Below are 129471 nucleotides of genomic sequence, written 5' to 3'. Positions count from 1 at the left end.
ATATTCCCGAGTTCACAGCTAGCCTCAGCCCTTCTGAGATAGAAACAAGGATTTGAGGAGGAGCAGCGGAGGGGTGGGAGTGGGAGCTGTGCTAGGAGACAGGGATACAGGATGAGGACACAGACCCGGGCTGAAGGCAAGCTTCACCCACGCAAGGTTCCCCTCCCCCCAGTCAGGCTTAGCTGCTCGCTCTGCAGAGACTCATTTTCCTCTTCTGCTTCCTGCTCCGCTGCGCTTACTGATAGCTCTGAGGTTAATCAGCTTGAGACACACTCGGTCCATTTTGGAAAATAGGCTGCAATTGTTTGGAGTGGAATTTCTATATAGATCTTCTCTGGAGAACATTAAAGTAGCTGAGCCAAAAGGCTGAGTGTCTGTCCCGCCTGTCCTGGGTGAGTGAAGCCACCCAGGGAAACTCATCTCTGCTCCTCTTTGTATCGGTGTCTGAGAAAACAATCATTATGCTGTAGAGCTGTTGCACGCTCTCCCTGGAGGAAAAGGCTTGCTTTATCTAGCATTTTCCATTGCATCCAGGAGCAAACCTGCATCATAGCAATTTGTTGTTTGCTGCTCCAGGGACTGAAAAGCATACACAAGCTTGAGCTACTTTAGCTGCTTCCACGAAATGTGCCCTTGTCACTGACACACATGTAAAACTTTTTTCAAGATTCAAGGATGAGGGGAATTTGTGCTTAATTGTTTAATTGCATTACTATAAGAACAGGACCAATAGAGTTCCTCAACTTCGGTACTGCTGACGTTTTGGTCTGGACACTTCTTTGTTGCAGGGGCAACATGCACATGGTAGGATTTTTATGAGCATCCCTGGCCTCCACTCACTAGATGCTACCTGCTAGCATCCCCTTCCTCTCTAATCCCCAGCTGTGACAATCAAAGATGTCTTCAGACATCACCCGGTGTTCTCTGGGGCTAACATTGCCCACGCACCCCACCCTTCCGGTGGAAATCACTGCCCTCGAGATAATGAAGATTCTTACTATTACTCCAAGCACATCATATGCTCTCAATGCATCTCTATTTAAAGAATGACACAAATGGGTTTCTGAAGCTGAGCCCTTGTGTTATAAAATGTTGAACTCTCTTTTTTAGGTGATCCTCAGCAGCACAGAATGACAAAGCTGAAATGTAATCAAAAAGCTCGTTCAAGGCTCCTGTGTAGAGTCCCAAATCCTCCAGATTATATGAGTTCATTATATTAGATCACGTTGGGTCTTTTCTAGTGGTCAAATTAGATTTTTTTTAAAGATGGCAGTTGGACTTATAATAATATTTAGGATTAAAAGGGAGGATGAGGGAAAAATTATTTTCTCCTGTCATGAATGCCCTTAATCGAATTTTAGAATGTCTGTTTGGAAGAGCAAGTTAAATGTTGCTCAGACAGAATGTAGTAAAGATGGGGACTTCCCCAGTGGTGCAGTGGTTAAGAACCCACCTGCCAATGCTGGGGACATGGGTTTGAGCCCTGGTCTGGGAAGATTCCACATGCCGCAGAGCAACCAAGCCCGTGCGCCACAACTACTGAGCCTGCACTCTAGAGCCTGTGCACCACAACTACTGAAGCCCATGCACCTAGAGCCCGTGCTTCACAACAAGAGAAGCCACCACAATGAGAAGCCTGTGCACTGCAATGAAGAGTAGCCCCCACTCACCACAACTAGAGAAAGCCCACTTGCAGCAACGAAGACCCAACACAGCCAAAAATTTAAAAAGATTAAAAAAAAAATTAAAAAAAGAGTGTAGTGAACATGTGCAGATGCTTCCACATGGTCAAAGTAAAAACAGATCCAAGATGCTCAAGGATCCCAAGAAAAATGAGCCACAGTGAACTCCTGTGATGGTTCATTTTATGTGTCAACTTGGCTGGGCCATGATGCCTAGATATTTGGTCAAACATTATTCTGGATGTTTCTGTGAGAGTGTTTTTGGTTGAGATTCACATTTAAATCAGTGAACTCTGAGTGAAGCAGTTTACCTTCCATAATGTAGGTGGGCCTCATCCAATCACTTGAAGGCCTGAAGAGAACACAAGACTGTCTTCCTCAGAGAAGAGTGAATGCTGCCAGCAGAATGTCTTTGGATTTGAGCTGCACTGGCTCTTCTCCCCGCTGGTCCACCCTGAAGATTTTGGACTTGTGAGCCTCCATAATCACATGAACCAATTCTTTAATCTCTTTATCTATCTATCCATCTATCTATTATCTACCTGTTTCTTTATATCTATTCTATCTATCCATCTATCATCTACCTGTTTCTTTATATCTATTCTATCTATCCATCTATCTATCATCTACCTAGTACTTATCTATATCTATCATCTATCATCTGTCCATCTATCCATCTATCATCTATCTATATCTATCTATCAGCTATCTATGTATCTATCTCTCATCTATCACCTATCTATCTATCATCTATCTATCCATCTATCTATCCATCTATCCATTTATCTATCCATCTATCTATTATCCATCTATCATCTATCCATCTATCCATCTATCACCTATCTACCTATCATCTATCCATCTATCTATCTATCTACCTATCATCTATCCATCTGTCTATCCATCTATCCATCTATCTATCCATCTATCTATCTGTCCATCTATCATCTATCCATCTATCTATCCATCCTTCACCTATCTATCTACCTATCATCTATCCATCCATCTATCTATCCATCTATCCATCCATCTATACATCTATCTATCTGTCCATCTATCATCTATCCATCTATCTATCCATCCTTCACCTATCTACCTATCATCTATCCATCTATCCATCTATCCACCCATCTATCCATCTATCCATCTATCTATCCATCTATCTATCTATTACCCATCTATCATCTATCCATCTATCTATCCATCTATCACCTATCTACCTATCATCTATCCATCTATCTACCTATCATCTATCCATCTATCCATCTATCTATCCATCTATCTATCCATCTATCCATCCATCTATCACCCATCCCCTGTTGCTCTGTCTCTCTGGAGAACCCCGGCTAATACAACTGCTGAGGCTATTTCCAGTGCCCAGCATTTCCTGTTAACCGCCACCATCCCCTCACCTTCTCTCTGTTCTTCAGGAGCATAAGGCTGTAGACGCCTCCTGGGAGGGTTATGAAATGCTTGGTTTTTTGTTTTGTTTTTGTTTTTATACTGCAGAGGCAGCAGGATGCCAAGTCTTGGGGAAGAAAAGTTTACTTTGGGGTTTGAAGAGGGAAGCATTTAACCAGCATGGCAGCTGTGAAGTTAGAAAAAGCTGCAGGACCACAGAAGAACCCCACAGACCGCAGAGGCAAGAGGCAGTTTCAAAAGAATTCATTGATTAAAAACCCTCTGGGTCTGGCAGTATCTCCCCCCCAACCCCAGGCCCTCCCCGCTGCCCTGCCCTTTCCCGGGGTGTCCGAGCCCGCTGCCCATCGGGGTCGGGCAGTCCCTCTATGTCACGTGGGCCTGTCACACCTGCAGCCTTGCTCCTGAGCACACACGGGCTCACTGCATCCACACCCGGCTTGTGGAAGAGCCAGGACCAGGTCCGGGAGCAGGCTCGTTTCGGCTGGCGTGCGCTGGTGCACGCTTGAGTCAGCGTAACCTGTTGGTGTGTGCAAAACGCTCATCTCAGGGCCACGTTTCCTTTGCACCTGCCCCTCAGCCTCCTGGCGTGTGCTGTAATCGGGTGGAGTCTCATGGTGTCTCTGGTCCTACATCATAAACGAACAACAACCACAATAATGATGGTAAGTTAACATCAACTGAATGCTCGTGCAGCCCCATCAGGGAGGCTCTGGAGGGTTCCTCTTGCTGGTGATGAAGCTGAGTGCCGAGAAGAAACCCAGCTGCCCAGGTCCTGCAGGTACCGAGTGGGGACGTGGGACATGGACTCTGAGGGCGCATGCTTGCTCCCAGGCTGTGCCGCCAGCTAGTGCAGCTCCATCAGGGGCTGACTCCGGTTTGAGGATGCAGCAGCTGAGGCGTCCTCTGAAGCCAGCAGGCATCGATGCCACAGGCGTGGACCTGAAGACCAGCACAAGTTCCTTCTCCCTGGACCCGGGGAGGAAATGTCCTCCTTCTCAGGCCCCCAGCAGGGCACATGCCAAGAAGGGAGCAGTGGGCCTCACACACAGCCCACCGGGGGCTTGGCAAGGGGGTGTCTGCTTCCCGGGTGACCCTGGGTGGGCACGGGGCTCTGGGTCCCAGGGGCAGCGGCCAGGTGAGGCGGTGGCACGGGAAGACGACATGGTCCGCTCAATAACCTCTCAAGGCTGGACTTGATCCGGTAACGCTTGTAAGCTGTGAGGGGACTTCTTGCTGAAACCATTCAAGGACTGAGCTTTGTACCGGGGTGACATGAGCCCAGATATGGGGGTCACAGCATGTAGGAGCCAGGGCAAAAGCCAGCCTTGTCGACCTCTGGGTCACACGGGGTCCGCAGAGGGTCCTTTGGTCCTCAGCATGCCCGTCCCCGCTCCACTGACCACTAACTGGGCCTCTGGCCTCCTCTGTGCTCCCTTGCTGCTGTTACTGCACAAAGTCTAAACTGGCACTGATCCAACCATCCCCTTCTGGAATCTTCTCTCTCTGCTAACCCACAGTCTCTGCACCATCCCAGCACGTTGTCCATGTTGGAAGTCCTGTTCTACTGATACTGGTTTCCATGTCAACCAGGAGGTTAATGTCCCCAATTTTCTTTTCCTGTTTACAAGACGCTGCATACAAAATGGCCCATTTAGACAGGTGGAGAACTGAGGTCCAGAGATGCTCACTGAGGAACTTCTCGCTCCAGCAGGGGCCAGGTGTGAACCAGGCAGGTGTGAGGCTGCCGCAGTGCAAAGCCCACCATCCCACACCCTTCCTCAAGCTCCCCCTCATCACTTTACAGTTACCGGTGCCTTCCTTACGGCTCGCATAAGGAGGTGTACGATTCCACGGGTCTAGCATATTCACAGACATGTGCGAGCATCCTCTCAGCTGATTTTAGAACATTTCCATGACCTGGAAAAGAAACCCTGTTTCCTTTAGCTCTCACCCCCTGTATCCTCCCTGCCCCCTCACCAGCTCTGAGCAGCCGCTGTCTCTAGATATTTCCCTATTCTGGACATTTCACATAAATGGAATCACATAATACGTGGTCTTCTGCGGCTGGCTTCTTTCACCGAGCATAATGTTTTCAAGGTTCACTCGTATTGCGCTGTATATCAGTACTGCATTCCTTTGTATGGCCAAAGCGGAATAATATTCCATTTGTGTGTGTGTGTGTGTGTGTGTGTATGTATGTATGTATATATATAGCATTTTGTTTATTCATTTCTCAGTTGATGGACCTATTTGGGTTGTTTCTACCTTTTGGCTGTTATATATAATGCTGTCCTAAACATCTGTGTACAAGTTTCTGCGTAGACATTTGTTTTCATTTCTTTCAGGTATATACCTAGGAATAGATATTCTGGGTCACATGGTAACTCTATGTTTAATCGTTTGCAGAACTGCCAGACTGTTTTCCCAAGGGCTGCACCATTTTACAGTCTCTGTATGAGGCACGGTATGAGGGTTCTGATTTCTTCACACATTCATCAACGCTTGTTACTATTTGGATTTTTGATCCTAGCTATCTTCGTGGGTGTGAAGTGGTATCTCACTGTGATTTCGATTTGCATCTCTCTGGTGACTCATGATATCGAGCATCTTTCAGGTATTTATTGGCCATCTGTGTATCTTCCCTGGACAAATGTTGGCTAACAATGACTCTGGACCCTGGGCACCGAGCTTCAGTCTTCCCATCTGTAAAATGGGACGACCACTGCCCATGCAGCACTCTTACAAAAGACAAGATGTAGGCTGTAGAAACACTGTGACTCTGATCTGAGGACACGTGCAGTTGAGAGCTGCAGTCTCAGGAGCTACTGAAACCGGGGGTAGACAGCCCTCCGTAACCTGGGGGCACCCATCCCTTGGCACCTGTGCCCTGCTCTCCACCCCTTACCCCTGCACACAGGCTTTGACTGCTCCGTGGCCAGCAACACTGCAACAAAATCTGTGGCGGGTGAAGCCTTCTCATAGTAAAGCTCATTCAGGAAAGCAATTTACCAAATGAACAGCTGTTCAAATGGTGTGAGCTGCGAGCTAGGTTTCTGGCTTTTCAGCATATGGTTGGCGTCCTGAGTTGAACAGTGTCTCTCCCAGAAGACATTTCGGGTCCTAATCCCCAGTGTCTATGAATACGGCCTTATTTGGAAACAGGGTCCTTGCAGATCTAATTTGTTGAGATGAGGTCACACTGGATCAGGGTGGGCACTGGTCCAGCGACCGTTGTCCTTAGAAGAGGAAGGAAATTTGGACACAGATACACAAGAAGACGTCCATGTGACAACAGAAGCAGAGATGGGATTTATGCTGCGACAAGTCGATGATCGCCAAGCATCGCCAGCAGCTGCCAGAAGCGGAAAGGGCCGAGATCTGGGGGAATATGGCCCTGCTCACACCTTGATTGCAAACTTCTAGCATCCAGAGCTGTGAGGTAACACATTTCCATCGTTTTAAGCCACCCAGTGTGTGGTACCTTGTTATGGCAGCAATGGGGAAGTAACACAGGTGACAATGGCGTTAGTAACAATGTACAAAAGCCCTGGGGTGGAGGGGGGATTCTGCTCCACGGTGAGTGTGTGTTTGGCATTTCTATTCATATGTATGTACCGAGAACGACTCTCTACCCAGTGACACTAAATGCGTAAGACCCTCATTCCATCCTCAAGTTACTGGATTGGCCAAAAAGTTTGTTCAGGTTCTCCTGTAAGATGTTACAGGAAAAAACCTGAACGAACTTCTTGGCCGACCCAACAGTAAGGGAGATGGACACATGAATACAAACTGCAGGGCCCAGGGGTGACCCTAAGGGCTAAGGAGAGGTGAGGGTTGTTGGGAGATGCAGACTCTGGCCATACCTGCCATCCCCAGGCTCAGGGTTGCCAGGCTGCCCCCACCCCCAGGTCCTCATCAGGTGAAAAACACCTCAAAGTCTCTCCCAACTCAAATCTGTAGTCTAATTCTGGATCTTGAGGTTTAGTGATTGTGATTATTTTCTTATCCTGCTCATAAAGGTTCCAGAAGGCCTTTGGATAAATTAGTTTATTTATCAAAAGCTGCTCACAGCCATCCCCAGGCTTAGTACTAATCATTCCTTCTAAGTCTGTTCCCAAAGGGCCTTCTCAGCACCGGGCCAGCTGCTGAACCCGTGGAATGCGTTTTAATCAACTGCGTTAAGCTTTTCCATTTTATGACATTTTAAAGTAGACGATTAGACTCAAGGTGCCTGCTGTCCAATAGTTTGGCTTTGTGTCTGGGAAACAATTTGTGAAAATACCCCTCATTTTTGCATGTTCGTATTTCTATTGAAACCATCTTGCAACTCCAGTAAAATGAAAAGGAAAAGTCTCTGAGATGTAAGAAAAAACAAACCATGAGAAGAAATGCAGGAGCTTTATTGTAATCATTATTATTCTTGAGGTTAACCATTGATAAACTCACTCCGAAGAACATTTTGTTTTCAGTGATCTACAGATACATGCCAGATGTAGCTAAAAAGACAAGAAAAATGCACCTTGGGAAACAGCACGGCAGTCCTGGCTGCCACACTAAAAAGTATCAAGGATGTGTCTGCATTTCTGCAGCAGAGGGTGCAGTGGTCCACAGACTGACCTAGTGCTGCCTGCTCTCAGCATCCTTCTGAGATGCCGGCTCCAGGAGACGGCCGGAAGGAGGCTGCTCACCTGCATCTCTAAAAGCCAGCCTCAGTTTTTAGCAACATCTCAGCGATTAAGAAATATGAGAGGTGACTACACGGTGCCTTGAGGGTGAGACCCTGGCTGCCGCAAGTCAATGAGATGGGAAACCAAATGTTGCCTTTAGGATGTGAAGCAGGGCTGGCTTTTTCCTTAGGGTAGGGTGAGAGCTGGGTCTGCTAGGTCTGTGTCACCTTTACCAGTCGTGGATGTGGAGCTGAAAAGGGCATCAGAAAGGCTGCGGTGTGCCCACTGCCGACCCCGCGGCAAACACCATGCTGGCAAGCGTGCCAGTTGGGCTGCACCCTCTCCCAAAGCATCTGCTCCGGGAGATTTGAACATCTGAGTAAACGAGCCCATTGGCTTTTCAGAAAAGCAGGGTACCCAATAGCCATCAGCCAGCGAGCAGTCTAAGGCAGCTCTGGGTAGGAAACGCGGGCAGAAAGCGTAGGATAATTTGAGAGGCCCAAGTGAACACGGGCCCAGGTACATGTGCCCTTGGGCAGAGGGAGTTCCTGACACTTCGACTGTTGGACAAACAGGCTTTTCTAGCTCAAATGGCACGTGGTAGTTCTACTTTTCCCTAGGGAGACAAAGGGCAGGTTCTCATCTGGTCTTCCCACGTGGTCAATGCTTTTGCTCATGTTCCAGAAACAGCTATGCATCTATTCCTCCACCTGGTCAGTGATCACTCCCAGAACTCAAGAGCAGCTCTAGAGGTGATGACTGAAAAATTGAAGGTTTGCCTTGATTTCGTGGCAAGCCTGTCTGGATGGTGGGGCAATGCAGGACTTGGGACCCACACTGAGAAACCTCATTCTGGAAGTATTCCCTTTGGGCAAGTTTTTCAGCAAGATGACTCCTGGAATGAAACAGCCGTTTTAAAGCTGTAAGCTTTTCCCTGGTTTTCCTGGGAGTGCTTGATGTCGCCCTGTGCTGGGATCCCCCATCACACAAAGGAGAGAAATGCAGTGGTGCTGTTGCCTGTTTCACAAGTCTCCCCTGCTCAGTTTTTCTGTAATTAACGCTCTCATCTATTTCTCTCCCCACTAGGTATTAAGATTTTATTGTCCTCTTACCGAAAAGCATGAAATGATTGAGTTTTCCCCTGACCTGATCTAACCCTCCCAAATTTGTGCCCGCTTGTTTTTAAGACCAGGGCAATTGATGAACCGGAACTGAAGCTAAACTCTGAGCAATTCCATTTCCCTCAAGTCTTAGCAAGTTCTGCTAATGGCACTTGTAGTGCCACAGTGATTCGCAGACAGCACCTGCCAGGACACTCTGGAAACAAGCTTTGGGGTCTGATTTTAGCTTTAGATATGGAAATTCAAGGCAAAGGAAGGGGCACTTTGCTCTGTCTTAAATTTCCCAATGGAGCAGCGTCTTGAAGAAAATGCCAGTTCTCTTTCTGGGGAAATACCAAGTGTCGGGGAACTGAGGCACAGCTGGTGAGGGCGCCGGGTCCTCGCCAGTCACTTGCGAGGCTGCTGGATGTGCTGTGTCCTCGGGGAAGAGTGCTTGTCCATGGAGGCGTGGGGCTTCTGGTGGGCCACCTGGGCGGCTGCCGGGGGGAAGTCCTTGTCACCCTGGTGGGAGACACGGAAAGCACTGGCTCATCAACTGTGAACAGCTGAGTGAGTACGTGAGCAAGACCCAAACCCAGCATCTTCTGGCTTCCCTCTGGGGACGGGGCGGGTGGGTGATGGAGTGGGGAACCTGTCGGCAGGTAGAAGCCTGTCTCCTGGGACTGCTGGGGGTCCTGAAGCTCTCTGGAGAGCCCAAGCAGGCACCAAGGCCCGTGTTCCTTCCAGAAGGTGAGAAAGCTCGCTGTCTCTGCCGCCACGCCATGGGATCAGGTACCATATGACCCACTCAGAACTAAGCTGGGTGTTGGATGGCTTTCTTCTGCTGGAACAGTTCTTGTGATTTTTTTGAATTGAGAGGCAAGACAGAACCAAATCCAGGGTCTTACGTTCAGATTTGCTGCCACAGCTGCGAGCTGGGCCCGGAGCACTCGTTGGGAAGGAAACACACAGGGCAGGGCTGGAAGCTGTGGGATAAGCCAGATTCAACCAGCCGGGTCTCAGAGAAGGTACCCGGCTGTTTTTCAGGGAGGAATTCCCTTCTTGTGCATTTGTGACAGGGGCTGGGGTCCAGCCCACCCCGGGCAGGATAGAGCCATAGTGAGCTCTTGGCTGAGCTGTGGGGTGACCTCAGATTTGTGTGGGCATTTAATTTCCTCGCATGTAGTAGATGTGCCATCCGTCTGTCCCAGGGTCCCTGGAGGGCTGTGCTGAGCTGTCCCCAACAGTGGCATTTTCTTTACACATCTTACGCTAAGGGCTCGAATGGGCTGTGAGCCGCAGATCGATGGATGGAATTGGTGCACTGTCCCCCAAATGGGGGCTTGCTGGGGGGAGGTCTGCAGTTACAAAAACGTTAGGCCTCACGAGAAGAGGGGGCTCTTGAAAGGCAAAGCGAGTGACCAAAACCCATCAGCTTGGTTCAGAGGGCAGCAACTATCTTCTGTAATGGGCCAGATAGTAAATATTTTAGGCTTTTCAGGTCATACTCTCTGAACTCTTCCAGTGCAGCATGAAAAGGCTGTAGATGATATACATCCATGAACAGCAAGGCTGTGTGCCACTAAAACTTTATCCATGGACACAGAAATTTAAAGCCCATGTAACTTTCACGTCACGCCATATAGTTCTTATTTCAAATTTTCAACCATTTAAAATGTAAAAACAGTCTCAGCTCACAGATCACCCTGAAACCCTTTGCCGACCCTGGTTGAGTCTAAAGAGAAGGGAGACGGGCGAGGATAGAGGAGAGGCAGCTGCACCCGCTCAGGCTGTGGGCTCCGCGTCACCACCGTCCCATCCGCCCCTGACGGGCGGGTGCACAGAAGCACGCTCCATGGACAGGGGGCGATGGATTAAGTGACCTCCGGACCTGGGTGGACAAGCGGGGTTGAGTAAGGACAGGAGGAATCAGGACATCGCGGGCCGAGGCCCCGATCTGAGGAAAAAAGGGCTCTTACCCGGGCGATAACACCGGAGATGAACACGGTCGGTTTGGGTGGACTGGAAGACAAGAAGGAAAACACATTGACCATCACGACTCACAAAAGAGGGACACGCAGGTGACGCGAATGTGGAGACTGGTTTCAGGGCCGTGGGACAAACAAGGACCCTCGGGAGGGCGCGGGAAGCGGGAGGCACACCTCTTCCTGTTATTTCATCACATGGACCCGCTGGCTGCTGCACTCAGGACACTTGTGGGTCCTCCCCCTCCAGAGGCTGAGCTCAGGCAGAGAGCAGAGAACGATCGTAGCAGACAGCGGGCGCCTCACCAAAGAGCCCTCTTTCGGTTTTTGGTTAATCCTTAAACTGTAACCGTGGGCAAGCACAGTAGTTTTGGTCTCAGGAGATATGGACCTGGGCGCTCCCCGGCGCAGGGCGGGAGCAGGGTCATGCTGGATAAATGGGAGACTCCGACCACGGAGCTTGCTGTCCTATGGGCTGAGGGGCTACCCTTTCAGAGTCCTCGCAGAGTCCACGGCTTCCGGAAGCTTCTAACGGGTGAGATCCCAGAGCCGATGCAAAGCTCCTGGTCCCTACAGGACCCCAAGTGTTAAAAACATTTGGTCCTTTGTATATATGTACCACATTTTCTTTATCCAATCCTCCACTGATGGACATTTAGGTTGCCTCTATGTCCTGGCTATTGTAAATAGTACTGCAGTGAACATTGGGGTGCATGTGTCTTTTTGAATTATGGTTTTCTCCAGATATATATACAATGGAATATTACTCAGCCATAAAAAAGAATGAAATAATGCCATTTACAGCAGCATGGAGGGACTTGGAGATTGTCATCCTGAGTGAAGTCAGAGAAAGACAAATATCATGTGATATCACTTATATGTGGAATCTAAAAAAAGGGTACAAATGAACTTATCTACAAAACAGAAATAGAGTTACAGATGTAGAAAACAAACTTATGGTTAGAAGCAGGTAAGGGGAGCTAGGGATAAATTGGGAGACTGGGATTGACATATACACACTACTATATATAAAATATAAAATAGATAACTAATAAGGACCTACTGTAGAGCACAGGGAACTCTACTCAATACTCTGTAATGACCTACATGGGAAAAGAATCTAAAAAAGAGTGGGTATATGTATTTGTAAAATTGATTCACCTTGCTGTACACCTGAAACAAACACAACATTGTAAATCAACTATAATCCAATATAAATTTTTTTAAAAAAAAATAAGGTCCTCGTGAAGCTCTCTTGCCATTTCTTAACCTCTTTCATGGTACTAAGCTGGCCCACCCTGTCACCAATACCGAGGGGACGGAATATAGGACCAAAGCAGTACATGTTTATCGTTGAAAAGCAACAAGCCAAGCACGTTAAAACCACTTGTAGTTCGACCACCTGGAGATAACCACTGTTAACACGTGGGATGTGCTTCCAGCCTTTCTTTCTATGGATAGACAGATGCACTTGTTTTCTTCTTAAATTTCCATTTTTCTTACCAAAAGAATCACCTTGTTTTGTAGTCTGCTTTCTGCACTTAGTATCTGGCGAGCTTACTTCTATGGTATTATAGACTCTTCTATGCCTTTAAAAAAATAACTGCATGTGTCATAGTTTAAAAGCATCAGAACACAGTTCCAGGTAGTACATAGGTGTGCACACCTCTGAAATGCCTCAGTCAGAGGTAAGGGGACCTGGGAGCTGCAGATGAATGCAAGGCCAGCCAGTGGGGAAAGTGAGATGCTCCCAGAAGTGGCCTGTTTTGCTTAAGGCTGGTCTTGTGGGCAGGCAGAGCGGAATCCATCCCTGATGTGCCCAGTTCGCCTTCCACCAGCTCTGTTGTTCCACTCTGCCACAGGGGTCCTTGTTTTAGCTTTCTTTTGCTGCAGGCAAAAGTCTCAGGATTCAGAAAGTTCACTGTTTACATCCCAAAGAGTTTAACAAAAACACCCTAAATTCCCCCAAGTAATTTCTGTTACTCCATGAGACTAAGAAACTTCAAGTCTTACTAAGCAGCACAGAAATGTTCCCTATATGACGTTGGTTTTGTTTTATTTAGCTTTCGTTGTGTGGTTAACTGGGTTGGGTTTTTTTTTTTTCTTTTATTACAAATATGATTTGGCTATGGGATCAATAGTAAGCCAGGGATGAGTAAGTTTGGCTCAAGTGTTAAGTCCCTGATGTAGTATGTTTGGATTTGTTTGGAATCCAAGGAATCCTGCTTTGACTGGTCCAAATCACCCACAGGCTCTGTCTCCAGGGATTTCACGACCAAGGGTTTTGCATCTGAAGCTTGAGAACCATGCTCTAGATTCTAATATTGTAAAGGAACCAAGAAACGGCATTCCACAGCATTTCCACCAATTTAGATTCCCACCAGCAATGCATAAGGGTTCAATTTCTCCACATCCTCACCACTTATTATTTTCTGGGTTTTTTTTTGGGGGGGGGATAGTAGCCATCCTAATGGGTGTGAAGTGGTATCTCACTGGGATTAAATTTAGCAACTAATTTTAAGGGTAAGCTTTTTGCAGCAAGGAATAATAAATATCAATCTGTATTGATCATTCAAGGTCTTTAGGACATAACCCCCCACCACCACCACCCCGCGGCAACAAAGTTCTCTCTCCACTAAAAAACTGAAAAGGCCATAATTGACCATAAGGACATATGGCAGCTGCCTGTGAAAAGATGACAGAAGCCTGGCCTCTCGTGCCATACTTAAGAGCGGTATCTGTTTTCACACAGCTCATTGTCAGAGTGTGCAATGCTGGTTTTCATCAGGCTTGGCCAAAGAGCCCCAACCTCAATGCTTTTTCCATCTACAATTAATAGCATCTCAAATTGGTAAATGATTGTCTATTACATTTATGTAGTAAAAACACTTTCTAAACTCTTTGAGACATGGTAGCTTAAATTCACAAACCCCAGTAAAGAGTCTGCTCTCGAAGCTGTGTTTGCAAAAACACACATATTTTAAATTCCATTAGGCTTCCACGCAAAGCATAACCTACGCTTCCAAGATTCTATAAACTGTGATAGCGGCTTTGAGGATTTATTTAATCTGATGAAAATCATTCTGACAGATGTTGTTTTGAAGCAGCAACAGTACTTTCTCCCAGGAAACAGAGACAGTGAAAAATATCATTCCTGTCCTCCCCACATCCTCAGGCTTTTCCAGTTTTTGAAAACCGTATTTATTTAAATTTAGAGAAACTGCGAACCTGACGCAATTAGCGGGGATTAGAGCGCCGGTAACCCTCCTACACATCAACAGAAACTGCAACTTCACCACACCTGGCCTGTGCACACACCAAATGTTTGATGCACGTAGGTTTCCAGTATTCATCTGTCAAGGACCACATCAAATTCTTAACGGGGTCGTTTGTCCTTAACAAAAGTTTCCTATTCTTTTTTTTATAAATTTCCTTGATGAATAAGGTTTATGCCTTATTGACATTCTCAGAAAAGGCAGAAGGCAGGACAAAATGCCAGAAATGTTTAGTGAATTCATGACCCTGTGGAAAGCAGACGCCTTCAGGACTGAGTTTTCATGGTCTCATCTTTAAATGAAAGTCCCCAGGGCTCAGAAACCTGAGTTCATATCTTAAAAACTCTGCTGAACTCTAAAAGAGAGAATACAGAAATAAATTTCAATATATTTTATTTCACTCATATCCAAAACACCACGTAGAAAAATAATTGAGATCACATTCTTTTTTCTGTCCGAAGACTTCACAACCTGGACTGTCAGCGCAGACCCGGGCAATGTGGACGTTTTCTGTCCAGCCCTGAGAGGTGTGAATCCACTGGCTGGAGAGGTGGGGCTGGAAGGGGCCTAATGGTGACCTCGTCCAGCTTCCTGCCCATGTGGAGCGCGGCCACAGCCGAGGCCTTCATGCCTCTGCAGATGAGGAGCTTGTGGCCCTCCGGGTGGCCTCATGGGGACACGGTCTCTGGCTCCCTGCCCTTCGCCTAGTGGCCCCAACCAAGTCCATGACCTCCTCCGTGGGACAGGCCCTGCATGTTTGAGGAAGGTTAGCAGGGCTCTTTCCCAGACTCACGGGCATGACTGCAAACTCCTTCACAACCTCAGGCCCCTCCCCACCTCCATTCCGCTGCGGCTTCTAGGGTTTTGCCCAAGACTGCAGAGGACACTGAAGATAAGCTCCTCTGGCAGCCCAGCCTTCTGCAGGACACCCGTGTGCCTGGTCCAGGCACATTGAGGCTACCCTTCTCGGGGATGACGGAGAGCAGTTCAGCCTGGGGAAGCGATTCTGGGCACCTGATGAGAATCAAAATGCTGACCGTCTTCCCTGGATTGCTGTTGATAAGCAACGTGGTCAGAGTGACTAGTGCCCGCTCCCCTACACTGGCCCACTTTCCCAGCTAGTGATATGGAGTCATTTCCTTTCCTCCCTGGAACCCCAGGGGGTTAAGCCCTTAGAAATCCTTTTTAAGGGGGGATTCCACCCTCAGAAAAGTGCAGGGCCTCTTCTTCATCTAAAAATAGGCTTCCATGAAGTGGGACGGTCGGGTGTGGGTAGGATTCCCGTTTGGCTAGTCAGCCTATGCCTTCCCAAGCATCCTGACAAAGACTGGGGTCACTGAGTTGCCATGCAGGAGTGTTTTAGGATGGGGACGTGCACACACACACACACACAAACACACACAGAGTAATCAGTAAGACTGAGAACCCAGGCAAGTCACTAATCCCATTGAAAATAGTCAAAAGGGCAGCAAAAGCATTGCCAAGAGTTCTATTTCACAGAATCCTTTTCACGTTAGCAGCTTTGATCTGGGTTCAAGGCAGTCCACCAAGTCATCCTCTGCAAATGCTTTCGCCTCTTCATGTAAATACGCTCTGAAAGAATCAGTGGGCATTGTTTCCAGGAGATGGGGACACATAGCTTTTTTTTTTTTTTTTTTTTTTGGCGGTACGCGGGCCTCTCACTGTTGTGGCCTCTCCCGCTGCAGAGCACAGGCTCCGGACGCGCAGGCTCGGCGGCCATGGCTCACGGGCCCAGCCGCTCCGTGGCATGTGGGATCTTCCCGGACCGGGGCACGAACCCGTGTCCCCTGCATCGGCAGGCGGACTCTCAACCACTGCGCCACCAGGGAAGCCTGGGGACACATAGCTTTGAAAGAGTTGTTTGTTCTCTATTTTCTCTACAGGATGGGAATGATCTTAGCTGGTAACAGCTACTACTTACTGATTACTTACCGTGGGCCAGGCACTGAGTTAAGGGCTTTACACAGAATTGCGATATCTAACCTTTCAACCCTACAAAGTAGAAACTATTGTCTGCATTTTACAGGTGAGGGAACAGTAAATCAGAGAGATCCAGTAACTTGCCGGACAGCTGCACAGTAGAGAAGTGCTCCAGGCCAGACTTGGAGCAAGGGCAGCCCAGGGCATTAGCCTGATGCCCTCATTTTAGGGCTGAGAACTGGGTCATGGAGCAGCCTCTATTTTTAGGTTCTGGCTTCTATACATGATTTAGAGATGCAGATTTTTAAAGTAAGTAATCTAAATGCAATCAGAGGATCCCTTATTCAACCAGACAGTACAAGGTATTCAAATCTGCCTAAGCATTTACTTTCTGACTTGATAATGGATTTTTTTTCTTGAACACTATCATTTATGCCTGTAGCACTTAACTAGGGTACAGACTGCTTCCACATAAATTATTAATGCAACTGATTCTCTTCAGCAGGTGTTATCCCAATTTTATGGGTGGCTGGAGGAGGCTGAACCTTGTTCGTGGTCCCAGAGGCACAGCCTGGAGGAAGCGGGTCTGGAGCTCTCAGCTTCGTGTTCCTTGTTGGGTCACGGGTCCCACCATCACCCACATCTCAGCTCCCGAGCTTCAGGACCAAAGCCCAGTGAAGGCTTCAAACTATCCATCAAGTCAAGATGCAGTCAACACAGTCTAAGAAGGAGGCCCAGAGGAAAGGTGGCAGGTGGGCGTCAGCTGAGTGTGGGTTCTGATGTCAGACCATCCTGGCTCTGCCAGTGATTGGCTGGTAGGCTGGCATTTGACCTTCTGAGGCTCAGTTTCCTCATCTGTAAAACGGGAGGCAGTGGACCCTCCCTCGCCAGGTGACTCTATGTCCACATGCTCCTAGGCGTGTCGCAAGCACTCAGCAAATGGTAGGTGTTGGGATGAGGATGGCACATCTCCAGCCCCTGCTTATGTCTCCACTGCTAATTCACCACTGGATCACCTCATCTTCAGATCCCCTAGCCGTGCAGAATAACCCTGCTTATCTGGGACAGAAAAGCTCCCAAGTAAGCAAAAGGAGGGTCTGGGATACATAAAACAGATGTCACCAAACCATGGACTTGAAGAAAAACTCTCCGGGCCCTCGATCTATTTGAGTCCTATTTTGACCTGATGGGAACGGCCTGGGCTTGGTTGTTAGTTTCCCAGCCCACTGAAGACAGGAAGAAAGACTTAAGGTGATGAGGCCACTCGAGCTCACAGCGAGGCTGCTGCCCTGCGGCGACAGACTCCATCCAGACCACTAGTCCTCCTCCACCCACAGCTCCTGGTCTCAGCACAGGAAGCAAGCACGGAAGGAAGCCGGCAGGGACACTGGCAGTGGTGGTGGGAGCACCGCGCCATCCAGGCTACATCAGGACCTGGGAGCGGTCATCACGTGACGCTCCCTCCCTTCCCGGTGAGAAAGCACATGGGCGCTCAGAACGGGATTTTCCCCTGAGAATCTCCCTAAAAGTCAAAGCCCCCTGGTGAGTCAGAAGCACTGTTTTCATGAACACTCAAACCCAGAAAACTGCGTCAGGGCTTCAATTTCATTTTCTGACAAGCAGCTAACACACTGGGGGCGGGGCGGGGCGGGGCGGGGGAGGTACGTCGTAGGGGGAGTCTGGGCGGAGCCTGAAAAGGCGGAGTTTAGGCTGAGATCCGCGTGTGTGAGTGTGCACACGCATGTGCAATGGGAAGGACATGATGCCACAGCACAGTGAGCTGAAGGAAGGGGCACAGTTTAATCTGCTGCTGTCAGCAGAGCGAATGGGGTCTAAGGCCCCTCTTAGTGGTGGAGGTGGGCTGGTCTGGGTCATGCTCCCACGACAGATTCCTGGGAAAAGGCACCTCCTTGGTGACCCTCCTCATGAAAGGACAGAGCCTTGAGGTGATCTAGAAGCACATTCCGCGGCTATATTTGGACTTTAATACCTATGGCTTTGTGTTTTCATAGAGTTTACGGAAAAATATATTCCCACCAGGGGTGATTTTAAATACCTTTCCTAGTAAATAGAAGGAAAACAAAATCCTTCCTAGCCACTGTAGTTCTTGAAATATCTTTCTGCCTTGGTGTTCGTTTATTTGGGTTATTAATTTTATGGACACCAAAATAATAATTAGCATGGCTGGTGACCAGAGGGGACCATCTCACTTGACTGCACCCATACATTTCTTCGTGTGTCATTCTTCAAAGCGTGACAGTCAAGGTCGTCTCCCGCCTTCCACCTGATTTTAGGAGCTTCGAGAACTCCCACAAGATGGCACTGCTGGTCCTCTTAGCTGGTGGCTCTTGGGCCAGCAAGGCCTTGGCCGGCTCAGTCAGGACCAGGGTAACAGGAAGCTGGGGGTCCGCGGTGGGCAGGGGCTACGGGCACCTTAGGACAAGTGTGTTCCCTTCTCCCTAAGGGTTAGGTCACTGTCCAGGAAGTCTCACTAAAGGGAAATGAAACACGACTCAAGGGCTTTAGGCGAAATTCTAAATCTAGAGAAAATAATCAAGGACCCAATTCCTTGTAGGATTTGGCATGCAGAGTTTGTAATATCTTTTTAAAGGGTATGAGCAAAGGTGCTCTTCTGGGGGACAATGTCTGAGCTCGTGTTTAATCTTTGTTTCAACGAGAAGGCCAAGGTTCAGCCTCGGCTGCGGTGCCTCTAGTTCCCTGACTCAGGCCTGCTGATCCCAGGATGCCATGACTCTGGGACAAAGTCCAACCCAGCCTGTGCCTCCGAGTCTGTCCTAGAGATGCGTGGGGTCCGGTCTCCAGGCTGGAGGATGCTCTTCCTTGGGATTCTACAAAGACTGCTCTGCACATGACACTCCACCCACAGATGCTTGGCTGATTGTCGATCCAGATGCCAACACTTCACCACCTGCTTGTTTCGAGAAGGCTGCCACCCCAAGTACTGAGTGTGTAGGGTGAGGATGGCCTACGTGTAAACGATGTGTCCCACAGACACACAGGGTACAGTGAGAGCTACCTTACCAGGGCCCGGGAAGCCCCACCTTCCCTCTAGACACGTATTTCCAGAAAGGCACTCTCAGTTTCGTACCAATGCCCTTTACACACAAGACCGTCTCATCATGTGACCTATGGCTTTCCCTCCTCTGTCTTCCCTCTGCTCTTACCTTATTCTCTCTCCTGTGCTGGATGCAAAGAAGATAAGATAAATACAGTCATGATTCTCATCGTTAGCTTGCATCTTATGGATTTCATACAGGGGGGCCTTTCTGGACCAGTAGGTGTGTCTGCATTCATCACAATACAGAGTGGTCACCATATCTGATGAGAGAAACCCAGCCAGGCCTCCCGACGGTGCGGGGGTGAGCTGAGCATCTGCTTGGAAATTCGCTGCATGCTGCCCCTGTCTCTACAGAGCTCAGAGGGGACTCAGCATCACAGAGGAAAGCTGTGAAATGCAGCGTTTTGAGGACTGGGCTTTGGAGACAGATGGCTCCCGGTTCAAATCTTACTACAGATGAGTAGGCTCCTTGGGCCTCAATGTCCATCTGTGAAATGGGAACAATCCCTATGTTATGGAACAGTTGTGAGTTCAAATGAAATAATGTAGATAAACTGTGCTTAGAATAGCATACTGCCTCCACTGGCAAAATCAGCTCATTACAACAGGGACATGCTCTGGGCATAACTGGAGAATACTTTGTATAACTATCAGATAATCTGTGTAACTATCACACATATGTATTAAACGTTCTAATGTTATGTCATTTCAGTAAGTAGCACTTACACTTAAAACCATCCCATCTTTGATTCTGAATACATCTGTTTCAGTGTCATTCTTCTGAATTCCAATATAGGGAAGTACCAGTGAATAGTTAATGCTGACTAGACAGGTGCTAAAAACCAGGGTATTTATTGTCTATAGCTTAAAATCAGATCTTGTCGGCTGTCTTCAGGGTCAAGGTCATGTTTTATAATGGTACGATTTGGGGGAGGACAGTATCCATGGTTCAAAGTACAAAGTATGTATTTCCTAGAGGACAGCTATTATGGCTTTAAAAAGGAAAATGATTGTGTAAGTAAGATGTGTAACAGTAAAACAACTGTTAATAGAATTCCTGTTAGAAAGAAGTACACGCTGATATTAAATAAAATACAAAATAAAATACAGACACCAAGACACTCGTCTGGTCTGGGTCTACTCCCATCTTGGGAGGTGCAGGGGGCTGGCTTTACGTGGGACCAGCTCTCACTAGGCTGGTTCTGGGAGACCCTAGCAAGGAAAGAGGAGACCCAGATTAACTTGCTCTCAGGAGACTGCCAGGCAGGTCTCTCATGGCCGTGGGAGCTTCGCCTCTTGCAAAAGTCAAGACATGGCCTGGGAGGACCAAACACAGCTCAGGTTAAAGGCAGGTACCTGGAATGATGGACAAGAGCATTTGGATTTCTCTGCTGCTGGATTCACCAGTAATTACATCCTTAATCCACCCTCCAAACTCACGGCGCGGAGGGATTTGGTGAGCTGCTAGCGGCCGTCACTCCCTCCCTGGGCATCCGGGTACACCTGGTAAGTGATAAGCTGCGGTCCTCAGTGGTTCTCTGGCTTCGCACATTCAGCTGCGGCCTGATGAAAATGCTGCCTCTGTGGACCCTCTTCAGATCATACCACGCCCTCGTGTCTTTATCCACAACTAACAGAAAAAGAGCAGGTACGCAGAAAAGTAAACCCACCGCCAATTCTGCTTACTTTAAAAAAAGCCAGCTAGTGAGTGAGGACAACTTCCATTCAATCCAGTAGCTCCCACCCTCACCCCCGTGTTTAGAGCAAGCGCGTGAGAATATTCTAACAGCCCAGAGCGCAGCCGGTCAGACCTTGTCAAGGTCATTAAATGTGTGGGGCGCGCACGCGGGGCGCTGATCGATCTTCCTTCTCTGCCTGATGGTGAACAGTCTGGGAAGCTCTGATCGCCTCCCCTGCCCAGGTTGCCGCCTGGGAAATCACTGCTCAGGGCCCTAAGGTTTGTTTTTGATCCATCCGTTTCATTTGTTGGGTTATTTGTTGATTCATTGGTGTCATTTATTTATCCACTCAACAGAAATATACATACGTATACACGCTGAGTACCCAACATGCCTCAGAATTAGGAGGCGCTGACGCTGCGTCAGGCCTTTCTCCCGCCTCCTGCCTGTGTAGTAGCTGGAGGACCTGCCCCTGCTCTCGTGGCAGCCCTCCTCTTCCTGCTGCGTGGCAGGGCTCTGAGTTAGGGGCCAGGTGAAGGCGGAAGTCCTCAGAGAGCTGGTCCTAGAGGCCCCCCGAATGCCATCAGGAGGCCGACGCAGCACACCTGTGAGGTTTACCAGATGCTACACTGGAAAACAGGTCGTCGTGATTTTCCAGAAGTGGGTTTTCCTTATCTCAGTGTGGCCAGTCTCCATGACAACCACAAGAAAACCAAGCTTGTGCTTATCGACAGGAAGAACTTGCACTGGCTGATCCTCCCTCGGATGGGGGTGGAGGCGCATTCCCCAGGGCCGCTCCGGAGCACGTGTGGGGAAGGAGATGTGGGGAAGCAGAGACTCTCTCCGAACTCGGCAAATACGGGCTCCAAGTGGAGATGAACAGCAGAAGCAGGCGTGCTGCCCGGCGCCCCACCCCGAACCTCTCATCAGCACCCTCCCTGCCAAATGAAGCATTAGCAATCCAGGCGGATGCGTGGGGCTGGGAGAGATGGGCCGGCAGACAGAAAACATTCTCACTGATGGCCAGGTGGCCAGGGGCACCTGAGCCTCAGCTTCCTCATCCGAGGTGAGGGGCTAATTACCCCTGGATCTCACGGGGGTTTGGGGAAGCTCAGGGGAGCACCACGCGTTAGGCACGCTGCACGCAAGGCATGACTCCAGGAGAGAGCTGTCGTGAGCTTAGCGTGTAAACAGAAGCAGGTTTATCCCCACGTTACAGTGGGGAGGGGGGGACTGGAGGATGGTCATCGTACTTGGAAAAATTAGAGCAGAGAAGCACACCCTCGTGTCTGGAGGTCAGCGCCAATCCGAAACCTGAGGCGACACTCGGGGATCACAACGTGGATCGTGCCGGGGCTTTGGGGGAAGAACTGAACAAGCCGTAATCTGGAGTTTCCTAGAGAGCCCAGTCACACCTGGAGAGTCGGTCCCATGGCCACAACGAGGGCAGCTGGGATGAGGCACCCTGGGCTGACCTCTTAGGAGGCCGGTCATGATGAGCTCCTAGGGGTATTAGGGCTAAATGTAAACTCAGTGTTTAATAAAAGATCAGAGGAGAACCTATATGTTACATTGAGATGGCGGCATGAACACACCCTACCCCACAGCCCGCCTGCCATCATCGTTGGGCAAGTAAATCCACACCGAAGGCCCACCTATTCCGAGGGAGTGAGGGAAAGCGTGATAACAGCAGGGCCACATTTCAGAGGCGCCTAAGGACACCCTCAGTCAAGGACAGTGATGGATCGCTGCCACAAAGGTAAAGGATTTGAGATGCAAACTAAGGCTGGGGGAGAGGAAGAGCTGGGAGATGCAAACTAAGGCTGGGGGAGAGGAAGAGCTGGGAGCCGTTCCCACTTTTCTCCTTTTTAACACCCACGCGCCCTGCAAGAAGGGGCGTTTTATTAGGGCCGGGAGAGGAGGATGTTTCCACCGAAGAGCAGGTTCTGGCTGGGGAGCTCCACCCGGCACTGCTGGGATCCAGGGCGGCACGGATGCCCAAGGCACGGCGGGTCCACGGATGTGAGTCTGTTCACCACCATCTGTGCCTGGGCCCATGCGCTAAGTAAACACTGAGCAACTGCCGGTGCAGCCACAGGGCTGGGTACTGGAGACCCAGCGGCACCAGCACAGCCTAACTGTGCCAGGCTCTGAGCTCCTCAGGATGGACTGGGGCTCAAGACAGACTACGTGCAAGTGGACCCAGGGCCCTGCTTCCTCTGGGTTTCTCTGGGTCACGTGCCACAGGTAATAGAACCCCATTGTTTTGCATTTTGTTAGCGCAAACTAGAACACACCGCCTGACAAGGAGAAGCCCTTATGTGGACAATGGAAGATGGTATTTGAAACGAGAGCCCTTCCAGGGAATCTGGGCCATGTGGTCTCTGGAGTAGAGGGTATAAGTCGCCTGGGTTTGCACAGCCTCGGTTCATACATCCGATGGCGGAGCTGTCACCTTGGAAACCAGAGGGGAGGACCCTAAGGAACGGGGACACCCAAGAGACAACCTGGAAAGGCGTGGAGCGCGGAGTCTGCTGGGCAGTGGGTGCCTGCCTGAGACTGGCCCGGAGGCTTGCCCGGGGAATCAGAGGGCAGTGTTCCACGTGAGACACGTGACCAAGCACCCAGATGAAAATCACCTGCATCTATCTGTGCTGCTTCTTTCACGCAGGCAGGTGAGGATGGAATGGGAGTACTAACTTGAAACACTGTTTTAAAAGAAGTAATTTCTATCCCCTTCAGAGAACCCCAGTCAAAGTAGAATTCTGAAGCTCAAGATGCCATGTGTTGCTTTTCCTCAGCATTTGCTTCAAAAAGGTGCTGCTCTGAATATAGAGAAAAAAGCAACATCTTTATGGTTCAGTAACAGGGCTGTGAGATCCTAAAACAATTATTGGTGACATAAGTACAAACATTTTCTGCATTGCAGTCTTCAAAAACGATCGTAAGGGCAGATGGCATTATATTTGTCTTCCTATCCTTTTCTGGAAGAAAAAACAAAGCAGCCAACCCCCTCCTGCCCGATAGAGGTAAGACGGAATTGGCCCAGGTGTCCCTGACTCTCTGGGACAGTCCGGCTTTAGGCCTCGGTCACGGTGTCATTACTCATCACGCCTCTTTTCACTCCCCAAAACATACCAGTCTAAACATGTTGCACAGCCACTCCAAGCCGAGACAGAGAATTCTAAAAAGATCTGGGGCTCTTAGGAGTTTCCTCACGCGTGTTAGAAATGCTGGAACTCCTGGGCTTCCCTGGTGGCGCAGTGGTTGAGAGTCCGCCTGCCGATGAAGGGGACACGGGTTCGTGCCCCGGTCCGGGAGGATCCCACATGCCGTGGAGCGGCTGGGCTGGTGAGCCATGGCCGCTGAGCCTGTGCGTCCAGAGCCTGTGCTCCGCAACGGGAGAGGCCACAACAGTGAGAGGCCCGCGTACCGCAAAAAAAAAAAAAAAAAAAAAATGCTGGAACTCCTGACGGTATGACCTGGAAACCTAAGCCAGCTTCAACGGCGGCTCACAGGTTATCTTTCCACTGCTGTCCCTGAGCTGACCCTTGCCCAGCTGTGTTCCCACGAGGACTTCCCATATATCACGATGTAGTGGAGGCTCTTGCACGCCTAACACTGCTTCAAGGTCAAGGTCAACGGTTCAATTTACTGTGTCCCCAGCACCTGACATAGTGCTTGGTGCACACAGAGGCTCAACGTATGCCGTATGCCGTCAGCACCAAATGAGCGGCATGTCCTGTAGCAGCTGCAGGGAGTGAATTAACCAGGGTGACTCCCTGGGGGCTGTTTGTGGCTCACGTCTTAGGAACACATGAAACTCCTCTTGCACCAGAGCCTCAAAGGCTTGCAAAGGAGCGATTCAAAATGTGGATTTGTTTTTGTTACCTACCAGTCTGGCTGGGCCAGATCCGCCAGCGATGGGGGCCTAACCTGGAGTGTGTTCCCAAGCAAATGGGCTCTTCCTCCAGCTTTTGCCAGAATGATCTTGAAGAATAGTAAAGAGTCTCTCTCCCTATTAAGAGAGGGCTCAGGCTAAGAGGTACGTTTTTGAATCATCTCAAGTCAAACCGAGAGAGTGCTGATGGAGCCATGCGTCGAGTCCTGGATGATAAGAACAGGGGCAGATGGAAGAGAGAGAAGGGGGAGTGCCTTACTGAGACCACTTTCAAGAGTCTGAATTAAATTTAACAGGAGAAAAGTCCATCAGCTTTCTATATGGCAATTCCTGGCAGATGCCAGCAAGGGCTGGGTTTCTTTGCAGGACTCTTGCCATATTTCCCTAAAAGTCTCAAAAAATACAGGTGACCAGACTAAGGCCCAGGCTTAAAGGCAGCCAACCTTATAAAGAAACCGGAGTCTTTTTTATAAAGTGTGACTTCACTTAATGCAAGAGGGACCAGAATAGCCAACGCATTTTCTCCGGAGCTTGGAGAAGATAAAAACGGGCAGCTGCTATTCCGACCCTCGACATGGACAGTTTTTAAGCTCCCTTTGCCTCTTCAGCTGGATTCTCAATACGTGTGTCAGGAAGAGTTGAGCGGGCTTCTATTTTGGAATTCTGGAAGCATCAGCAAGGGAGTCACCCCGTAAAGTAGCTCTAAAAGGACTCCTTCCTCTAACAACTACAACAAATATACCAAAGGACCCATAAGGGATGAGTAAATCATTAAACTATTAAGAAGTTGCTATAAATAGGCAGTGTTAATTTGATAATTCAGAACGGACTGGTACAACAAGATTTCCAAGGCTCATAAAGTACTGCTGGCTTGTGGCGGTAGCTAGCACCTGGGGTGCATGTTAACTGCTTCTTTACCTGGCCGCCCGGGTGCGGGGGTACCTGGGAGCCTTCTCCTTGGCTGGTCTCCCAAGGCGCCCCGGTGGAGCAGAGAGCAGGGGCCTTCGGCGTGGTGTGCCTCCCCTTCTGTGGCTTTCAGAGGGGGGAAGGGAGGAAGGAGAGAGGGAGGGGCTTCCAAAGCACTGATGAGGCTTCTCCCCGCCAGGTGCCCAGGTGCGTGACGGTGAAGAGCAGCCACAAGGGGGCGGCAACCTCTCTCCTGAACCCGTACCAGGGCAGCCTGCTCCGCCAACCCCGGAGCCCACGTGGATGATATTCATCTCCACGTGTGCCTTTGTGCCTCAGTTTCCATTATGGTCCCTGATCTCGTACCCCAAATCCTTGGGGCCAGATAGGTTTCAGAATTCATATTTTTTGCAAATATTATAAAGGCACCATGTTGCATAAATCACATACAATGAATATTCCTGAAGGGGTCCGGGGCAGCACCCCACAGTCAAAACCATTACTATTTTCTATAGCAAAACGTATAGAGATTACACTAAGTAGGATAAATAAAGAGTATAAATAGCTGCACATCAGTTCAGTTTCTGCCACCATATGAGTTTTAGTGTGAAAATACGAAAACCTTTGCAGTTTTCCGAACCCTCTGGACTGTGCATTTTGCTTGCTCTGGGGACACTGCGGCACTTTCTGCTCACTACCTCCTATGAGGCCCTGGCTATATCACTCCCTCCACTACCAAGCAAGAGAAATGGATTTGGAATAAAGAAGACAGTATAGCTGTCAAGGGGTAAAAAGAATCGTTGGTATTAGTCTGGGATTACACAGAGAAGCTGCGGTCAGTTCTGTACATTTATCTATAGAGAGTAAAATTGGATTCATGCATTTAAGCAAAACCTTTGGCAAGGCAGGATGAAACGACTGCAACCAGGGAATTCCTCCCAAATTGGCAGCCTGCTTCAGCCTTTTCTGGGTTCAGAGAACTTGTACTCATAACCCTGTCTCACATGTGCAGCTGAGCTCAGAGCCCGCTTTCCCATGTTCCAGTCACCTCACTGCGAGGTGTGCAGGGCGGCTGGCACACGGGGAGCTCGGCCTCCTTTTGTACAGATGAGGAAGCCACTTGTGACAGAGGAGGCCATGTCGCCTGTGGTCACTGATCTGGGAGGGAGTGGAGCCCCGACAAGAACCTGGGTCCTCAGATTCTCTGGCAAACTGTCCCCCTTATACCGGTCACGTGCACAGCCCTCAGGACTGTGGCCCCAAATACGTTCCAACCAACTGCAGTCCTGCGGCGTGATTTGAGTAACCTTGCTCGACTAATTTTCGGAAACACTGCTGACTGTCTCCTCCTCTCAGAGATTTAAATGCCCCTGGCACATGAGGGCCCTGAGACGTCCTAAGGAAACCAGGTAAACTTCATTTAACCCATGGTTCCTACATGCATTTGAACGTGGAACCCTTTGGGGCAGAACTCCTGTGAGCACTAACACGCTCAGACTCTGATTAAAGGCAGTTTCAGTTGTGTTCCTGACTGTGCATAGAGTTGAAAGTGGCTGATCCACTTGGAAAGTCTTTTACCTCCAAGGCTGGAAGAGAAACTACAGCGATTTACCTGGAGACCCAAGTCTAGGGCATCCATTTGTCCATCCTCCGCCTTTTCCTCCCCATGGCCAGTTACCTCCAGTCATGTGCTGCTGGGGTCGCTGGATGGACAAGCCTGGCCCGCCGCACTGCTGACGGTGAGCAAGGCTGTGAACGTGGCTCACAGACTCTGGGGCACCTTGTCACCTGTGGTGAAACAAAGCGCCCCCATCGAGGGCTGAATGCCCTCACCGGCACATGCCGTCCGTGCAAAACCTGGTGGACAATGGGCATTTTTAATGGAGGAAGGGGAAACCATCTTCGGTCTAAGACTCTGCCCTCCTCCGGTCTTCCTTTCCATGCCAGTATACCCTTTCCTGAGCAAGGTGACGAGGGGACGGCAGCAGATTTAAAAGTAAAGTGAAGTCATACCTTTGAGCTTTGATTTCTCCCTTGGAACTTATTCGATATATCCACATGTTGGGAAATTCTAGAAATTATGCAGTCAGGTGGGAAAGCTGGACCAAGTATCGTTGGTGGAACATTTGTTCCTGGGGCCATAACAAAGTGACATTCATTTGGGCAATAAGAATTTTGCCTTCCTTTGGGTAATAGTAAAATTGCCCTCGAAATCATGTGAGATCCCTAGAAACAAAGCATTTTTCAAACATGTGTTATTAGGTCCAGGTCCAAACTCTGGACGGGGAAATTTGAGTTTCACTCAGCATCGGCACTTGTATCAAACAGTGGGACACTGAAAAGATGCCCCCAAACCTGAGAGGCAGGTGGCCTCCTGAGCACCCTGTGGCTTCAATGGTCAAGAACAACCAGAGTGAGTGATCCACTTAGAGTGCGAGGGTTGCTTTCAGCTCATTAGGATTTTGACTGTAAAATGATGGCGGTGAAGAGTCCGTTATGGACATACTGCTAATAAGAGCTAATATTTCTCTTGCTCTGTGCCAGGAAGTAATCCAGGTGTTGGAGATGCAGTAACTCATGTAATCTTCACAAGGGCCTGATCAGGTAAGATCTGTCATCAACCACAACTTATTTACAGAGGAGGACACTGAGGCACAGAGACGTTTAGTAAGCTGCCCAAGGCTACACAGCTAGTAAGAGGAGGAGCCAGGATCCAAACCCACAAGCCTGAGTCCCTAACGGTAGCCAGTGCTTTTGAAAGTCCAAACCTCAAAATACTTTAAGGTCTTCTGTAGCTGCGGTGCAATTTTGTGAATTTACCCAAATGTCCCTTATTTTACAAGAAAATCAGACAGTGACAGACTAGTTAAGACTAACTCACTTTACTAATCAATGACCAGGCAGCTGAGAAACATTTTAATAGGAGGAATTTCTTGCAACAGTTTCTGAGAGAAAAATTATCATGGGATTTGTTCAAGGACACACTTTTTCCTAACTTCAAAACAGGACCTGAGGTCAGAAAATGCTTATCCAAATTTAATACATTAAATTACACTTAGGTCGTCCGACGGGTTTATGTAAACCTACACTGTAGGTCAGAGAATGGCCGTGGAGAAAGCAGGTAAGGCTCTGACTGCTCAGAGGTCAGCATGCCCGGTGCACGTGGACTATTCTGTTCCTGCTTCAGGAACAACGCAAACAACGCCTGTCTCTCCCTAACCTCGGGCAAGTGAGTTTTCCTTTCTGGATCTGGATTCCCATGACTGTGAGACACCAGGTGGACAGCTAGTTCCAAAACCCACACAGAGAAGTCAGAGGGGAGCGGCTTTAAAGGGAAGCCGGTGATCTGCCTCCGAGGCAGTCGGCCAGGCTGCACAAGTCTGAGGCCGGTAAAATGAGTAATGAGAAATTAATCGAGGGTGTATATTTAGGCAAAGAGCGGTTATGGAGAAGCCAAGGCGTGATGGGAGCGCATACAGCAGGGGATTTGGTTTGCAGGACCCGTGAGGTTTCAGCTGCACCCTGAAGGTGAGCAGTGCTGAGCACGGATGACACCTGTCCAGCAGAGGCTCTGAAACAGACAAGCGCCTGCCCCGCGATGGGGTGGGGGACCGGGGAGAAAGGACCAGTATTTTCTCAACCACAGGATGCTGGTTATCCCTGAATAAAGTTTCATAATCACAGTACTTCACAACATAGCAGCCGGCACTGATCAAGGGGTGGGGGACACTGGTGGCACCAGGGCTGCTAACAGTCCCGTTCTCGCTTTAATTCTCCACGATCACACCCGTTTGGTGCCTCACCGTGGTGTCATCCCTTCTCCCGAGGGGCTCCAACCCTTAGTCAGCGCTAAGAGCTGGACGGTACCCCAAGGAGCTGAATCACCCTTTAACAACGCAAAGGACCCACCAGTGATACAAACTTGCGCGTCGCTGCAACTCCATTTAGCAGGCAGCTTCTAGAAGGTGTAGGCTGCCAGAGCACGGAAATGACTTGGGGGCATATACGACCGAATTATAACTGTAAGGAGAAAAAGTTTAATCTTCAGTTATTAATTCCTCTCTAGTCTGGAATTGCTTTAACTATTCTCTATCAGCTTTGATCATGACCCACAATAAAAACTTGGGTCATTGGGCTTCCCTGGTGGCGCAGTGGTTGAGAGTTCGCCTGCCGATGCAGGGGACACGGGTTCGTGCCCTGGTCCAGGAAGATCCCACATGCCGCGGAGCAGCTGGGCCCGTGAGCCATGGCCGCTGAGCCTGTGCGTCCGGAGCCTGTGCTCCACAACGGGAGAGGCCACAACAGTGAGAGGCCCGCGTACCGCAAAACAAAACAAAACAAAACAACAGAAAAAAAAAACTTGGGTCATTAACACTTGTGACCCAGTGGGCGCACACGGACACACCTAAAACAAGCAATTCTGACTCTTACAGCCTGGGATGCACTCTCATATTTTCTGCTTGATCTTATTCTATTTAAGAAAAAAAAAATGCTGGTCTGCCTCCAGCTGAACGGACTTCAGGATCTACCAATGGACCACAGCCTACAGTCTACTCTGAGGAAACGCATGAAATGATAAACTTTCCTGAGCCTCCATTTTCTCCGTAATTATAATAATGCATGAAAGTTACTGTAGGGTTTCGCAGGTAAACTCCTGCACCACAGGGCGATTACAGGAACGGATGTGGAGACTAACAGCTAAGGCTCTGATCAGGACACAACGTCCTTGGACCAGATGGCAAGGCACTGGCGGGCAGCTTGAGTGTGTTATCAGGTGAATGATTTTTCCATTAGAGTAAAACCTCATTTAGTCAGATTTTACTATGAAGTTTATATCCCTCAGGAGAAAGGTTGGACAAGTAGGCAACATAAATAGAAGAACAGGAAGAATATTAAAACCCCTTAAGAAAATAAGGTTTGGGGAAGAAACCCCAAAACCCTATGGTGAAAATATTATTTGTGTATTATCTGTAGACACAAATAGTTGATATGTTTATTACAAAGAATTCTTACTCATGCATGAAATCACATCTCCTCTGTGAGGAATTTTACTGGCAACATTCTAATTAGACAAGTCTGAGTTACGGTAGGATCACAAAAGCGACAATACCACATTTCTTTATATTTTTTAACTTGGAATTCCAGAAAGTACATCACACTGTTATTGAGGAGAATTAACACGAATTAGTAAAGTTCTACCACATGAGGTTATACTTTACAAGAGCTGTCAAGTTTGCTATTCAGAATATATACACACATATATAAAGAGTCGGGCAAATTACTCGGGATGGCGGATAACAAATGAAAGTCCAATTAATTCCATGCGATCCCCCATCAGTCTACTTGAGGCAGCGTAGCTGTTGCCCAGGGTACCAGAGCCAAACAGAACGGGCCCCAGAGAGGAATGAGCTCAACAGGTCCAATGCTAAAGACATTCCACCGTCGGAGAAGGTTTCCTATCCCACCTCACTGTGAACTCCCCGCTGCGCTTTGCGGAGGGCTGCAGATGGGTCTGGCAAATGCTGGGTTGCATGGGATTTGTGGGTTTCTCTGCGGCTGGGCCTCCCCAGCTAGGTCATAGGCTCAGGTGTGCTGGGAATTCCCAAGAAGGGATCACCAGAGATGTTGGCGAGACTTCTCCGACTATGGGACTCTTAACATTTTTCTTTTAAATTTTAACTTTTTATTTAAAATTTGCAAACACAAGCAAGAGTAGAAAGCGTAGTGTGTGCTGGCACCCAGCTCCAGCAACTAACATACTGACATTCCTCTTTCATCTGTTCCTCCCACCTCTACTTTGTTTTGTTGGTGGCTTTTAAAGCAAATTCCTGATGTCACATCATTCCATCCATAAACATGTGAGCAGGTATCCCTAACAGATAAGGACCTTTGACAGAACAAAATAATACCATTTTAGCACACCCAGTACAATTAACAGTCATTTTTAAAAATATCACGTAATTAATCATGTGTTCAATTTTCCTCGTTGACTGAAAATTAAATCCTTTTTCCCTTGGTTTGTTTGAAGCAGTAAAAGAATACTCGGAGCTTTAACAAGTATATATTTTTTAATATTTTAAAAATACTTAAAAAAATGCTGTCCTGATTGTAGCCCCTGAGTTGTGCTGCCTGAAGGTCATTTCCCGGGCCTGCCTTGCCCTGTGCGGTGCCCACTGGCTGGTGGGTGATCCGTGGATGTGGAACCTGAGGCCACACAGCGGCTACCTGGTTCCCAGCCGGCGGCCTCTTGGGAGGGGCCGCACAGGAACCCCGAGGCCACAGCAAGACAAAGGGGGTGGGGAATTGGGGCCACAGGACTCTTTTTTATCAGGGTATTTTACAGGGCTGAACTGCTGGGAAGCAGGCTTTGAAAAATGCTACAGAAGGAAGGCACCCACATCTCACGATGTCATCAAAAAATGTGACTATTGTACAATTAGCTGACATTTAGCTCCTTGTAACATGTCCCAGGGCAGGTCCTCAAAAGGAAAGGATGGTTGTTAGTACTCAACCAGATTTATCACCTTTCTCTCATGTTCTTCAGGGCAGTGGCTCAAAATGTGGTCCCCGCACGGCAGCATCAATTCATCGGGAACCAGTTGGAAGAGCACATCCTTGGCCCCGGCCCCCTGAGACATGCTCAACAAGAAACCTGGGGGCTGGGCTGGCAATCTGTGCTTCATCCACTCCTAGGAGATGCTGCCATGACTCAGGCTGAGAACCAAGCTGTCCCCAAGGTCACCGTGCTCGCGAGGAGAGGGGAGGTCCTGGAGGTCCGATCACCTCCACCTTCACAAACAACTAGGGGAAAACTCGCTACCGCATGTCCCAGCAATGATACAGACCAGGAAACAGCTTTTAATCTGTATTAACACACACACACACAACAAACACACAAACAAAATGTAAAAACTATCCCGCCCCACCCCCCATGCCCATCCAGAGTAATTCCATCCTCAGGCCTTAGGTGAAGGAGAGCAGGCTGCTCTTTTCTGTGTGATGCCGTTGGCCAGGCAGCATGTAGAAGCCTCAACCAGCTTTACCACGTACAGTCCTCCGAACAAGATATAACCACCCCATCGCCAAGACGGTAAACTGAGGCTCAAGGCACTGCAGGCAGGCATGTGGCCAAAGCACACAGCAGCCGCGGCAGAACCGGGTTTAACTAGCACCCTCCCATCCTGCGCCCATGGCACCAAGATGCCTGCAGAAAACGTCGCCACAGCACAGAGCACGGAGAGACACAGAGGTCCGTAAAGCGGTCAGAGGGGAAGTCAGGTGCGTCGGGTCTTGAAGCCTAGGAGGGGCGGGGACGCTCGGAAGGGGAAAGGGAAGCAAGGACCAGACCAAGCGGTGGGCGCAGTGTAAAGGGCATCACGTGGGGATGTGGGCGGAGGAGGCACACCTGGGCTGAGGAAGGTGCACTGCTAGGTGCCTCCTGTAGGTGACCGGGAGAAACCTCCCTGGAAATGTCCTTCAGCCCCGGCAGCTGAGAGCTCTGCGCCTGGCTGGTGAGAGCCGGGCGACTGTGCCCTCCCACGGGCCTCCCTTGGGAAAATGCCCAGGCTCCCGGCTTAGAACCAGGCTCGGCCGCCTCTGTACAGCCGCTCAACCTGTCCCTCCCGGGGGCTGGCACTCGGGGCTGCTGATGGGCTGCCTACAAGGTGGCTCCAGTGCTCTCGGGCTGGCCCCAAGGTGTCATGCCATGCCTACTCCAGAGCCCGGCATGCGGCGAGAGTTCCAAGGAGGCAGGAGAAAGTTTTTTAAAATACAACTTTAACCCACGGTGCCCTTACGGCATTTAAGCAGAGTTCCACGGAGCCCAGATGGGCCAGCTGAGCCCCAGGTGGAGCCTGAGGATGAGTAGGAATCAGCCAGGTGAAGGGACGGCTCCTGGCCTCTATCATCTGGTCCACAGAGCCGCAGGGCCCAGGATGGGAGAACGCACAGGCGAGCAAGGCCTGGACGTCCTCAGGGAGCCCTCACCCTCCTGGGCCTCAGAGAGAGAGTGCAGGGCAGAGAGGAGCTGAGATGGGCAGTCATCTCTGGAAGCGGAGCGCGAACGGCCCAGAGTCCCGCCCTGAGAGTCAGAGTCCAGGCGGGCAGAGTCCTGGGGCCCGGGCCTGGAGGGTGGTGTGTGTGTGTCTGTGGTGATGGTGGGGCTATAGATGGTCCCGTTAGGGCTGCAAGGTACGAGGGGGTGGGGTGAAAGAGAAGCGGGCACAAAGGGTGGGGCAAGTGGGACTCAGCTCGCCTTGGACACGCAGACGGAGAGACCTGGCAGGCGGTCAGCCGTTCCAGCCTGAACTGGAGAAGCGGTGAGGGCTGGCGATACGGCCCTGGGGTCATCTACACCCGCACACCATGGCTAAGGGGCTATCTGCACGTGCATGGTGTGAAAACTGTAGTGGAACTGAGATGACCCCGGGAGGACACTGAGTGGGAGAAGAAGGGATGGAGAAAACCCGTAATGTAGCTAAAACAATGACAGCTGAGGGCTTTATCTGAAACCCGGGTGAATGTAAAACCTGAGCTCTTGAAATACTTGAAATTGTCAAACGTGACACAAATCCTGCCCTGGGGCACCTGCTTCCCGGTTTGGGCGCCAGGGGAGACAGCGCAAGGGGAAGGTAAGGGCAAGCAGGACCGGGGGATCAGCGTGGCCAGAAGAGACTGGCAGCTCCCAGCTGGCTGCACGGCCGGCCCCCAGGGGTGTGGGCCTGACCCTTTCCCTTCATCAGAAACCATTAGCGTTTCACCTGCCAAGCCAAAGCTCTAGCGAGGGCCAGCCCCAGACGGGGTGGGGCTGGGGACATGATTACCATGGTTTGAGAAAAGCATCCTCCTGGGATCCTCCCCGCTGGTGCTCTGGGGACACACGGGCCCCCTGAGTGTCACTCTTGTGGCTTTAAAATCCTCTGAGCTCCTACAGTGCTTTGTCTCGTTTCATTCAGTTGGTGTTTCTCACTGTCCTGTCCACAGGTGTATACACCCTGTGTCCCTGACTAGACCATGACCAGCTGATTCAGGCAGAGGTCCCTAAATCACACTGCCCTCCAAGCGAGTCCTCAAGCACCACAGGGGTTCAGAGGGACAGCAGACGGTGCTTCCCCCCAAACAGAGACAATGTCGGTGCAAACACAGCTCACGGGCAGCCCGGGAAGGACTTCAGCAGGTTGTGACCCTGTGCTAAGTGAGGGGCTGTTACGGGCTGAATGGTGTCCCCCAAGTTCCTATGTTGAAGTCCTAACCCCCAGCACCTCAGAATGTGACCTTATTTGGAGACAGGGTCCTAAAGAGGTCATTACATTAAAATGAGGTGATGAGGGTGGGCCCTAATCCAATATGACTGGTGTATCCACAAGGAGAGAGAATTCGAACACAGACGCACACAGAGGGAAGATCATGTGAAGACACAGGAGAAGATGGCCGTCTACAAGGCCAGGAAAGAGGCCTCAGAAATCCACCCTGACGACACCTTGACCTTGGACTTCCGGCTCCCAGAATTGTGAGAAAACACATTTCCATGGTCTACGCTGCCCAGTCCGTGGCACTTTGCTCCGGCAGCCCCAGCAAAGTGATACAGGGGCACGTGCAGCTGCACGTGTAGAAAGAATTCAGAGGGGAGAAGTCCCCGGGGGCTGCAGGAGTGCGGGAGCAGCTTATGGGGGGCCCTGAGGTGAGTTGAGAGAACCTTCCAGATGGGAGGAGAGGCAATGCGCACGTGTAGAGGAGGGCTGGGCACTGCGTGCTCTCTGCTCAGGCCTGGATTCGTGGAAAAGCGTGGGACCTGAGGTCTGCAGCGAAGGTTGGATGGAGTGACGCTGGGCAGGGCCTTCAATGACAGGTTACAAAGAGCAGGGGCTCCAGAGACCGACGTGGCACAGTGGGAAGTTGTGGACCAGCGCCGGGCGAGCGTGCGGTCTGTAAAGAAGCCCTGAAGCCCTGGCTGAGGAAGTCCTTGGCTTCCCAATGAGCAGTGTCTTGTACAAAGCTGGTGTCTTTTCACCCTGCGAGGGGTTATTATTTTACCCCCATTTTATACCCCCCAAAGCCCAGGCTCTAAGAATTACGATATATTCCTACCAACACACAGGCAGCAGGTCACAAAGCTGAGACTGACAGCCAAGGTTTCTGCCCCTAACTCCTTTGCACTGCAGAGGTCGAGAGGAGGCCAGACCCCCCACCCCAGGACGCAGGCAAGCTTGGTGCGCCCTGAGGAACCACAGAGCTGGGCAAGCAGTCGGCACCCACCCCACACCCGAGGTGAGGACCAAGGGCAGGAAGACACGCAGGCTCTGGATTGGACGCTGAAGGGCAAACAGCACAGAGGCATCTGAGGGCTGAGCTGAGGGAACAGGCGCGGTGTGAGAGGAAGCCTCGTCAGTCTGCCTGGGGGTGTTTTTGTGATATTTGAAAATGGAGAAGGTGCTTAGGGCTGGCAGGGATGCAGACTTGCTGTCCAGTCACTTACACTAAGCTGGGGGCCCTTCCCACACTGAATGAAGGTACATGTGGGGTGTAGAACCCTGAAAATCATGCCGGAATCTAGACCTTTGAAAAGTTGTCTGATGTGATGGAAAATTAGAGGAAACCTGTCATACAAGTTTAGACATATATATATATATATATATATATATATATATATATATTTTTTTTTTTTCAGTTCGTGGGCCTCTCACTGTTGTGGCCTCTCCTGTTGCGGAGCACAGGCTCCGGACACGCAGGCTCAGCGGCCATGGCTCACGGGCCCAGCCGCTCCGCGGCATGTAGGATCTTCCCAGACCGGGGCACGAACCCGTGTCCCCTGCATCGGCAGGCGGACTCTCAACCACTGCGCCACCAGGGAAGCCCTAAATATATATGTTTTGATACAATGTGGCTCGAAGAGGACAAGGGTTCTTAACCCAAGGGGCCCAGAACTAAAAATCAGGGCCCCCATGAGCTAGGCTAGGGGAAAACAAAACCCAAACCCTGTATCTTTATTTTCATTCTCTTTTGTTATGAACTCAGGCAACAAGCCGCGGTAGTATCAGCGGAACCTGTAACTCTTATGTCACGCTCCTGCTGTTGCAGATACCTCAGAGTACAGTTTACATTCATCACCACTACAAAGTGATAGCAGTGATCATGAAATCTTGTAATGAAATCTCTAAATAAGTATAGCATAGTTTAAAGTACTCTTTTGATAACTGCATTTCACACCTCTTATGGTGAGAAAACCTGTATTACAAGGAGTAAACAAAAACAAAATCAGGAAAAATATACATGAAAAAATTCAAAAGCATTTGAAGAACGAGGAAACATAGACGGGCAGAGTGTAGGCTCTCCTGTTAGGAGAGAAGGGATTCCCTATGTAGGTCCTTCCTATAGTTTGAGCCTCAAATGTGGCTGTAAACTTCCCAGCACCCACCGTGGAGGGAAGTACAGTTGCTGAGCTGCTACTTTTAGAGGCGAGAGAAGGGAGGACCCACCCACGGGTGGAATGCTGCAGAGCTTTAGATATTGTAGCCTGATGTCCTGGGTTTGCTCCTTGGAGGGGTGTTGCTGCATCTGATACTACAGATTATTCGCGACATGATGGGAATCGCTCTAAAGAACTTGGGGAGTAACTTCCCAGCCCACAGGCTGCTGATGCTCCCGCCCACCTGCAGGTGTCACTCAGGCAGCTGAGTCTAAGGGCTGTGCCCTGCCCCCTCCCCGAGGGACTTCAGTAGCATCCTGCCCCTGAGGGTTCTCACAGCAGCATCCTCCAACCTGGAGAAACCCAGGCGAGTGGCAGTCATCTGCCTGTCCTTTGGGCCACTTAACAGGCAGTTCCTGAGGACCCCGCTAGGGGTCTCATAAAATAGTTGCTGGGTCACTTCTAGGGAGTGAAGAGCCCCCCAGCAAAGGGATTCACAAGGGTTTATCTGGGGAGGAAGCATAAGACGAAGGCAAAGAATTAACACAGTTTGGGAAAGGAGTGGGTTAATGAGGGTTTTTAGGCCCACGGGGGCATTTTCCTGATGCCGTGGAGAGGGGTGAGTAGCCACTGGAGCAAGGGGAGCTCTCCTGCCTCATCCATCATCCGGGCCCCGGGGCCATGAAACCTCACCGTGGAATTTTCACAGGGAGGCTGCACCAAGGCATTTATCACTTTCTTTACATGTCAGCTTGTCACATGTAACAGTTAATTTGATGATCCCAAATTGGACCTGACAAGAAGCCTCTTGATGATACGGCACGCCTGGATTTGGCAGAGATGAACACCGTTTTTTAATTTCGCCAGCAGAGATGCAAGGATCAACGGGGACACGTTTCTAATTCCCACAGCACTCAACCCGGCGCGCAGCTCACAGCCACGTAGCCCCTTTTCCTCTAACAGCTGTGGCCGATTTTAGGAAGCGCGGTGTCCCAGGGTTGCTCACCGATCATTTACAGTTTTCAGAGGTGAACAGGATGTGAGGAGGAGAAGCAGAAAGTGAGTGCCATCAATGGAGCCTCAGTGGGAAAACAAGGGTGAATAAACTCTGAAATTATGTCAGGAAGAAATGAACATTTGATTGGGGAAACTGATTTATGATGAATTTCTCAGAAACACATTAACGGTGCCAAGCAAACTCCCTTTGGACTAGACATTGTGAGCAGCCAGAAGAAATCTTCTCATCTCTATCCCTCCACCCCTCCTACAAGCAGCTGCTGAGTAAACCTTGTACCTGTGGCACAGGAGGCAGCTGCTGGCTGCCACCCACCCCTCCCGACCCCCGCCAGGTCCACATGTCCCGGAACGGCCCGGTCATCCTAAGGAAAACCATCTGGGGGAAAATGTTGGCATCTAAATGGAGACGCTTAGCCACTGACAGCGAGATCCTCCCAGCTCACACCCACCACCCAGCAACGGACCCTCACACAGAGTCTTTCTGGAAATGACTATTCCCGACCACCCTTTAAGGGACGCGGTTGGGAAGCAGCCCACAGAATATCAATCAAAGAAGCTGCACAGCGAGACATTCAGTGTTCGAGGTAGCGAAAAATCCTCTTTACACGTCTTTATGCTCCTGGCTGCTGCAGCTGCAAAGTCCTGGCCATGAGAAGAGACAGCCATCCTTCAGAGCCACGTCCCTTGGTGAAATGTCAACGCCAAAGAAATAGAGACAGACATGCCTTACGTATCTGCGGCCTCACCTTCTTCTTGCTATCATGCCCTTCTCTAAAGAGTAAGCAGTTTACAAAAGAAAAAAAGGGAACCGTTTCCTCCTTCTAAAACAGTACTTATGAAAACAAACTTTTAAGCTGATAGAAGAGGGAAGATACCATATTAATAGCCCACTTGAGGGACTTCCCTAGCGGTCCAGTGGTTAAGACTTCGCCTTCCAATGCAAAGGGTATGGGTTCAATTTCTGGTCGGGGAGCTAAGATCCCACGTGCCTCATGCCCAAAAAACCAAAAAAAAAACCCACCCCAAAACAGAAGCAACATTGTAACAAATCCAATAAAGACTTAAAAAAAATAACCCATTAGATAAAAAATAGGTGAATGTAAAAAACCATGGAAATTAATTCAATTCCCCGTGTGTGTGTGTGTGTGTGTGTGTGTGTGTGTGTGTGTGTGTGTGTGTATCTATCCTATAAATATAATTTGAGTTGCATGAGGCAGTGGTACAGCTGGCCCAACTCAGGTCTTCCAGGTGAGTCGTTCTATTCCACCTTGATGCTTTGTAAGAACAATGCAGTGGCTGCAGAGCTGTGGAAACAGTACTAACCTCCTCGGGCTCATCCTAACATGCTTCTTTTTTTTTTTTTTTTTTTTGCGGTACGCAGGCCTCTCACTGCTGTGGCCTCTCCCGTTGCGGAGCACAGGCTCCGGACGTGCAGGCTCAGCGGCCATGGCTCACGGGCCCAGCCGCTCTGCGGCATGTGGGATCTTCCCGGACCGGGGCACGAACCCGTGTCCCCTGCATCGGCAGGCGGACTCTCAACCACTGTGCCACCAGGGAAGCTCTAACATGCCTATTGTTAAGCCCACTTCCTTGGGACACTTGGGGAGAAATAACAGATGAGAAACGGAGGCACACATAGGAACGATCATTAAGGATACCCAGGCAAGACAGAAAACAAAAGAGTTTTGGTAAAGGAAAAGACAGCATGCTAAGTCACTAATTACCACATGGCACTTTGTGAGGAGAGATTATTTTGCAGGCTCTGGGCCAGATACTAGAGCAAAAGAAGAAACGTGTGAAACCAAGCTCCTGCCTTATTAAAAATCCTGGTCTGAGTCGGTTCTACATTTTATTATATGTCATTACCTTCATTCTCATTATGCTGAGTCATGACACCTGCAGTGTGGACAGGGCTCCTAAGGATATAAGAAAAGGAGGCTCGTCCATCTTGCCCTGCATCTTAAGGGGCCTGGGCGCCATCGAGTGCATCTGCCAGGCGTCCCTTTGGAAGATTATTGAAGAAATGCTAAAATACAGATGGTGCATCACGCGGGTGCAGAAAGACACATATAGCACAAAAGTAAACCTGAGAGATTTGCTCAATGAGCCATTGAACACAGAGTCCACTTCACCTGTGCTACGCTAAAAATGTCATACAATAATTTTTAGTAAAACCTTTAAAAAGATTTAAGAACACAGCACGTTTCATCCTGTTTAAGCCTGACATGGTTTATAAACACCTACCAGGAACTACTCTACCACTGAAGAAATGCAAACGAGCTCAGTGAGGACTGAGCTGTCTCCCCAAGCTTCTGGAGGACAAACTTGTGTTTCCTCATCTCCTCCTGAGTCTAGGGGAGTGCCCGCCACCCAGCGGAATCTCCATAACCAGGTGAGACTGTTGTCAATTCACGCTGTGCTGTTAGTTCTCTTCAAAGCTTGCACATATTCATCGCCCTCATTCTGTTTTCACTATAAAAGTTCTGTAAGAGAAATAGACTGGCCTACAAATCTTGTGCTACAGATGAGGAGACAGGCCCCAAAGGTTAGCATTCTACCTGGGACCACCCAGGGGCCACGGGCCAGGACTCATGGAGCCGGCTCCATCCCCCAGCCTGGGCCTTTCCCAGGCCAAGCTGCTTTACGCACACTTCCGGCAGACACGGAAAGCTGGTTCTTGAGGATGACGTGTACCTAAGTTGCTTCATTTCATGGTCATAAGGGTGGTCTAGGATTAAAAAGGAAGCTGAGAAGACCAACAGATAAACTAACAGATGAAAGGACTGAGTGGGTCAGACTCACGCTTCAAGGAGAAACATTTCTCTTTTCTGGTTCTGTGTCCCCCTAAGGAGCCCCTGTGTTCACCCCCAGGCCTGGGTTTTCAGTGCCTCTCATCCAGGACGATAGCCATCTGGGGACGAAGCCATAAGCTCTGAATGCCCAGGGATGCTCGGGGTAGAATTCCCTCATCTTCCCTGGAGGAGAGGAGGGGGTCAATATGAGACAAGAGGGGGCAGGGCACAAACTTTAAAAGAATGACAGCCATTGAGGACATGACAAACTAGTTAGACCCAACTAGGTCCAAGATGGCGGACGAGCTGACTTCCACTAGACCTTGAGCCTCAGTATACGCTTCACTGTAGCACATTAACATGCTAAATGACACACCACGGGTGCCATGACAGTTCCCAGGCTGACCATAAAGGTCAAAAAGTGGGTGTTGGCCCAATTCCTGGAAATCCCCACCCCTTCCCCAAAATAGTTGGAATAATTCTCCCGCTCATTAGCCTATGAAATCACCCACCCTTATAAAAACTGACAACCCCCTTATCCCCGGGCCTCTCGCCTTCTGAGGTGGCCCACACTCTGTCTATGGAGTGTGTATCTCCCTGCATAAACCTTCTTTCACTTTACTATGGCTCGCTCTTGAATTCTTTCCTGCGTGAAGCCAAGAACCCACACTCGGCAGCTGTCCCAGGGACTCACCTGAGACCTGGGATGTGACCATCCTTTTGCGCTCCGCTCCGCTCTCTTTCCGGCAACACATCGACCCTGCTGACCTGAGCCTCTCTCCCCCTCAGGCTCCTCCCTGACCCAACAAAGGCAACAAAGGCATTTCTCGTAGAAATCCACCCCTCACCCTTGCTGAAGGTGGGAAGGGTTTGCATTCGTTTACATATAATCACATTTGGAACCTCTGGCAAAATGAAAACAGAGGCTTCCCTTCTTTAGTAGTATTTGTCTTGGGTCCACGTGGCACCACCCTTCCAATTTAAGCCCTTCTTTTTTTTCCACTTAAAGTCATAACGAATTTAGTAGCCGTGAGGCATCAGTTTTACCTTGCTGCCAACTTCCTCTTATTTGCACTTTCCCGCTCTGATTTCCTTTCCTTGCAGCCGACTTTGGGGACCTCAGAGCTTCTTAAATTGAGTCTTGGGCCCCGTGTCCCCCATACTCGGGGCTGGCGCTTCCTAAGCGGATGGTCGTTTCCCCGGCTCCGGGGCTCCGGCTGGAGCAGCAGCTGACGTCACTCAGGCCGAGGGGGCGTGTCTGGGGTGGGGTGGGGTGGGGGAACGTGCCCTCGTGGGAGGGGCCCGGGTCACTGCAGGGCTCCTTCAGCAGAACCCTGTGGAACAGCACAGCCTGTTGACAACTGGGGTGGAAGGAAAATCACAGAATCTCTTCCATCTTAAATGAGCTTAGCTGGAAACCGGAATCTATTAATACAATCCGAGTGCTGAAAATAGGTCTCCGGACTTTAAAAAGTAGAGTTTTAGGCTCTCTTTTCAATAATTTCTCTCTAACTCCTTGTGAAAAGAGGGCTGGTCGCCAGAATACAAGGGCCGGGCAGCAGAGCAGCAAGTCTCTGTTGTTGTTTTTAATAATAGTAAAGGACTTTTTTTTTTAAAAAAAAACTTTTTCATTTTATATTGGAGGAGAGTTGATTAACAATGTTGTGATAGTTTCAGGTGTACAGCAAAATGATTCAGTTATACATATACATGTATCTATTCTTTTTCAAATTCTTTTCCCATTTAGATGGTTACATAATATTGAGCAGCGTTCCCTGTGCTATCCAGTAGGTCCTTGTTGGTTATCCATTTTAAAAATAGCAGTGTGTGTTTGGAATCATAGATTTGGGTTCAAATCCTACTTCAGTCAGTTCCTATCAGAATGACCTTGGGCATGTCATTAGCCTTTCTGAGCAAATTTCCTTACTCGTAAAATAAGCATCCACCACCTTCCTTGCAGACTGGGAAGACATAATAAGATTAAGTATATAAAGCACCAAGTCTATCAGTGGCTTGGATTTGTCATTATCTGGTATTAGACTTCTGAATGATGCTGAATTGCTTGTTTGATAGCTGGGACAATCTAAACTTCTCATTCCCCGAGGCCCGATTAAGATGAGACACAATCATAAACTCAACCAGCTGAGTGATAGATACTTTCTCAAAAGATTCAAGTCCCATAGAAAAAAGGTTCAATCCTGCTCAATGGACAGTTCTCACAGTGTCTGCCTCCTTCTCTCTGGAGTGCTTATAAATATGTTGGTTAACTAGGAAGTTATAATTACTAACGAACAGCTAAAAGGTAAATTATTCATATAACACTTTCTACCTTTTACATAGTGTCGATACATTTCTGAAAAGCACACGGACTTTGTCAGCATTAGAGAGAACGGGATGGAGTTTCACTGCTCAAAGTGTGGTGGGAACATGCAGCACCATGGCCACCTCCCCTCGCTGCACCCCCCAAGCCCCAAGCCTCACCCCCCGGAACCGAGGAGAAATGCAGTCTCAGGCCCCACCCCAGACCACGGCATTTTGGCAAGATTCCCAGGTGAGGTGCAAGTGCATTGAAATTTGAGAGGCTCGGCCACTCAGAGGAGAGTGGTTGGCCGAGCTGCTTGGCCGAGCACCACTGGTCAAGTCACACACTATCCACAACTTCTCCCTCTATCCCTCCTGTTAAACTGGCATCTGTGAAGGGTCTGGGTTTTACCTTACTTGTCAGCTAACCAGTCATTCAGCCACAGTGTGTGTATGCATGCACGCGCGTGTGTGTGTGTGTGCCTGTGTGTGTGTATGCTTGCATGTCTGTATGGACAGAAAACACAGATCTTTGGGACAAACCCACAACTAATATTATACTCAATGATGAAAAGTTGAAAACTTTCCCACTAAGATCAGGAACAAGGCAAGGACACCCATTCTCAAAGCCTCTGTTCAACATAGGCTGGAAGCCCTAGCCTGAACAATTAGGCCAGAGAAAGAAATAACAGGCATCTAAATCAGAAAGGAAGATGTAAAACAGTTTAGAGATATGATCTTAGTGAATCCTAAAGGCTCCACCAAGAAACGATTAGAACTTATAAAGTAATTCAGTAAAGATGCAGGATACAAAACCAGCACACCCAGAAATCAGCTACATTTTTATACAATAAGAGTGAACTATCTGAAAAAGAAATAAAAGAAACAATCTCATTTACAATAGAATTGAAAATAATAAAATACTTAGGCATAACTTTAACCAAGTAGGTAAAAGATCTGTGCACTGAAAACTATAAAATATTGATAAAAGAAATGGAAGAAGACATAAATAATAGAAAGATACCCTGTGTTCATGGATTGGATGAATTAACATTGTTAAAATGTTCCTACTACCCTAAGTCATCCACAGATTCAATGCAATCACTATCAAAAGTCCAATGACACTTTTCACTTTGCTGCACAGCAGAAATTAACACAACGCTGTAAATCAACTACATTTAAATTAAAAAAAAGAAAAAAACAACTGTGAAAAGTACTCCATCTGGTCAGCTTTCTACTGAATCCATGTGTGGCAAAGTTAACTTTAACTGCAAAGGTCAAGCTCTTCCGTAGGAAGAAATGTTGTTAAAGAAAGGGAACGAATTAGCGCTCCTATAATCAAACTTAAACTATTATCCTCGACTGCTATTTTTGAAAATGGGCACCCAAACCACAACTTGGCTGTTTCTACTCTGTCATCTTGGCTTTCGGTCCCTTCATTTTCATGCTTCCCATGACTCCACCCAAAAGGGTAAACAGCAATTACTTCTCTAAATTTAGTTAGCCTGGCCAAAGACGCTCTGAATCTCATTAGCATCACACTGAGGGACCTGGCTACAAAGGAACTCGTAACAGATGTCATTTAGAACCTTCACCGCCCCCCCCAACCAGTTTTCATCTTTAAGTCTTGACTTACATAAGTTCAAAGTTAGTCAGAATAAAAAGTTCGTGGAAGAGCTTCCCCGGTGGCGCAGTGGTTGAGAGTCCGCCTGCCGATGCAGGGGACATGGGTTCGTGCCCCGGTCCAGGAAGATCCCACATGCCGCGGAGCGGCTGGGCCCGTGAGCCATGGCCGCTGAGCCTGCGCGTCCGGAGCCTGTGCTCCGCAACGGGAGAGGCCACAGCAGTGAGAAGCCTGCGTACCGCAAAAAAAAAAAAAAAGAAAAAAAAAGTTCCGGACAAATTCATGGGGGCCCATGGGCACAGCCTTCTCTAGTGCTCTGGGGTACCCTCACCAGGCTCTGCTCACCTCCAGCGCCCGGGAAGCAAAGCAGCTGCCAACCATCTCCCACCAGCAGACCAACCAGCCCATAATTATTGTACTCTATTTGCAAAATCCTTAGCCTCAGGCTTGACCACTATTCTTGAAGCCATTTCCCCCAAGATCCTATTCTCACTTCCCCTTAGCAGAAAACTCACCTTTGCAGTGACCCCACGTCAACGGTGGAGCAAAGGTGGTCGGTGATCCTGGTGATCAGCTAATGTGTGACACTCGTGGGCTCAGGAGGACACTGACAGCCGTGTCCTAGGACAGTGGCACCAGCAGCCAACCTCATTTCCTCTCTACCCCACCCCCTCCATGACCGCCTCAGGCCACCTCATTCCCAGGGGCTTTGGCTGTATTCACAGAGGTGAAGAACATTCTGCTGGCTTCCTCCATGTGTAGTTCTCCTGGGAGATGAAGAACCTTCCCACTACCTGCCGCACATATATCCAAGTGTCTACCTGTGAATCTGGGGCCCACACGTGATCGTAAGCTCAGTGAGAAGAGGGGTTTCATTTTGTTCACTAACATGTCCCGGCTGTAGAGCATGGGGCCAGCACACAGTAGGTGCTTACAGAGGCAGGGGGAGTAAATGAAAGGCCTCGAGCAGGGAGGACATGGATGTGTGCACCCTGGGAAATCACTAAAGGTTGCCATGTGGAAAAACACTGAGGCACAAAAACGCTTTGTCCCATAAAGATGGAGAAGAACTGGGCAATTCTAGTAACTGAACCAGTGGTCTTTGGTCAGTTTTGATGGTGTCAACAGGGGATAACCTTTAAGAGGATTTGGCCTAACTCACAAATCCCTCAGTTTTTCGTCCTAAATGGGTATGGGTTCAAACATACACTCTGTGGGGAGTCTGTGAGTGCCCTTGGGAGGGGAACCTTTCTGTAGCATTGGCTAGGTGCCAGCTCTTAATTCAGATCCTGGTCTGAATTGAGACCCTGCGGTTCCCAAACCTTGTTCCCTAGGCTGTAGGCTGAGGTGCCAACCTCTGCTTCCACTGCCCTCCCTGGACTTCCCTCCTCTCCTGTGTAGACCTGGGGGCTGTCAAATCCCCCTCCCACTCCCCTCCCCCAGCTCCAGGAACCCTCCATGGACGACGCGCATGACCCAGGGTACTGGTCTTTGCGTCTGACTTTTCGACATCCACAACATGCACATTACTGCAAACCACAGGGTACGAGTTAGGAAGAGTCCCGGGACCCAGTTCTGGCCAATGAGTTTGCTAGGGGGCTTCTGGCAAAGCTTTTCTTGCTCCTAAAAAGGATGCAAGAAGAGATGCCCGTTTCCTCCTCTGGGTACCATACGCTGGTATGTGAAGACGGGACCTGCTGTGGCTAACCCACCACCAGAGAAAGCTGCTGCAGGACCAGCCAGAGACACCAGTGGGGCAGGGCCGTCCTGGAAGAAAGACCCACCTCCCCTGCAGCCAGACCTACTCTGGGCCTTCTGCATGGGAGACAGCGCATGTCCCTGATGCCTGGGCCCATGTGCGCTGGGGTCATCTGCTGTTGGCAGTGGATGGCAGCCAACTAATGTCTCTCTCCTCACCTCCCCGAGTGGTCCTGCTGTCCTCAAGTACTGCAGCCATGGCCCTCCAGAAAGTCATTTCAGTGTGCATATGCTTCCCCAGCTATGAAAATGCAGGGGCTGGATTACAGCCATGGTTCCCAAGCTTTCGTGCCTGAGGACTTCTTTTTTTTTTCTTTAGCCTGAGGTAACATTCACACATCATAAAATTCACCATTTTAACCACTTAAAAATACAATTTGGTGGCTCTTTTAACATTGACTTTGTTATACAACCATCACCTCTATCTAATTTCAGAATACTTCCCTTGTCCCAAAGCAAGAGCCCAGACCCAGTAAGCAGTCACCCCCTATTCTGCCCAGCTGCTTGGCAACCAGGAATCTGCTGTATGTAATCTGCACGTAATGCTGTATATAATCTTCTCTTTGGATTCGCTTATTCTGGACATGTCATATACATGACATCATATCATGTGTGGTCTTTTGTGTCTGGCTTCTTACACTTAGCATCATGTTTTCAAGGTTCATCCAATGTCGTAACATGCATCTGCACTTCATTTTTTTATGGCTGAATAATATTGCACTATATGGGTATACCATATGGTGTATATGGCAGTGTTTGGTTGTTTCCACTTTTTGGCTATTGTGAATAATGATGTGATAAATTCACATACAAGGTTTTGTATGAACTTCTGTATTCAATTCTCTTAGATACACACCTGGGAGTAGAACTGCTGGGGTTCACGGTAATGCCGTGTTTACCTTTTGAGGAGCCAGAAACGACTTTCCTCAGCAGCAGGGCTTCTTTTGTTTGTTTCTTAAAAAAATTTTTTTTTATTGTGGTAAAAAACACATATCATAAAATTTAGCATCATAACCATTTTAAAGTGTACAGTTCAGTAGTGTTAAGTATATTTATGTATATAAGTAGAATCATAAAATATTTGTCCTTTTGTGACTGGCTTATTTCACTTAGCATAACGTTCATCCATGTTGTAGCAGTGACAGAATTTCCTTCCTTTCTAAGGCTGCATAGTATTCCACTGTATGTATATACTGCAAGCATTGTGTTTATCCATTCATCCATCAATGGACGTTTAGGTTGCTTCCACCTCTTGGCTGTTGTAAATAATGCTGCCATAAACATGGGTGTGCAAATAACTCTTGGAGACACTGCTTTCAATCCTTCTGGATATATACCCATAAGTGGACAAGGGCTTCTTCTCTTTTTTTTTTGCGGTACGTGGGCCTCTCACTGCCGTGGCCTCTCCCATTGCGGAGCACAGGCTCTGGATGCACAGGCTCAGCGGCCATTGCTCACGGGTCCAGCCGCTCTGCGGCATGTGGGATCCTCCCAGACCGGGGCATGAACCCGTGTCCCCTGCATCGGCAGGCGGACTCTCAACCACTGCGCCACCAGGGAAGCCCAAGGGGCTTCTTTTTATGTAAAAATCTCTGTTGATCTCTACCTAATAGGTGTTTTGCTCATGGTATCTAGACCCTTCCAGATCTTGAGTGAAATCTGCCATCTTACTTCTCAAGAGCTCCACCTGGGAACACCTGGATTAGGGGACCTCTCAAGTATGTCCAGCTCTAAATCCAATGATTCTGTGAGGATTTCTTGAGTATAATAACATCCTCATGACTCTAGTCCACATTGAGTATATCTCTTCCCCTAAGGATGTGCACAACCAGAAATCAAAGTCAATATCTTCCCTAGAGAGAGCTAAGGGCTCAACAGAATACGCCCACAAGGATGAAGAATTTTCGTCCTCAACACTGACCTTACCTAGCTCACCTCTTTCACCAGCTGGAAAATAAGAAGTAATCAAGTTAATAAGTTAATTAGCTACATACCTTTAAAGAATCAAATTCTAAGCAAAGTATTACTGATACACTAAGTATTTTCTGAGCGCTATGCATTCTGACCCAGTTTAAGTCAAGGGAGTTTATTTAAATAGAGGGTTTAAAAATTTCAGGAATAGTCATTGTAATGTAATAAACTCAACAAAGGGCTCTTGTTTCTATGCAGTTATTCTTCTATGCAGCATTATTCTATGTAGTTATTCTTACATATTGCATCCTGTAAAATCCAACTGCTGGAGAGTCGATTTAAATTCAGTTTCTATGTTTATGTAATAAGGAAACAACTTCCCGATAAACAGCACAACCCTTTGAGGAACACCATAAACACAAGAGAGTTATCTGTTCCAAGAGGCTGACTCCAGTACCGATGAACAGGGCTGTGTCTGGAGAGGAAAACTGATTGCTCCAGTTCCTTTCTTCCCTCTTTCTACCTGATAACAGGTAGGGGGGAGTGTGGCAGTCTCATGAGGAGGCTGGACGTCCGTGGAGGGAGAGGGACCGGGAGCGGGGTGCCCAGAAGCTCATCAATCACACCTCATTTCCACATCCGGTACGGAACCAGATGTTGGGCGGATACTGCCTCTGAGCCCACGACCAACAGCACCAGGCGCTGGAGGGCAGCCGAGCCTTCCGTACTTTCCTTCTCATCCTCACCCTGGTGGGGTCCAGCCAGGCTCCCGTAACACGGGGTGCCCATAGTCTCCCTCCCTCTGTGGCATGGTGAGGTTTTGATTCACTACCTACCAGACCCGAGTCTTCCTTGGGGCCCATCTACGTGAAAGGGGAGCTCAGACACCGAGTTCCTGGCAACGCCGTTGCCCACGACTCCTGGGACACAAATTATCTGCGTCCCACACCAGCTGCTCTACGTTCATTGGACAATTCTGGGCAAAACTTCTTAATGTACACAGTTGCACTGCTATTGATCATACTAAAATACAGATAGCCACAGGTTTTGGAAGACACATTTAATTTACACTACATACAACCACAGAACTGGTATTGGAGCCACCACCAATCAATCAGCGAGGAAGGCAGTTCTTGCACTTCAGAAGGCCACATCGTCACTGGGAAAGTGAGATAAATGTGCAAATTTTTCTATTTGCATTTATCTTTTACTTAAAGAGCCAAAACACAACGAACTAAGCTTTACCACTATTCACTACAGTCTGCAGGCTGACTGTCCATCACCCAGCCTCATGGCCCTTAAGGCTTTGGAGGAAGGAGGGGGGTCACCACCCACAGGTCCCTGAGCCCCTTCCTTTGCTTCCTATGTCTGGCAACATATACAGGACACTGTCTGGTTAATGGGCCAACGAATTAAATTCTCTAGTTCTATCTCTGATATATCCCAAGCACCTAGATCTGAGCTCAAATGTATAGTGAATGAATTTAAACTAACTGTGACAAAATGAACATGTGGCTTCAAAAGATTCCTGCAAAAAAAATCCTCCAGAGGCTGAAGTTAACACCAATACAAGCACAAGTGAACAATAATAAAAGAGTAGAACTCTCGCTTCTTGCCCTGGCACAAGTATTTCATGAACCACATTACAAACATCAAAGATCTAATCAGACGTGACAGGAAGCCACCCTTCTCCATAAAACCTGAAATCACCAGGAAAGACATTAGAAATTTAGATTTACATTGGAATCATTAATGAGAAACACTACCTCGAGGGTATTTGGACCTTCAGACGTTAGCTAATGATAATAAAAAGTCATAATGGTTAGCAAGACATTTAAAATATTGCTTATTTCACCTTGATCTAATACATTAATATCCATTTTGTATACCTTTTACAATGTATATAATGGTAGCAAAATACGCATGTATAATTTAAAAATGAATATATACATATGGAGGGTGCTGGAAAAAAGGGTTTTTTTTAATTGATGGAGTGCATGATCAAAGTTTGGGGCCACACCCCTGGTACAAGGCATCCACCTGGACGGGAAGGCAGGCTGCTGCAGTGCTCAGCCTGGGCAACCGTAACGGATCGCACAGAAGCAAGAGTCATTTGCCACGTAGGTCTCACGGTTCATAAGTTATTGAGCCACCATTGCTGTTGGGATGTCATTGGAGCTGGGCACCACCCACCGATGCCTTGTGGCACTGAGGTGCTGCCTGCTTGTTAGGGCTTGAATTGTGTCCCCACCCTTCACCCAAGTTTCTTATCTTAAAGCCCTAACTTCCAGTACCTCAGAACGTGACCTTATTTGGAAATAGAGTTGTTGCATAATTAGTTAAGGTGAGGTCATTAGGGTGGGCCCTGATCCCATACGACCGGCGTCCTTATGAAAAGGGGACATTGGACACAGACACGCACACAGCAAGAATGCCACATGAACACTGGAGTTAGGTTACCACCAGCCAAGGAACCAGGGAACTGGAACAGATCCTTCCCTACTGCTTTCAGAGAGGGCAGGGTCCTGCTGAAACCTTCATCTCAAACATCCAGCCCCTATGTGGGCAAACCTGACAATGAGAGCTGCCGAACAGCAACTAGACTCTCTCCGTTTTCCGCACCGAGGCAGACAGGGCTGTCCGTTACTATTTCACGCTGCTATGACATCCCTCCTCCTGTGCTTTCTATTCTGAGGATCTTGCTGTACCTTTAAGATGGCTTTTGCCTGGAGGTAGACTCTCAGTCCACAAGCAGGTGACACCAGTTACCCCCATCACAAGGACATCCCATGTCACTCAGTGTCCCCACCACATCGAGACTCTGCCTTCAGCCGAGGGCAGGGGTCTGTGGCCCATGGCACTCCAGCACCCGGGTCAACTGCTGCTGCCACGTCATGGGTCCTGCCTGCCAACACAGGCCATCCAAACAGCACAGGAGTTGGGAGCTGGCTGGCACTCAGCACTCCTAGTCCAATGGCATCTCCACACATCATAGGGAGAAAGATACAACCCTTTGAAAAGGCAGCTGACAACTAGCTTGGATCTAAAAGATGATATTGTTGCAAAGTAAGGATGATGTTGAAATTGGCTCGCAAGCCACATGGTTTAGGTCAAGTTCAAACACGCAGATAATGGCTTAGATAAAAATTCCCAGGCATACAGGCTGTGCCATCTTTTAACTTCAGCATTTTCAATTTTCTGTTTCTTATCTTCAGGATTAACTTTAACTGAGAGAACCATTGAAAATGGCCATAGATTACTATTTGACATCCGTTAGACACTGAATTGTTCCCCGCCCCCAAATATACGAAATCCTTAGCCCCAGTACCTCAGAATTTAACCTTTTATGGAAATAGGGTCTTACAGAAGTAACTGAGTTAAAACGAAGCTTTTTAGGGTGGGTCCTAATCACATATGACTGATGTCCTTACAAAAAGGGGACATTTGGACACAGAGACAGACATATACAGAGGGAAGGTGAAGTGCACAGGGAGAAGACCACGTGAAGACGGAGATCAAGGTGATACATCTACAAGCCAAGGGATGCCAAAGATTGCTGGTGAAGGAACCAATTCTGGGGACCCCTGGATCTTGGACTTGCAGTCTCCAGATCTGGGAGACCATACAGTTCAGTTATTTTAAGCCACCCATGTGCGGTGTTTGTGACGGCAGCCCCAGGGTAACAGAGCCTGCATCTGGTAATAACTGTTTCAGGCAGGAGTTATCAGTGACGGCTAAAAGCAGGGGAGAGTTGGATGAGAAACAAATACTCGCGGCACTTTCACGGTCATTCACAGACGTGCACAGAGCAACAAAAATGATCGTCATGGATACGCAGGTGCCCATCTGAGGCCCAACAGGATGACTCTCTGCCTTCTTATTTCAGCGCTTATGCTGTGAAATAGCGTCCTTTTCATGGTCTCCACGTAAAGACATTCCTTGTTTTGCAGTTAATAAATACATTGGAGGAAACTGACACTGTAAAATTATCCTGTTTCTCCTTAAATGTTTGCCCACTAATCGTAGCGTCCGCCAGTGGATCCTGCTGACAACCACTGTGCTGTTTGCCTATTGGTGATATTCTAGTTCCCGCCTTCCTTCTACCAATATTAATTGGAATTCTTCTATAAAGAAGAGCTGTCCCTTGTCATTTATGTATTCAACTTATTTATATCAGTATGGACTCACGGATATCTATTTTACTCTACGGGTTATATTCCAATACTATCGTTATTTATTTTCTCACAAATTGTTCCATCTTTGCCATTAGGTGTGCCTTCCGGTTGGCTTCTGTGTTGTTTCGACTTGTCCCATCCTTTTTGGAATTTTCCTTATGTTCTGGCACTACAAGTTGTTACAGGCTCATCTGGTATTTTTCCAGCCCTGGTCCTGGAATTAACTACTTCTCCAAAACATGCTAGTTCACTTGATTGGGGAATGGTGTTTAGAAACCAGGATCCCGGCCCTAAGGATGCTCATGGCTACATGGTGCCGTTCTTTTATGCCCCGTCAGTGAACACAGCTGGGAAGTACAGGTGTGTACACAGATCCTCCCCCATGTATATTTATTTATATATGTATGTACATGTCTGTATGTATCTACTATCCATCCAACCATCCATCCATTTAAAACTATGAGTTCATACTAATACCTCCAATTCCAGTTAAACACCACAAAGCCATTTTAGTCTTCCCCTTTCCTATTTGTAAGCTTCTTTCTCTAACAGTGAGAAATTTGACTCTTCATCAGCCACAAGATATTTACTTATTCGTTCAATTGTAATAAACACATAAAGCAATTTCAGAATTGCTAACCTAAACCCCTGAAGACATATTTACTAACTGGAGTGTAGCATTTATGCAGTTTTTTGCAGTTTCCCAAAATACTATTATTGTACTTAGGTTAGGTCACTCTCCCACCCACGCCTTTCAGTTGGTAATAGTAGCCTTTGTATTACAATTAGGTCCATCTGTTACTGTGTGTGTTCCATCTTGGATCTCTCCCACATTCTGGATGATTGGAATTGTTTGCTTATTTTGGGGGTATGTGAACACAAAACAGCACCACAGCCCCGAGTCAGAGCTGTACAAATTGCCGAGCTCAGAGCAGGGCTGCTCCCTTCCTACCCTTGTTGCCCCATCCCCACTTCCCTCTTCCTTCACCCCTTTCCCACCCACCCCCAGTCCACACACAAGCCCTTCCACTTCTACTTTACTCTTCCTGTCACCTACCTTTTAAAATATTTTTTTTACCAAGCTCGATTAATGGTAGGACCTCAGTACATGTTCACCACTACACTGTTTTTTAGTGAATCCTACTGATTATTGAAGTCCATTCTATGCTGCAATTTCTCTTTCACATAATGAAACTGGGCACTTCATCTTAATATGCTCAACAGAAGCCTTTGAGGAAGATCAGAGCTTTCCGTGATTGGGTCAGTTCTGAGACGGAATCTAGCAGCCACTCAGGAAAGTATTAGCTCATAACAATGAAGTCTCTTACTCTGTCTGGATATGAAGAGCCACAGGTAACTAGAACTCAGCTTGATGGAATTCTTGGGAAACATTTTCAAATTTGTGCTACTTTATTATTTTTTCTTTTTTTAAATGGAGCATTTCAAAACAATTTGGTGGCAGAAGAAATTATTTTATTCTTATATCTGAAAAATTACAAGATTACGGGGAGTAAGAGTATCATAAAGACTTACAAAAGAAGATTACAAGTAAAAGTGTTTGGGGGTTTTTTGGGTCACATAATAACCTCTTTAACACTCCAGTTGTTCATTTTCTCTGTAATCAGTACTTGATTTACTGATTGTGGAAGGAAGCCACCAGAGATGAGTCAGTAAATACAAAGCCAGTTTTAAATATCTGGGAAGGAAAGCAAAGAGTTTTGCAAATGCGCATCTAAGGAGGAAATTGGCATCTGAGACTGTGCACTTATTTTCATATCTGGAGAACACTTGGATCAAAACATGAAAAAATATAGAACATTAGGATTAGGGTAATATGAATGTTGAAGTCACATGCCATGACCTTTCCAAGGGAAATTAATGTAAAACTTTAAATGTCTGACAAATTCTGGAAATAAAGAGGTCTTTCCACATGTGAAGTAAAACCAGCCCAGTGCCCTGAAACCCTGCTGTAAGCTGGAATTAGGCCATCTACTGATGGTAGGGCTGCATGGGTGAGATTATGGGCTTGAGGAATATGGAATAGGTTATGGGCAACCCCAGAATCAATAAGTTTATTTTATAGAGGGATTTGGATTTACAGTCAGTTGATCCTAAAACTATTTTGTCAGTTCAGGGGGCTTCTGTAGCCTATTAAGGACATAGGCTTCCAAGTCAAGACAGGGTCAGGACTGAATCCTGGCCAGACCATTGACTGGCTACATATCATTGGGTCAGATAACCTCACTGGGCCTTGGTTTCTTCATCTGTGTAATGGGCACAGTAATACCAACTTTTGGGTGGTGTGCACATTAAACCCAATGGGAAGCACTTAGTAAGTGCCCAGCACAAAACAGGCGCTCCATTGGTACACACACCCCAGGGGCTAAGAGTGGGGGACTATGGACCCAGCTGCCACTCTGGAATGCTGGCTTTGCCACTCACTCGCTATGTGCCCTTGGAAAAGTCACTTAACCGCTCTGAGCCGTTGAAGTGGGAGTAGTAATCTGGAATGAGGATACTAATCAAGAACCAACTCTCAAAGAGGGCTGAGAATAGAGCAGTTTCAAGTAGTTCAAATGAATGAACAAGGGCAGAGCAGTTAGAACAGGGCCGGGTTCGCCGCATTCTGTAACACCATCAATGACCGCTATGAACTATGACTAGTCAATTAGCCCACCAGAAAAACGGGGAGTGCCTGGTGAGGGAAATGACCTATGATACAGAGTACCAGGTCTGGTGTAGGGGTTTGGAAGAAATTGTATTGGCCACATATGCCAATAGCTTCAGAGTCTGCAGGGGCTTACCCCTTCTGTCAATGGTGTGTCCGGGGGTTTAACCCACAGCGGTAAAGAGAGAAGCCAAAGTCCAGAGGACAAGAGCTAACACGCCCATGAGGAACACAGTACAACAGTTGGACTGCAGGGAACAAACATACTCTTTTGCTCATAGGCAAACCCTGCCCTGCAGTCCGCCTGCTTCAAAACACTTCATTCCAACCAACCTTCAAAGTGGATAAGACGATAAAGTCTAGAGAGCTGGGTGCTCTCTCCTTTCTCATGCAATCCTTCATCCTCTGGCACATATATTTAAATCGTGCATCTTCCATAAATGCTGTATTTCACCTCATGAGAGGAAAATCAATAGAAAGAAAACTAATGGGCCGTTCTGTCTTTATTTCTAAACACGCTAGTAAATTATCATCTGTCACTGTACTGACACTGTGTTATGCAGAGAAATAGCTATTTGTCCCTTATTCCACTTAAACTCATGCAGAAAAGCACATTTCATTAACTTTCCAGGATTTTTTTCCAGGCATGGCTCTCTGTCTCGTCCTCTCTTCCTTCTTAGGGAACCAGTGGGTAGGAAGGGAAGTGACATCCTGGGTTTCCTAGAGGAGGAAATGACTACAGGCCACATGCTCTTATCTTCGGTTCCAAATCCAAGAATGTTCTCACATGCCAAACTAAAGTTTTGTTACAACTCTTATGCAGGCGAAACTTCACCTGGCCTGCTCCAAGTCTGTAAATTTTTAAAATGCATCTCTGCTGGTGTGAACATCATACACAGATTAGGCTGCCCGAGACCCCACTACAGGTACTGTATGAAATGTGTATGGTCCTATACTCCTAAAACCTGCTTCTTCTCCTAAAACATCAGAAGTTCTCAATTCTGAAATAAATTAGGCTCCAAGGTTTTCAGATACGGGACCGTGGACCTGTAGGAGAATTCCTGATGTTGCTACGTGCCAAACACAGCTTTGTGAAGATAGCCAGTGGAAAGAAAATTCTAGAATTTTCTTTAAACCACCTTCTTCTTTTATAAAACCAGAACTTAGGCAGAACCTTCCCGTTGCTGATCTCATGATTTAAAATGGGCAATAATCACTCCGAAACTTCACCTCAAACTTTGTCCTCCCCTCAGTGACTGCCCGGTAAGTCATATCACATGAGGTTTTAAAGAAAATACCCAGCGGTGCAGCACATATGTAAGCAGACATGTGGGATCACCAAGCACATGCACGTCCTTCTTAGGGGGTGCGTGCTGTCAGCAGCTACTCTTATGGAAGCCTGCCCTGCTCTGGACTCCAGACTTGGGTTTAGCTCCTGCTCGGCATGGCAAGCGTATGGCCTCTGTGGGCTTCAGTCTCCCACGTGTAACCCAGGGAGCATTCCACCCGCTATTCAGGGCTGTTGGAATGAAGTACAGAAACACAGGCTGGCTGCCCTCCACACTGCCTTTTCCTCTGGCTGAGACTTGTCTGGGGGTGAGTTATAAGGCAGAAAGCGTAGTGCCCACTTTCCTTTACATGGACAAGCTCACAGACAGGTGGGTCTTGGTGGTGCATGTTTGTATGTTACAAGGTGGAAGGAAGTGGACTTGTATCAAGGTCGTTGGACCAAACTTGACATCAGAATCACCAAGGAAGACAGGTGTAAACAGAGATGGTGGTGCTGTAGGAAGATGAGCTGTCGGGGAGCCGGGAAGCTGGGGGCAGAGATGTCGTTTAAGGGCACTCGCTCACTCATGAGGGTGTGGCCTCAGTGATTCTGCTTGGCTGAAACTGGCAAAGCCCTAATGTTTGTAAACTTTATTTAAATCAGTAGTTCTCTGCCCTCACTGCACAGAATGCCAGGCCCAGCCCAGAGATTCAACTAGTATGGCATTTTCAAAGGTCTGTGGGCGACTTCAGTATGGTAGTGGAGGTTCAGGGCTTCTGCCCACAGACAGATGCACCCGCTTGGATGCAGGCAGAGGGCATGCCCTCGATGCCCTGTTTCTCCCATCTGGGAACACAAGCCCCACCTCACTGCTCAGGAGAGGAAAAGCACACAGCACGGGGCCCACGAAGCCCAGGGGTTTATCAGAAGCACGGAGCAGAGAACAAATGTTAATGTTTAACTGAATAACGGTGATTTGTGAGACATCTCAAGGTTCGCTAGAACTCTCCTACCTGGGGCTTTCCCACTCCTGGTCGTCTTTTTCCTTCTCATCTCTGGTGTCTCCAGAATGCGGGTGTTTCTGCACAATTCGCATCCCACCAGCTTTCACTGCAGTGAAGACAAAGAGGGTATGATCAGGGTGGACACGGAACCACCGGACGGCAGGGGAACTAGCTCGAGAGAGTGTGTTTGTCCCATGGTCCCCGGTTAGTCCAGATCAGCCAGTGGCGACAGTGATTAACCACAGAGGTTAAGGCTGTCACAGGGAGATTCAATGTGATGTGACACTCAACGCTGTCTCTTACTTCAGATCCACTTAGAAAGTTTCCAAGCCTCCTTTGTTTGTCTGGTCTCCTTTCAAGTATTTGGTAGGAGCGGTAGTGCAACCAGAGTATAAACCGTGTGGACACAGTGGCTGCTTGCTTTCGGTTATACTCCGCTTCTCGATGCAAAAAATCCCCCACTTAATCCCTGCCTGTAGTATTTTCTCAAATGCCGATGGTGCTTTCAAAGGGGTGATACAGCCACAGGGGACACAGGACAGCTGCTGTGCACACAGCCAGAGTCCACTCCGGTGGCAACCTTTCCCAAACTGTGCTGTGAAACCCTAGAGTTGGCAGAAGTTTATTTGGTTTTTAAAAACAGCCTTAGTGACATATAATTCACATACAGTATAATCCACCCATTTAGAGCATACAGTTCTCTCATTTGCAGTGTTTTCAGAGTTGCACGCGATCCTTTTCAAACACGTTCATCACCCTAAACAGAAATCCGTCGCCGGTAACTCTCCAATCCCTCCTCTCCCCCCGCTCCTAGCAACCAGTCACCTGAATCTGCCTCTTCTGGACATTTGACAGAAACAGAATCATAAAATACATAGTCTTTGGTGACAGGCTTTTTCACTTAGCATAATGTTTCCAAGGTCCATCCATGTCACAGCCCGTGTCAGTGCCTCACTCGTTTTCAGGGCTAAATCATACTCCACGGCACGCATGGTGGACCACATTTTGTCATCCATTCATCTGTGGTGGTCATTTGCATTGTTTCCACTTTTTGGCTACTGTGAATAATGCAGATATAAACAACCGTGTATGTACAAGTTTTTGTGTGGACACATGGACATGTACCTTCATTTCCTTGGTACATATGTAGGAATGGAATAGCTGGGTCACGTGGTAATCCCATATTTACCCTTTTGAAGGATCCCCAAATGCTTTCCAAAGCCACGGAACTGTTTACATTCCAACCAGTAGGGGTTCCAATTTCTCCACATGCTCGCCAACTCTTGTTATTGTCTATCTTTTTATAGTTATTCTAGTGGGTGTGAAGTGGTGTCTTATTGTAGTCTGATTTGTATTCCCTTAATGGCTAATATGTTAATGATGTTTTGCAAGAGAAAAACATGACAACAGAAGTGGGGATTCTAGGATCTATTAAGCGTGGGAAATGCGAGGTTGAACAAATTAAATGTGTTTCCTCAAGACAGATTTTCTGCCTTTAGTGTGCATTGTAGGCTTTATATGGGGCATATAATGTGCTATCTTTCCCAAGTGTATTTCACCACAGAACTCCTCTCCCAGGTAATGCTGGTTATCATTCTTCAGGACCCTGGTGTTCCATGGGATAAAGTCTGGAAATGCTGGCCTTATATCCAAAAAGCCAGCCCCACATGGCAGTCGCCTGTGCCTGTTTTAGGGTCAGCAAGTCCCTCCGTGTCCTCAGCTGCATGGTCTTAGATTAGTCAGCCACTCAAAGCCTCAATGCTTCATCTCCAGAAAGGGGATAAGAGCCACGTCCTAAGATGGACAAGTTTAGATGAGAAGAGAGGCTGTTGAATCCTAACTCCCAAAGTGATGCTGTTTGGAGGTGGGGACTTTGGAAGGTGCTTAGGTCATGAGGGTGGAGCCCTCATGAATGGGATTAGTGCCCTTACAAAGAGACCCCAGAGAGCTCCCTCACCCTTTCTGCCAGGTGAGGACAGAGCATACAGCCGTCTGTGAACTAGGAAGCAGGACATCACCAGACACCGAATCTGCTGGTGCCCTGACCTTGGACTTCTAGCCTTCAGAACAGTGAGAATGTCTGTTGTTTACAAGCCACCCAGCCTGTGGTACTCAGTTATAGCAGCCCAAGAGGACGAAGACAGAGGTGTTCAGCTGCTTCCTGGCACGTGATAGAAAGTAGAGTGTATTAACTGAGCTTATTGGCCCCATGCTCGGGTGTGGGGCTCAGGGTGTTCACCCTCTCTCCTCAGGATAGCCACTCCATGTTCTTCCACAGCCCTGCTCTGACCACACAGTACAACAAACATCCTCCGGTGTTTCAAATTACGTTGGACCCTGCTGAATTATGAAAGCCCAGGACTGGTTTCTTTACGATGCTGCCAACAGGAAGGAGAATGTGAAACACCCTGAGGCTTATACACTTCGGGTTTATTAGTTTTCAATTTCCCTGGGAGGATTCAGGAAGCTAACAATGCCTGTTGCACGGCCAGCGGTACCCAGCTGCAGTCCATCAGAGGAGGGCAAAGCAGAGGGCATGTGAAATAAAGGACCGTGTTTAATGATGCATCTGCTGGTCTGGTTTTGGAACGAGAATCTCCCTGCTGCCACCATCACTTCTTTTCAGTGGGGAGGGGACATTTACTTTGTTAAGAAGGAAATATAACCCTGTCCAGTAATTCTCTCAAAAATCTGCTTTTATCCTGACCAATTTTTATTCCAATCGTTTTTATTTTTCATTTCTAAAGCTTTTCCCCCCTCAAATCTGTCTGGTCTTTACTTGATAGTGCATTACTCATATCTCGTGTTTTTAATTCTTTTATGTATTTAATTATTTTAGGCATACTTGTCTTATGGTTGTATATCTAATTATTTTATTATCTGAGGTCCTTGGGAGTCTCATTCACTGTTCATTTTTCTCTGATTCTGGCTCTTGTTTGGGGTGAGTGTGGGCCATGGGCTTGTCTTCAGTAAGCCTTTATCTGTGGGGATCCTCTGGGGTGTGGGGTACAGGCAGCATCCCTTTGGAGAGATGCTGTACATGCTTCTGTCAAACCTGGAAATCCTTTTTACATTAACTGAGAACAGGAATGGCCAAACAGTGTAAATTTGAACTCATCGCCCATGTAAAGGCAGGCCTGCAGTTTCAAATTCTCCAGGAGCCTTTGTTTGCCATCCAGAGGCCAGGCTGAAACACACCAGCTTCCCCACCACCCCACTGCGTTGCTGGACACAGTTTTTTCCTGCACCCTTTCTCCATGAGTTTGGCCTCTGAGCACCAGCTTTCAGCTGGGGTCTTGGGTTAAATGAGGCCATAGGGGTGGGGCCCTAATCCAGTATGACTGGTGCTCTTATAAAAAGAGGAAGAGACACCAGGTCACTTCCTGCCTCACATGGGCCCAAGGTTCAGGCTAACTGTTCTGAATTTAGCTACTTTTTTGGCTGTGATTCCTACAGATTTCCCTCACTTTGGGTTCAAATTTAAAAAAAAATAAGAAAACAAAAATACCATTTGCAGGTGGCTAATCAAGATTTCCCAGGTTATGTAGCCTGCCAAACCTTAAGAAATGGAGACTGAAAATAAAATTCTGTAATATATTTAAGATAATTATCTACTCACTCTCTTGAAATATAAGATTATGAATGTTTTTGGCCAAAAGAGGAGGCTAGAAGAACTGTCCCACTGAATTTTTTTAAAATTCATTTTCCTCCCCCATTTATCCCACCCCTATCCCATGCCCATGAGAAAGTGATTAAAGGTGCTGTTATGAGCTGAACTGTGATCTCCCTAAACTCACAGGTTGGAGCCCTAAACTCCAGAACTTCAGACCTGACTGGATTTGGAGACAGGGCCTCTAAGGAGGCAATTAAGTTAAAATTAGGCTGTTATGGTGGGGCCCTAATCTGATAGGACTGATGCTCTTATCAGAAGAGGAAGAGACACCAGGGATGCATGTGTTCAGAGGAAAGGCCATGTGAGGATGCAGTGAGAAGGCTGCCATCTGCAAGCCAAGGAGAGAGGCCTCAGGAGAAACTACACCTGCTGGCACCTTGATCTTGGACTTCTGGCCTCCAGAACTGTGAGAAAATAAATTTCTGTTGTTGAAACCACCCAGTCTCTGGTATTTTGTTATAGCAGGCTTAGCAAACTAATACAGATGCCCATTAAAAAATAATCTCTGAATCATTTCAAGCTGGTAGACACAAAAACCTTAAAACTATAAATCCCAGGTGTGTTCTATAAACTGGCTAACAGTAAAAAGAGTGTACAACTCACTACAGAAGGAATGGAGGATGAATGTCAAGGTGACGTTCGAAATAATCACGTCTCGGGAAGCTCGCAGGGAGCCTGTCCACTTCTCTGTTGACGTAAGTACACACGTCCAAACCCAGTCACCCCACATTAGCACTTCATTTAATCTAGTTTATAAAAACAATTAAGTTCATCAATCTCTCACAGTATGTGTGGTGATTAATGCAGCAATATAAAGGGGCAATAATAATAACTCAAGGCTGCGACAGATTCTTTCTAACTTGCACGACTGCCAAAAAATACAACAGCACATATTTATCGAATGTTTTATTACTGTCTCTAGGACTCTTCGTTGGTAAAAAATGTAAAGGCAGAGCTTGTTCTGCAGAAATCTTTGTGAATGTAAGTATTTTTCTGAGACATTAGTAAACAAAAAACAACTCAGATTTTTGTTGTTGTGCTTGTTATTCAAATGTGAGCTTCAAATTTCAAGAATAACAAGCTGCACAGTGGTTAAGAATCCACCTGCCAATGCAGGGGACATGGGTTCACTCCCCAGTCCAGGAAGATCCTACAGGCCGTGGAGCAACTAAACCCGTGCACCACACTACTGAGCCTGCGCTCTAGAGCCCGCGAGCCACAACTACTGAGCCCACGCGCTGCAACTACTGAAGCCCGGGTGCCTAGAGCCCATGCTCCTCAACGAAGAGTAGCCCTTGCTCGCTGCAACTAGAGAAAGCCGATGTGCAGCAACGAAGACCCAACGCAGCCATAAATAAATAAATTTAAGGGGTGGGGAGGAGAATAACAAGCTTCCTCTTAACAGGAGTGCCAAGCTGAAGTTAAGGGCATGGATACTGGAGCTAGATCCCTGGGTCCAAATCCCAGCTCTGCCTCTGTGTGAGTGTGTGTGTGTGTGTGTGTGTGTGTTGGCAAGTTGCTGGCACTGTCTCAGGGTCCTGCCTGTGAAGGGAGGGTGGCAGTGCTCTCCCCCCAGGGGTTCTCTGAGGACTGAAGGAGTGAGCCCATGTGAAACACCTCCGCCAGGGCCTGGTTCCCATGAATGCTCAACTCTCAGCTACTCTTAGGCGACGGGTTTTCACAACTAGCATCTAGCACTTAGAGAACCCTCCAGTGTGCGAGTCCTTGGTGGTTTATCACCTCCTCCCCACAGCTTCCTCACGTGTCAAGTGGGGATGGCAGGACCGACGTACCGGGTTGTTGGGGAGTGAGTGACACACCCTGCAAAGTGCTCACCCACCATGGGGCGCTCCACTGCCCTGGTCAGCTGACCACCTCCAGGGCTGTCGTCAGTAACTCACCACATCTAAGTAAGTTCTGGAGACCTGCAGATCCTGGAGAATCCTTCCAGTCTTCATGCCACCACATGCCAGGCCCTGTTGTAACCACTGGCCAGGCACCCCCCTACCCCCTGACTTTCCAATCACCCTATGGTGTAGACCCCAGCCCCACGAGGAGGGGAAGCCAGTGGCCCCGGTGGCACAGGTAGCAAGCTTCTGACCCCGGCAGCCTGCACCCTGAATCACAGCCCGCAGGCCTTGCCCTGCTTGAACATTCCAGGAAACAGAGCAACACTCCTCCTCAGACAGACAAGAGAGATGGACTATGGAGAGGGTCTAGGCCAGGAAAGAAAGTGTGTTTGATGTTGAAAGCTCTCTGCAGAGCAGCTTCCTACCCAAGGAGCAAAGGGGGAAGAGGAAGCATCCTCCAGGTCAGACTTTGTCAGGTGGGCAAATATTGAGGAAGCGGCTGATGACATATCCCCCCAGGGCCGGGCATCCCCTCAGGCATCTGGGTGCCTGACTGTGAGATGGTCCCCGACAGCTGGCTCTGGGCCCACACTCAACAGCAGGTTAGGAAGACCCCCCAGCTGCATGCCGGGCAGGGGGATGAGAAGGGTGTTCCTAGATGGACAGTAAAAGCACCCTGCACAGGGAGCAGCCCCAGCCCTGGCTGCCGTGCTGAGCAGGACTTGTGAGCGGATGCTTTCTTTGTTCTTGCCCAAGAAGAGCTACTGAAATGTGATTCAAAGGAAACCAAATCCACGCAAAAAAAAAAAAGAGATGAAAGGCTCTGAGAATTGCTCCGGTGAGAACAAAAGGAAGCAAACCAGAAACACCCAGAGCTGCAGGTTAGCCGAGAACGTAACCAAAAAAAAAGCAAAGTGGACACGGGACCAGACAGCCCCCGGGATGGGGGACAGTGGGGGGATCAGGGCAAAGGAATGTGGTCCCTCTTGGTTGAGAGGAAGGGCTCCACCAGGAGAGGAGGCTCCTTGGCCAGCAGGAGAGCCACGCCCGTCTGGGGGGGTTGGTGGCCCCGAGGTGGGGAGCCCCGTGAAGGGAGAGTGGAGGATAAAGGGTGAGTCATGGGGACCCCGGGAGCCCCGGCACCCCTCACCCCCGAGGCCAAGTACAGTTCCCGCCACAGGAGCTTTCCGGCCTGAGGCAGCGGGGGAAAGTGATGCTTGCGCTAAAAAGCGAGTCCCGGATAAATTGCTGAACCTGCAGCCCTGACGGTTTCCTCTCTAAGAAAACTGAGGACCAAACAAGGGAAACTGCTATTCTGCGCTCAGAGTCGGAAGGTGTTAAGGTGGGAAGGCCCTTCAATGACATGGGGGAAACCCCACTCACCCCGCAGGCGAGGAGACGTGGCGTTCAGAGGCGTGGAGCGTGGGGCAGGGCCACGGGGCTGTGGACCGGGACTGGACGGGCCAGCCTGTCTTCCACGCAGGGCCCGCTCCATCCCCTGACAGGCCGCCCCAGAGGACAGACCGCGTGGTGAGCAGGCCAAGACAAGGACCAGCCAGAAGGCAACTGGGCCAAACCCGAGGAGGGTGTGGGCAGCCGCGGGGGAAACCCTTGCGTTCAGGGTGGCGGATTTCAGAAACTCCACGGAGAAGTAGCATCCCTGCCTGGAGGTACTCGGGGACAGGCAGTGAGGCAGCGTTCATCACCCCTAACCCCAGCCTCCCTTGCAGCTGGGTTGGGGCCATTTACCTGGGTCGTGGCCCTAATACAGCAAAAAGAGGCAAAGTAATGAGCCCTCCCCAGATGGCCACGCCCTAGTCCCTGGAACCCGTTTATGTGTTGGGCTGCATGGCAAAGGGGAAGGAATGTCGCAGATGGAACTGAGGTTGTGGATGGCCTCTGGAAGCTGGAAGAGGCAAGAAAATGGATTCTCCCCTAGAGCTTCCAGAAGGAAGCTGCAAACACCATGATTTCTGCCCAGTGAGACCCATTTTGCACTTCTCACCTCCAGAACTGGAAGATAATAAAGTTGTGTTGTTTTAAGCCATTAAATGTATGGCGCTTTGCTACAGTGGCCACAGGAAACTAACGCAGTGACACATGCCGCTCCCAGACGGAAGCACCACAAGGCCCCGGCACCACAAGGCCCTGGCACCACAAGGCCCTGGCACCACGGCCTGCACTCAGTACCCTCCGCAGAGGCGGAGTCGCTGGGCAGGAGGGACCTGGGCCTCTGCATTTCTCCTGGTAGGAGGGCCACCGGGAGAGAAATAAACCTTGACTTGCTCAGCCACTGAGATTTGGGGCTGTCTGTTACAATTAGTGAGTACAGTATAAAACTGTAACTAATACAGTACTTTATACAAAAGTGAATAGTCCCTATCCAAACAAAAGAATTTCTGAAGCTGGGAAGGGGAAACTACTCACAAAACCAAGGAAGAGTGCACAGGCATCGTCTGAAATAAACAGGACACTCACAGAAAAGAGGAGGATGCGTCTGTCCCCCAAAGTCCTAGAGCACAGAGGGGAAATTGAAAACACGTCTTAGAGGTGCTCGGTCCACCCTGACAGGAAGCTTTTTTAAAAAAGGCAGTGGGGGGCTTCCCTGGTGGCGCAGTGGTTGAGAATCCGCCTGCCAATGCAGGACACACGGGTTCGAGCCCTGGTCTGGGAAGATCCCACATGCCAGGGAGCAGCTGGCCCCGTGAGCCACAATTACTGAGCCTGCGCGTCTGGAGCCTGTGCTCCGCAACAAGAGAGGCCGCGATAGTGAGAGGCCCGCGCACCGCGATGAGGAGTGGCCCCCACTTGCCACAACTGGAGAAAGCCCTCGCACAGAAACGAAGACCCAACACAGCCATAAATAAATAAATAAAATTAAAAAAAAAAAAAAAGGCAGTGGGCTTCCCTGGTGGCGCAGTGGTTGAGAGTCCGCCTGCCGATGCAGGGGACACGGGTTCGTGCCCCGGTCCGGGAAGATCTCACGTGCCACGGAGCGGCTGGGCCCGTGAGCCATGGCCGCTGAGCCTGCGCGTCCGGAGCCTATGCTCCGCAACAGGAGAGGCCACAACAGTGAGAGGCCCGCGTACTGCTAAAAAAAAAAAAAAAAAGAAAGAAAAAAAAAGAAACAGCACACAAGGAAAAGCCATATACCATACCGAGAAGTCACCCTTGTTAGGAACATTTACATTTATAAGGGAAATCTCCACTTGTAAGTGTCTCTCTCTCTGTACCAGGAAGAAAAGGATGACTAAATTATAGGAGAATCGTAACATCTGCATAACTGTCTTCCTTCCCCTGGTGCATTTCCTGGTTCCCTCCCCTTCTCCCTGGCATTTTTCATCTTTACTATTTAAGGCGGTGGTTGGGAGTTACTCATTTTTCTTGAGTACCTCCCATGTATACAGGAGACATACATGTTATTAAACGTCTGTTTTTCTCTTGTTAATCTGTCCTTTATCTTAAGGGGGATCTCAGCTAAGAACCTAGAAGGGTAAAGGGAAAATTCTTCTTCTTCCCCATACCCCACGCGTTGTAACGCTCAGCAAATGTTAGCTACAGTTTCTGCTGTGATGCTGCTGCCGAAGCTGGCTGAAAGTCCAACCTGCACCCCCAGTACCCTCTGGAGACAGCTCAGCAGTGGAGGGAAGTTGTGGGCCGCACATGCTACGGAGGAAGGCAGAGGCAGTAAGAGGTTCTGGAGAAACTCGGGAGCTATTTATTGAGTATTCTGAACCAGGCACTGAGCATCAGTGGGACCCAGCCCTGGAAGCAAGAAGAACAGGCGGACAGGTGGAGGCTATGCAGATGCACAGGAGCGTCCCCAGTTCAGACAGCAATAACGAGAAAACACAAAAGAAAAAGAAGAGAGTCATGGAGGAGAGTTTTATTTTTTCAATTGCAGATTTAAATTTAGTTTTCAATTGCAGATTTAAATTTAAATTTAGTTTTCAATTGCAGATTTAAGCACAAGCTCCTGTTATCCAACTTAAGCCCTTAATGAAAGTTTTCCCAGTGTTTTTAAGGCTGTTATTTTGATTTATGAACTGGGCTCTCGGCTGTACTTGATGATTATCCTTTATTATAGTGGTTGCCTTTTTTTTGTTTGTTTTAAACATCTAATCTGCAGAACTGTCTAACCTCTGATCATACCGGAGTAAACAAGGCCACCCAGAACTTTCTGCCCAAACAGGCTTCCACACAGGGGCCTCTGTACCACAGGGAGAAAAAGCACCTGAGCGGTACTACCTGGGAGGCAATATACCATAAGGGATGAAAGGTCTCTTTCTAACCTGCACCCCCGGCCAAGTGTGACCGGCCTTGGGAAATGCAGGATGACAGTGACAGCTTCCTTAGCAGCTCCTGCTGGAAGGGGGCCTCAAAGGCTTAAGGGAGCTGCCCTGAAGTCACTTGAGGAGTTCACCTGTGGGACTAACTGCCCCTGGGCTCCAATCCTGATGGATGGCGACAGGAACAGCACAAAGGAAGCCCTGCCCTGCTACTTTCTCAGGGACCATCTGGCCCGAACCTCCCATTTCATGGATTAGGAAAACTGAACCCTAGAGAAGTGACAAGCCTCAAAACTTAAAACCCAAGTGCACTGCTACAGCAGCACAAATACACTGGCTCCCCTCTCCTTGGGCATAAATAAGATGTTTAACTTGTAACTCACACAGCCTAGCTGTTTACAATTCAAAGAAAATCAGAGTCCCTCATGAAGTTTCTCCCAGGTCGTTAATAGAGACAGCTTATACCTCTGATCTTAAAACTCTCCATATGGCTCTCTCTATATGCAATTTCATTACTGCTACTTTGCTTTGGTATCATTCCAACACATACATCTAATGCCACTCATTGCCCGGGGACAGGGGAGCCCTGTGCAGACTGCTGCCGCGTGGTCCATGGCCACGAATGTAAATGCAGGTGTTCCCTCCTGCCGTGCTGCACAGGTCATCAGGCAGGAATGATGCACATGAACCCCCAGCGGCAGGAATTAAACGTCAGAGTCATCATGAAAGGAAATGCCTTTGAAGTTCTTTTTTAATTTTAAACTAATTCAGCACAGATACCCCCACAGTCTATTTCCATTTCTGTGGAACTATTTTCTAAAATCCCATGCTCTGACACCCCCACGCATCAGTTAGCCATTTTTCTTTCCTAGTGCCAGTCAGTCTTGTTGTTGTTCAGAGCCTGCTTCACTAGTGAAAAGCATTCCCTACTCCGGAATGCAACATGTGGAAAGAACTTCTCTATTCACCGTGTTGAGGCAGAGAATTAGTGCCCTATCGTGGGGGGCGGCAGACAGAAATGAGGGGAATCTTTCCTCTAACAAGAAGATGGCACAAATGTTCCATAAAAAGCAGCCATGTTTGGCTAAGGCTTCTGTTATTAGCAAACTGAGTTGATACTTTAACTAACGTGTGGAACTAAGACCCTAAAAACCCCCCACACTGAAGTGACTCGTATCCTGGGACCCAGTCACCTCTGATTCCCTCCCAGTGTCCTTCTATATGGATCGATCGTCATTCCAAAGGAGAGGAGAAAAAGCAATCCACCAGTTTGGGCAGATTCGAAAGAGCAAACAGGAACTGGGCTCAGAAAGGGGAAGAGACGGTTTGAACGTGAAGGTTGGTTAGAGACACATTTTCTAAGAAAGATGACTCTTTCCTGCATTTAACCTCCTTGGCTCGGAAGTTTAGGATGTGCAAAAGCAAAAAGCAAAAAACAAAACCACTTCTGAGGAAAAGCAGAATGCGACAGAAACTGGAGGGGGAAAAAAAGTCATATTGAGTGATTAATGATAAAAATGATTTCCTCTCCTTTGGTTCTTTTGTAATGCTGTCAGTCTACGATTTATCATCATGACGTTAAAAACACTGATTTGTCGTTGTTTCGGCTACTCGTTTTGCTAAAACATCTGTACATTCTAAGTAAGTATTCACCGCCCAAACTTCTGGGAGCAAGTTGTGCATCTGGGCTTGCTCAAGTCACTCTAATTTGCATGCAACTCGCACAGGCTTGCGATGTTTCGCATAAAGAAACACGTCTCACCAGCGCGGGGCTGAGTTTAACTTAGACCCCACGAGCGGACACGGCCCAGGCTGGCCGGCTGCCTCCCCCGCCCGGCGCCCCGCTCCGCGCCCCGTGCCCGCGGGTTCGAGCCCTCCCTCCGGGCCCGCGAGAGGAGAGAAAGTGGGAACGAGTCAGTACCGGCGGGCGGGTGTCCAGCTTTCGTCTCTAGCTTCCCCTCGGGAGGCGAAGACATGGTGCGACCGGGTTTCAGAGGGACCTGGACGGCGGTCGTCGAGTGCTCGCGGGCCTGGAGAGAAGTGCGCGCGGGCCTGGGGAGAAGTGCGCGCGGGCCTGGAGAGAAGTGCGCGCGAGCGAGAGAGGCGCGTGCGTGGGGCGGCGGGGCCGCGCGCAGGCGGACCGGCCGCGGCCGCCTGGAGGGGGCGCGGCCGCCGCGCGCCTACGTGGAGCGGCCCCGCCAGCCCGCGGCTGCGCGGTGGCGTCACTGCTCCCGCCCGTCCCGCCCCGCCCCGCCCCGCCGGCGCCCGCGCGCCCCGGGTACTGAGCATGCGCAGTCGGCGGCGCCACGTTGGAGGCCTCGGCCAAGGGCGGAGGAGGAAGAAGGGGAGCGGGGGCGGGGTGTTAGCGGTTAGAAGAGACGGGAGTTGGTGCCGGCGGGGACAGTCGCCCGAGGTTGAAGAGATCCCAGCAGGAGGGTGGCACCCCCGTGCACGGTGCTCCACCAACCCTCCAGATAGACGGTGACGGTGGTGGGGAAACAGCTTCAACAGTGGGGCGCCCAGGGGTGCTGTGTGCCGTCGGGGAACCGGACCGTCTGCCACATGGCCTCACCCGGCTCACTCTCGGAGCGACCGGTGAAGTACGGAAATGAGACCCCAGGTGGGACCGACCGGGGGCCCAAGAATAGCGGGGATTTGTTAAAAGATGCAGCAAATGGGAGAGCCTTCCCCCGGGAGAGAAAGGCAGAGCTGTGAAGCCTGGACAGAGGTCTTGCAAGGTTGCGTCCGTGTCCCCTGTCTCTGCCGTCTTCCTGTTGCCTTGGGTCTTGATTCTGTCCAAAGCTCACCCGTTGGCCTTGTGCCTCGGATTGCAACCTTCTCGCCTTCTCAAGCGCTTTGTAACTGCAGGTATCCTCTACTGACCGTCGATCCCGCCTTGCTAAGTTAGCGTTCAGACATGTCCAGTGTCTTTAGAAAAGGAAACACCATCGGCTCTCTTGGCTGTATGTCTCCCTTTGACAGCACAGCTGCTCGAAGAGCATCTCAACCCCGCCACCCCACCCCACCCCCGTCTCCTCAACCCAGTCCAGTCCATCTGGTTGTCATAAGTGCCCCAAAGGCTGCCGCCAGCCAGGAAAGTCCTTTTATCATGGTCACTCGTGACTTCCACGCTGCCCAATCCAGTGTTCACTCTTCTGCTCTCATCCTGCTTGACCTGTCAGCAGCACGTGACCTAGCTGACCGTCACCTTCCTCCTTAGCTTCAGGGTTGCCACATCGTGGCGCTGACATCCAGTGCTTGGGCTGGAGGCTTGGCTGCTAACTCTCAGTTGGGTTGGTTGGCTCCTCTTCTAGATTTCTGAACACTTGAGTCTCTCAAGGCTCAACACCAGCCCTCTTCCGTGTCTAGACTTGGCTTCAGTGGTCACATGAGGCCCACTATCATCCATATGCTTATGGATCCCAAATCTGCAAACCCATTTCTCTATGCCTGCCTCTCCATTAAGCTCCTGACTCACATTCCGCTGCGCCCTTGACCTCCCTTACCCAGATGTCTAACTCAGCGCTGCCCAGCTCTTTGCATCAGGGCACGCAGAGAAATGCACATACTCTACGTTGATCTGGGACTTTCCCCCGACGTTTCAGTAACACTACCAGCGGGACAGCTGTTGGCCAGGCAGCAGTCATGATATAGTTGTCTTTGTCTTGCATTCACATCAAAACTTGCAGACAGGGCTTCCCTGGTGGCGCAGTGGTTTAGAGTCCGCCTGCCGATGCAGGGGACACGGGTTCGTGCCCTGGTCCGGGAGGATCCCACATGCTGCGGAGCGGCTGGGCCCGTGAGCCATGGCCGCTGAGCCTGCGCGTCTGGAGCCTGTGCTCTGCAACGGGAGAGGCCACAGCAGTGAGAGGCCTGCGTACCGCAAAAAAAGAAAACAAAACAAAAAACTTGCAGACAGGTGTCAGCCACTTAAAAGAAAATCTGAAATCAGTAGTGGAACACTCTTTTAGGAGATGCTCCCTCACTAACAGTATTCATAGAACAGAGTGAGGAAATCCACAGACACTGATGATTTGATTCTAAATAGAAAGAAGCTTTAAGGATACCTAACCAAATTAATTGTATGAATATTTTCTTCTTTATGTGTGTTCAAGAGTGCTATATGGTTAAAAACTCATGCCTTAAGTCTAAAAGAACCATTTCTAAGAAGTATGAAATAAAAGTTCTAGGTTCGAAAACATTGTGCTATAGTTTAGTTGGCAGCGTTGTTTCCTCTTAGTGGTACCTAAAGTCATATGTTAAGAGCCATGGCATCTTCAATTCAATGACCCATGGTATTGCTAGGGAACCCTGGGGGTAAAAGAAGGAGCATGCTGAGGGAGGAAGGAAGGAAGCTCCCCAAGGGCTCTGGAGGCTCCGGTCACCACTGGGCTGCACCAAGGCCTGAGAGGATCCATATCTTTGCCTGAGACCTGTTCTGGGACCACACTGATCAAGACACTCTAGTGTTAACAGCCATGCCTAGTTTTACATGTGGAAGCAGAACTCCTGACTCACCCACCTACCCATAGATACCTTCCCATCTAGAAGAGAATCCAAACTAGAGTACCTGCCTAATCCATAGCGTTCCTACTGAAGAAAATACCGTTGTTTAAGGAATTTAGCTTGAACAAAACCACCCATATTTCCCAGCCTCCCTGACAGCTAGGGGTGGCCAAGAGGCAGTTCTGGCCATTGAAATGTAAGTGGAAGTCGACTGGGGTTTTCTGGGGAAGTTTCCGCATTCTTGATATGAGGACCACCCTTCCTCCTGGTGACTTCATTGTTCACACTGCCTTGAATTCAGACAGAAGGTGGAAGGCAGAGCAATCGTATCGCAACCACGAGGCAACCAAAGGCATGAAAGCCGTATGCTAAAGGTGGCGGAACAGGAAGACCAAAGGAAGCGGGACTTTGAGGTTCTGTGGTGTCTCTGCAGAGCAGTGGACCCTGCCTTCAGACTGTTTTGTTGTGTGGAAACAACCCCCTAGTAGATGCAGCCCCTGTGGTTGGTGTCTTTACATGCAGCCAAATGCAACCCCTACCAGGCCCTAGGTGACGGGGGCCCTGCCTGCTTCTAGGAGCTCATCTCTCACAGCTCCTCTGGCCACACTGGCCTTGCTGGTGCTCCTCAGATGTGACAAACCAACCCTTCCCTTTGGGCCTTAGCATTAGCTGTTCCCTCCACCTGGGACCGTCTCCCCCCCAGATTTGTGCATGGCTAACTCCTTTGCATTCTGGAATCAGCTTTTGAAAGGGCCTATTCCTGAGCACCGGATCTGAAGAAGGCAGTCCAGGCACTCGACTCTCATAACTTTGTCCTCTTTGTCATCCATCATTATCTCCCTGGGCATTACTGTCTTTCTCCTCCGACTTGCTTGGTCGACTGGCAGCGCCCTGAGGAGAGAGATCTTGTCCATCTTGCTCACTATTTCCACCACCCAGAACCGGGGTGGGCGCAGAAGAAGCATTCGATAGATATTATCCCACATAATTCTGGAGCATAGATACATTTAATTTCTACAACTATTACGTAAATGAAGAACAGCAAATGAGGTCTACACAGAGAATGAAAAATATACACAGTAGGTAGTATAGATAATTAATACAGATTGGCCACTAATACATTAATACAGATGACCACTAATCTTTTCTGATACTTACTTTCATAAGTATATTCGTGTGTGTGTGTGTGTGTGTCCAGCCCCACAAGTCCTAGTTGCTGAGGATATATGTCAGACACCACCCTTTGGAAGCTTTTTATGTGGACATGCACATTCCATAGATATTATTAGAATTCTGTGTGAATAATCTTATAAGCTCACTATAACTCTGGGAGTAAGGCAGGTTGACCTATTTTTACCAAGAAAGACAAAAGCAAACAGACAAAAAGGAGAAGAAAGGATGGTTGAACTTATGTGGGACACAACCCTGTTGAGTGCATGCTGGAACCAGAAGCCAGGTCTTTAAGCCCCAATCCCATTTCTCCTCACCGTTGGCTGCCTTCTAAAGTAGAGTTTTGGGAGCCGTTTCCCCTTCTTTAAGCAGGCTCTTTTGTAATCCCAAGTGGTACCGGGAAAAATGGCACTGAGTCTAAGACACTACTTAATGCGAATGCTGTAAACACTGGAAACTGTATTCAAAGAAGAAACAAAATGCAGATTCTCTCCACCATGTGTATATTTTGGAACCTTGACTATGTCACTGAAATATTCTGAGTCTCAGTTTCTTATCTGCAAGTTGGAGATGTGAACACTGACCCCTCGCAGGACTGGCGTGAGAATCCAGGGCCGTCTCAGTGCCGCCTCCAAGCCTCTATAGCTCAGCATTGTCCCATCTGCTCTCCATAAGATCCTGAGACATGAGGGCTTCTCTGCCCTCATTTTCGGAGGAACCGAGCTTGTGAAAGGCCGAGCACAGGGGTCGGTAGCTAATGTGGGGAAACCCGGGAGAGCCCGCTCTCACCACCATCCTGGTTGCACGTTTGGAAGTGCTTTGTAAGCCATAATATACTACAGAACATACTGTTATTATTGCAGGCGGAGTTTTCATTAGCATTCATGAAATACAAGAATTGTCCCACGGTGTACTAAAATAACCCCGCCTATCAATCAGTTTGATGAGCATTGCTTTCTTATTCCCAGCTGGCCCATATGTTCTGTCTCCTTGTGCTGTTGTCTGATGGATGAGAATTCTTATTCACTTCGCAGGATTTCTCTTCCATTGTTGATATTGCTGGGAAGGGGAGGGCGGCAGCCATTCTCAACTTTGCTTTGTAACATCCAGGATGTTTCTCATTGTATTATGTTATGGGGGTTTTAAATAATGTTTATTTAAATATAATTTCTTTGACACCCACAAGTACACATACAATACTTGGAGAAGATAGGCATGCCCCAGAATAAAAATGATGGACTACCCCTCTCTCTGTTTCTGTCTCTCTCTCACGTACACACACGCACACAGGGAATCCTTCAGGGTTTCATTGGGCTCCAACTTGTCAGTCAGTCACAGGCTAATTGAGAAACATTTTGAGGCATTTTGCAAAAGTGATTCAACCGCTGGTGAAGGCCGTGGAGGTCACTTTTCATCACATCTGAGGTCATCCTTTAGCTAAGGATATTTGAAGGAAAAAATAACCAGCCTGAATCTCAGCAAAACATTCCTCTTATCTTTATTTGGAAGTTAGAAAATAGAAACTGCAAAAAAGATGGGAGTACTACAACCATGAATACTGATTTCCCACAGAATTGCAAATGCTATATAAGTTATTTATGAAAAAATGTGTTTTAGCAGAGAAATGGGGGTGGAGGGTAGGGATCATTTTATTTCTAGCTCTTTCACTGAGTCATTGTTTGACCTTGTGCAAGTTACTTCCACATTCTGTGATCATAGTTCCATAGCAGAGGCAGTAATACCCATCTTACACAAGGATTCAAATAGTTATTCAATATTATGTCTTAGCATTTATCTCCCTGTATAAAATTTCTTACAAGGGTATACGAATTGCTATAAGTACAAAAAATAAACATGACAAAGACATCAAGAATAAAGAGGATTTCGAAGGCAAGATAAAATCATCTCAAGGGAGTCTGAAATCTGAAATTGAAGAACATGTACTTTTGTTAGTTTTTTTTTTTTTTAAACCATCTATCCAGTATTCAGTGGTACTAGGACCTTAGGACATTATTTGACCCTTTTCTCCTTAAATTTCTTTTCTGTGGGTGTGAAAGGCTATGAGTATATCCTTTTCAGAGAGCTTAAGTGACAGATGAATAGCCATAGTACATTGAGGCTTTACTCCTGTCTTTTCAGGCCCATGAGCCTCTACTCAGCTTTCCATGTGGAATCAGTCTGAGCAGGAGAATCTATAAATGACTGAGCACGGGTCCTGGTGTCTCTAGACTGAGGTTTGAGACTCAGCCTGATCACACATTAAATGTGCAACATCAGAGAAACTCCACAGCATCAGAAGCTCTCCATCAGAGAGCTCTGAGTCTCAGCACCCTCACATAAAAGTGGGGAACAAAACACACCCCTCTACAATATTCACAGGAAGTATACGTGATAGCATATTGAAAATGCTTAGTAAACATTAAGTTACTAAACACAAGTCTACCCAAAGCACATTATTTCTTAGAGATTTTAGAGCAACAGCAAAGTAAACATTTATTTTAAAATACAAAACCAGACGATGAATGTTATAGGACAGAAAGGAGATTCCCGCTGGTTTGTGGGTGGGTAGGCATGGTGATAATGAACAGGTTTCAAGGGGCGGGGTGTGGAACTGAGCCCTCTGGCTTACAGGAGGCAGGAGGAGGGCGTTCCACCGGGGAAAGGGCGGAGGAGAAGCGCGGAGCTGGGGCAGCAGTTCACGTGCCCAAGACGGTGATTGGTCCAGTCTGACCTGAGGGTGGGATGAGCATGGAAATGTAACAGCGGACCAGAAGGTTCTGGTTTAAGGTCTGGTTGAAGAAAGACAGCTGGATTCTCATCTCTGTCTCTGCATTCAGTCTCTTGCAATATCATGTCATGTAGCCTCTGGAAAACTTCCTTGTACGCGTGAGAGGGAATAAGACTGGAAAAAAGCAAGTAACATTTCAGTATTATTAAAAAAAAAATTAGTTTCGACCTCACAGACCACCTGGATGGGTCTAGAAAACCTCCAGGGGTCACTGGACCACACTCTGAGAATTGCTGTTCTTGATCATTCTTTAGACACTTATTGATCTAAGAATAAGAAAAATATATGTTTGGATTAAAATACAACCACCACACTGTAGTCAGTGGTGATGTCAGCCCTATAATTGGCTAGGACTACAATGCCAGGTGTCATCGCCCCAGCAGTGGCCGAGGCAGCAGGGGGACTCTCAGGGGCTCCCCTGTTCTAGGCTGACTCACTGGCGCTGGGCCAGCTGGGTCAGCTGGGATGGAGGTGTGAGGCTGGCCTCCAGAATGACAGCATCAGTCCCCACTGTCTGGACTTCCCCACTCACCACAGCTGTTTCTGGATCCACAAAATCCACCTGCTGTGCTGTTTGCCTTTGAAAAGGTGGTTTGCGCAATCTTAGAGTTTTGATAACGTTGTTGACATCATTTTTCAAAAGCTCTGCTTTCACAGGCTTAAAAAATTGAGATATGATTGACATATCACATGGTGTAAGTTTAACATGTACAGTGTATTGATTTCATACATTTATATATTGCAATATGATTACCACCTTAGCGTTAACTAACACCCCTATCATGTCACATAGTTATAATTTCATTTTTGTGGTGGTGAGAACAATTAAAATGTAGTCTCTTAGCAGCTCTGAAGTTTATAATACGGTATTGTTGACTATAATCACTATCTTGTGCATTATATCTCCAGGAGTTATTTATCTATTAATTCCAAATTTGTACATTAAACAACAGCTCTCCCATTCCCCACACCCCCGGCCCTCACCATTCTACTCTTTGTTTTTATGATTGTTTTTATGAGTTCAGCTCTTTTAGATTCCACATGTAAGCAATTTCATACAATATTTATCTTTCTCTGTTTGACTTACCTCACTTAGTATAATAACCTTAAGGTCCATCCCGTTCACAATACCATCAAAAACAATAAAATAGTTAGGAATAAGTGTAACCAAAGAAGTGAAAGATCTGTATTATGAAAACTACAAGACTTGGATGAAAGAAATTGAAGAAGAAACAAACAAATGGAAAGACACCCCATGTTCATGGATTGGAACAATCAATATTGTTAAAATGTCCATACTGCCCAAAGCCGTCTTTGGATTCAGTGCAATCCATACCAAAATTCTAATGAACTAGAAAAAACAATTCACAGGTTTTTAAGTGAGGAATGGCAGAAGTCTCAGACATGAAGCTCTTGGCCATATTTTTCCCTCCAAAGCTGCATGTTGTGCTTTCCCTCAATAGGCCATATGAATGTTTTGACTACTTTCAAGAAATACTTTCTATGAATACATTTTGAAAAAATACAAAAGCAGTATACTTTGGAAAACCTAAATAACGGTATTCTTTATGTCCAAAGGAGAAAGCAAGTCACTGCTTCTCAATAATCCTACCAGCATTAGAGTCTACCACTTTTACTTTGTATGTCCCTCTAGGCTTCCAGAAAAAAAAAATATAAGGATTCTTTTTAATTATCTCATCTTGTAGATTGTCCCTCAATTTATGTCTGTCTGATGTTTCTCTCATTATTTTGGCTGCACCACGTGGCTTGCAAGATCTTAGTTCCCCGACCAGGGATTGAACCCCCACCGATGGCAGTGAAAGCACCGAGTCCTAACCACTGGACCACCAGAGAATTCCCATCTCATTGTTAAACAGGGGTTATGGGTTTTGGAAAGGAAGGCCATATAAGTGAAGTGCCATTTTTATCACATGGTATCAAGGGCACATGTTATCAATATGACTTACCATTGATAATTTTCACCTAGATCACCTCTCTGATAGAAAGTGTTTTAAATATGGTTGTTTTATAGATTTAGATTAATTTATTCTTGAATTAAGCTGTCTACTAGGAATCAGTGTGAACACAGGCTAAATTTTTTATATCATAACCTTGAAGTTGCCTAATAATTGATAAGAGTCTATATATTGGGCTTAAGTCCTCAGTTTTGGCCATCAGATAAACATAATTCTCAAATTTTAGGCTATGGATTTTTTTTCAGCCGACAGTTCTCAAAGTGTGGTCCCCATGTTACCCAGTACAAGCTCGCTCTGTTTGCTACTCGACAGGCCAGTAAGTCAGAGACGAGGTGTTGAGGCAGGGAGTACGCCTCTATTCGGAAAGCCTGCAGACTGAGAAGATGGCAGACTAAAGCCTCAAAATGACCATCTTATCAGGGTTTGGATGCCAGTTTCTTCTTCTTGTTGTTTTTTTATTTTTAAACATCTTTACTGGAGTATAACTGCTTTACAGTGCTGTTTTTAGTTTTTTAAGGAACTCCATACTGTTCTCCATAGAGGCTGTACCAATTTACATTCCCACCAACAGTGCAAGAGGGCTCCCTTTTCTCCACATCCCCTCCAGCATTTATTGTTTGTAGATATTTTGATGACGGCCATTCTGACTGGTGTGAGGTGATACCACATTGTAGTTTCTTTATTTTTTAACAGCTTTATTGGAGTATAATTGCTTTACAATGTTGTGTTAGTTTCTGCTGTATAACAAAGTGAATCAGCTGTACATATACATATATCCCCATATCTCCTTCATCTTGCGTATCCCTCCCACCCTCCCTATCCCAGCCCTCTAGGTGGTCACGAAGCACCAAGCTGATCTCCCTGTACTATGAAGCTGCTTCCCACTAGCTATCTATTTTACATTTGGTAGTGTTCATATGTCAATGCCACTCTCTCACTTTGTCCCAGCTTACACTTCCCCCTCCCCGTATCCTCAAGTCCATTCTCTACGTCTGTGTCTTTATCCCTGTCCTGTCCCTAGGCTCTTCAGAACCATTTTTGTTTGTTTGTTTGTTTAGATTCCATATATGTGTGTTAGCATACAGTATTTGTATTCCTCTTTCTGACTTACTTCACTCTGTATGACAGTCTCTGGGTCCATCCACCTCACTACAAATAACTCAATTTCGTTTCTTTTTCTTTTTTTTTTTTTTTTGCAGTAAACGGGCCTCTCCCTGTTGTGGCCTCTCCCGTTGCGGAGCACAGGCTCCGGACATGCAGGCTCAGCGACCATGGCTCATGGGCCCAGCCGCTCCACGGCATGTGGGATCTTCCTGGACAGGGGCACAAACCTGTGTCCCCTGTATCGGCAGGCGGACTCTCAACCACTGCGCCACCAGGGAAGCCCAATATCATTTCTTTTTATGGCTGAGTAATATGCCATCGTATATATGTGCCACATCTTCTTTATCCATTCATCTGTCAATGGGCACTTAGGTTGCTTCCATGTCCTGGCTGTTGTAAATAGTGCTGCAATGAACATTGTGGTACATGACTCTTTTGAATTACGGTTTTCTCCAGGTATATGCCCAGAAGTGGGATTGCTGGGTCGTATGGTGGATCTATTTTTAGTTTTTTAAGGAACCTCCATACTATTCTCCATAGTGTCTGTATCAATTTACATTCTCACCAACAGTGCAAGAGGGTTCTTTTTCTCCACACCCTCTCCAGCATTTATTGTTTGTAGATTTTTTGATGATGGCCATTCTGACTGGTGTGAGGTTATGCCTCATTGTAGTTTTGATTTGCCTTTCTCTAATGATTAGTGATGTTGAACATCCTTTCATGTGTTTGTTGGCAATCTGTACATCTTCTTTGGAGAAATATCTGTTTAGCTCTTCTGCCCATTTTTGGATTGGGTTGTTTGTTTTTTTTTTTTATATTGAGCTGCATGTAAATTTTGGAGATTAATCCTTTATCAGTTGCTTTGTTTGCAAATATTTTCTCCTATTCTGAGGGTTGTCTTTTCATCTTGTTTATGTTTTCCTTTGCTGTGCAAAAGCTTTGAAGTTTCATTATGTCCCATTCATTTATTTTTGTTTTTATTTCCATTTCTCTAGGAGGTGGGTCACAAAGGATCTTGCTGTGATTTATGTCATAGGGTGTTCTGCCTATGTTTTCCTCTAAGAGTTTTATAATGTCTGGCCTTACATTTAGGTCTTTAATCCATTTTGAGTTTATTTTTGTGTATGGTATTAGGGAGTGTTCTGATTTCATGCTTTTACATGTAGCTGTCCAGTTTTCCCAGCACCACTTATTGAAGAGGCTGTCTTTTCTTCATTGTACACTCTTGCCTCCTTTATCAAAGACAAGGCGACCATATGTGCGTGAGTTTATCTCTGACCTTTCTATGCTGTTCATTGATCTATATTTCTGTTTTTGTGCCACTACAATACTGTCTTGATTACTGTAGCTTTGTAGTATGGTCTGAAGTCTGGGAGCCTGATGCCTCCAGCTCTGTTTTTCTTTCTCAAGCTTTTTTGGCTATTCAGGGTCTTTTGTGTTTCCATACAAATTGTGCAATTTTTTTTTGTTCTAGTTCTGTGAAAAATGCCATTGGTATTTTGATAGGGATTGCATTAAATCTGCAGATTGCTTTGGGTAGTATAGTCATTTTCACAATGTTGATTCTTCCAATCCAAGAACATGGTATATCTCTCCATCTGTTTGTATCATCTTTAATTTCTTTCATCAGTGTCATAGTTTTCTGCATACAGGTCTTTTGTCTCCTTAGGTAGGTTTATTCCTAGGCATTTTATTCTTGTTGTTGCAATGGTAAATGGGAGTGTTTCCTCAATTTCTCTTTCAGATTTTTCATTGTTGGTGTATAGGAATGCAAGAGATTTCCATGCATTAATTCTGTATTCTGCTACTCTACCAAACTCATTGATTAGCTCTTGTAGTTTTCTGGTAGCATCTTTAGGATTCTATAAGTATAGTATTATGCCATCTGCAAAGAGTGACAGTTTTACTTCTTCTTTTCCAATTTGGATCCATTTTATTTCTTTTTCTTCTCTGATTGCTGTGGCGAAAACTTCCAAAACTATGTTGAATAATAGTGGTGAGAGTGGGCAACCTTGTCTTATTCCTCATCTTAGTGAAAATGGTTTCAGTTTTTCACCATTGAGGACAATGTTGGCTGTGGGTTTGTCATATATGGCCTTTATTACGTTGAGGAAAGTTCCCTCTATGCCTACTTCCTGGAGGGTTTTTTATCATAAATGTGTGTTGAATTTTGTCAAAAGCTTTCTCTGCATCTATTGAGTTGATAATATGGTTTTTCTCCTTAAATTTCTTTTTTTTTTTTTTTTTTTTTTTTGCGGTATGCGGGCCTCTCACTGTTGTGGCCACTCCCGTTGCAGAGCACAGGCTCCGGACGCGCAGGCTCAGCGGCCATGGCTCACGGGCCCAGCTGCTCCGCGGCATGTGGGATCTTCCCAGACCGGGGCACGAACCCGTATCCCCTGCATCGGCAGGCGGACTCTCAACCACTGCGCCACCAGGGAAGCCCCTTAAATTTCTTAATATGGTGTATCACATTGATTGATTTCCATATATTGAAGAATCCTGGCATTCCTGGAATAAACCCCACTTGATCATGGTGTATGATCCTTTTAATGTGCTGTTGGATTCTGTTGGCTAGTATTATGTTAAGGATTTTTGCATCTATGCTCATCAGTGATATTGGGCTGTAGTCTTCTTTCTTTGTGACATCTTTGTCTGGTTTTGGTATCAGGGTGATGGTGGCCTTGTAGGATGAGTTTGGGAGTGTTCCTCCCTCTGCTATCTTTTGGAAGAGTTTGAGAAGGATGGGTGTTAGCTCTTCTCTAAATGGTTGATGGAATTTGCCTGTGAAGGCATCTGGTCCTGGGCTTTTGTTTGTTGGAAGATTTTTAATCACAGTTTCAATTTCAGTGCTTGTGATTAGTCTGTTCATATTTTTTATTTCTTCCTGGTTCAGTCTCAGAAGGTTGTGCATTTCTAAGCATGTGTCCATTCTTCCAGGTTGTCCATTTTATTGGCATATAGTTGCTTGTAGCAATCTCTCATGATCCTTTGTATTTCTGCAGCGTCAGTTGTTACTTCTCCTTTTTCATTTCTAATTCTTTTGATTTGACACTTCTCCCTTTTTTTCTTGATGAGTCTGGCTAATGGTTTATCAATTTTGTTTTTCTTCTCAAAGAACCAGCTTTTAGTTTTATTGATCTGTGCTATCGTTTCCTTCATTTCTTTTTCATTTATTTCTGATCTGATCTTTATGATTTCTTTCCTTCTGCTAACTTTGGTGTTTTTTTGTTCTTCTTTCTCTATTTGCTTTAGGTGTAAGGTTAGGTTATTTATTTGCGATATTTCTTGTTTCTTAAGGTAGGATTGTATTGCTATAAACTTCCCTCTTAGAACTGCTTTTGTTGCATCCCATAGGTTTTGGGTCATCGTGTTTTCATTGTCATTTGTTTCCAGATATTTTTTGATTAAGTAGTATATTGTTTAGCCTCCATGTGTTTGTATTTTTTACTGATTTTTTTCCTGTAATTGAGATCTAGTCTCATAGCATAGTGGTCGGAAAAGCTACTTGATATGATTTCAATTTTCTTAAATTTACCAAGGCTTGATTCGTGACCCAAGATATGATCTATCCTGGAGAATGTTCCATGAGTACTTGAGAAGAATGTGTATTCTATTGTTTTTGGATAGAATGTCCTATAAATATCAATTAAGTCCATCTTGTTTAATGTATCATTTAAAGCTTGTGTTTCCCTATTTATTTTCATTTTGGATGATCTGTCCATTGGTGGAAGTGGGGTGTTAAAGTCCCCTACTCTGATTGTGTTACTGTTGATTTCCCCTTTTATGGCTGTTAGTATTTGCCTTATGTATTGAGGTGCTCCTATGTTGGGTGCATAAATATTTACAATTGTTATATCTTCTTCTTGCATTGATTCCTTGATCATTATGTAGTGTCCTTCCTTGTCTCTTCTAACATTCTTTATTATTCTTTATTCTTCTCCTTCAAATCTGAATGAGATCCTTGCCAGGTAGAGTAATCTTGGTTGTACATTATTCCCTTTCATCACTTTAAGTATGTCCTGCCACTCCCTTCTGGTTTGCAGAGTTTCTGCTGAAAGCTCAGCTGTTAATCTTATGGGGATTCCCTTGTATGTTATTTGTTGCTTTTCCCTTGCTGCTTTCAATATTTTTTCTTTGTATTTAATTTTTGATAGTTTGATTAATATGTGTCTTGGCGTGTTTCTCTTTGGGTTTATCCTGTATGGTACTCTTTGTGCTTCCTGGACTTGATTGACTATTTCCTTTCCCATGTTAGGTTAGTTTTCAACTATAATCTCTTCAAATATTTTCCCAGATCCTTTCTTTTTCTCTTCTTCTTCTGGGACCCCTGTAATTTGAATGTTGGTGTGTTTAATGTTTTGAGACCCAGAGGTCTCTGAGATTGTCATCAATTCTTTTCATTCCTTTTTCTTTATTCTGCTCCCTCGCAGTTATTTCCATAATTTTATCTTCCAGCCCACTTATCCGTTCTTCTGCCTCAGTTATTCTGTTATTGATTCCTTCTAGAGTATTTTTAATTGCAGTAATTGTGTTGTTCATCACTGTTTGTTTGTGCTTTAGTTCTTCTAGATCCTTGTTAAATGTTCCTTGTATTTTCTGCATTCTCTTTCCGAGATTTTGGATCATCTTTACTGTCATTACTCTGAATTCTTTTTCAGGTAGGTTGCCTATTTTATCTTCATTTATTTGTTCTTGTAGGTTTTTACTTTGCTCCGTTATTTGTTAAATATTTTTGTCATTTCATTTTTTTTTCTTGGATGGGTGTTGCTGTATTCCTGTCTTACTGGTTGTTTGGCCTGAGATGTCCAGCAGTGGAGTTTGCAGGCTGTTGGATAGAGCTGGGTCTTGGTGCTGAGATGAGGACCTCCGGGAGGCCTCACTCCGATTGGTATTCACTGACTTCTGAGGTTCTCTGTTAGTCCAGCTGTTTGGACTCGGAGTTCCCACCACTGGAGCTCTGGTCCGACCTCCAGCCTGGGAACGAAGATACCGCTAGCTTCATGGTGTGGTTAAAAAATAAAAATCTTTAAAAAAAGGAAGAAAGAAAGAAAAAAGGAGCAGTACAATATCAAAGAATAAAAAACAAAATGAAATTAGAAAGATAAAATATATATTAGGAAAAATAAAGCTATAATTGAAAAAACAGCCACAGGGTAAAATAAAACCACAACAGAAAACAAAAAAAGGGGGGGATGCGCAAACAAACCAAAAGGAGATATCACTAGCAAAGTATAAAGAATAAAATAAATTAAAATAAGAAAAATAAAAGATTTATCAGGGAAAATAAATATATAAAAGAATCAACAACAATGAATCAACAAGGTAAAACAGAACCCCAATCTATTACAGCCACTATGGAGAACAGTATGGAGGTTCCTTTAAAAACTAAAAATAGAATTACCATATGATCCAGCAATCCCACTACTGGGCATACACCTGGAGAAAACCATAATTCAAAAAGAAACATGCACCCCAATGTTCATTGTAGCAGTATTTACAATAGCCAGGTCATGGAAGCAACCTAAATACCCATAGACAGACAAATGGATAAAGAAGTTGTGGTACATATATACAATAGTATATTACTCAGCCATAAAAAGGAATGAAATTGGGTCATTTGTTGAGACGTGGATGGATCTAGAGACTGTCATACAGAGTGAAGTAAGTCAGAAAGTGAAAAACAAATATCGTCTATTAACACATGTTTGTGGAACCTAGAAAAATGGTACAGATGAACCGGTTTGCAGGGCAGAAGTTCAGACACAGATGTAGAGAACGAACGTATGGATACCAAGGGGGGAAAGATGTGGTGGGGTGGAGGGGGTCCTGTGATGAATTGGACGAATGGAATTGACACGTATACACTGATGTGTATAAAACGGATAACCAATAAGCACCTGCTGCATAAAAAAATAAATAAAATAAAATTCGAAAATTCAAAAAAAAAAAAGCCTTGGCTAAGGGGCGGAGTTTAGGCGGGGGTGGAACTTAGACAGGGGCGGGGTTTTGGGTGGGGCAGGACCTTGGAGGGTGGGGGGTGACGTTTGAGCATGGGGCGGGGCCTAGCCTCAGGACCCACGTGGTCGGAAAAGGCCCTGGGGGCGGGGTCTAGGCGGGGCCACGTTCAAGTGTGCGGCAGGGCCTCTGTTTAGGACCTGTGCGGAAGGGGAGAGGCAGCATGTGGAAGGGGGGCCCTCTGGAGTGTGGAGTTCTGGAGTTTGGAGGAACGGCCCTGGGTCGGGGTGTGTGGGTGGGGTTTAGGCTCAGCTCGTTGGAGGGGGTATCAGAGGGGGTCTCCGAGTGTAGAGGTGGGGCCCTGGGTGGGGCGTTAGGGGCGGGGATTGGGCTCTGCGCGGCAGGAGGGAGGCCCCGAGGGCAGAGGATTAGGGCCCGGAGCCCAACAGGCTCCCTGGTGCCTAAGTGGACAGGGAAAGCGCTGGCCCCGTTCCCTTCCGTTCCTTCGCACCCCTCCCCCAGGGTCTCCCCTGTCGCTGCTGGACCCCTAACTGTGGGTGGGTCGCACTGGGTGTAGGAACCCCTGCCCTCCCCTAGCCGCCCCTCAGGGGTGCTGGTCCCCGAGGTCCGGCCTTTACCTTTGCTCTTCCTTCCCTCCCTCCCTCTCCCTCAGGACCCGCATGGCTGGAGGGGCCCTCAGTGGGCAGAGGATCAGGCCTGGGATCTCAGCAGCTTCCTGGGGGCCCCAGTGGGCGGGGGAAACCTGGCCAAGCTCCCTTCTGATCCTCTGCCTTCCCAATGGCTCCCCAATTTCCCCCTTTGGGCAAAGGATCCCTTCCCCTCCCCCAGCCGCCCCTCACGGGGCACCAGTCCCGTCCCGCCTCCACTTCTCCTCCCCCTTCACTCCCTCCACGCCCCACATCCTACCCAGTCCCTGGGGGCTCCTCCCGTCCCCTTACGTGTCCGTGGTCCACCACCAGTGCCTGGTAGGTGCCCTAGTTGTGAGGAAACACAAATTCCGCGTCCTCCTAGTACGCCATCTTTATTCAGAAAGCCGGCAGGCTGAGAAGATGGCAGACTAAAGTCTCAAAATAACCACCTTACTGGGCTTTGGATGCCAGTTTCTTTTATAGCACAGAGAGGGGGAGGAGATGAGGAAGTAAAGTAGGAAGGCCATAAGTTTTGCAAATGTCCCCTGGAATGGCCAGCCTTGGGGAGGAGATGTGTTCATTCCTTCTTTCTTGTAGCCATCCACAGGTGGACAGGGTCAGGATGCTTCCCTGAACAAAGGCACTTTGGTTTAACATTCAGGCAGAGGGGCAGGGTTCCCCGAGGCAGGCCATTATCTATAGACAGTATCCTTTTAGTGAACCAAAGCAGCAGAAAGCAAAGGTTAAAGTAAAAGAAACAGATCCAACTTGTAGCCAGATTTGGCTCTTCCCTGTTACACCTAGACCAGTAGCACCTGCATCAACTGAGACCTTGTGAAGAAATGGAAGTTCTCTCCCTACCCTAGATCTGCTCCATCAGGAACTCTGGGGTGGGGCCTGGCAACCTGTAGTTTAGTAAGACTTCCAGGTGATGCTGTTTCATGGTAAAGTTTGAGAAACACCGAATATATGATTTTTTTCCTATAATATTTAGGGACCTACCAGGAAGTCAAAACCCCGAAGCAGTTTTTGAATTCCTGATATATCCTTATTTTTTCACATGATTGCTAAGAAAGTGAATGTTGCATGTTGAGATGCATTGGCTGAGACATTTTAAGAGAGGCATTACATATGGCAGTGGCATTAATGATTAAGAACTGTATTCACCGCAGAAGGGATCATTAACTGATTTTATAACACTTATGAGGGCTAATATTTAGCTCATTGATTTATGACCATCACATCAATGTCCCTTTTAAAAGTTAAATCTCTTTAAATTAATTTTTGATCACAGTTGAGGAGAAGACATTGACTGATTACATGTATTAGTGCTCTGTGAGTACAAACAACTCCCTTGCTGTCCCAGGAGGCTGTGAACGAATCTGATTTACGGATTCCCGTGTAACGTACGAGGAAGGGAGGGAGATGGCTGTGCCCTTTCTGCCTGGGGTAAGTGTGATGCTGCCTCTGAGGTTGCTGACTCTTGCCCACTATTGCCCTCCTCTAAAGAGGAAAAAAATCTATACTTAGGAACACTGAGTTTCAATGTTTGGGATTTCCAAAATGCAGTCTACATGATGAAATTGAAGGGTAAGCACTGGGAGACTTTAGTGCATTGTTTGGAATATGTTTCCCTGGTTACGTGGATGAATGATGAGTGAAAATGTTGCAGGAAGGGGGACCCCTTCCAGGGCCCGAGAGTGAGCTCTTGTCTAACACTCAGAAATGAATTGTCCGAGGAGACACACGTGCTGACAAAGCAAGAGACTTTACTGGAAAGGGACGGCCGGGCGGAGAGCAGCAGGGTCAGGGAACCCAGGAGAACTGCTGTCCACGTGGCTCGCAGTCTCGGGTTTTATGGTGATGGGGTTAGTTTCCAGGTTGTCTCTGGCCAATCATTCCGACTCAGGGTCCTTCCTGGTGGCATGCGCATTGGTCAGCCAAGATGGATTCCAGCGAGAGGGATTCTGGGAGGTTGGTGGGATATGTGGACTGGCACCTCCTCTCTCCTATTGACCTTTCTCGAATTCTTGCAGTTGGTGGTAGCTTGTTAGTTCCATATTCCTTACCAGGACCTCCTGTTGTAAGAGAACTCATGCAAGTGGTTACTATAGTGGCTGGCCAGGGCGGGCGGTTTCGGTCAGTGGTTCCCCTAACAAAAAGATTCCATCAAACTTCCTTGATATTGTGATGATGGGCCTGACTCCTGTTTCCAGGTGCTCAGACTTGAAAAATCTCCATGACCAAGCCTCTTCCTCTATCTTCACTTTAGGCTTAGTACTGTAATTATTATCATGAACTTTTTCTTTCATTTACATGTCCTGTATCCTCCAATCAGGTGGGATTTTCACAGTCAGCACAGTGTTTCTTTTGTTGTATCATCAACTAAAAGAAATGAATGGTACTCCTGTTCTAGTTGATGAGGTAGAAATTCATTATTAGGGTGGCAAAGGGAAAATATCAGGTAATTTCAGGCCTTCCTATGCCCACCGCATTGATTCAGTTGTCACACAACTTCTAACGTGATTGCAGGCAACAACAATTCACAGGTCATATGTCCGCTACTTGGCTGGTGGTTATCAATACGGACTCAATATAATTTGCACGTGTTTGTGGTGAAATATTTTATACATGTGACCCTTCAGGTCACATGTAGAAATAGTAACATACTAGTGCTACTGTACCTTTATTGCTAATTTTTATTTTATTCACAAATAGAATACAGGCTATTCTCAATTGTGGGTTTGGCAAACTACGCCTGTGAATGAAATTTTGGCTGATGTCTGTTGTATAAATAAAGTTTTATTGGAACATGGCCATGCCTGTTCTTTTACGTATTACTTAATGCTGCTTTTGTGCTATCATGGTAATGATGAATAGTTGTGACAGCCTTTAAAGCGAAAAATATTTACTGTCTGATCCTGTGTAAGAAGTTTGCCCACCCCTGTCGACTGCATCACTTGATGGCACCAAAAGAGGCAACATCTCAGGGGTGGGCACAGACTGACTTCCTTATGACACTAAATCAGGTAAAGGATTTTTTTTCCCACATTTCAGCTCTGCTGTAAGTACTGGGGGAAAAAAGTGGAAGCAAAGCATTTTGTACTCAGTAAATATTTTGATAATTGACCACTTTAGGATTTTCTGTGACTTAATTTTAACCCTTTCTTTTCTTTTAATTTTTATTGGAGTATAGTTGATTTACAATGTTGTGTGAACCCCTTATTTCTTACGTGTATTCCAACAGACATCAGTAGATCCTTCCCAAGTGCACCACCTTTCCTATCTGCGACATGGGTTGTGAAGAACAGTTTTTGGTAGAATATCCTAGGGAGACATGACGATGTTTATGTTGATGTCATGTTTCACGACGTGAAACTTTACTTTGATTCAGAATGTAGGAGGCAGACTGGCAGGTTACTCCCCCAAATCCCCTTCTCCTCCTCATCATGTCCTTGAATCAGCCCCTCTCCCTGTGTGTGGGCTGGATCTAGTGACTGGCTTCTAATGGGCAGAATATGGTAAAGTGATGGATGTTGCTTCTGAGATTCGGCTGTAAGAAGACTGTGACTTCTGTCCTGGGTTCTCTCTCTCTCTCTCATGCTCTCCTGGGTTGCCTGCCCTGGGGGATGTCAGCCTGTGAAGCAGCCCTGTGAAGAGATGTGTGTGCCAAGAGACCAAGCCCCACCAACAACCATGTGAGTGAACTTGGAAGCGGATCCATGACCCCAGCCCCCCAAGTCAGCTTTAAGATGAGATCCCAGCCTTGACTGATGATTTGACTGAAATCTCCTGAGAAACTACAAGACAGAGGCTCCCAGCTAAGCGCCCCTGCATTCCCAACCCACAGAGACTGTGAGATAATACGTGTGTCATTTTACTATTTTATTTTATTTTATTGAAGTACAGTTGATTTACAATGTTGCATTAGTTTCAGGTGTACAACATAGTGATTCAGTTATACATATACATATGTTCATTCTTTTTCTGATTCTTTTCCCATATAGGTTATTACAGAGGATTGAGTAGAGTTCCCTGTGTTATACAGTAGGTCCTTGGGTCCTTGTTAGTTATCTATTTTATGTATAGTAGTGCGTGTATGTTAATCCCAAGCTCTTAATTTATCCCTTCCTCTCATGTTTCCCCTTTGGTAACCATAAATTTGTTTTCAAAATCTGTAAGTCTATTTCTGTTTTGTCAATAGATTCATTTATATCATTTTTAAAAATTAGATTCCACATGTGAGTGATAGCATATGATATTTGTCTTTCTCTGTCTGACTTACTTCACTTAGTATGATAATTTCTAGGTCCATCCATGTTTCTGCAAATAGCATTATTTCATTCTTTTTTTATGGCCAAGTAATATTCCATTGTATATATGTACCACATCTTCTTTATCCATTTATCTGTCGATAAGCTGGTATATTTTGGGGGTAATTTGTTATGCAGCTATAGATAACCATTACACAGGAGAAAAAACCCAAACCTGAATGAGGGAATAATACAGCTTTCAGGCTGATAGAACTTGTTCAGTCTGCTTTATTTAAGTTAAATGAAATTGGAAAATACAACACAGCTGAAGTATCCCTCTTTGGAAGTAGACTGTTATTTGACACAAGTTCAGATGTCCCCACCTATTTTCAAACACGCGACGGGCCTGTCTGTCTTCTCGTAGGTTCGCATACTGCTCAGGGGCTGGTTCTTCACCTATCTTTATGCACAGCTAATTATGCACAGCTAATATCTTAGCTCATGTGGGAAAATGGTCTTTTATATCTGAATTGGCTTATATTTGTAAAAGAAAATACCAGAAGATGCCCACTTTGTATTGAGCTGCTATTTCTTTCTTTGAAAATGAAACTATGGCATATCACAAAGACAAGTTTGGACTTTGCAAAAATTCCCCCTGTGCACTCAGTGGATCAGCCCTCATGCTCAGGCAGCTCCGAGCACCTGTGGTCTGCAGAGGCGCTGTAAGCAGCTGCAGCTGCCCCAGCCGGATCTGCTCACCCCACTGCCCCTCGAACCCCCGACAGCTGCTGGGGTGGCCGTCAGCCAGCACTGTGGAGGCAGCAGGAGGCATAACTCGGCTGCCAGGGCTGCTTGGACCGAGACGGGAGCTGCATGTGGAAAAGGCAAATCAATTCAACTTGCATTCTTTACCTTTCTTCTCTCAATTTCATCTGTAGAATCTTGAAATGGAGATCCTTTCTGAACACAGGCATATGCTTTGAATGACCCAGACATGGACACGTGGGCATACACACAGACACACATGTGTGCACACACACCTTCCTTCTCATATTTGCTTCACATGGACAGTAAACAGAGCTGAAGAATACTTTGACGTTTGTCCATCCAGTGACTTTAAACCAACCATCACTTGCTGTACTTTGGGCATGTTTTTAATTGCAGATTTGGGGTCCAGTCCAGACCTAGTTGAATCGGTCTCTGGTGGTGATGCCCAGGAGTCTATATTTATGGCAGATGGTAAATTGGTCATGACCATCTCCACCCCCAACAAGAGGCCACACGATTTTGGTGAGTGGGGACCCGTTCTAGTTTGCTTGTGCTTCTGTAACAAGGTACCACAGACCCGGGGGTTCAAACAGCAGACTTTTATTGTCTCACAACTCTGAAGTCCAGAAGTCCAAACTCAAGAGGGCTTCAGGGTTGGTTCCTTCTGAGGCTGTGAGAGAGAATCTTGTTCCAGGCCTCTCTCCTTGGCTTGTAGATGGCTGTCTTCTCTTGTGTCTCCTCACATTGTCTTCCCCCCATCTGTGTCCAAATGTCCCCTTTTTATGGGGACACTAGGCCTATTGGATTGGGACCCACCCTAATGACCTCGTTTTGATTGGGTCACTGCTGTAAAAATCCTGTCTCCAAGTAAAGTCACAGTATGAGGTCCTGGGGGTTAAGACACTAACATATCTTTTTTGGGGGACACAATTCAACCTATAACAGGACTCCTTCATGTAATAGGTGGCTATGTCCTGAATCTTCTATAATAATAAAATGATCATAGCTAATGTTTATGGGGTACTTACTATCTGTGTTAACTGTTTTACATGAATTATTAAATTTTAACCTTCACAGCAAACTTTGAGAAGTTGTTGTCACGTTTCCCAATTTAGAGATGATAAAACTGAGGCTTAAAGAAATTGGTAACTTGCCCAAGACCTCACAATTAGTAGATGGTGGGGGAGGGCCCCAGTCCAGGTTAGAACATTCCAGAAGCCACGTTGCTCCCTATTGCACATTTAATTGTCGTAAACTTCTAATTGTTACCAAAGGCCATTTGCATTTAGTCAGTCTCTGCTTTCCTATCTCATTGGTCTAACTTTTTTGTCTTCCATCTGTAGCCAGAGTAACTGTATTCTTTCCTCTTTGTCACATGCTTCATGAAGGTTTCTAGGAACTTTCGAGCCCTCATTTTTCCAGGGTACACACCCTGTTCTTTCCTAGGGTGACATGCCTGGCGTTCTCTGACCACAGTGGCCCATCTTCTTGGACCCTCCAGTTTGCTGATGAGCATCTTAACGTGTTGTCCCCAGTGTAGACTGAAACTGGGTTTGCACACAATCTTGCTCTAAATGTGCTGGCTTATCATGCTCAGAGTAAACAAAAATCTCCCAGTTACCTGTGCTTGGTGTCCCATCAGGACGGACCACACAGTTTCTGTTCCTTCCACATAAGTACATCAGAATATGGGCTAAGCACAGACTGTAGACTCTATGTATATGTCACCCTAGAGAACTCATTCCTACTATCTCGACCAGGGCAAAGTTATAAACTGAGGCAAGTAAACCCCAGTGTTCCAGGGACAGGGCCCCTACTGTTGGGACCCTTCCCAGGGTTTCCGGCTCACTGGACGGGGCCAACACCCAACTCTCCTCTTACGTGGGCTTTTCACAGCAAGCCAGCAGCTAGGTTTTCTGTTGGTGTGTTTGTTTTTTCCCCTCCCCTCCTGTGTGTCTGGAACCGGGAAAGACTTTCTTTCTCTCCAGCTTACTCTCTTTAATTTACGGAGCTGCCCTTTGGGTAACAGTAGAATTCAAGAGATGGTCATTATCCCAAATCCATGGTTTCATACTTGGCCTGCTGACTGTGGAGGAGATTGACATGACCAGCTTGCATGGGTCCATTCAGCCCAGTTGGTTTCAGCATCTGTTATGGGACAAGTGCCCGGCTGCCTGCCCTCCCTCCTCGCCTCTCTTCCAAACAGTGATGAGCTCTGGTTCCAGGCACTGTTCTAGATCCTGGGGACCCTAGAGTCGTACGAGACACACAAGGTTCCTGCCTTCAGGGGTGTTCTTATGGTGGGCTGACAGGTGCAAACAAGTAAATCCATGAAGTGTGTTCAGGTTGTGAGAACAGCAATGATGGAGATAAAACAGGATAACAAGGTGTATGTATGTGTGTGTTCCCCCTTCTCCAGTTCCTCCAGTGCTAAAGTCTCTAGCTTCTAATGTATGCTTTCTCAGCAGACCTACATTCTCTTGACACATCTCATGTCAGTACCAGCTCACACATTTCAGCCCCCTTTATTTGCCAGGTGAGGTTCTGCAAAGTGATTTTTCAATTCACCCCAGTGGTGGAATTAAGATGATTAAATATGCAATCAACCAACTTAAAACTACAAGTGGCTCCTGCCAGTGTGTTCACTGAGTCAGGCATGATTCTGGACGTCGGACATGATCTGACCTCCTTGAAACCACCTCTGTTTTGTGAGAGTCGGTGGAAGCAAAGCAGAGCCCTGGAGAAACTGCAGAGTCCAGCAAGATGGTCTTTGTTTCCTGTTCCTCTGAACTTTTACCCCCTCAGCAGTGCCCCCGTCCACCTCTCAGACCTTTTCACCTTGGGTCCTCTCCACTTATCAAAACAAGAAAAGAGTGGCTATCATTTATTCATGGTTAAATGGAAAATCAGGGTCAGGGGTACCAGGCCTGGGGCCCTCTATTCAAGAATAATGATGCTGCATTTTTCTGTGACCTCAGCAGTTCTCATCCCTGAGGACCCTGAGGTTGGCTGAGCGAGTTGTAGGTTGGGGACCCCAGTAAGTCCATTGCACAAGGAAAAAGGAGCTGTGAGGCTAGCCCTGGCCCTGCCTACGTCAGCGAGGCCTGGACAAGGCAGCCAGGGATGGGATCCATACCAGAATAAACACTGTCCTTCCAAGGCAGGCAGAAGGCGCTCAAATCCGGGGAAAGAGAGAAAGCACTTACCAGGCCTTTTTTTCCCTTAGGCTCAATAGGACAAACCTGATAGCCGTACTGAATGTCCTAGACCCCTACTCACAGCTATAACTAAGTGGCAATTCTCTCAGGCTGCTGCTTTTCTCTTTAATGAACATTTTAGGCAACCGTTCTCCCATTGTGGAGTGAGAGATCCTGCCCCCTTTGAACGGTATTTCAGACATCAGCCAACTAACCTGCCTGTCTCCTGGGCAGTGAGTGGGGAGGAGGTCTGGGTGCCTCTGTGAACCCAGCCTCCAGGTCACTCTGAAATCGTGCTCTGGGCTGACGCAGTCCTCAGGGCGGCCTCCCAGCCTGCTCCCGAGCAGCCAGGCTAACCTGTGGGCCATCCCCGCTACTTGCAGGCCACTGACCGCATGGCCCAAGCATCAGCTGGGGCTTCTGGGCTGCCCCCGCTGCAGCCCCAGGCCAGGGTCCACCACGTCCTCGGAGCTCTGCCCTGTGAGGTGGTCCCCCCTTCTTGGCTTTCCCCACTGGCTCCCTCCCTTTGCCGCCTCCACAGGGGCTGGAGCTTCCCCCTCCTGCCACCCCTCCCCTTTCTTAAGGCTGGATTCTTTCCTCCTGTGCAAAGATTTCCGACTGCAGAGCTCATCTCCTGAGCGCCTTCTTCCATCTGTGGACCAAGCCTCTGCCTAGGTTCCTCCATGTATTCTGAGGCAGAGGCAGCAGGAGCCCATCATTCCCGCTGCACTGGCCAAAACTGGAAGCGGGAAGTGGAAAGCAGGAAGCAGGAAGAAATTGTTTGTGCTGTTTCCGGATTCCTTCCTTTGGGGCCCAGGAAACTTCAGCCTGGCCGTGGCTAGTGAGATAGGGATGCAGAGGATCCCAGCCTTGGGGCTAACCTGTAGAGAATATTCAGGAAAACTGTTAACCAGGATGCTGATTTCAGCTACATAACAAGGCGAGTTGAGACAAAATATCAGGGAGCTATTGCAGAAATAATTTCAATAACTATTATTTGAATGACCTATTTATCATCCATGCCTACTTGTCACGGGGTGGATAAACACTTATGCACATTAAAAAAATGTCTACTTAACTTTGAGGCAAGTTTTCTTCAATTACAAAGCCAAATCCAGCTCATGTACGTCCCACCTTCCTGGTGAGTTGCTCGGGTAGCATGGTCTAAAAAGCAGCTAGAGACACTGACCTGTAATGGACACGGCTTGGACACCCCACTATGGACATTTTATCAAGTATGCTACTTGGGTTTCCTCCTTTCCAGGCTTGACATGTCACAGAAAAATTAACTTGCCAAGGATTGCACAGCTTTAAAATGGTGGAAGAAGAAATCAGCTTGAGGACCCCAGGACCCTCATACCTCAGCCTTTGGAGGAACACGAGGCTGCATCTTTCCCTGTTCTAGCCCCCTGTTACATGCAAAAGCAGACTCACTCCTGTTCACTCAACGTATGAGTTTCTGGAAAAGTGTACAAAATATAATACTTGTATCTTTCAAATTCATGAGGGGGAAGTTATTTTTTAAAAGAATGTTATGGAAAGAATGCTTTGATAAGGTGGCACCCCTGTGCCCTCCTGACCTAATTCACCTTCCATGTCCCTGCAGTGGGATTGTGGCTGGATGTTCACCTGAGTCCTGGTGTCCGGGTGTCAGTTCTGAAGTCTGTGCTGCATAAATCCAGGCGCTGATAGTCCAACAGCTTCATTAATAAATTCCTGATGGGTGAGATGTTAAACCCACACTACTAATAGCTTTCAAGCTTTCCACTTGGGGTTACCGTCTGGGGGAGGTGTTCTATTTTTATCTCTTTTTTGCCTTTGTGCAGATTGCTGTTCTGTAAGGGATCTGGGCTACCCAGAGTACGCTTAGTTCATTTGGCTGGGACACTTTCTTAACGGTATAGAGATAACCAATTGTATAGTTTATATTGGAATTGAGGGTTTTGCCTCACTCAAGAATATTATAATCTTAACTGATTGTCTGAGGCTCCATTTCCTTTAGATAAATACAGAAATGTGTTTTCTCTTCCCATTCTCTTCCCCTATTCCAGTGAGCAGGTTTTCAACAGACTGTAACAGAAGATTTCTCTGTCTGCCTTGGGAGTCATCTCAGGTTTACGTTCAGAAAAGCTACTAAAAATGTGGGGTGCAAACAACTGGGCAAAAGCAGAGGAATGAAAAGAAGTTTTTTGATGAGGATTTTGCAGAACAATGGGCCGAGGCTGTCACTTGCAGAAGGACTTCGCGTTTTCTTAGGAGGGGGGAGTTTGCTTCCGCCCACCCCAGGCGGTCACTCCAGAGGGTTCACATGACCCTTCATCCTTCATGCAAGGGGATCCTACGCATCTGAGGCAGAGAATCCTTCCACGTGACCTCAGTTAGATTGGGGTGCCTTTCTAGTGAGTTCTTTTCTGACTTCGTATGATATAAAGCTGTTTGAAGTTACTTGACACCAAAATAAACACAAATTTCATAAGAGGTGATGTCTCCCTGAGCTTACCCAGTAATGTTTATTCTGCCAATTTCTGGGCAGAAAAACATTCCACCTATGTTAACCATGCACTGTGGCAAAAGTCACAAGGACCTTTCTTCCCCCCAGTTTTTCTCCATGGTTACTCAAGTAAACATTGTCAGTTGAACACGTCAACTTTCGCCAGCAGCTCGGCTGGTGTTTCAGTTCTGTTTCTTGCTGGGGTTGAGTATTGTGGTCTTTTAACTGGGAAGCCTTTCTTGCATTCACACGACCTGTGATTCCCTGGTACCCACGAGCTGTGCTTCTCACCACAGCTGATCATAGCTGTGTCTTCCCAGTCACACTTTCGGTGACGTCATGTCAGAGCTTGAAACTGGCCTCAGTGGAGTATTTACACCATAGAAATTGGCAAGGCCTACAAATCATGGCCTCCCTGCCGCTCCCTAAGAGCCCGTTGTTAAATGTTTACAGCTCTGCAGTGCCTGCGGCCATCACGTCTCAGTGACTCAAGCCCTAGAAGACATGGTACAAGTGTTGGACAAAGAGTCGCTGTCTAGGAACTTGGTCTGGGGCTTCACCCACAGAGGAGAACGCTGGAGGGTCCTACCCACTGCCTCCGCCTTCACTCAGCTGGAAGGTGGACCTGTGTGTGTGTGTGTGTGTGCCTCTGTGTGTGTGCGCAGGTGAACACACGTGTGAGCCTCTTTGTTGGCGAGGGCCCAAACAACCCCTCCCTCTTGCACGGTTTCCTCCTCACCATCTTCCCCTCCTACCTGAGCCCATTAGACCCACCTGGGCACTCGTTAGCTGGGCAAAGAGCTGCTCAGAGCCGAACATGGCCTTGTGAGAGCGAAGAGTGACTCCCCAGGGGTACATGAGGCTGGGGCGGCGCTGATCACGTCCAGCCCCTTCTCTCGTCCACTCCTCTGTCCTGCCCTTTAAACTTAACATTCGGGGCCCTTTAAAGAGAAGAGGATGCCCTGGCTGGGAAGCTGGTGGGGAGTGAGGAGGGAGGGAGAGCTGATTCTGCCTGTTTGCCTGGCTGGTGGGGGGTGGAGGTGGGAGTCTGGACTGGCCACGTGTCAGAGCCTCCCGGCTTCCCTAGAATCCTCCGGCCTCCGGCTATGCCTCCTTCTCCTCACCACTAAAATCTGAGTCTGATCTCAGGGACCTGAACCTTTTTGCAGCTCTTGGCTCTTGTCTGCCCTCTGTAGCTACTGCTTAGGCTATTTGGGGTGGAGGCCTGAGTCACCACCCAGAGTGAGAGATGTGGGCCGGAGTCCTGGCCTCCACCTTGTGCCCTGAGGCTGGGCTGCTCTGGCCGTTATATGGGCTTACAGTTTGCCTGCATTGCTCTACAATCTTTATGCATCATAGAAGCCTTAGACCTCACAGGGATCCACTGGGGCAGGTAACTCCTATTCCCATTTCACTGGTGGGGAGACAGATTCCAAGACATGAAGTAACTTGTCCAAAATCTCACAGCAAGCAAGTGGCAGAAGCAGAACTGGAGGCCAAAGTTCCAGCCCCTCATCTCCATTCAGTCTCTCAAGGGCCAAAGGCAGCTGTTGAGTTTAGTTGCCAGTTTCTGAGACTCTCTCCTCCACCAATTTTCTATCTCAAATGTAACCGTTGCAATGCTGCCTTCCCAGGCCAGGTGAGGAATCCGTTTCTACAAGGGCCTTTAACTCTCGCTGCATGCCACGCCCTGACTTTGCTGCACCCAGGAGACAGCCCCTGTTCAGACTCAGCAGGCAAGGCCCGAGGAGGGGTGGTCCATCCCTGGACACAGCCCCTGGCTCTGCTCTGCGGGGGAGCTAGAGCCCAGGGCGTAGAGATTCGCCCGAGGCAGGGTGTGGACTTCATGTTCAACCAGGCCAGCTCAGGCCCGTCCTGGGTGCTTCCCTGCACCTGAAGGTGTCCCCTGGGCTCTGCTGGGGCTGGGGGTGGGTGCATGAGAACCCTTGGATGGTGGCGGGAGACCACTGCCCTCAGACACCGGGAGGAGCTGCAGAAGGACAGGGCCCATCTGAGAAGAGATGCAAAAATGTCCCAGGTGCCTGGTGGGACCATGTAAGGCCACATAAGTGTGGACGTTGGTGAAGTTACCCAAAAGCCCATGGCTGCTGGGGCCAGGCCTTTTGTCTCCCTGCCCTCCACCCCTCAAACCTCTCAGAACCATTGCAGGGCTAGAGGGAGATTTTTATCTCTGAGGTGATGCCCTCTTAAAAGCAGGTGCTCAAAACATCCGGTAATTGATGAATAAAGCAAAGGGGAATAAACAGCGGCGGTGTTGAGGGTTCACCTGCTTGGCTGTCTTCTTTGGCTTGTTTTCCAGATCATGTTTCTTCTAACGAGTCTAAACTCAGCCATGATCAAACAAAGCCTCGTTATAGTCCTTTCCTTAACTGGAATCACTTGTTTGTCTGAGTACAGCTGTCATTTTGCTGCCTGCCTATGAAAGGGAATATGCTTGAATTTTACAAGTTTATTAATTTCATATATTTTCGATTTTTAGCAGGGTCTCCAGACTGATTCCACATGTCCTTTAGAACATGTCCACAGTTGTTCTAAAGGTAGCAGTTCTTATTTTTAAAACACTCTTTATAATAGAACAAGGGCACTGACATGTCTGGGTTCATGGAGAGATATGCTTTTGTCCCACCTGTTTACTGTTGGTAGGTGTTAGATCAAGTCTGATCTTCAGCAGGCCATTAAACATTTGACTACTGATATTTAGATAATTACAAAAACATATATTTCAGATGTTGTATTTTCCTAACAGTTAATCTTAGTTTCAAATAGAAGAATTCAAGCCTTAAAATATTCTATAGCTCCGAGGGGCCTGGTTGGAGATAAGGATGCTGTTTTTGTGTAACACAAATTGTAGATGACAGATTCTTTTCTTCCTTTGCTTCCGTCAAAGAGGTGTTCTTGTCCACTACAGAGCAGATGAAACTGACATCTGCTGTCTGCCTCGGGCTTCTCAAAAGTGTGCTGAATAAAACTCAATAACAAATCTCAGAATATTCCTTCCTTTTAGCTGCTGTGGGGCTGACACATAACAATGTGCATAAAGCCCTCTTCACACAGCGGGCATGAGCCACATCTGGATGTGGTGAGCATTCCAAACTCCCCAAATGGCACTGCCCCAGGAGGTGCTAATATCCCTGACCTTGACCAAAGATGCCGTTCTTGGTCTGCTCTTTCATCTTTTAGGTGCAGGGACTGCTACTCTTTCTCATGCAAAAATATGCCTTTGACCTTTTAATCATCAAAGAAGCCTCAGCTTATGCTTTTCTAAGTGATCCTACACAGCGTGTATTAACAGGTCTTAGGACTGACCTGTAATTATTTTCCATGTTGAAGGACTTACAGACACTCTTACAGATTTCTCTCAGCCCTCAAAATTCATCCCATATAATGGGCCTCTATTCGGCACCCCTCCCTCTTTCCAAACCTCTTACCAGGTGACTTTGCATCTCTGCTTATCAAGAGGTGACATCTATTTCCCCAACTCTGTACGTGGACTGGCCTTGTGTCTTGCACTGGCTCAAAGAATGCAGTGGATGTGACCTTGCCATGGGGTAGGTCTGAGCCTGGGCCTCCAGAGACCCTGTGCACTTCTGGTCTCTCTCTCGTGCATCTCTGTTTTGCTATAAGAACACGGCCAGGCTAGCCTGTTTGAGGCTGAAAGACCATGTGTGGTAAAGCCAAGTCGTCCCAGCCCAAGGCCATCGTAGACCAGCCCGTCCCCAGCCACCCTGCCCACTAATTACAGACTCATGTACATGGCAGCCAAGGACACCCAACCCCAGTCCAGCCAATTCAGAAATGATACATGGCTGTAGTTTTAAGGCACACGGTTTGGGGGGCTTTATGTTACTCGTCAATAATGAATTGATACACCTGGAGCACAATAAGTGTTTGTAAACATAACTAATATTTTTAGGTTATTATCCAGCTCATCAAATAAGTCCTGGTTCCACCACTGTGAGCCCCCTTCCTGTGGGACTCTCCTTTCCAGTCCCCGTTTGCCTCTGCTCGCTGTGCTAAGTACGTGCTTCAGTCAGCTTCGTAGATAATGGACATCCCCCACTCCCTGCATTTCATTTCCCAATATAGCATTCAAGAAAAAAATAAAACAAAACCAAGGGCTCCTTCCTAGTGGGAGAAAGAGCAGAGTACATTAAATTCCTGGAACCACATTAAATTGACACAAAAGTTACAAAATAAGAGGCGACTTGATCCTAGGCACTGCTCCTTGGCATCAGTTTGATCTCCCTCTATCTCTTTTAAGCAGGAATGCCAGTCCTCCTTCTCACAGTTGTCTCAGGCAAGCCCCCAAATGCTGAGCACAAAGGGGAGACAGAGTAAATGCACGTGGAATGGAATTGAATTAGATGGAGAGAAACTGTCTAATTCTGGGTCTGATTTCCACTAGTGCCAGGTATCTGCCATTTGACCTCAGTCCAAGAAGTCATCCTCTCTAAATGTGGTTCGTCTTCTGCAAAATAGGAATAATTCTGTCTGCTCTACTTAGCTCATACATCATTGCAAGGATGAGATTAGGTGGCATGTTGGAAATGCTTTGTAAACTGTTGAGAACTCTGTAGTGCAGTGTAAGGCATTGTTGTGGTTGTTACTATTTCAGGTCCAGCAGGGGAGACTGGATCTGGGGAAAATGGCAGACAGCCCAGGGTGGCGGGGTGGGGAGGCTGACTTGTTTCTTTTTCAGCAGATAACGTAGGCAAAGCATTGTGACTCATATCAGAAAAGAAGCCTGGCAAACAGAAAGGAAATAGTCTGGAGAAAGCTGACGAGCCCACAGTTGGAATTCTGCATTGGGGTTTAGGATGCTGAAAGCATTGGAAGGAGTCCAGGGAAAAGCAATGTGAGTCACTTCAGAACAGAAGGTCCAGCTTGGGGGGGAGTCGGAGTGAAATGTGTGAGCTTTGGCTACCAGGAAATTGCACTTGTTTTCCCAGGTTCTTCCAAGAGGTGGCTGTTTCAGGGATGTGTGACTTGCTGGTGTAGCGGATGCTGGTGTACAGAGCCCCACACAGGATTGCCCAAACTCCACCCCTAGTCTGGGTGAAGAAGACAGACATGCACCAGAGGAAAACGAGTCGAACTTTTCCATGTGGACCAAAGGGAGTTATACTAATTAGGGAACTTTTGGCTGCAAGTAACAGACAGATAACAAGGTTAAGGTCATTCATTACCCCTTTTTTTTTGCGGTACGCGGGCCTCTTACTGTTGTGGCCTCTCCCGTTGTGGAGCACAGGCTCCGGGCGCATAGGCTCAGTGGCCATGGCTCACGGGCCCAGCCACTCCACGGCATGTGGGATCTTCCCAGACCGGGGCACGAACCTGTGTCCGCTGCATCGGCAGGCGGATGCTCAACCACTGCGCCACCAGGGAAGCCCTGAATTGGCATGTATTTTTTCTTTTAAGCCAATCAATACAAAAGTACTGTTAAAAGCAAATTTGATAAACAACAAGGTCCTACTGTAGAACACAGGGAACTATACTCAATATCCTGTGATAAACCATAATGGAAAAGAATATGAAAAAGAATGTCTATATATATGTATAACTGAATCACTTTGCTGTATAGCAGAAATTAACACAACATTGTAAAGCAAACATATGTCAATAAAATAAATTTTTAAAATTACAGAAAAAAAAAGTAAATATGCCTCCCACACCAGTCTCTGCCCAAATCTTCTCTCCCGCTATTCCATCCCTTCCTTCCTGTTTACTGATGAGCTATTTTACGCAAAGGTCCATGCCAATGTCAAGCCGGCCCATGGAGTTTCATGAAGCTATCTTTGATTCCTTCCCTCCTAACATTTCCAACATCCATCAGTGCCAACTCCTAAACATCCATCTTCACAAAACCTCCTCACTCCTGTCCATTCATTGTTTCTCCCTGGACCCATAGTGCCAGCCTCCAATGGCCTCCCAGACTCCACTGCCTTCTTGCTCTTTCTGCCTCCATCCTCTTTAAAGGTATTTTTTACATACACTACATTATGGGCTGAATTGTGTCCCCCCACGCCCCGTTCATATGGTGAAGTCCTGACCCTTAGTACCTCCGAATGTGACTGTATTTGGAGACAGGGCCTTTAAAGAGGTGATTAAGTTAAGATGAGGTCATTAAGGTAGGCCCTAATCCAGTATGACTAGTGTCCTTGCAGGAAGAGGAGATTAGGGCACTGAGATGTGCACACAGGGGAGACCATGTGAAGAAACCTAAGAGAAGATGACCATCTGGGGTTAGAGAGAGGCCCAGGGGAGAAGCCAACCCTGCTGCCACCTTGATCTTGGACTTCCAGCCTCCAGAAATGTGAGAAGATAAATTTCTTTTGTTTAAGCCATCCATCCAGTCTGTGGTACTTGGCTACAGAATCCCTAGGAAATGAACACAGACCACTTATGATCTGTTCAAAAACTTTATCATGGATCCTAGTTTCTCAGCATTAAGCAGACTTCTTCCCCCAAGGCCTTCACGGGACCTTATGATCTGGAGCTGATCTGCCTTTACTATCTTCACTGCTTATCTACTCACACTGGGCTGGTTTCCATGCAGTGAACATGGCCTGACATTTCCTGCCTCTGTGCCTTGGCACACACAGGTTGTTCCTTTTATGGAAAATAGTTTTACATGTCCATGCCATGCCCCTCCCATCTCTAACTGTTAAACTCACATTTATTAAGCCGTGTGCTCTCCCAAACCCACAACTCAGTGGGATCACGCTTTCCCTTCCCCGCACCACTGTGTAAAATCCTCATGACAGACACTGTGTTCTGCCCTGTGATCAACTTAAGAGGAGTTTTTATTGCCTTAATATTTTTTAAAATAAATTTATTTATTTATTTTATTTATCTTTGGCTGCATTGGGTCTTCATTGCTGCGCACGGGCTGGGCTTTCTCTAGTTGTGGTGAGTGGGGGCTACTCTTCGTTTCAGTGTGCAGGCTTTTCATCGTGGTGGCTTCTCTTGCTGTGGAGTTTGGGCTCTAGGCACGTGGGCTTCAGTAGTTGTGGCGCACAGGCTCAGTAGTTGTGGCGCACAGATTTAGTTGCTCCGCGGCATGTGGAATCTTCTCAGACCAGGGCTCGAACCCGTGTCTCTGGCATTGGCAGGCGAATTCTTAACCACTGTGCCACAAGGAAAGTCCCTTGCCTTAATATTTGACTGTAAAGTTCTTGAGCACAGCTTCTGCATCTTGCTCATCTTTCCATCTTCAATCTAGGATGAGTAGACAAATAGCATATTTTCACAAAGATGAGTGGGATAAAATAACATTGTTTTAAATTTTGTTGCTCTATATTTTGATCCTATTTTTAAATTAGGAACAAATAATTAAAACAATGCCCACTAAAAAAATAAGAAATAGGAAACGCGAATTTGAATTGTGTCACTTCTGGGATGACCCAGAGGAAGATGTGAAACTCTAGGTGAGAGAAACCCCGAATAGAAGAAAACCTTAACTACTTCACCTGCTATTGCAGCTATATTTTAAAATATAGGCTACTTAGGGTAGAATTTTGCCTGAATATTCTGGAATTTTTTCTTAAAGAAAAACATTTGATCTCTGGAGACAACTTTACAGAAGCTTTGCATCGGAAAGCTGGCAGGAAGGTGGGGGTGGGGGGACTCTGAATTCTTTTTCCTCTGGAATTACCTTGCCTTTGAGATGTTTTGTAGCGTGTGGGAGCAGCAGTTTTCAGTAGGGAGCAGGCTTCTGAGTGCAAACCTACACCCTTAACACCATCTGTTCTGCGTGCACATGGAAACCATGCGTAAGTGTGGGTTGGCTTGGATGCGCTGAAACATGATCAAAGGGAAAGTGATTTACATAATCTGTCCTTTCCTATTTGCTTTTTGGGCCGTCATTAGAGTGAGGAACCCAATTAGAGGTAAAAAAAAAAAAAAAAAAAACCCCAAAAAACAAAACCAAAAATATTACCTCTTCTCCAAAATGCCTGCAAAATGAGGGGAAAAATACTTTCTTTTCATTACTGCAAGAGAAAACTGAGAGATGAAACCATTAGCGACATGAAATCTAGTGGATTTTTTTCCCTTAGTGAATCTTAAAACAGTAAGATTTCCCTCCCTTTCTTTTTCTTTTCCCCTCGTCTGTCTGTCACATTGGGAGGCCTGCTGACAAGGACTTGAATAGGCTCTGTAATGATCCACAGGCATCCCCAACACGGTGGCACATTAAATGCATTGAGAAGACATGTACGTGGGGAAGGAGCCATGGAAACAGAGGAATAAAATGTGCTGGTCTCCCTGGGGCTCTGCGATGCTGCTCAGTGGAGGGGAGGGGGACTGGGTGTCCCTGGAGACTCCCTGATGGAGTTGGATTTCTGGGGTGCCCCAGGGTCCTAGCTATCAGAGCCATGAGGTTTCAGGGAGGAAGGATATCAAGCTGGAGATGTGGAGATGGGGTAGGACCTGCCTCTGTGCTGAGAAGGGGTGGTGGGTACCACCCCCCCAGATACTCTCTTACTTAGATGCTGAGTGTCTTACAACAGGCTCCCAGAAGTAGGGACATTATGCAAGGGGTTCATTGAAGAAGTGTTCTCAGGACAAGGGCAGGAGGGGTCAGGAGAGGACGGGTAGGGGAGATGTGTTTTGGGGGAGAACCAGGTGAGAATGTGGGCTCCACTGGAGACCAAATCTGACGGGGAGCTCTGGAGCAGGAATCGTACCACATGGTTGGTCCCTTTAGAGGCAAGAAGGCTGGCCCTTGATATCACATTTCGTCACTGGTCACTGGCAATGGGGTGAGGTGCAGCCATTTCCACTAGGACAAGGAGAATGCTCAGGAGATGGGGCCAGTAGTGCATTACCAGCTGTATTAGTCCATGCAGGCTGCAGTGACAAAGTATTACAGATGGGGTGGGGGGGAGCCTAAACAACAGAAATTTATTGACTCACAGTCTGGAGGCCAGAAGTCCAAAATCAAGATCCCTAATGTTCATTGCAGCACTATTTACAATAGCCAAGACATGGAAGCAAACTAAATGTCCATTGATGGATGAATGGATAAAGAAGATGTGGTACATGTATACAATGGAATATTACTCAGCCATATAAAAGAATGAAATAATGCATTTGCAGCGACACGGATGGACCTAGAGATAATCATACTAAGTGAAGTAAGTCAGAAAGAGAAAGACAAATATCATATGATGTCACTTATTGTGGAATCTAAAAAAATTATTCACACAGCTTTATTTAAAATGGATAACCAACAAGGACCTACTATATAGCACAGGGAACTCTGCTCAGTATTCTGTAATAACCTAGTTGGGAAAAAAATTTGAAAAATAATAGATATCTGTATATGTATGACTGAATCACTTTGTTGTACACCTGAAACTAACATAACATTGTTAATCAACTATACTCCAATCTAAAATAAAAAGTTAAAAAAATTAAAACATAATAAAAAATTATAAAAATGATTCAAATGAACTTATTTACAAAACAGAAAGAGACTCACAGATATAGAAATCAAACATGGTTACCAAAGGGGAAATGTGATAGGGGAGGGATAAATTAGGAGTTTGGGATTAACAGATACATGCTACTATATGTAAAATAGGTAAACAACAAGGACCTACTGTGTAGCACAGGAACTCTATTCGATAGAACAACCTATAATGGAAAAGAATTTGAAAAAGAATATTCTCCATGTATCTCCTCATGTTGTCTTCCTCCTGTAAGGGTCCCAATAAAAGGGGACTTTTGTATAAGGATACCAGTCATATTGGGTTAACTGCCCTTCCCACGACTTCATTAACACAGACCCTATTTCGAATAAAGTCACAGTATAAGGTGCGGGGGGCTAGAACTTCAACACAGGAATTTTGGGGGTGGCACGACTCAATCCTTAACACCAGTCAACATTTTTCAGCAGCCTGGAGGTGGAGGCACCTACCCGATGGTAAAGAGGACCCAAGCCGGGCACCACCAGCCTCCCCGCCACGTAGAACCGAAAAGCAAGTGCCCATGTTGGGTCATCTTAGTCATCACCACTGGTTTCTTCTGGCATCTTCTCAGATGAAACAGCCTCTGGGGTAGACAATTCTCAAAAAGCACTAAAGGCTGTTAAACACTAATATCCTAGCACAGATTCGTTTTGGAAAAGCACTTTTCTCCACAATAACACTGTGCCGCTGAGAAGAGTGGAAAAGCTGGGGAGAAGGCGAAAGCCGGGGGAAGGGGGAAAGATTTTCTGGAATCCCTGGGGCCTCAGGCTGGGCCGGCAGGAAGGGAGCGTGGTCAGGGCAGCGGCCCCGGCCAGAGATGCGCCCCTCCTCTGATGGGACGGGGACAGGAGAGTCTCTGACTAGGGAGAAGCAGTGTCCTTGGGGAAACGGAAAGGTGAAGGAGGGCGATGTAGGATCAGCATTAGAAGTGGAAACGGGAAGTATGGCTGCACAGGAGTCTGGATCACAAACAGCAACTTCTCCGTGTAATGGGGGAGGGGACAGGATTGGGGCGGCCTCCCCACCCCCAGCTGTCCCTGCTGCGGAGGCCTCCACTTCTCTCTCAGGTCACCGTCCTGGGTCCAGCAATCTCCGACCCCAAGGGCAGGACTGAAGGTCATTGCAGAGGTCCTTTCCATCCCCACTTAAAGACCAGCACATTTTCTGGAAGGCTTTGCACAGGGGACAGTTTGTAAAAGTGGGACCCCCCAGAGCTGCAGTCATTTCTGGGGTTCTGAGGGAGGTTCTTGAGAGGCAAATGGGTTTTCCCAATCTCCCTGTTTGATGTTGATGGGGGAGAAACTGCTTTCCTCTTCGTGAAGAATAAAAAGAAGCAGCATCTCTTTCTGACTGAAGGTGCTTTAGTCTTGGGGTTGGTTGGTAAAGACACCTTTCTCTCTTCCTATTTTGTGAAAAGGATGGAGGGACGTGGACTCAGGTGCCAGGAGGCAAGCTAGAGATGAACGGAAAAAGAATAAGGTAGTATACCGGGTAGATTGCTACACAAGCTGGTTTTAGAGCAACTTTATTTAAAATAAAGTATATGTGTGTGTTATATATTATGTATCATCACATCCAAACAAAGGTAATAGGAATGCCTTCATTTTGCTAAATACCCAGGCAGGGCTTCCCTTTTTCTGGTAGTCTTGTACATTTATATGGTTTTGCTCCATCTGTTTGTTTGAATCACGATGCGAACATGGCCCCGGGAAGGCATTGGATGACAAGTCTCTTATGTCTGTCTTCATCCTTTGTTTTCCTTGCACTGGCTTGTGTACATGACTGGATGTTTATCCTGTAGGGTTTCCAGCAGTCTAGATTTTGCTGATTTTTCCCACTTGTGACATTTATCTTGTCCCTCTGTCTGCTGTCTTTCCTATGAAGTGATAGGTAGATGGATGATCAGATTCAGCTTTGGTTTATTTGGCAAGGCTGCTACTTGGGTGCTGGGTTCGATCCCTGGTCTTGGAGGACCCCACATGCCGCAGAGCAACTAAGCCCATGCACCACAACTACTGAGGCTGCACACCTAGGGCCCGTGCTCCATAACGAGAAGGCACCGCAATGAGAAGCCTGCACACTGCAACAAAGAGTAGCCCCTGCTCACCGCAACTAGAGAAAGCCCACGCGCAACAACGAAGACTGAACGCACCCAAAAATAAATTTTAAAAAAAATGCTGTGAAGAATAGCCTTTTGAATATGGGTTTTCAAATCTTTGCCAGTGTATCATTGGCTTAGATCCAGAAGTGTGATAGATAGGGTAAACGAGAAGCAAATTTTAGATTTTTGCCAATCCATTAATTCATTAGGGGTTGCAAAATGGTGAAATATAAATTCCATAATTCCTCACTCATTAGCTGGAATGGTTCTGTTAAGCAAAAGTTCCCTTTATCACCTATTTGACTAGGCTGAAGGACAGTCACTTAAGGAAGGCAGGATAAATGCTTGATCCTTTCTCTTTGCTTACTAATTTTCACATTAATGAATTGGTTCACAGACATCTTCCAGAGGAAAGAATGAAAACATTTTTTTATATATATCATTATGAACATAGGGATTTCATCATATTTGAGGTATTTCAATTTGATGGCATGGCAGAATATTTTTTTTTAATTGAAGTAAAGTTGATTTACAATGTTGTATTAATTTCTGGTGTACAGCAAAGTGATGCAGATGTATCTATCTTCCTATATATATAGGTAGATATATACCTTTTCAGATCCTTTTTGAGATCCTTTTCCATTTTCGTTTATATTGAATTGAATATAGTTCTCTGTGCTATACAGTAGGACCTTGTTGTTTATCTGTTTTATATATAGTAGTTTGTATCTGCTAATCCTAAACTCCTAATTTATCCCTCCCCGCCCTTTCCCCTTTGGTAAACATAAGTCTCTTCTCTATGTCTGTGAGTCTGTTTCTGTTTTATAAATAAGTTCATTTTTATCATTTTTTAGATTCCACATATAAGTGATATCATATGATATTTGTCTTTCTCTGTCTCAGAATAATTCTAATTTGTATTTCCCTTACTGAAAGTAATCTTGAGCATCTTTTCATTTGTTTAAGAGTGAGTCCATTTATTTTCCTATAAACTATCTATTCATATTTCTAGATTATTTTTTGGTGGAGTTTTTTCTTCTTTATTTGTAGAACCTCTTTATAAATTAGTTTTATTGATTGTCTGATGCATGAATTTTTCCCTTAGTGTCATTTGTCTTTTTACTTTGCTTATGCTTTTTTTTTTTGGCCATAAAAAGTGTTTTTCTTATAATCAAATTAATCATTTTGCTTATGCTTTTAGATTTCAAGTCATAATTAGGAAAGTTTTACTCACTCTAAGGTTAAAAAAGTATTCACCCATATTTTCTTCTAGTATCTTATTTTTTTAAAACATTTAAACATTCACCATTTGCAATGTATCCTGGTGTACAGCATGAGTAAAGATTTAAGTTTTAATTTTCCATATGGTTATGCAGTTATCCCAATACCACCTATGAAAAAGTTCATCTTTTCCCTACTGACTTAAGATGTAGTTTTTACTATATATGAAATTTTCATATTCATGTGAGTTTGTTTCTGGATTTTTAAAAATCCTGTATCATGTTTGTCTATTCAAGTACCAATACAAAACCTCTTAAATTATAGAAGCTTTATAGTGTGTTTTAATATTTGATAGGTCTACCCACCCTCCCTTCTCTCTCATTCCTTTTATTTTCCAGGGTGTTATGCTTTCTTGCTTGTTATTCCAAATGAGCTCTATAATCAACCTCTCTGGCCCAGAGGGGGGGAAAAAACTGATAAATTTTAAAATTTAGATCACATTAAATTCATACATTAGCTTAGCGAGAACTGATACCTTTTTGATCTTAAGTCTTCCAGCCCAAGAAAGTCTTCCCATTTGTTTGCCTACTTTTGTGTCTTTTCAGGAGTGTTTTACAGTTTTCTTCATACGGGTTTCAGATGTTCCTTTGTAAGACTGATGCCTGAAAGATGTATGTCTTTGTTAAAAAATTGCTACCTTACTAAATTCTTTTATTATCATAGTAGATTTTCCTGTGATTCATTTGGGTTTTCCAGATGTGTAATCATGAAGAGAAGATTTTTTTATATTAGCAACTCTGAAAAAATGTTTGAAATCTGAATCTCTGAGAAAGTATTCTTCTTCGGAACCACTGAATGGAATCAATGTAGTTGCCACGCTGGCAATGTGCTGGGGAAAATCTCTTCAAGGAAAGAAAATAGAGCTTTTTAAATCCTCAAACTGGCATCTCAAAGTTATAAAGGTGGAGACAGTGTTGCAAAAATGTGTAATTAATAGTCTTCGTCTTTCTCCCCTTTCTCTGAGCCTCTTCCTTCTCTGCCTTCTTTACTCCATTTTCTTGTATACTAACTCTTCCCACTGCAGATCCTTACCTCTTTCTACTTTTTTTTTTTTTGTGGTACGCGGGCCTCTCACTGTTGTGGCCTCTCCCATTGCTGAGCATAGGCTCTGGATGCACAGGCTCAGCGGCCATGGCTCATGGGCCCAGCCGCTCCATGGCATGTGGGATCTTCCCAGACCGGGTCATGAACCCATGTCCCCTGCATCGGCAGGTGGACTCCCAACCACTGTGCTACCATGGAAGCCCTACCTTTTAAGGTTCTTCTTGCAGCTGCTCTTTACTCTGTGGTCTGTGTCTCCTATTCATTTTAATGGGTTTTTTTTTGGGGGGGGTGTCTTAAAAATATTATATAAAAGCATTTCACTGTATATGTTTATGGTTTTGTTCTTAGAAGACTGATTTTTGTGTCTAATATAAAGCACACAGTGCATAGCTTTAGTTCCTCCTGAGGTCCTAGGTAATAAGAATCCAGTTGTTCCTCAGTATCTGTGCGGGGGGTTGGTTCCAGGAGCCCTGAGAATACCAGAATCTCTGGATGCTCTAGTCCCTTGTGCAAAATGGTCCAGTGCAAAGAATACAGTTGGTTCTCCGTATGCTCGGGTTTCACATCTGCAGATTTAACAATTAACAAGAGGGCTGACTCATGGTGAAAATCTCCATTTAGTGCTCCTATGTGTCAGATACCATGCTAGAAACTCATCCATTCATCCAATACATATTTATTGAGTTCCAAGTACCATTCAAAGTGTTGTGGATAAAGTCTATGAATTCTCAGCCCTCACTGAGCTTACATTCTAGGAGGAAAACAGGAAATAAATGAAAGAAATCAACAAAATATATAGGATCTGTCTTAGTTCTTCTCCCACAGAAAGTCGAGGTTGAGGCCAGAGTAGGGAGAATGTTCCTGTCAGGACTTTGGCTTTTACCTGGCCTGAGATGGGAAGCCACTGGAGGGAGGTCTTGGGGCAGAGGGGTGATATAATCTGACTTATGTCTTCACAGGAGCATGACAACCCTGCAAAGTCAGTAATTCAGGCTCAAGAAATAAGATAATTTCTGTACGTATAGTTGAATCACTTTGTTGTACACCTGAATTATTGTAAATCAACTATACTTCAACTTCTTTAAAAGCAAAACATAAAAAAGTTTGAAAAAGAAATGGGATAATTTCCTGATGGTCACAAAGAAGGTGGTGGAGCCAGGATTTGCCCCGGGTGCTCTTACCCTTAAGTCCTTGCTTTATCTACTAGGAGTATTTCCTTCCAAATATACTAGTTGCGGAAGTTTTTATTCTGTGTGTGTGTGTGTGTTTATGTCTCCTTTCAGGCCTACACACTTCTGCCTGATGGAGATTTAAGCTTTGTTGAGTCTGTATTCTTTCATTCATTCCAAAAAGATTTATTCACTCCCTGCCTTGTGCGTGGCACCATAAATTGTACTGTGGGACATAAAAGAGGGGGAAGACAAGGTCCGTACTCTCAAGAAGTTTATAGACAAGCTATTAAGAGAAGACAGGATTTGTATTTAAATTATTTAAATCCAATGACTTTTACTTCTTTTCGGGGTTACTTGTTTCAGTTAACTCACCTAAAAGAACACTGCTCTTTCTTTTGAAAGAACAGCCCCATCTGAGAACTGGAAGCAGACAAAATATGGGATTCCCTCTTCGATTTTATAGATTTTGACTTCCAGCCTGACTGTTCAGGTAGTGAATTAAAAGATGACTCTCTCCCTCCCCAACCCTAAGCCTTGCAAACCCGACCTGTGATCATAAGATCCAGCTGTGCCTTTGCTATTTCTCGCCTCATTGCCAGAAATAAAGGTTCAGCAGCGATCCCTGCTCAGCTGACAGTGTTGCCAGTGACACCTGAGGCGAAGTAAAACCCAGCTCAGCAGTTCTGCTGCCACTGAGCTGCTGTGGTTTAGAATTAGTCAAAGCAAGGTGGCTCCTGGCTGCATCCTCCTCCCACCCCTCACGGGGGGATGGGGGAGGGGTTCTACGGCAGATGGCAGAAATGTTCAACATCAGACTCCGCCCTCTTGCTTTGATTAGGACACGTGACAAGGCTAAATGGCAAGTATGGAGTCAAATGACTGTTCTGTTTACCTTTGCCCACATATCAGTTATTTTCAGGACTCAAGAAGAGTCCATCCATCAAACCATTGGCCTTCTTTCTAGAGACCCAGGAAAGCATTATGTTTTAGAAGAGCCCAGCTCTGGATGCAGACTGAGAACTCAAGGATTTGGTATCTACCTCTATTGCAATTCATCTACAGACTGTACAATCTCCAAAAAATGATACACAAAATCATCTAATTTTCTAAATAACCCGCATGAAATTTCTTTGGGTCTTGCAGAGTCCACAGTGGGAAGCCAACAGAGCAGTAACTGGGCTCTGAAGCTCTTAAAATCTCCCACTTTAGAAAGCCTGTCCATATTCTGCTGGAGTTTGCCTCCCTGCTCTGTGTGAACACGCAGAATCTCTCTAGCCTTACGGGATAGAACAAATCCATGACTCATTCTGGGAATAAAGAACGACCTCCATCTTAGCTAACTTGATCTCAGATAATGCATCCTGTTAAGCCAGTGGATCCCCTCACTGGTTTCTTGTTGCTATTCTTTAATGCTCTATAGTCCCGGAACTATTATCCTTTGCTTATTATAGCTTCTTCTTACGTGGTGATGCAAGCCATTCATCCATCCTTCTATCCAGCATTCATTCAAAAACTAAATCTTTATTAAAAGCCTATCATATGCCAGGTGCGATGAAACCCAGCACCCATCCTTTCCCTTGGGGAGGCTGTTGGTTCAGGGACTTCATATTTATGTCTTTTGCTTTTCTGTTTGAGTGTGTTTGCTGTGATAAATTTACAGAAGGGAGCATTCCAGGGAACTATGGTTACTTTGCTGATCAAGTTTCTGTATACTAAAAGTTCTTCAAGATTCAGCATTAGAAATCATGATGATTAGGAAGTCTTGATTTATTTGTATGGAAAACTCTACTTAGTAATGGAAAACTCACCCTCTCCACCAAAGGAACTGGAAAGAGGAATGATTTTAAGGAAAATTACTGTTAATTTCTTTTTTTTAAAAAGCAAGTTGTTTGGGCAAGTTCCTCTGGGCTACAAAAACATAAGATATTGGTGTTAGTTTCTGGAATAAGACTCAGGATATGTCTGTTACATGAACTCACTGAAAATTTCTACCGAGAATAAAGTACTTGAAACATGCAGATTTTAGCCTGCCAAATTGTTTTGCACTAATTATGAAAAAATTAGAATTCTTTTTTTATCAGTGGCAGTTGAATTTAAATATGGATCTACCAAAGAGTATACAAGCATAAGAATCTAGTTTTTTTAATTCTTATATCACTTTACTTTGCCACTAAAAATGTATTTTTACTGTCAATTCCCATTTAGATTAAATTATGTGTGTTTGCAAAATGTGTATTCAGATGAAAGTGATATAGTAGACTGTGGTAATAGAAGGACATTGAGGCTTGGAATAGAGTTCAATGGGTAGTCTATTTACTACAACATCTGTTACAATGAGAAGAGCCCCATTTCCACCCTAAACCATCATGCACTTTCAGATTTCTTCATTCCTATGTGTGGGTCAGTGGTAACACAACAGTGATAGAAGAAAGGACAGAGCAGAACTAAATGCAGGGAGAGGTAAAAATACCATTTTTCACATTATACCATCTCTGAAATCAAGATGTTTCGTATATTTAACATATCTTAGATTTGATGAAATATGGTTACCATACCTGGCATTCAGGAGTCTTAATGCTGGCCAATTGGTCAAATGTGGGCATGTCTGTTTCAGTTTGTAAAACCCACCGTCCCTGGTAGAGTGTGTAACATACACATAGCAGACTCTCAAGTATTTATTATTGAAGACAAATATTGAAGAAATACAGCTGAAGAATACTGGATGGCCAGTAACTTTAGAGAACAGTGTTAGCTAATTTAATCAGTGAAGGTGGAGGGCCCCTTTCAAGATTAGATTGTCTCATTCAAATATTTTTATCCACACGTGGTCATTCAGACACTATTCACTATGGCCTCTGCATTGAACAATGAATCAAAGGTATCCATGAAAATGTTTCCAAGTTCTTTTAACTCTGAAAGTCTTGGAGTTACTACCTTCAAGCTTTCAGAGGATTCCTAGGTGTGATGACTGCTGAGAAGCCAGCTGGTTTCCCGGACCACCGACAATGAGAAGGTATTTACATTGGATTCTACCAAATACAAGGGTGGAGATGACTCCTAGGGGTCTTCAAATATTCTTTGAGTGCCTCTCATATGTACTGGGGATACAGTAGTGGGCAAGGCAGATGAGGTCTCTGGTCTGATGGAACCGACGTTCTAGACCACTGGCATACTGCTTGTGAAAGCATAAGTGCAATGCCCAGCATTCAGTAGGCATGCCATGAGTGTTAGTTTTCTTTCTTTCTGTGTAGATTTTACCAGCTAGAAATGGCAGTAAGGCCCTGCTTCTCCCCATCCACACCCTCAGCTGGCTCTTCAATCCCCTGGTATTGTTTTCTTGCAACAAAGCTTTTGCCTTGGTGCACTAGGAAAAGACATGTGGTTGCTACGAATGGGAGCCTGGCTGAAAGAAGCCAGGGCAGATGCCCATGCATATTAGAGTCTAAGAAAGTGTTCCCAATCCTTTCAGAAAACCATTACTTGGCTCACTGCAAGCTAATTGCATTTGTTCAGTCATTGTGAAAATTGATGCAGATGGGATGCGGAAGCTAAGAAATACCCCACTGTTAAATCAGAAATAAAGCCACTTGCTCAGGAGAAACTATTGCCTGGGATGAGGTTTTCACCAAGAAGTGGGAAATTGCTCAGTAAATTTCTCTTTTCTGCTTAAGTAGGTCTTTTAATTAATTTTTACTGACCTACTCCTCCTTTAACACAAAAAGTGTGAACATAGGAAGTATTGGGCTTGTTGATGGTTCCTTCCAATGTCACAAAGCAAAAGTGAGGGAGACAAATTTGTGCTGGGAAAAAGCTTTGTTGCCTTGGGATCTGCAACATTGACACTGAACTGCAATGAAAACAGTGTTGTCGGGCTTCCCTGGTGGCGCAGTGGTTGGGAGTCCGCCTGCTGATTCAGGGGACACGGGTTCGTGCCCCGGTCCGGGAAGATCCCACGTGCCTCAGAGTGGCTGGGGCCGTGAGCCATGGCCACTGAGCCTGCTCATCCAGAGCCTGTGCTCCGCATTGGGAGAGGCCACGGCAGTGAGAGGCCCGCGTACCACAAAAACAAACAAAAAACCAAACAAAAAAAGTGTTGTCTTCTTATTTCTATGTTGGTGTGACAAGAGCTTACTTTTTAAATAAAATGCCATGATGGGGTTAATAACCCCAAAATGAGAATCAAATTGTAATGGGAAGAAGTATACAACATGATGATAAAGCTAGGTATGATCTCTCTATTTTAAGGTTAAAACACCAGCATAGTTCTTCTATCACTTAAAGCTTTCCTTTCTATTGTTTTGATTAAATGATACCATATTGTTCTCTTTTCACTAGTAATTAAACACAAAGGTGTAGTGTCATTTAGTAACTTGCTTCCATGTGGTAGAAATTCTAATTGGTTTCAGAATTTGGGGAGAAATGTTAATCCTGATTATTAGAGGAGTAAATGTTCTAGAAAACTGTTGTTCCCTAACCTTATCATCCCTACGGAAACTTATTGGTAGCCTGAAGAAACATGTCCTATTGAAGGTCTATATCTTTGCCTCAAGTTGCCTGATCGCTGGGACACACAAGCATATGGAGATTATTACAGAGGCGCAGGGTTAATATCATGTAACTGGCAAGGGATAACAATGAGAGTCAGACATCTGGGAAGAGAACCCCCAGCCCTACCTGCCAGTTGACTGGTCAACCAGTTGGTTAGTCAACCATGTAGATGAAGAGACTTACTCAAGTTTACACAGCTAGTCAGAGCAGCACCATGTTAAGAACCTAAGTCTCCTGAAATGGCCAGGGCTGCTTCCACCTTTTTGAGGGAATGTTATAGTCCCTCCTCTTAAATATCCTGCAGGGCTTGTGATGAAATAACCCTTGGAAGTCTTGGTAACTCCTAGGTTTGTTTGCAGGACAGGTTTTACAAACTACATATTCCTTCTCCAGTGTTTTGTTTTCCAGCTCCAAATGGAAACTAAGGCAGATGCCAAGCTTCTTACATTAGGAACAGGGTTTAAATGGGTTCTCACAGCTTCCTTAAGGCGCCAGGCCCTTCCATCAACAAAAAGGGTCTTTGCTATGATTATCACAAAAGAAAAACAGGGGAGTGCAGGGACCTCAGATATCCTGTTTTCATTTCCTTTGGATATGTACCCAGAAGTGGGATTGCTGGATTATATGGCACTTCCAGTTTTAATATTTTGAGGGCAGTATGGATGGTCCTAGAGGACATATGCTGAGTGAAATAAATCAGAGAAAGACAAATACTGTATGATTTTGTTTATATGTGGAATATTAAAAAGCCAAACTCATAGAAACAGAATTGAATGGTGGTTACCAGGGGCTAAGGGATGGCAGAAACGGGGAGATGTTGGTCAAAAAGTGCAAACTTCCCTTTAGAAAATGAAAAAGTTCTGGGGATCTCATGCACAGCTTTGTGATTATAGATAGCAATACTGTATCACATACTTGAAAGTTACTAAGAGAGTTGATCTTAAATGTTCTCATCACAGGAAAAAAAAAAAGAAATAGCAATTATGTGATGTGATAGAGGTACGTATTAGCTAACACTCTGGTGGTGATCACATTGCAGTATATAAATGTATCAAATCAACATGTACACTTTAAACTTATACAATATTATGTATCAATTATATTTCACTAAAGTTGAAAAAGAAAGGAAAAAAGACTCTACAGCAATTTATAGTAGCATCTGACAGCACTGAGGTAAAGTCTCCTGTGACTAGGGTAAATAACAGTCCTGGTTTGCTTAGGATAGAGGAATTTCCCAGGAAACTGGAACTTTCCACGTCTAAAACTGGAAAAATTCTGGACATCTTGGAAGGAGATGCCCACCCTCTCTGTGGCAGGAAGGAAATCTATACCTTGCATAGCTGAAATACACACACACCACACACACACACACACACACACACACACTCATGCATACACATGTGGGCACATGTTTGTGCATGCACACACACATACAGTATTCATAGGTCTGACGTTGAAATATTAGCTATTTTGTTAGCATCCTGAATATTCGATCAGGAAAAAATAAAAAGCCCTTTTTCCATGCCAGCAGTGTTCACGTAAACATGGTGAACTTTCCTAAAACCCGTCAGACTTTCTGTAAGAAGTATGGCAGGTACCAATCTCCCAGAACAAGAAGGGCAAGGACTCTCTGTGTGCCCAGGGAAAGCAGCATTATAACAAGAAGCAGAGTGGCTACGGTGGGCAGACTAAACTGATTTTCCAGAAAAAGACTAAAATTACCAAGAAGATTGCGCTGAGGCTTGAATGCATTGAGCCCAACTGCAGGTCTAGGAGAACGCTGGCTCTTAAGAGGTGCAAGCATCCTGAACTGGGAAAAGATAAGAAGAGAAAGGACCAAGTGATCCAGCTCTCAGCTTCGTATCCTGTTTCATTCCAAAGACAATAAGGTCTTGAGATTATGTTTTTTTTTTAAAAAAAAAGATGAAATGATTGTAAAACAATACTTTAGCTAAAATCCTATTCAAAGTTTGCAAATATATAATTGTCTGTTCTCTGTATAATAATGTGAAAACGATGATGGTTTTATACTGTTGACCACATGAAACATACAGCACCAAAGTTTCTGAAGTGAAATGGAAATTGTATCATTATTTCTGCTTTTCAGAGTTTTAATGATTCAGTAAAGGGAGATGACAGACTCTCCAAATCCCAGCACGTCAAAAAATTCGTTCTTCCTTGGTAGCAAAGCCCATCTGTTTTTAAACTGTGAGGGAGCTGCTGACACTTTATTAAGCTGTTGTTTTCTTAAATTGAAGTTATTTAAAGTGACACTTCCCTCCACTCCTGCTTTCCAAAGTGCAGTAACCATAACTACTTCTTATTTGGGAAACTGCATGTGGCTGTTCCTCCTTTATTAACACACAGAGTCAATATTTTTGCTTTATCTTAAGGCATCACAACACATGGATGTTTTCTTGGATATTCACTGTTTCTTCCTTTATTTTTCCCTCTCCTCTCCTGCTGTAAGAGTAGATGCACTGACTGTTCTATTTCTAGCAAGAGGAAGAAACCCATGTTTGAAGGAAGCCTTGTTTGCTGGTTATTTAAAATTTTCTGATCACAGCCTGCAGCATCTGTGGACATATGTGTTGTTAAGCTGGATTTGATTACTTGACTTTTTAGTGAAGGAAGCTCCTTCCTGAAATTTCATCTCCCTTCTCTTTTTTTCCAGCTTCCTGGTTTTCCTGCAGAACAATCTACCTTGATCTGGGCTGTAACTTGCATCCCCTCCTCCCCTCCCTATGGGGATGAACATTTCATACACAGCGAGAGGTGCTTTAAATGTCATGGTGTGTCTGCCCTTCTGGATCTCAAAGGAACATCTGTTAGAAACAGTTTTCCAAGGAATCATCAGATTCTAGGGTTGGAGTCCCAGTTTCATGTTCTTGGTACTTATTCATGTGTTTTTATTTTACATATTTTCTCAGTTTACTTCTAGCCACTGTATTCAGAAGAAAAATAAGAGATGTCAAAGTGGAGTGGCCTTGACAAGATCAGAGAAGATAAGCCCTCTGCATCTCTGAATGTTTGGAGACTTTGTTTCTCTGCCTTTCTTGGGCTTCCTTGTTTCCTTTTCATTTATCTACTAGTCAAAGCCCACACTCACTGTGCTGGTGGTGGAGACCTTACCCAAGGTGGCGATTAGGGATGCTACAGGTAAAAGGATGAAGAGGAAGGACGTGAAGGCAGAGTTCTGGGAATCTGGCCATGTGAAGTGTGAGACTGGGGGTCTGGGACAGAACCCAGGAAATCTCATGGATTGGGAGACACAGATTTCCAAGAGAATGAAACTCTTGTTGCACAGAGTTAAATCCCCTGAGTGTGTTTGGGGGTGTGAGAGTGAGTGCAAGCAAGGTACTAGAATTCAATAGTGCAAAAGAGCAGGGAAGACTGTCACCCGGAGAAACCAGGGGCCAGCAAAGTGAAAAGCCCCCAGACACAACTGTGCTGACTCGGAAAAAAAATGCACAACCTAAAAGTTGAGAATTGTGTTTTATTTGGCAGACAAAACTGAGGACTTAAGCCTGGGACCCAGCATCTCAGCTCACTCTGAGGGACTGCTCCAAAGAGGTAAGAGAGGGAGCCAGGATACACAGGAGTTTCTGTAACAAAGACCAGGTAGTCGGAACATCAAACGGTTACTGCTAATTAAGGAAAAACAAACATCTCAAGTTAAGGAATTTAGCGCTTTCCTGTGTATGGGAAGATGCAAGAGTCTGGGCTCACTGAAATCATTCCTTTGATCTGCACCTCAGCTCCCTGGGGCCAGTATCCTGTGCTTTCTCATCCTGAGTCTCCTCAGGGTGCACTATTGGGGGTGGCTGCAGTGGCTGACTGCTTTAGATGCTGGGCATCCTGATTTCATCCTGAGTTCCCTCGGGGCTCACCATCGGGAAGGCTGTAATGTGATGGCTTAATGGCTGCAACATCCTTTGCTTACTGATATAGCAGGCAATAGATTTCATTCACAAACCAGACCAATGGACTTCTTATTGTTTATTCCTAATTATCATGAAGCCCCAATAACTCTTAGGTATAGTATGTCAGATCTACCTTGCCACAGGTTTTACTTGTCTGCAATGGAACATTCTACACACGATTGGCCCCTGCGTGTGTTGAGAGGTGTGCAGAGTCTCCCAAATGTGTGGACCCCAGGGATGATGTACTTTGCAGGCTCAGGGTCCAATGGCAAGAAGACCCCCAGACCTCTGCCCACACATGTTATCCTCCTGGGCCTCCCTCTGAGAAGAAATGGGATGAAGAGAAGGGAAAGGCAGAGGTGGGGAGGATGCACGGTGGAGGAGGCAAGCCTCCACATTCCCTCTTTTGACCCAACCTCCCAGACTTTCTGAAATGACTCTAGCCAGGTTATCCACAGGGCAAGGCTTAGCGAGAGCTGAAAGGACATTCTTGTTACACATTCAATCTCTCCTCTTGGCTTTGGCTGCAACCCCATTCATCTGGGCTACTGTAGACTCAGAGACTTGTTATATAAATATAACGGGAGACAACAGGTTGGTATAAAATGCTTTCTGACAAAGTACAAATGCTGGAATCAGCTCTATTCTATTTTAATGGGGAAATGGGAACTGAAGGCACTGCTTGGACAGAAACGGGGAGAAAAGAAAAGCTAGAGATTCTAGGGATCTCAGTTAAACTTCAGGGATTTAACTATTTTCTCTTCATCTGGACTGGCTTATTGAAGTTCAAGGCAAAAAGTGACATTAAAATTCCACTAGTTCAATACAGTCATTCCACAAGGGAGAATCGCTGCCCCCAGGGGTTTAACGCCTTGTCAAGGGTCATCAAGCTGGTCAATAGTGGAAGTGGGTCTAGGACTAGGTCTCCTGATTTCCAATCCTGACTTTTTATAATTGCAACAGGTTATTTCCAATGTCCACAAGGGCAAAATGAAAACTGCGGGCCAAAGCTCTGTACAGAGAGTAACTTAGCAGAGATGAGAGGGTGGAGGGTAATGATTTGGGAAATTTTAAACAAGGATTGGCGATCATCATCTGTCATCAGCTGTCTCCTACTCCTACCTTGCGCTGTGAATCCTCCCCAGGATCCTGCATCTGCAACTCTGCAGGGGGCTTAATGGGACCTTATTTGCAAACTTTCAAGCTTTCATTGCTTTAATTCAGGTCTAAATTTGATTAATTCTAGTTGGATTTTTAAAAAGTTCTGATTTTGTATGAACAATTTTATTCTGCCTTGTCTTCCCCATTCCTCTTTTTTCCAAGTTTCCTCTGTTAGGTTCCATTTTTCAAATTCAGATGGAGTCCATTGCTTTTGAACTTTTCCCAAGCCTTTTATTTTCCCCTATCTCTGTTGAGTTGCAGAGCCTCAAAACCTGACAGAAAATGAATGGGGACCAGACCGCCATGGAATGTGTGGAGAAGTTGCCCTTCAGGTCAACATGTGTTCTTTGCTGGGTAATGGACACCGCTGAAGTGAGAACACCAATATGGAAGGACCTCAGCACTATTCTGTCATGTAATCTGTGGCAATTAGCGGTCTGTGCCTGTCTCTTCATCTAAGAGCGGTAATAGTTGCAAAATCGATATTGAACTCACAGTGTTGTGAAAATAAAAAGTAGGTACTAAAACATGGTCATAGGTTTAAAGGTGCTGTACAGATACTAGATACTGTGTAACTGGACCCTGCATTTTCATTCTTTGAGAATCTCAAAGTTCTGCTGAAAAACAGGTAAATTTAGATTTTATTTTAGAAAACAAGTTAATTTTTTCAAAAGAACTCATGTTTAAAAATGAGATATCTACTCATTTCAGGCAGAGGAGAATGGTTCTATTTTAGAATTCTCTAGTAATTCTGTGCTCCCTCAGAGAATAATCACGTGTTGCAATACTGTTTATTGCTCTGTGTCCCTCTGGATGCCGCAGTGCCTTGAGTAAATTGGTAGAGTGTCATGGAATAGATACATGGCCGATTGGGCTACACATGAGAGGATAAACAAGCTGCTCTCAGTCTTCACTGGCCATTCCTTCCGGGGGCTCCCATTATGGGGCCATTTTAATGAGTCTCTCAAACCAGGGGGCACAGTAGAGTAGGCAGCTGAAATTTTTGCCTCAGAAACAAATACCACTATTTTTAAATCGAAGTACAGTTGATTTACAACATTGTGTTAGTTTCAGGTGTACAGCAAAGTGATTCAGTTATATTTATATTCTTTTTCAGATTCTTTTCCATTATAGTTTATTACAAGATTCTGAATATAGTTCCCTGTGGTATACAGTAGGTCCTTGTTATTTATCTATTTTATATATAGTGGTGTATATCTGTTAATCCCAAACTCCTAATTTGTCTCTCCCTCCTACTTTTCCCCTTCTGTAACCATAAATTTGTTTTCTATGTCTGTGAGTCTGATTCTGTTTTGTAAATAAGTTCATTAATATCACTTTTTAAGATTCCACATATAAGTGATACCATATGATATTTGTCTTTGCCTGACTTACTTCACTTAGTATGGTAATCTCTAGGTCCATCCATGTTGCTGCAAATGGCATTATTTCATTCTTTTTAATGGCTGAGTAATATTTCATTGTACGTATAAACCCCATCTTCTTTATCCATTCATCTGTTGATGGACACTTAGGTTGCTTCCATGTCTTGGACATTGTAAATAGTGCTGCTATGAACATGGGGGTGCATGTATTTTTTCGAATTAGAGTTTTTTTCTTTTCTGGATATATGCGAAGAAGTGGGATTGCTGGATCATATGGTAATTCTATTTTTAGTTTTTAAGGAACCTCCATACTGTTCTCCATAGTTGCTGTACCAATTTACATTCCCACCAATAGTGTAGGAGGGTTCCCTTTTTCTCCACACCCTCTCCAGCATTTATTATTTGTAGACGTTTTGATGATGGCCATTCTGACTGGTAGAAACATACCACTTTTGGATAACCACACTCAAAAATATTTCCAGGTTGTATGGGGATCATATGATTTCAGAGGTGATAGAATCTTCAGCTCACATCCAATCCACTTTCATTTTAAAGTGGAGAAGACTGAGGTGTGGAGAGACTCAGAGCCCCATGTAGACAACAGAGCCTGTTGTCCTGACACCTGAGCCCATTTCTTGTGCTCTGTTCTGCTGATTTAAGGAGATGGCTGTAGCCTCTAGTCTGGGGATACAGAAAGATGATCCAGAGCAGTGGCTCTTAACCAGGGGATTGTTCACCTTCAGCGGATATTTGGTAATGTCTGAAGACATTTCATTTGTCATGATTGGATGGGGGAGTTAGTGGTTCAGGGCCAGAGATGCTGCTCAACATCCTACAATGCACTGGACAGCCCCACAACAAAGCATTATCCAGCTCAGAGTGCCGGTAGTGCTGAGGTTGAGAAACTCTTTTCTAGAGAAGTTAACTTTGGAGCTGGGAATACTTGGATTCAAACCCTGGATCTGCTATTCTCTATCTTTCAGGGGAGGTTAGTCAACCTCCCTGTGCCTTGGGTTCCTCATCTGTAAAATGGGCATCCTGATAGTTCACATTGCATAGGATTGTCACGAGGGTTAGATAAGATGCTGCATGTAAAATACAGGGAGTCACACACAGTTGGTGCTCAATAAATGCTACCTACTGATGTTATTACACCTGCAAAACTAAATTATCAGACTTGGATAACTAGATGCATATCAGTAAAATCAAATAAGGCTTTTGTGGTGTCCTTTAAGGCATTACAGTTTGGTAGGGCATGTGGACCCCTCAATTCTTCTTCCAGGACCCTGAGGATCCTGGAATGTTGTCTCAATTGCATATTAAGAAATAGTGATACTGACATATACTGAGAGCTTATTCTGTGACTGGGCTTCTTCTAATCCCGTCATAAGTATTAGCTCATTTAAACTACATAACAGTTTCATCAAGCAGGCACAGCTTGAGACTTGAAGAGCTTCCTTAATCTGAACAGCATGTATTTCTTTAAAAATGCAAAGTTCTTAGCCAATATCTTAAAAAATATTGTATCTCTCCCATTTTCTCTATTTCTCCTTCTGAAACAATATTTTAGACATATGTTGGATCTTCTCATTTTATGCTATGTGATTCCTATGCATGTACACACAGGTATATGTATACATATATAGTTTTAACCTTATTTTTGTTGAAGTAATACATATGCAATGCTTAAAAGTCAAATGGTTCTAAAAGACTTATGACCAGATAGAGCAGTCCCTGCCTCACACTGGATTCCAACTCCCAGACACAACCGTTTTCAACTCTTTTGTTTGCTTCTTCTGATATTCATCTCTGTATTACTACAGCATGCTGATGTTATTATTGATTTTTCAGATTTGGATATCATCTACTGATTTTTTACTACAGAAGATGAGGAATTAGCTCTCATTTACACCTTCTTTGTCATTACTCCCCTTTCTTCCATTATCTTTCAACTTCATCATGGAAAATTTTCTTTTTGCCATCATATTTTTATTTTCCAAGAGATTATTTTTGTTCTTCAGTTGTTCCTTTTTTAATTGCCTCCTGTTTCTGTTTAATGTATGTGCTGTCTTCTCTTATAACTCTGAAGATATTATACTATTTTTTTGCTTCTTTTTTCTGTTTCTTCTAATTTTAAGTATTGCCTATGTTTCCTCAGAGCCTCTTTACTTTTCTTTTCACTTCTTTCTTTTCTTTTTCTTTTCAGTACAGAGAGCTTCCAATCAACATTTTTTTTTTTGGCTGCATCAGTTCTTAGTTGTGGTACTTGGGATCTATCGATGTGGTGCGGACTCTTCATTGTGGTGCACAGGCTTCTCTCTAGTTGTGACACGCAGGCTTCTCTCTCTAGTTGTGGCGCACGGGTTCCGGAGCTCATGGGCTCTGTACTTTGCAGCCTGTGGTCTCTCTCATTCAAGTGCATGAGCTCAGTATTTGTGGCCAGTGGGCTTATTTGCCCCACAGCATGTGGGATCTTAGTTCCCCAAGCAGGGATTGAACCCACATCCCCTGCATTGGAAGATGGATTCTTTATCACTGGACCATCAGGGAAGTCCCCCAATCAACTTTTTAATCCTCCCTCTTAATATGAAGCTAACTAAAAAATTACCAGGCATTGGAGGAAAGTATTTTATATTAAAAATAGATGTTTTCTTTGGAGCTGCTCGGTCTCCCAAAGGGGATGTCCTGCACTTGCATGTCTGAGGGGTAGACGGTGGCTGCCGACGTTCTCAAAGTCAAATGCAGAAAGTGTCCAGGGCTCATCTTGCAATTTGCAGAATTTTGCTGACTAGTCAGTTTTTAGCATGGTCCTTGTCTATGATAGAGGTGAATTTTGCTGAGTCCAGAGTGTGTCTAGTTCAACTTCTCCTCAGAGTTTTCTGCTAGGGAATGAGAGGGGAACTGGTCCCAACCTTTTCTCATTCAGTCTTTCAGCCAGTTCTGTTTGGAGTTCTACATGCAGCCCTGTTTTCAGAGGTACCAGATCTTTGCAGCATGAATCAGCCTGCTTTCCAGTTTTGTCATTTCAGGTTTGCCAGTTTAAGTTTTAGCTTTTTCTGGGCTAAATGTTAATTACTAACATTTTATTACTGCACTCCTCTCCCATTCTGTCTGTCCTTTGAGTTTCTGCTTTCTTTTTTTTTTTTTTTTGGCCGCACCTTGCGGCATGTGGGATCTTAGTTCCTTGACCAGGGATCGAACCCATGTCCCCTCCAGTGGAAGTGCTGAGTCTTAACCACTGGGCCACCAGGGAAGTCCCTCTGCCTTCTTTTTACCACCACCACTTTAGGGGAAATTTCATGAAGGAGGGTGATAAATGTTTATATTGAAGGTGCCATATTTAACTAGAAACCCCCTTTAAGAAATAACTCTTTGTCTCTCTCTGTGCTACATTCTGGATAATTTGTTTAGATCTAGAGCTTTCAGTTGGCTAATTCTCCCTTCAGTTTTGTCTAATCTGCTATTTAACATAACCACTGAGTTTTAAATTTTAATCAACATATTCTTCTCCTCTAGATGTCCTATTTTAACTGTTAGAAAAATCTGCCTCTTTTCCCTCATGTTTTCTTGTTCTTTCATTATGATTATTTTTTGATCTTTGTTATTCTTTTTAACAGATGAACTTAAAATCTCTTAAAGATTCTTCTAACCTCTCAAGCCCTTGACTGGGCTACTTCTGTTTTCTTTCTTTTTTTTTCTTCTGTTTTTGTGATCATTGAATCCCATTATGGTGAACCATTTCCTCTTCGGTTTTTTAATTTTGATAATGAGCTCATCTTTAGTGGAGATTTCTTTCTTTCTGTGGGAAGCCCATAAGCCCTGAGTTATATAAACGTCCCTACAGAGGGTTTTTGCGTCTGCTTCTCCTGGGAACCACAGGAGTTCACTTACCTGGGATTTTTTGTTGTTATTTGTTGAGATCCCTGTATTATGTGGATAGCATAAATTCATACTCCACGTCTATGCTATGTACAAAATTACTGTTTTGATATCTCATTGGAGACGCTAGTGTTGTTTTCCATACAGATCCCCAGGCAGAGAGAAGCCTCTTGCCACCTTCTTGGGCCAGTAGGAAGATAGTTCTTTTTGCTGTTTGTGCTGGTTATTCAGCTGTGGGCTCTCAGCCTTTGCCCTATTCCTTCTACACTGTATTTTCTGATGCCAGGGATGAGATTTTGCAAATCATATTTCCCTTCTACCATCTTCCTCTCTTTCAGCTTTTGCCAATAAGGGGCTCAGAGTGAGAGTGGGAGGCAGAAGGAGAGAGAATAGACTTCCTGTTTGCTCACTACTCCTGAAGCATCACCTTGGCAATGGTTCATCATCCCAGTGATGGCAGTGGTTCTAGCTTCTAGCTTCTTCTCACACCACCAGTGTCAGCATTACCCCAAGAAACACCAATACCAGCTGGGTTGCACACCTTAGAGCTCTGAATCTTAGGTCTGCAAGATCTCTCCTCCAAAGTTCTACATTCTAATAACCCACTCCTGGGCAAGAACATATAGGTCCAGATCAATAACCATGTGTTAAACAGCTTCTAAGATGGTTCCCCACCATCTCTGTCTCCTGGTCTTCACAGCCTTGTGTAAATCCCACCCCTAGAGCATGACCTGCACCTAATAAACAGACAGAATGTAACAAAAATGATGGGATGTCTCTTCTGAGGTTGGTTCCAAAAGGTTCTTGCTTTCATCATGCCTACCCTCTCTCACTGTCTTGCTTGCTTGTTCTGTTGGAAGCTTGTTGCCATGTGGCGAGCTGCCCTATAGGGAGACTCAGTGGCGGGGATCTGAGAGAGACCTCTGACCAGTATTCAGCAATGAACTGAATCCTTCAGGACAACAGCTTGTGAGGAATGAAATATTCCCAACCGCCACATGAGTGAGCTTGGAAGCAAACCCACCCCCGGTTGACACCCTGATTTCAGTCTGGTGAGGGACCCTGAGTCTGAGGGCTCTGCTAAGCCACATCCAGTTGCCTGACCTACAGAAACTGTGAGATAATAAATGTTTGTTGTTTTAAGCTGAGAGGCTTTGGGGTAATTTGTTACACAGCCATATATAACTAATCCTACTCCACTTCCAATAACAGAATGACTTTATGATGGAGGCAGAAGGCCTACAAAGGTGCTGGGTTTATGTAGGGCTAGCAATTCCAGCTACTTCTAGCTCCCCAGGGTCTAAGACCCTACCAATGTCTCCCCACATGGGCATTAAAACTCTGGCCCTCAGTTGGTAGGGCCCTTGTCCAAACCTGCATTTCTTTGTGTGAGCGCCCTAACAGTTTCTGGCAGCACCAGAAAATTTCCCTTACATTTGAACTTGACTATGTACTTTTAAAACATTTTGTAATATTCACCCAGGATTTCTCTGCTTTTGAGGAAGAAATGGACGTCCCCAGGTCTCTCCAATGCCAGAAATCCAAAGTCAAGCAGAAGACTCTGGATATTCATACATAAAATCAGGAAGTCTCTGTATTTTAATTCTCGATATTTAAACAGATTGGTCCTTACCAGTTGTTAAAACACAAACTCTAATTCATAATTGAATGATCTCCCAGGATGAATGCCATTAGGGCAATCTGGTAGTTTAAGGCTTTCTCTCTGATGACTTATGTCTTGGAACAGCTAGGAAAGTAGGGTATCAAAACAAATACTTGAAGGCCAAGGATAAAAATATGTTAATAATTAGTAACAGCTAGAAGCAAAGTTAATTCTCAGTGGGCCCATAATGCCAGCTATTTAATGCAAATTAACAAATGGCGTTTTAATGTAAAGGAATTGAAAGCTAATATTCTAATTTTCCAAATCAGATCAATAATTCAACAAACAATAATGTTTTGGAGGAAGGAATTTAGAACTAGAGCAATAACTTTAATTTGGAGATAAGTGAAATGCTATGTGAAGTTTGTATTTGTGGATCCCAAATTAGACCAAATTAGAGTTAGGTGCACATGCACTGGGAGGAAGGGCTCATAAAGATGAAAAGTGAAAGCCATAGCTGATCACAAAGTGATAAAATTGGTCTTAGAACACTGGATAATGAAGCAATCTTTTATTTCTTTGAAGGATTATGAGAGATAATTCTGAATTAAAATGGTGTTGTTTTGGGAGTTCCCTGGTGGTTCAGTGGTTAGGACTCAGTGCTTTCACTGCCGGGGCCCCGGGTTCAATCCCTGGTCAGGGAACTGCAATCCTGCAAGCCATGTGACACAGCCAAAAACAAAAAAAATCTTTATTTTAAATAAAAAATAAATAAAATGGTATTGTTTTGAATTATCAGATCTTGTGTTTTAGATAAAAGTTTAATAAATGAACAGTGAAACAGCATTCCAATTTCTGGTATTGGGTTGCTCTGGATGAATCATTTTGACTTGAAGTATAAAAACACACCCTTACGTTCAGACTGTAGCCTCACTGTGGCCAGGAGTGACAGTATTTTGTGCCTGGTTTGTACAGGATGCTGGAAAAAAAACCACTCTAACCTGGTAACTTCCATGTGTATAGTACTTTGCAGTCAACAAATGTTTCCCACACTTTCTCTCATTTGATCCTTTAAACAAGCTTGTATGGTAGGTATTCTTAGCCTCATTTGACAGGTGAGGGAATTGAGAAATTATGATTTGCCTGGGGTCATGCAACTTGCAAATGCAGAATTTCCCCCTGGACCTCAAGCACATCACCATGTCCAGAGTGATTTCTATTGCACTCCACACTCAGCTCCTTCAGGTGTGTCTGCATTTTTAACTCCATAATGCCTGACAAAGCCAGATGAGCAGTCTTCATTCCGCAGTGTTTTTTGTCATTGTTGTTTTGGTATTTTTTGTATTTTATTGAAGTATAGTTGATTTACAATGTTGCATTAGTTTAAGGTGTACAGCACAGTGATTCAGATATAGAGATATAGATCCTTTTTCAGATTCTTTTCCATTATAGATTATTACAAGATATTGAGTAGAGTTCCCTGTGCTATATAGTAGGTCCTTGTTGGTTACCTATTTTATATATAGTAGTGTGTGTGTGTTAGTCCCAAACTCCTAATTTACCTGGCACCACACACACACACACACACACAGTGTTTTAAAGTATGTTGGATCCTCAGGCAGTTCTAGCGTCTGTTTGTAGTGTTT

The 129471-nt window shown here is 46.1% G+C and overlaps 1 protein-coding gene across 1 annotated transcript; it reads right to left on the bottom strand.

The window, feature by feature from the left end:
• Positions 1–9155: 9155 nt before the first annotated feature.
• DAP (death associated protein) lies at positions 9156–69349 on the bottom strand (the record flags this gene model as incomplete). Its single annotated transcript, XM_079702435.1, has 4 exons — positions 9156–9393; positions 10851–10893; positions 57571–57667; positions 69295–69349. The coding sequence occupies 4 exons, from the start codon at positions 69347–69349 to the stop codon at positions 9280–9282; spliced, it is 309 nt and encodes a 102-aa protein (XP_079558561.1). The 3' UTR covers positions 9156–9279.
• Between the last annotated feature and the right edge of the window lie 60122 nt (positions 69350–129471).

The sequence above is a fragment of the Hyperoodon ampullatus genome (genome assembly GCF_949752795.1).
Source record: "Hyperoodon ampullatus genome assembly, chromosome: 4".
In the NCBI taxonomy this organism is placed as follows: domain Eukaryota; kingdom Metazoa; phylum Chordata; class Mammalia; order Artiodactyla; family Ziphiidae; genus Hyperoodon; species Hyperoodon ampullatus.
The sequence above is the reverse complement of the archived record's forward strand: the minus strand, read 5'-3'. Positions and strand labels throughout refer to the sequence as shown.